The sequence below is a fragment of the Amborella trichopoda genome, chromosome 5, assembly GCF_054954075.1.
Source record: "Amborella trichopoda isolate Santa Cruz 75 chromosome 5, AtrichopodaSantaCruz75HAP2 v2.0, whole genome shotgun sequence".
Classification (NCBI taxonomy): domain Eukaryota; kingdom Viridiplantae; phylum Streptophyta; class Magnoliopsida; order Amborellales; family Amborellaceae; genus Amborella; species Amborella trichopoda.
The window spans coordinates 793,724-921,385 of NC_142340.1; the positions used below are offsets into that span (position 1 = coordinate 793,724).

The 127,662-nt window shown below is 34.9% G+C and overlaps 7 protein-coding genes, 2 long non-coding RNA genes and 1 pseudogene across 14 annotated transcripts; 4 read left to right on the forward strand and 6 right to left on the reverse strand.

The window, feature by feature from the left end:
- The first annotated feature begins 11,565 nt into the window (after positions 1 to 11,565).
- Positions 11,566 to 13,992, forward strand: LOC18426610 (uncharacterized). The gene is made up of 2 exons (XM_006833253.4): positions 11,566 to 12,310; positions 13,676 to 13,992. Exons 1-2 carry the CDS (start codon positions 12,173 to 12,175, stop codon positions 13,817 to 13,819), a joined length of 282 nt encoding a protein of 93 aa, XP_006833316.1. The 5' UTR covers positions 11,566 to 12,172; the 3' UTR covers positions 13,820 to 13,992.
- Positions 13,993 to 18,567: 4,575 nt separating this feature from the next.
- On the reverse strand, positions 18,568 to 34,631 carry LOC18426611 (hydroxyphenylpyruvate reductase). Its single transcript, XM_006833254.4, has 2 exons — positions 32,024 to 34,631; positions 18,568 to 19,220 (listed from the first exon to the last, which is right to left on the reverse strand). The coding sequence occupies exons 1-2, from the start codon at positions 32,447 to 32,449 to the stop codon at positions 18,699 to 18,701; spliced, it is 948 nt and encodes a 315-aa protein (XP_006833317.1). The 5' UTR covers positions 32,450 to 34,631; the 3' UTR covers positions 18,568 to 18,698.
- On the reverse strand, positions 29,851 to 31,828 carry LOC148781889 (hydroxyphenylpyruvate reductase pseudogene; annotated as a pseudogene).
- A 1,385-nt stretch (positions 34,632 to 36,016) lies between the features above and the next one.
- LOC18426613 (uncharacterized) lies at positions 36,017 to 40,370 on the reverse strand. Of its 3 annotated transcripts, XM_020662598.2 has the most exons (6): positions 40,270 to 40,370; positions 40,126 to 40,183; positions 39,722 to 39,786; positions 37,155 to 39,242; positions 36,846 to 36,990; positions 36,017 to 36,691 (listed from the first exon to the last, which is right to left on the reverse strand). In XM_020662598.2, exons 1-6 carry the CDS (start codon positions 40,273 to 40,275, stop codon positions 36,060 to 36,062), a joined length of 2,994 nt encoding a protein of 997 aa, XP_020518257.1. In that variant the 5' UTR covers positions 40,276 to 40,370; the 3' UTR covers positions 36,017 to 36,059. The 3 variants fall into 3 exon arrangements, with proteins under 3 accessions (XP_020518257.1, XP_020518258.1, XP_006833319.3); XM_020662599.2 differs by lacking the exon at positions 40,126 to 40,183 and having other exon boundaries at positions 40,270 to 40,346; XM_006833256.4 differs by having other exon boundaries at positions 40,126 to 40,301.
- A 9,958-nt stretch (positions 40,371 to 50,328) lies between these two features.
- Positions 50,329 to 68,018, forward strand: LOC18426614 (transcription factor MYB3R-1). Of its 3 annotated transcripts, none has more exons than XM_006833257.4 (12): positions 50,329 to 50,615; positions 52,668 to 52,880; positions 53,974 to 54,028; positions 54,848 to 54,905; positions 57,812 to 57,906; positions 58,065 to 58,168; positions 59,803 to 59,931; positions 61,300 to 62,902; positions 63,054 to 63,361; positions 64,623 to 64,695; positions 66,155 to 66,400; positions 67,596 to 68,018. In XM_006833257.4, exons 2-12 carry the CDS (start codon positions 52,759 to 52,761, stop codon positions 67,749 to 67,751), a joined length of 2,949 nt encoding a protein of 982 aa, XP_006833320.1. In that variant the 5' UTR covers positions 50,329 to 50,615; positions 52,668 to 52,758; the 3' UTR covers positions 67,752 to 68,018. The 3 variants fall into 3 exon arrangements, with proteins under 3 accessions (XP_006833320.1, XP_020518260.1, XP_020518259.1); XM_020662600.2 differs by having other exon boundaries at positions 50,337 to 50,615; positions 52,680 to 52,880; XM_020662601.2 differs by lacking the exon at positions 66,155 to 66,400 and having other exon boundaries at positions 50,331 to 50,615.
- A 4,052-nt stretch (positions 68,019 to 72,070) lies between these two features.
- Positions 72,071 to 74,879, reverse strand: LOC110006601 (uncharacterized). Of its 2 annotated transcripts, XM_020662603.2 has the most exons (5): positions 74,771 to 74,879; positions 74,207 to 74,650; positions 73,206 to 73,288; positions 72,896 to 72,992; positions 72,071 to 72,575 (listed from the first exon to the last, which is right to left on the reverse strand). In XM_020662603.2, the coding sequence occupies exons 2-5, from the start codon at positions 74,634 to 74,636 to the stop codon at positions 72,451 to 72,453; spliced, it is 735 nt and encodes a 244-aa protein (XP_020518262.1). In that variant the 5' UTR covers positions 74,637 to 74,650; positions 74,771 to 74,879; the 3' UTR covers positions 72,071 to 72,450. The 2 variants fall into 2 exon arrangements, with proteins under 2 accessions (XP_020518262.1, XP_088722737.1); XM_088866611.1 differs by lacking the exon at positions 74,771 to 74,879 and having other exon boundaries at positions 74,207 to 74,725.
- A 3,486-nt stretch (positions 74,880 to 78,365) lies between these two features.
- Positions 78,366 to 82,485, forward strand: LOC18426616 (uncharacterized). Its single transcript, XM_006833259.3, is given in 5 exon segments — positions 78,366 to 78,451; positions 79,283 to 79,413; positions 79,508 to 81,274; positions 81,276 to 81,747; positions 82,292 to 82,485. Coding segments are annotated over 2 exon segments (1,617 nt in total). The 5' UTR covers positions 78,366 to 78,451; positions 79,283 to 79,413; positions 79,508 to 80,080; the 3' UTR covers positions 81,699 to 81,747; positions 82,292 to 82,485.
- A 2,605-nt stretch (positions 82,486 to 85,090) lies between these two features.
- LOC18426617 (rop guanine nucleotide exchange factor 9) lies at positions 85,091 to 95,488 on the forward strand. The gene is made up of 7 exons (XM_088866613.1): positions 85,091 to 86,213; positions 88,015 to 88,131; positions 91,259 to 91,413; positions 92,439 to 92,513; positions 93,258 to 93,524; positions 94,202 to 94,522; positions 94,741 to 95,488. The coding sequence occupies exons 1-7, from the start codon at positions 85,949 to 85,951 to the stop codon at positions 95,188 to 95,190; spliced, it is 1,650 nt and encodes a 549-aa protein (XP_088722739.1). The 5' UTR covers positions 85,091 to 85,948; the 3' UTR covers positions 95,191 to 95,488.
- A 4,287-nt stretch (positions 95,489 to 99,775) lies between these two features.
- LOC105420071 (uncharacterized) lies at positions 99,776 to 103,864 on the reverse strand. Its single transcript, XR_966427.3, has 3 exons — positions 103,724 to 103,864; positions 102,998 to 103,140; positions 99,776 to 102,154 (listed from the first exon to the last, which is right to left on the reverse strand). It is a non-coding gene; the product is annotated as an uncharacterized LOC105420071 (long non-coding RNA).
- Positions 103,865 to 106,177: 2,313 nt separating this feature from the next.
- Positions 106,178 to 111,916, reverse strand: LOC105420075 (uncharacterized). The gene is made up of 6 exons (XR_016055513.1): positions 111,493 to 111,916; positions 110,183 to 110,925; positions 109,853 to 109,953; positions 109,439 to 109,531; positions 109,200 to 109,325; positions 106,178 to 106,704 (listed from the first exon to the last, which is right to left on the reverse strand). It is a non-coding gene; the product is annotated as an uncharacterized LOC105420075 (long non-coding RNA).
- Positions 111,917 to 127,662: the final 15,746 nt, after the last annotated feature.

Sequence of the window (127,662 nt, forward strand, 5' to 3'; positions counted from 1 at the left end):
ATTAGTCTCGGACTTCCTCTTTAAGGTTGCCGTGGAGGAAAGCATTCTTTACATCTTGCTGGACTCCTTGGATAATTTGAAGTAGTTTCTAGTAGTTTTATTTGGTGTTTCAAAACCCGGATCGGTGGGTTGGATTATTCACCATAAGACTGTTGGATCCTTGGATAGCGATATGGATCTGTCTGAAGCAGTGATCCGGAGCAAAAGGAAAATTGTTTCATGCGGGTTGGGACTGCATTTCTACACATGCAGTTTAGAAAGTGTAAAGCATCCATCTTTAAGATGGATGCAAGTAGGTGTTCCATCTAAAAACAATGGAAACTAACGGCGCAGATGTTTACTTACTAGAATTATTATTTGTCCTTAAAAATTAAGTCTTAAAATCCATCTCAAAAATAGATTTACTATGAGGCCCATATTCGGGCTTGGCAGCATAGAAATTGGGTCCAAAAAAAAATTCAAAGAAATAAAATAAAAAATAAAATAAATTTGCGGTTTATGGCTTGAGGATATAGATGGACCTAGGAAAAAGATTAGATAAGTTTATATATATATATGTATATATATATGAAAAATAGTTGGGCAGCTATAGGGAGCTTTAATGAATACTAATATAGGTGGAGTTCCAGCTGTCAGATATTCATCATATAGTTCAGAATGCATATCACCATATGAATTTTAATTTTTTTTTTTTATAAAGCTGATTAAGATTAAATTTTGGGTGTATATACCTAACACTATTGTGCACCATATAAAAATATAAAAAAGTTATTTTCAATAATTTAAAATGATCAAACTACCCTCATCATTTTTCAGGGGTATTTTAGTCATTTTATATTTTGGAAAATATTTTTTATATATTTTTTAATTGTGCGTGTTATTTTTTAGTACATACGTTTAAAATTTCATTATGATCCAATTTCTAGAAAAATATTAAAATTTATATAGTGATATATTGGGTTTATGTGGCCATTAAAGGCCTTACGAGTGATTGTAATAAAAACATTTGATAGAGTGGAACATAAACTCAGTGGGACTGTAGTCCTTCGTGGACCATACTATGTAAACAGTGTTTGCAGATATCGATCTGTGCTTGACGGTCTAGGCTAGTCGGTTGGGATAAACCCAAGTTACTTGGGTATAGAGTGTAAACCAATAAGGGTTCTAATGGATCATCTCTTGATGAGGTTGGAGGATGCCTAGATGAGTAAGTCGAGGGATTGTGTAACTGTGTGTGATGGTGGCCTGCAGCGTCAGGGGCCAAAGCCTCATCCTTGTACCATCACATGGCATACATATTGATAGACCGTTTCGGGAAAGCAAGCCACTTTTCATGATGAACTATATGCATGTGCGAGAAATACTGTTATGCCTCATAGGAGCTGTGGTTGCATCAGGTTTAGGTGACTTTGACTTGTCTCTAGGGGAGGACCTGTAATCGACAGAATGGGATTGCGACCCATTGGCTCATCGGCCAGACTTTGGTGACCCGCTAATGAGCCCCTGCTTGGCCTGTGGGTTATGGGAAATACTGAGTCGATCTAATAAAGCAAGTGTGGTCTGTAGTCTGCAGTTGAAGTTGGAGTTCCTTATAATTGTTGATTCAATTCTTAAACCATATGGATCATTTTTCTATCAAATTAATTTAATTTTGTTTGTTTTATGATAGAAATTGTTTTAGAATTATTATTTAAATTTTTAGGAACTCCTAGATATTTTATTTATAATTTTTGGATTTATAAAATTGAAGGTAATGATTTTATAATGTTTTAAATTTTCAAATAATATTCTAAAATTAGTTTTAATTTTTTTAATATATAAATATTTCATGAGTGCCCATTGTCCACATGGGCCTACCATGTTGTTGGAGGTGGGGTTCATGAAGCCCCCTCTAGGGTGGCATGCCCCACCCCTTTATTCTTTTTTCTTATTTTTTGGGATATGACATGTAGTCATATGCTTGGAATATATTGACTTGATATATTTTGAAAGATTTTGTGGAAAGTATGAGAAGGTTTGTGCTATTTTATGGTATGCACAATATTTTGATTGAATTTAATTTATTTAATTTCTATTGATGGGAAAATAGTTTAAGAAAGGGGATAAGGGTTCATGCGTCTTCTATAATGTTGATGGCCCATCTATGAAATGGATGATTCAGATTTCTCACCCCACAAATCACCTTTGATCGATGGTTCATGTTCAATCTTACTTAAGAGGCAAACTATTAGAAACCCTAAATCTAAAATTGTTTTAGAAATAAAGGATCTACCGTTCTCTATTCTCTACATATCTCTTCCTTCTCTCTTTTATCTCTCACTTCCCTCTCTAAAGGGCACACCCCACTCTCTCTCTAGCTTCTTCTCTCTCGTAGTCCATAAAGGGGCCACGTGCCAACCTTAGGATTTCTCCCACTCTCTCTCATCTCATTAAGCCTAAAAGTTGGGTAGTAGAGGATATGCTAAATTAGGTCTTGAGGGTTGGGACCTAGGTTTTAAGCTAGATAATCAAAAGAGAGTTCTAAAGGTTCCATAGAATAGTTTGGCGTAAACTTGCTTTCCCGGTTGAGATTGAAACGAGATTGTCGATCCCCCGCCATTAGATGGTGGTGACTCGGTGTGGGTTGTAATAAGCCCGATTGAGGTAATCTCCGACACTCTTCACTTATATTTCTTGCCATCTTATCTTTATATTCTCAAGGATAGTGTATAGTTATTTGAATGACATCAAGTTTCAAGATCTTAGTTTTATTGTTTTGTTGATTTTAGTTTGAAGTATATCTTATTGTAATAAAACCATTTGTAAGTGATCTTTTGCCAAAACAAAAATCCTCGGCCAAAATAAATAAATTATATTACTCCACAGACAGGGGAATAATATATTTTATCTGGGAATAAATTTTTTTTTTTTCACCTCTGTTCTTTTGGCAAAAGATCACTTACAAGTTGTCTTATTACAATAACGTATACTTCAAACTAAAATCAACAAAACAATAAAACCAATATCCTGAAACCGGATGCTATTTAAATAAGTATGTACTATGCTAGAGAATATAAAGATAAAATTGCAAGAAATAAAAGTACAGAGTGCCGGAGAGTACCTCAACTGAGCTTATTACACCCCACACCGAATCACCACCATCCGATGGCACGGGATCGACGATCTCGTTTCAATCTCAATCGGGAAAGCAAGTTTAGGCTAAACTATTCTATGAAACCTTTAGAACTCTCTTTTAATCATCCAGCTTAGAACCTAGGTCCCAACCCTCAAGACCTAGTTTAGCATATCCTCTATTATCCAACTTTTAGGCTTAATGAGATGAGAGAGAGTGGGAGAAATCCTGCGGTTGGGGCGTGCTCCATCTATGTGTTAGGATAGAGAAGAAGCTAGAGAGAGGAGAGAGAGTGGGGCATGCCCTTTAAAGAGGAAAGAGAAAATAAGAGAGATGTGTAGAGAATAGAGGAGGGTAGGTCCTCTATTTAGAGAACAATTTTAGATTTAGGGTTTCTCATAGTTTGCCTCTTAAGTGAGATTGAACATGGACCATCGATCAAGGGTGACTTGTGGAGTGAGAGATTTGAGCTATCCATTTCATAGATGGGTCATCAACATTATAGAAGGTTCATGAACCCTTATCCCCCTTTCTTAAACCATTTTCCCATTAATAGAAATTAGCTAAATTAAATTCAATTAAAATATTGTGCATACCATAAAATAGCACAAGCTTTCTCATACTTTTTACAAAATCATTCAAAATATATTCCGAGCATATGACCACGTGACATATCCCACAAAATAAGGAAAAAGAATAAAAGGGTGGGGCGTGCCACCATAGAGGGGGCTTCATGGGCCCCACCTCCAACAACATGGTAGGCCCATGTACACAATGGGCCCCTATGAAATATTAATATATTAAAAAAAAACTAAAAATAATTTTAGAATATTAGTTGAATATTTAAAATATTATAAAATCAATATTTTTAATTTTATAAATCTAAAAATTATAAATAAAATATTCATGGGTTCATAAAAATTCAAATAATAATTCTAAAATAATTTCTATCATAAAACAAATACAATTAAATTAATTTGATGGGAAAATGATTCATATGGTTTAGGAATGGAATCAACAATCATGGGGCGCTCCACCTTCAACTGTAGACTACAGACCGCACTTGCTTTATTAGACCAACCCAGTGTTTCCCATGACCCACAATTCAAGCAAGAGTTCATTAGCGGGTCACCAAAGTCTGGCCGATGAGTCAAGGGGTCGCAATCCCAGTATGCGGATTACAGGTCCTCCCCTAGAGACCAGTCAAGGTCACCTAAACCTGATGCGACCACAACTCCTATGATGCATAGCGATATTTCTCACACATGCATGCTTTTCATCTTGAAAGGTGGCTTGCTTTCCCGAAACGGCCTATCAATATGCATGCCGTGTGATGGTACAATGATGAGGTTTTGGCCCCCTTCTCTTTTGGCCGCCATCACACACAAAGGTTACACAATCCCTCGGCTCACTCATCCGGACATACTCCGACCTCATTAAGGGATGATATATTAGAACCTTTATCAGTTTATACTCTATACTATACCCAGGTAACATGGGTTTTTTTCCAACCAACTGGCCTAGACTGTCAAGCATAGATCGATATCTGCAAACACTGTTTGCATAGTATGGTCCACGAGGGACCACACTCCCATTGAGTTTATGTTCCACTATATCAAATGTTTTTATTACAATCTTCGTAAAGACTTTTAATGGCCACATAAGCCCAACATTGCATTATGAACCACATGATGAAAATCTAACGGCTCGCATTCCATCTATATTACTATTCATTATAGTTGCCAAATTATTGTAAGGTTTACTCATATACCGTTAGATTTTCATCATGTGATTCATAATGTATATCACTATATGAATTTTAATATTTTTTTCGAGAAATTGGATCATAGTGACATTTTAAACGTGTGTATTAAAAAATAGGGCTCACAATTAAAAAATATATATAACATATTTCTCAAAATATAAAATGATCGAAATGCCTATGAAAATATGAGGGGGTAATTTGTTTATTTGAAATTATAGAAAATATTTTTTTTATATGGTGCGCAATAGTGCCCGGTATATATACCCAAAATTTCATTTATAGAAAAAAATAAAATTAAAATAGTGATATGTATTTTGAACAACTCGATGAAAATCTGACGGTTGAGATTCCACTTATATTATTATTCATTATAGCTGTCCAGCTATTATTAGCTTTTATACTATCTTGGAACTGGTTCAGTCTTTTGACCAATTCCCATCTGGATTAGGCGATCTAGATCGGAAATTGCCGGTTACAAAACACTGTATTATACAATCAATTTTAAACATATTCTAGAATTTTGTTTCTTAGATGAAAAATTTGGGTTAATTGCTTATTTTGTAATGATGTGGGTTCAAGCATTCCACCTTTAAGAGTTGGGGTGCTAATGGGCTCAGCCGTGGTTTTTGGGGTGGGGGCCTAGTTCTTGTCACACAATAGGGCCTGTGGATGGCTTGGATACATCCTGAGTATGTTTCCAAATCTGGTTTGGAGCTGGCTTGAAATCTCTTACACCCCTTTTACATACTTTTATATGTTCTTGTGGACCTGTTCCCAGCCGGAACTGTCCCTGCCCGATTATTTTTAAGCTAGATCAAAGCTTAGGCAATGATACTGTGGTTTTGGGGCCTGCCCTAAATTGGATTTTTGAGCTGATATTGGCATGCTTCTTACGCAGGCCCGGCTGGCTCGGGCTCTAACTGGGGCTGGCCAAAGCCCAAACCCACCCTAAGCAAGGCCTGTTGGCCGCTCTACTTGCGAGAGAGAGTAGCCTCTGCAGCCTTGAGCGAGAGGCCCATTTCTGAGAGAAAAGTAGCATGTGGTGCTCCCTGTAGAGGGAGGGAGGGAGAGGCTCCTATGGGCTAATGCCACCATGCCATAGAGAGGCCACCACGTACCGGTGGCAATGGACTGGGACGCGAGGGGTAGACCCGATCTAGGTCCGGGTCCAAATATTAGACCCAAACACTATTTGGGTCCAGGTCTAGATTTTTTTTTTAAGATCCCAATATATGAAATATATTTAACATAGGTATTGTAATTTTTGGGTTGGGCCGGTCCTGACCAGACCAGTTGCCACCCCTGCAACCATGCCATGTCTCACTCCTCTTCTCTAGAAAAAGAACCCCCCCCTCTCCCGCCCCCGCCCCCTCCCCTTCCCCTGCCCCTGCCTCCGCCCCCGCCCCTGCCCCCGCCCCCGCCCCCGCCCCCGCCCCGTCCGCGTTTCCCTTTCCCGTCCCCGTTTCCCTTTTCCCTTTTATTTTCGTTAAATTCAAACCGTGGGGCCAAATGCAAAAGGAACATTTGAAAAGTGCCAAAGAGCCTGAACTTTTTCCCCCACTCTCTTTCACAAGGGGAGCACTTTGACGCGCTTTTTGGTCTTTTGATGGATGGCCTGGATGCTCCCTATCAACTGATGGATGGTCCAGATTGGATAGATGGTTGGATAATAAAATAAAATGTATATTTCGTTAAATCGAATGTAAATTTTTAAGAAAAGGTTCGTGCTTCACATGTGCTCACCTTTACTGCATTTTAAAAATGTCCATTTTTTCCTTTTTTTTTTTGTTAATTTCTGTTCCATATCCTTTTATAAAAGCTCTTTTCACTAATGGATTCGAATCTTGTTGAGATTCTGATCCCTTTGCTTGATTTTCTTTTTCTTCAATATTGTGGTCATGTTGTTTGATTTTTCTTTTTATTTGTAGCTTCATATATCTGTTTTATTTTTTACGAGAAGTTTTTGGTGAGTCTGTCAATTCATGCATCGCAAATTTATCTCAAAAAAGAATGTCGAGAACCAGAATGAACGGAGATGATGCATGTAGAATTGGAATTAAAGGTCTAAAAAAAGAATGCAAGATGGACCATTGTGAGCTATTTTTTCCCTTTAGATTCATGATTGCAGTGATTTAGATGATAGACTTGTCATTTGTTTAGGGCAACAGCCTAAGTTTCAGATTTTAATATAGATTTTGGCAGGTGGGCATCCTTGTTCACAAAACCGGCTGGGCCAATCCGGACCCGCTGGGTTACTTGGAACCACCCACTGGACAATCCAGTTTTGGTGGTAAAGTCGAGGATTTTTTTAAAAAAATAAAAAAGTTTACTATAAACCAGAAAATGAGATTGTATTTTTTTTATTTTTTATGCTTTCTAACATTTTGGTAAAGATTGGAAAGTGTTTTGGCTATGACTACTTGTTTTTACATCTTTTTTTTTTTTGGATTATTTCTAAAATACTTCTAGTCACAAATTGATTTTTCAAAATTGATTTTTTCACTACTTTTTTTTACCTCATTTAGTTTAAGCATAATTTTAATATTTTTTGGGATGTTTTTGTTTTTATTTTATTTGTTTAACAATTTTTTGGTCTTGCCGGGACATGCCTGACCCGGTCTAAGTCACCCGGACCTGTCTAGGGCCGGGTTCTATTCCCGGGTTGTGTTTTCCTACACTGGTGGCACACTTGAATATGGGAGTTATGGGCTTACGCTAAAACCCAAGCCTTTCTCTTACCATGTATCAGTTACGAGTATCGTATATTCGTTACAGTCATAACAAAAAACCGAGTTGGACTTAGTCAATATCATAATATTTTTGACAAAATTTTTCTATAGGACTTATTCAATAGCATTATATTTTAGACAAAATTATTCTCTAGGACTTATTCTATAGCATAATCTTTTTGACAAAATTATTCTATAGGACTTATTCTATAGCATAATCTTTTTGACAAAATTATTCTAAAGGATAGGCTTATTGGATACTTTGTTAAAACGTCTAGTTGTACACATGCTCATTTCTTATTTGTGATTAAAAAGAAAAAATTAATTAATTTTTTTTTTAAAGAAAGGTCATTGAATAAGTTTACTTTTTGGTGGATTTAGGTTGACTATTTGGTGGTGCGGTGGATCTAACTCAAATTTTATTTACTTTACAAATATTATGGGACCGTTAGACTTTCAAAATCTTCGTGGTTCTGATAAATGAATGCTTCAAATTTACAAAAAAAGGATTATCATCATCATTTGAACTTTATTTCGATTATGGTCATTCTCAAATTGGGCATACTGATCCCAAGTCTAGAGAAAAGATAAGAGTGTCTAGAGAAAAGATAAGAGTTGTGTTAGATGCCGCATCTATTCCATGAATCCACATCCAATTTTATGAAGTTTAAAATTAAATAAATAAAAAATAAAAAATAAAAAATAAAAAGCTCAATCCCCTCCTTCCCACTCTCTCTAAAAAGTCCTATCCATTGAAGGCTAAGGATAAAGATGTGTGTGGAAATGTAGATACTTCCAAAGAAAGGTAAATGTGTTTCATTTGTTTTTTGCTTTTTGCTTTTTGTATGCAAGCGATGACAAGCATGAGTAATTGCTGAGGTGGAACAATAATGTTGTCTTTTTTAAATTGGAGAGGCCACGTGGTCCATTATAGAAAAATATTATTGTGTTTATTACGTGGCAATTTTAATTTTCTGAAAAAAGGAAATTAAGAAATAAGATGGAGACCCATTCACGCAATCCAAAGAAAATGTATGTAATGAAACTATTTACTTTTTAATACAAAGATATCATAATAACTAACCGAGATTGAATAGTTGAAAATGTATCATTTGTTTAGACACGAATCCCAAAATAAAATTATTCGAATTTTATGCATATTTTTATGTGTTTGAATTTTCACTCAATGATTAAAAGTGATTGTGATTTTTTTATATTAAAAATTAATGGTCTTATAGTATATTGTCCTAAGTCTTATAGGGTTATTTTTTTTGGTCATTTGATTCTCAAAGATATGTAGAGAGAAAAAAATACTGGAAAGCCAATGAGAGAGATGCAAGTAGTTTCTTATTCATGCATTAGAGAGAGAACAATGAACTGAAGAGAGAGGCAAGCATAGTTTCTTATCATGCATTAGAGAGATGTAGACATTGTTATCCGCCATTAGACTTGGCAAAACTGAGTGGGAGATGGCTTTATTTAAAACATAGTAAAATATTGTCAAATTCTCGAAAATGAGAGAGAGAGAGGAAGGAGACAATAAATAATTTAAGACATAATTAAAAGAGTTAAATTCTAGAAAAAAAGAATCCCATATAGAGGGGAAGAAAGGGAGGATCCGTGGCACAATGGCAGCACGTCTAACTCCATATCATAAGGTTGTGCGTTCAATTAATTGTATGGTTCAATACCCAAATTCTTTTCTCAAATTCTCTATGAGGAAGTTGAGATGGATGAGTGGTAAAATAAGAATGGATAAAATTCAAAATGAATACATTAAGGAGAACTTAAATGTAACTCCAATAGGAGATAAATTGAGAGAAAGTAGACTTAGGCGGACTGACTGTGTACAATGATGGTCAGGAGATAAATTGAAAAAAGATAGATTTAGGTGTATTGATTATGTACAGTGTAAACCCAACATAACACCAGTTAGGAGGTGCAAGTTGGTTTAAATAGAAGGCTAAAAAAAAAAAGGTGCCCACGCAAATATATTTGTAAGTAATGAGAAAAAATAGATTTATAGCTTCACTATGTTTGTAAGTAGTGAGAAAAGATAGATTTATGGTTTCATTGGAGGTAATTTTTTATAGAGTAGAATAGCAAAACAAGAATTATATAAATCGATTTCAAATACTTGGGAATGGCGGAACAAGAATTATAACTATTTCTTAGTGATGAGGGAACTAGAGAGTGGGAGTAGAAAGGAAGGAGAATCTTCTTCAGCTATTATTAGTGAGAGAGAGAGAAAGGAGCTTATCTCACAGTTTCTTAGTGTAAATGTGAACCTTTTGTGGGCCAGAGGAACACTATTTTAGTATGTAAGTCATTATTTTTTGGAATTCCCACTACTTTAATACTATCCTTCTATTATTTTTCGCAATTCCCACTTCCCATCAAATAGGAAGGGAATGAACTACTACCGAAAGTTCAAGAGCACTAAATTTTTATTTTCTATGTAAGTAGGATACTGTAGCCATGTTCCCAGTTCTCTCTCTATTGGTTTTTTTTGTTTTTTTTAATAATATTGTGAATATATATTTTTTTGAATATTCTCTCTCAACATATTTGCTTTCTAAAATTTTTATCTTTATATTTTTCTTTTATAAATTCATCAATTTTTGTGATATATATTGTTGCTTATGAGATTCTTAATTTATACTTGTAAATTCAAATAAATATGTTTTGTATAGCAAAGGTACTTGAAGATTCTAGAGCATTGAAAGATCATATAAAGTGATCATGTAAGCTAACAAACCAAAGATTAACGTTCTTTCCCGAGAAGAGAGAAAAAAATCAAAGATCACATTCCCAACAAGAAGTGAGTTCCAGGAATTACTATAATTGGAAATGGATATTTCCCATTTAAAATGCCAACAAGTTCAACTCAATTTGATAGTTTTAAATGGCAAAGAATGCTATCTTTTTTGCAATAGAATTGTATAAAAAAAAAACTTTTTATACAAAGAGGTCACAATTAATCCCGTGAAAATTTGATAGTTTGAATGTGTCACCAAATTCAAATTTTTTTTTTTTTAAGTTTGAGCTAGCTCAGCGGAATAAATATAACCATCCGTTTCACATTCAATGCTCAACATTAATTGTAATCACCTTGTACTGTAGATAAATGATCTCATTATTTACTTTTCTTATTATCATTTAAAAGAAATACTTGCGGGAAAAAAAAATTGTTTTAGTGTTGAAAAATAAAAAAAATATTTTATTCTATATTTCCCTTTATTTAACAATCCATTTTGAATGGATGGTTGAGATGACCTCAATTACAATGTCACGTCTCTACACTATTCTTTTTATACAAATTATTTTGACACCAAATTTTGGATGTCCACTTCACTCGTAAACTCGCACCCGTAAAAAATAAAAAGAAAATATTTTTGATGAAACAAAATAATTAAAATATCCTTTAAAATTTCAAACGTATTTTGATAATTGTATGTTATCAAAGATATTTGTTTAATAAAAAGTATGCCCTTATATATATTTCTAATGATTTTTGTTCTACCTGAGGGAGTGACTTTTGATATACAATTCCAAACCATATAAGAAAACCATACAAGAGAGTTCTGATTATAAACAAGGCCACAAAAGAAATTACTAGAAACATAAGGCTGATTTGTTGGTGTATTCATTTTTTTTTTTTTTATTTACACTTTTTACAATTATTTCGTTTTATTTACACTTTTTTTGGCTTTGTCATTTTCAATTTTATCAGATAATATAAGATGAACATTCATTTTTCATAGTACGTGTAAAATAAATTTTTTTTTTAATTTTAAATTTTTTAATTCCCCTAAACCGAGCTTTATTTCCTGCCTCACCGCCTTTATCCCCTCGTTATGCTTCTTCCTTGAAAGCCTCAACTATTTTATAGAGAGAGAGAGAGAGAGGAGCCTGGCGGTAGAGAGAGAAAAAGAGGAGGAGAGTTTGGTTCTGAAAATCTGAAGCAAGTCATGTGACTCTTGTCTCAGAGAGGTGGAGTTTCTCTGTAATCTAGAGAGAGAGATATCTTGGTTTTAAATATCTGAAGAGAGAGAGGGAGAGCTCGGCTCTCAGCAGCTGATATGAGTTTCCCTTAAACACAGAGAGAGTTCATTCTGAAACCTAGAGAGAGAGAGAGTGAGAGGAGCTTGATTGTGAAGATCTAGAGAGAGAGAGAGAGAGAGAGAGAGAGAGAGAGAGAGAAGGAGAGCTTGTCTCTGAACAGCTGATATGAGTTTTTCTTAGAGAGAGAGGCTTCATTCTGAAACCTAGAGAGAGAGAGAGGAGAGCTTGGTTCTGAACATCTAGAGAGAGAGAGAGAGAGGAGCTTGATTCTGAACATCTAGAGAGGCAAAGATACATTGCATTCGCAGAGGTGAGCTTTGGAGCTCGTGCCACGTCTAGAACTTCCAGGGCGCCATTAAACACCCTCCAGGTAAAAAGTCAGAAACTGGGGAGCCCACTAAACCCGGTTTTATAACTATTTTCTCTCTCTAAAAGGTAAAGTTAGTCTGAAAACTTCACATTTTATCCAACCCCAAGTTAAAAAGAAAGAAGAGAGAGAAAATGTTGGAAGGCAAGGCCCTAGTCCAAGACACGGACATGCCTGTGAAGATGCAGATACACGCCATGAACACTGCTTCTCGAGCTCTGGATCTTTACGATGTCTCAGACTGCAAAAGCATGGCAGCCTATATTAAAAAGGTAAAAAAAAATTTCTCTTTACAGCAGAAGATATTTTTTTTTTAACCATAATTTTTTTTCTTCTTAGGTTAAGTACTGACTTGTTTTGCAGAAGCTGTAACTTTTTTAAGATAAAAACATCAAATTTCTTCTTCTTCTTCTTCTTCTTTTTTTTCTTTTTTATACTTTTTTGCAGGAGAATCCTTTGTTTGAACAATAAAAATTTCATTTTCTCAAAAAAAAAGAAAAGAGTATTATACTATAAATAAAACGTTAACCATTTCCTCAAATAAAATTTCTTTTTTTTTGTGATAAAAATTTCCTTTTTTCTCATGCTAAATATTGCTTTTTTCCTTTACTTTTTGCATTTGTGGAATTTTTTTAAGAGTAAAATTTCCTTTTTTACAAGCTAAATAATACTGTATATATGGTTTTCCGGGGTATTTTAGGGAGAAATTATTATTTTTAAAAACAATTTATTGGGGATTTAAGGGTTTTGGCTTTATGAATTTTTTTTTATTTGTTATTAGTTTTGATTTTTGAGTTTATTTGGGGATCTAAAGGGCTTTGGGGTATTTGATTATCTATTGAGAGATGCTTTATGAGTTTTGGGGTATTTTTCCCATCTTGATTGATTATAATTTTGGGGTTTTATTATGGATTTAATACTAATTTTTTGACACTTTAGGCCATGGTTTTATTGACATCTAACTTTTAATTCATGAATTGGCTTTTTCAGGTGAAAATTTATAAAAATGTGCATATTAGATGAATTATTTAACATTTTATCAAATTTTTTGACTTAGAAATTTATCAAAATACCCATATGAGTGGAACTGCCACCCCAGCTATGATGATGACCCATATGAGTGGAACTATTCAATATTTTACCTACTTGCAGCTATTCTAACTCTAGTGCTTGATCATCTGTTTTTTATGAAAGTTCTAGCTCTAGTGATTGATCATCTGTTTTTTATGAAAATTCTAACTCTAGTGCTTGATCATCTGTTTTTTTTGAAAACTCTAACTGTAGTGCTTGATCATCCGTTTTTTATGAATATTCTAACTCTAGTGCTTGATCATCTGTTTAATATGAAAATTCTAACTCTAGTGCTCGATCGTCTGTTTTTTATGAAAATTCTAACTCTAGTGCTTGATCATCTGTTTTTATGAAAATTCTAACGGCCTCATTGTATACATTTCCTTGATTCCCTTTCATGACTTCTTTTCCCATTGAAAAAGAGAGACCTATGTACCATAAAACTTTATTTTTAGGGTCATAAGAAGGAAATAACCCAATGAGGGGTCATAACTCTAGTGTTTTTTTTTTTTTTTTTTTTTGCATTTACTACTATTTTTACTAATTTTCTTGTGTTTTATTTTCAGGAATTTGACAAGGTTTATGGCTCAGGATGGCAATGTGTTGTGGGATCAAATTTCGGTTGCTTTTTCACACATTCTCAGGGCACTTTTATTTATTTTGCTCTAGAGACTCTTAATTTCTTGATATTTAAAGCAGCCTCTGCATAGATTTAGTTTTTTCTTCTTTATTTGCCCCTTTTTTTTTTTTACAACTTTCTTCTATAGATCTTTTTTGACATTTTTTTTTATCGAACCCTGTGTAAATCTGGTCAAGTATAGAAAAGGTGTCCTTTTATGTATGAATTCTCATATGAGTAAACAATTCTTATGTATCTTAAGTAGAGCATCTCTCTCTCAGGCAGAACCTGTGTTTGAAAACCCAGGATTTGCACCCAACTTGGATAGCCGACTTGCGGAGAGCCGGTTCGAAGTGAGAGAAAAATGAAAGTGTAAAAGGCACATAGATTGAATATATGTTCTTTTGAAATTCTTATTATTTAAATATCTTGACCCGGACCTAGGCTCAGACCCGGACACAGTCCCAAATCAGGACTCCGAAAAAAAGATATGGGACCTAGGACTCAGAAAAAATGATATGGGACCTGGACCCGGATCTGACCAGTCCTAAATTCATCTGACCGAGACCCAAAAATATAATATGGGACCAACCCAAATGTGACTGGTGCCGAATTCATCGGATTGGGACCCAAACCTAAAACTATAGTGTGGGATCCAAACCTAGACCTAAAAGTATGGTGTGGGACCTGGACCCCGACTTGATGGGACCCAATCAAAAAATTAAAATATCTATGCATTTATTTATATTTAAATATATTTCATAAATTACGACCTAAAAAATATTACGGGACCTGAATAGTGTTTAATTCCAAGATTTGGACCTGGATCCAAATAGTATTCGGGTCTAAGATTTGGACTTGGATCTGACTTGCCTGGTTTAAATTTTGGACCCATATTCGGACCCGGATCAGGTCTACCCCTCAGGTACCGGGTCGGGTCCAGGTCCATTTACATTTTTTTTTTTGGAGTTTGAGGAAATTGTGGCTTAGAAACTGGATCACCATAAATGGGAGGACAATAATCGAAGGTGATTCAGCGAATGTAATAAGATGTCCTTCAATAAATGGAACTGGGTGAGTTCTTCAATAAAACGTTATTTTATGATCGAAAATTTTAACTTATGAGATACGTAGGAACGACGCATGGATCATGTAGATCTATGAGAAAACTTTATAATCAAGATTTTGAGAGAAAAATTGCCAAAAATATGAAATGGAAGAATATTATTTACAAAGAATTAGTCTTGTAGATCGATGAAAAAAAGACAGCAAGCAAGATTTTTTTGGGAGAAAAATGACCAAAACTATAAAATGCAAAAATGTTGTGCAATTTTGTATGTTGACTCTGACAATTTCCATGTAAAAGAAACATATCAACCCTCACTAATAATCGAGCAATTCTGATTTGACTAGGTAGTAGTTGTTTTTTGTGTGCGTGTAAATGGTCAGCTTGATGATCTTTTAAACATTAAAACGAATTATCAAGATTTATCTACAACTATCTCTCAACAGGGTGATTATCTTCAATATGCCATTTCAAAGTTACTCTCTCTTCTCTCCTTCCTCTTGCCTACACACTTCCTTGATTAGTGCTAAGAATCATTCTATTGAGCATAGATAAATGAGGAATTACAGTAAATTTCTTCTCAATGACCTAACTTTCTCAAAAATGAAATGGAATCCCACATTCCAAAACTAAGATATAAAGATAATTTATCCAATATAAATTGGAGCAAGATGCCCAATAATAAAAATAAATAAGTTTCCTATAAGTCTAGAACCTATTTCTGCCCCTAGTTTTAAACTCTGAAGCTCTAAAAATGATGCAAGTTTTTTGGAACCGTAAACGCTTTGAAAATAGACAATCCATATAATATGTTACAAGATATAAAGTTTAAAGTCTTTTTAATTTTTGGATCTATAATAGTTGAGCTCATGATCATCCATTTGAGAGCTTTTCAATGGAAATTCTGCCTGAGAGTTAACATTGTTCTTTCCTTTGATGGTAATCCATATGCAATTCATGTGATTGAATCAAAAAGTCATGCAGCTCATGTAAGTACTTGCCAAGAGGTCCATGCTTTCTATACTAATGTAAATTATTAATTTACCAAAGCAATCCACCTTTGCCAGACCATCTAAAAAAAATCAAATGGTCAAATCAACCAATTTATCGGGAAATTGTTGCTCTTAAGAAAGATTATGCGACTTTGCTTAGTTATTTTATTAGAAAGAATCATAAAATTTTGAGAAGTGAGAATATTTTCATAATTCTTTGAAAGTAAGTTTCCTTCAATCAATGTTTAAAAAATCGATAATTTGGATTTGGATTAGCGGGGACCAACTCGGTTCCTTTCGGAACTAGGAATCAAGTTGATTTAGAGGGATTCATCTAATTCTATTTGAGAAGCTCGCAAGTCTGTGAGCTTAGCTAGTGCTCCACATACGCCTACTTCTCACCCAATTTATTTTTTAATATGTTTAGTTATTTTAAAATATAGAAATAATATTTTGATATTCTCGATAGAGCACGTATACTATGCTCATGTGGGAGTATATTGTGCATCAACTCTCTTACTCAAAAGGAAGATTGTTTTAATATAAAATTCTGAAAACCACATAAGAATTACCATATGATTATTTTCAAAAGAAGAATTTTGAATTTTGTGACACTTAGATGTAGCCTTTAAAAAATCAGACAGTTTCCATTCAATCTAGAGGCATGTTGTTTTTCTAATGTATAGAGAGTTTCTCTCAAAAAAAATTATCCTGCAATTAATCTATAGGTTATAGAGATTACACTTCCAAAATTTGAGATCCAAACATTATGGACAATATACTCCCGCGGGAGTAGAAAATCTTTTACATATCTTTTACATTTTCTCTACATCTGGGAGAATCACCAATATGGACTGAGAATCACCGATTCAATGGGCTTTGTAACCAACCTGTCCACCCAGCCGACCCAAGTTTAACATCATCTCCAACTAAGCGGCCCAAACTAAGAAGTTTGGCTAGGATACAAAATCAGGTACAACATATACTTTAAAATTCACACAAAAAAAAAGAAAAAAAAAAAGAAAAAAGGTTGCATAAGAAAGTCTAATAAAATAGCTTTTATTTAGTAACCAGTGACTTAAAACCCAATGACTTGGGTCAAAAAATGCCAATCTAGATTGGAAATCAGTTTAGCACTCACTTTCTGATCAAAACCAAGAATTGGTCCGCTTCTCGTGGATGCCTCTAAACTCTGTCTGGGAATTAGGCGAGTCTATTAAAGAATTGGACGATCTGAATTGCTAGATCACCCGACTCCACACATTATACTTTTTTACTTTTATAGATCAATCCTCACACCAAGAATCATTCCAATTCGTCGATTTGGTTTGGCTATTCGCAACCCTTGCCGATTTTTCTAGATGGCCGATTTGTCCTGCCATCCAATATTTTGGACACATAATCATAGTAATTTTTGGAGGAAGTTTGATTATTCTATTTATTCTCTAAATTAAAAATATGTGAGTTACTGATGAAAATAATATAAATCTTGTGGTAAGTTTTAAACCGACCACATGGCATCATAACTTTGATTCACTTTTATTTTCAAACATACACGTGACTATATGCTGATAATAGGGGAAATGTGCCATGGTCTAGAGGATCATAAAGCAACTACGGTCCAAGTGTCATCACTGTCCAAATTAACAATGGAGGGAACTAAGGACCATCACTTGGGTCACTTCATCTTCTCACTACTAATGAGTCCATTCTCTATCCATGTCAATACTTTGGATTTGGACCATTGTTTCAAAACCCGGGCAGATCTTCACGCACAAATCCATGCCGTATTATTAGATCGGCAATTTAGATTGAGCCTGAATCAGTGATACAGAAAATATTAAAAAATAAATAAAACAAAATAAAAATCAAAACAAAAGTTTATAGGGTGGGGATTTCGGGAGAACGTAAAAGAATATTAAATAAACTTAAAAAGAAAGAAAAAAACATATAAGGGGGAATTCTAGAGGGGAAGTGGGCCAGGACCATACCATCCCAAAACCCACAAACTGGGTTTTAAAACATCCCTTTGTACACTGATGAAACTAATGACCCTATGTATGGTCATGCAGATCATGATCCGCATGAGAATAATACAGGACTATCATCGTCTCGACCATTTGATCATGAATTTGAATTGAAAAAAACAACAGAGGAGCAAGGTCTTAGAATAGTCCAGCTTCTATTTGTTTTTAAGGAACTTTCTGCAAACTATTCATTTCAACTTTTCAAAAAAACACTATCCTCGAAATCTAGAGCTCTAAATTCATGGATTTGGGCAAAATTTTATTTGCATTTCAGATGTGTTTCAGGTCATGAACCCTTGCAACCTATGGCGGCCAACCATTGAAAGTCCGAAAATTTCAAATTTCAGGCATATCTTCAATCCATGCCTTGGCCATGTCATTAGGTGCCTGCTTGGGGCTAAGGCCCTTTAGCGCTCAGTGGGCTGTCTTATAAGGGGAAAAGTTTTTGGTGAATCCACTAGCTAATGAGTCTGCTGTCGTTTTTAAGGGTTTTGAGACTTGAAACACATCCTAAATTACTGCAAATTCATTTCTACTTCAGATTCATGAATTTGGAACTCCAAAGAAAGTTTAGATCAGATGGTCTTTGAAGAATTGAAACGAATGGTCCAAAAAATAGGGACAAGATGATCACTCTTAGGCCCAACATTCATACTTTTTCGTATTCATGATAGTGGCGGTCGAGATGGTAGACCACAAATCATGCTCCAATTCATTCACAATTAACTGACAATTCAAATCACAAAAATACTGATTGACAAGAATAATCACCAAGCCATGATTAATTTGACCATTAAATGACAGTTTCAATCATTCAGAAGTGCTCAATTACACAACCAACAATCAATCAGAACACAAGTAATGCAGAACTGCACAGATACAACTTCAAACAACAGCTGTGAGCAGTGGCTTCTTCAATACATGGGCCTCAAGGTTTCCGAGCACTAAGTCTGCCATCTCCTTGCGAGTCTCCCAAGTAGCACTACCAACATGAGGCACAAGCACCACATTGTCGAGCCCAAAGAGCTCCATTGGGACCTCAGGCTCATGCTCAAACACATCAATCCCAGCCCCACCTAGTCGACCATCAAGCAGTGCAGTTACCATCTCAGGCTCATCCACAAGTGCTCCTCGACCAATATTTACAAGGACACCCTGCGGTCCTAAGGCTTCTATTACTTGCAGGCTTATTATGTGGTGTGTCTCTTCAGTCAAAGGGCATGCGACCACAAGTATGTCACTATTGGTGGCAAGTTCGGTCACGTTTGAGTAATACTTGTAGTTTCTGAAGTCGGGTTTTTCCGATCTTGAGTAGTAGGTGATAGGGCAACCGAATGCTTCAGCCCTTCTGGCGATGGCTAGCCCAATCCGGCCTAACCCTATTATTCCGACAGTTTTGCCGCTAAACTGTAAGGGATATCAAACAGAATACATGAGATTCTTTCTCTTTTTTGGAAATGTGATGAGATATATTTCTTTTTTGATGGGTAAATGATAAGACAATGGTTGGGCAGGTCACAGTTTATTTGGTTGTTTTATTTATGGACTGCTAAGTATCAATATAACATGATTTTGTATTCATGGACTGTTGCTATGTTTGTGTTTGGTCGTTAGGGGACATATATCAAAGATATAGTCAGAAAAACCCAAGCCTGGTAATGAAAAAAGGATTGAAAAAAAGTGGAACGTTTGAAGTAGTCTTCATAGTGGCTACATGAGATCAAAAGAAATGAAAATCGTCATTGTAGCACATGAAATCAGAAGGCCAAAGGAAACTTAAGTAAAATGGCCATCTTAAAAAATGTCAGGAACCAATTTGAACTCCACCTTTTATTTTATGTTTGTGGTAAGTCACATTTCTAAGAATTCCACCTCGATGATTTCACAACAATCAAGTTCGTATGGGATCATGGTCTGTTGAATCCCAGAATGTGGGAGGGAGCTAGAGATAAGAATCACAAGATGAAAAGAGAGCAAGAGAATTCCTCTAATGTGCTGAACGGAAGCACATAAATCCATCTAAAAGAGATCAAGAGAATTCCTCTAATGTTATGAACAGGGTATTTTGGCCATCGCAGTTAGAAAAGTATAGATACTTTATAGAGAAAAATAGAGAAGCAGCAGTAATGGAGCTTTGCATCTCTCAACACTTTCACACAAAATTAGAGCAGTATATCGAGGTCTAATTGCTCCTAGTAAAAGGTCTATGGCAAACAGAACTAGTTAGTGACTAGTAAAGCAATTCATGAATTCAAATAAAAAATAAATAAAAGAGAGAGAACGAAAAATAAAGAAGATATATATATATATATATATATATATATATATATATATTATTTACTTTTGATACAAGGAGGTCACAATGGGTGGTGGAGGATATGCCATTATTGAGTGATGATCCTACGAGTCCCTCATGCTATAGCAGAGCACCCTCTCTCTCTCTCTCTCTCTCTCTCTCTCTCTCTCAAAAGCTAAGTCTCCATACAACAATGCTCTCTCTCCTTCCAAAGCAAAGTCTCTGCAAAGAAAGCTCTCTCTCTCTCTCTCTCTCTCTCTCTCTCAAGCTAAGTCTCCATACAACAATGCTCTCTCCCTCCAAAGTAAAGTCTCTGCCAAACAAAGCTCTCTCTCTCTCTCTCTCCAAAGCAGAGACTTTTCGAAACAAATCTCTCTCAAACCTAAATTAAGATCTTTTCTATTTCTGAATATCTCCGCATAATAGCTCTCTTTCCCTGCCCCGCTTTCCTTTCAACCTCTCTGCATCTCTACTTGAGCCTGAAACCCCTTCCCTTCTGTTCCTCAGCTCAAATCCCTCCCTCTCTATCAATGCCGAAAGGATCAGTTTCTTTATGGGAACCACCACCCCCTCCACCTCCACAACCTCCCCACTCAAGTAGCACCACCCTTGGCTCTATACAGACGCTGGACGTGATGCTGGCTGTTATTAGTCATCCTGGCTGGGATATTCGCTGGGGTCTGCGAGGGGCACCATTTTGCAGGAAACTATGTTTCTGCTAAAAGTCCCTACCACTCGCTCCAACGAAAACCCCATTTCTCCCTACAAAGAAGTAATTTTCTTGGTCTGATTAGAAATGCCACCCCTCTCTAGCAAGAAGCCCATATATTTCTTTGAAGCAAATCCCCCTCCCTCCAAGCCTAGTAAGGTAACCATTCTTTCTCCTCTGTCTCAAGTCTCAACCAAACTGTTCTCTCTCTAGAAATCATAACAAAACTAACCGAAAATCACCAGCACAAAGAGGAAAGCCAACCTTCTTCCTCCAGGAGCCCGTCTTTCTCCCTCTAAGGAGGAGACTTTTTTATCTTCTAACTGCCAGATGTCCATCAATGTCCAAACCGTTGGGGGGGGGGAAACGCTAACCGGTTAAACAGGTAACTCTACCTGTATCTCGAGGAACCACAAGATCTGACAGTAAGTAGGTGGGTCTTATAGAGCCATCGGTGTGTTAGAGATGCACAAGATCATTTCCCATCATTATCTGGACATAAGTCTAAAATAAATTTTCTCGAACGTTGTGACACACTTTTCACATATTGGATTTCACATCCAATAGCCCAAGTGATTGTGACTTCCTTGTACCAAAAATAAATGATGTTGTACTATACAATCCCATATCCATGTATATATATATATATATATATATATATATATATATATATATATATATATATATATATATATATATATATATATATATATATATATATAAGGATCCTGTGAGCCCACGGGCTGACAGTCAACGGCCCAAATTGAATCTAAGCCGATCTGATGGTGACAGCTTCATTTCACATTTGAATTTTCATTTTTTTTCTACCAATCAAAATAACTTGAAATTTTAAGCGTTCATTCTTCCCATCAAGGCGAACCTAATAAAAATATGAAAAAAATAATTTGAAAAATATAAATTGACCAAATTACCTCCGAAAAGTTTCAAGGGTATTTTGGTAAATTTATATGTCACGATTTTTTTTATATATTTTTATTAGATTCTCCTATTTTTGAAAAATAGACGCTCAAAAAAATGAAAATTCGAATACGAAATGAGGTCGTGACCATTTCAGTGGGCTCAGATTGAATCAGGGCCGTTGGCTGACTGATTCCAAAATGCAGCTATTTTCTGATATTCCACCCATATTTTTGGGACTATCAAAGTTTTTCATAGTTCTTTCGCTTAATATCTATTGTTAAAATTTGATTTCTGGTTTCTTTCTGTTATAAATGTTCCAAGTTTCATCAATATATATATATATATATATATATATATATATATATATAGAGAGAGAGAGAGAGAGAGAGAGAGAGAGAGAGCATAGAGCTGCATTTTGGAATCTAGAGCATATATGCTTCCAACCACAAGGATTAAAGAAGGGCAATGCCCTTCTTTGGGGGAAAGGACAACCACTTCTCTCTTGCATGAAGCATTGGAGCTATTCTAGTCACTTTAACTGGAGGTAGAATCAATAAATGAGCAAGACTGCCATGTGGCAAGAATTGTGAAAGGAAGGTTCATAGCAAATGGAAAACGGATAATCTAATATCAGACAGTGTTTAAATAAGGGGATACTCGAGGAACGCACACCAGGGTCCTCTAATTAGGATGCAAGATAAGGTGCCGTTCTATAAAAATCCATCATCGAAAGGGCAGTAATAAAGGTAATAGAGCCCAGAGGATAATTGGCTAAAATGTTATACTAGCTAAAACTAATGTCAAAAGGAAAAAAATCCGATTTGATGTAGAAAGAAAATTCAAAGAGACAGGAAATTTCATGTACTATATTTTTGTTCTTACATAAATTCCTCAAGCATGGATACCGATGTCTAATGTAAGCATAATATGGTGTTTCTTCTCCTAAATGGACATTTCTGTCCGTAATGCACCTGCTTTGTCATTGATGAATTTTTTGGAACTAGATTCATGGACCCTCGCTTTGTCTGAAATGTAGGACTACATATACCACTTTCCTTGCATAACTGTGCAACTTGTACCAATAGCTAATTCCTTTGAATAGCCTATCCTATGCATACATAGTTGTGCCTTGGGAAAGCCAACATAAATCCAAAAAAAAAAAAAAAAGATATTGTGGATAGGGAAATTCCTAATCATCTGACACTACACATTATTAAGTAATGCTCATGTTTTTACAAGTACAATATATATACATTATTCCCAAGCGAAAGCAACTAACACCGAGAAACTTTACCTCCTGAAATGGGCTCCAACAAATAAAAAAAATACCAAATTATAAATCGCGACTTATAACATCATTCCCATACTTGAAAGTAGGAAAAATACACAGCGTTCTCTATGGCCAGCAGCATGCATAGAGGATGACATCTCTCCATAAAGAGCTCAATGCATGAGAAATTTTTCGTAGATATCAAACAGGTTTGAGGTCCAAAATATATCAGAGATAATTCAGTGTCCTGCAATTTAAATGTTTGTTGCTGAGAGAGTTACTATGGAACCAGGGAGTAAAGTACATGCCCTCCTAACCTCTCTCAAACATGGAGGAGCGGACTCTAGGCTAGACCGAATTAGGTGCCACTGAGAATCTTAACTGGTGCAGGAAAGCGAAAAGCTTATCTGCCACATGCCAATGAACACTAAATTTTTGCCATAACTTCCTCTTTGGGGATGGTTTAGAATATGCATAGGTGCTAGATCATGCACAAAAATAGTCATGACAAAAACATTTTGAAGGTGAGCGTCTAATTTCATGCCAAAAAGAGGAAGGCACCTACAGAACACCAATTTAGGTGTGTTTTATCAAGCTTCCAAGCAAGGTATGGACAAACAACGGCCTGGGAGTAGCATCCATGTACTTGAATGACCATTATTTTGTTAAGGGAAAAGTTTAAATATGGTTGCAACCTTAAAATGTAGAATCACATATGCACCTCAAAAATCTATCGGAAATGTTGTTTTAATGTTGAAAAAACCCTCTAATCGATAATGTCGACATCGAGATGTATGAATGTGAAAAAAAAAAAGTACCACATTATCTAGACCGTCTATTTTCTAGATTTTCATATTTTTATAGATCTACTTGATTTTAACCATTTTTGGAATTTAAAATTTTCTAATTAGGTATGAAAATAGATTTTAAGATAATACTAAGAATTTTTTACAACAAAATTACATGTTATGATAAAATTTTAAGGTGCCCCTTAATTGGATTGTTTAAGGTTGCAACCTTATAGAAACCGCACCCTTTTTTTAATTATGCCACAACCAGTTATACCATACTCAAATCTGCTGACTTGGCATTGAAATGCAGTCAAATGTGGTTCAGCAAATCATGCAGATTTGGCAAATCTGTGTTTTGAAGGTTGTTTTGCTTCAGCCAGGTGGCCGAAGCCAAAAGAAGTAAAGTGAAGTAAAAAACATTGTCAAAATGACTGTAAGACACTTTTCAAGCAGCCACTGCCCTATGCACATAAGGAGGTGGCAAAATGATGCAGTATTTGCACACAGAAAAATTAAAGACTAAGAGAATAAACTTCAAATTGAAGAGCCTCCCAACTTTATTCGATATCACTAAAGGTTCAATGGCTTGGAGCAAAAGCTTCATAAGTTCACATAAACAAAAGAAAGAGATAAAGCCCACTTTCCGTCTCCTAATGAATTTCCCAAAAAGAACAGCCTGCATCATTTAAAAAAGCTAAAGAAAGGTAATATACAAGGTGCATTATTTCAACAAAAAGGAGATGACAGTCCTTTGTCACACCTTACATGGATTCTTCTATTTTGGCACCATACTTGTGTCAGACACATCGACATGCACACCAAAAAAAAATATTTTTAGATTCTTCTTCTTTCCTGACCAGCGATTGCATTCATTGATTTAGACTTTGATCTTCTTTTTTGTTTTGAGTAGATATATTTTATCATCATCATCAGGGCCTTTTCTCATCTAATCGGGATCGGCTACACTAATCATGGTCTGCCATTCTACTCTATCAAGGGCCATACCTTCAAAAAAGCTACAAGTCTCCATATTTTTTTCACTACTTCCAACCATGTCCTTTTGGGCCTACCTTTTACCCTTTTGAGCATTCCACTTAAGCTAACTCGCACCTCTTAATATATGTTGTATTGGGTCTGTGCTGCACATGGCCAACCCACCTAAATCTACTTCTTCTCGTCCTGTCGTATATTGGAGCAACACCTAAGTTCTCCCGAATGTATACATCTTGAATTCTATCCCTTCTTGTCTTGCCACTCATCCATCTCAACATCTCCATCTCAGCTACACATATTTTATGGTAAGTTGTTTTTTGACCGCCCAACATTCCACCCCATAAAGCAAAGATGATCTCAAAGTTATCCTATAGAACTTGCCCTTCAGCTTCATTGGTAGCACGATCACATAAAACTCCAATTGCACACCTCCACTTCAACGACCTAGCTCTAATTCTATGTACAACATCTTCCTCAATCTCTCTATTTTCTTGGATTATCGACCCTATATATAAAAAATGTGCTCTTTTTTGTATTTCTTGCCCGTCACTCTTAAGTACTTCCTCGTCTCTATTCCTATTATTACTAAATATACATTCCATTTGGTATAACATGTCGCTTATGGATAATGCCTTAGCACAAGCACATAACATAGATTCAGTATTCATATTCAAGTTTTGCCAATATTTTAAGTCGGTTGCCTTCCTAACACAATCTATCTCTTTACCTGGGCTTGGGACAGGTTAAGCGAAAGTTAAAGATCCTCCTTTACCCGGGCTTGGGACGGGTTAAGCGGACACATTTGAACTTTGAAAAATATACGAATTCAATATGGGAATAAGTGAGTTTCTCAGCTAGGGGTGGCAACGGGTCAGGTCCGACTAGACCCAGACACAGACTCGAATAGTATTTGGGTCCAAAATTTGGACCCGTTGGGTCCCGGGTCTGGTCGGATCCATTGCCACCTTACGACTATGAGCTTCTTTTTGTTTGCCCTTTTTTTGCCATCATATGTCCTATGACTATGAACCTTTTTGCCAATAATAGTGTAAAATTTGCCAATATTGTGACAAATATGAACACCTAGCAGCTAATGCGCGTATAAAGACACATGACTACGGATACAGGTCGGGTCCGGCTGGACCCGGACCCAGACCTAAATAGTATTCGGGTCCAAAATTTGGACCCATACCCGAACCCGAGATCGGGTATACCCATTGAGTCCGCGTCTAGTCGGGTACATTGTCACTATTCTCAGCTACTCATCATGAAATAAAATAAGTGCTATATAACTCGGCTCAGCTAAGGAGATCGTACCCTAACCGGACTGAGTTACTCGGGCAAGTTTGAATGAACTTGCCTGAGTCAACATCAAGTCATCCGATGAGCCAAAAAAGCATAGAAGAATAAGTAAAAATTGTAAAAAAAATAAAACAACAGAAAAGTCCAAGAAAATCATATAAAATAAAAAAGATGGCATCGTTGGCCTAAAAGAGAATAAGAAAAAGGGGTATGTGTAGGCCTGATCAGTACTTAAAAACCCGGCGAATTCCGACCTAGGTCGCCAATCCAAATGTGGAATCGGTTGGGACCGAACTGGTTACAAAATGGTACAGGTCCCAACCTCATTCCCCCCTAAAACCCCTCTTCATTTGTTTTTTCTTTTTCTTTAAGCTTATGTCATGCTCTTTATGGTCCCCCCCACCCCATAAACTCTATTTTAATTTTTATTTCATTTCATTTCGCTTTTTAAATTTTTGGATCATTGACATAGACGTTTCGAGAATGATATGGATCAGTGATCCAGCCGATCCGGTTCAGAATTGGGGGTGAACGATCCATCCCACTGATCCCTTTTTCTGAACATTGGGCTCACTTTTTCAATAGGTTGGGGAGTGACGTGGCTGAGTTGCAGCCATAGTGAAGAGGTCAAAAGGTGGCAGGTGGCTAGAAGGGCACATTCATGGTGGAAAGGCCAAACAGGGCCCAGGTGACAATTAAAGAGATACCTGGGGGCATATAATTGAAGATCCTGGGCTTCAGTAGGGTCTAAAGCAGGGCTTGTGTGTCATAAGGGCCATGTGATGGGGATTGGGGAATGTGCCACATTTATGCCTGTGGATGAGTATATAAATTGTACACTCTTTTATAACCCACCTGAGATAGGCAGGGTTTCCGTCTCAGCAAGCTGCTCGGCCCAACTAACTCGGGCAAGTCCGTGCACACTCACCCAACATGGCAAACATGAATAGAACGTTAGAAGATAATGTTAGACTTTATTATTCTTTACAATATAACCTTGTGCACCAAATCATGTTCTTTATGAAATGGGGAATCCGTCCACGTCTGACACAGAAGTATTTGTGCCCATGCAACACAGGAAGGTCCTATTGGCACCCTTATATTTATTTTTATGTTTTCCTCCTAGGCATCGCCACCCATTAAATCTTACAAAATCAACCCCATAATCTCTCTCCAAAAATGAAACAAATCGTGGTTTGTACCTCTCCCCATGAGTGACACATCATTATTTAGGTGCGATCATCACCCCTTGCTTTATTTTTTTTGCTCTATTATTATTATTCCCCCCCTCTCTCTGACCTATCACATAAATTCCTAAAGTGCAAGTAGTCTATGACCAGTTTATCACATTTCATTCTTTCGCTAGATGCATAACAAATTCAACCATTAGAATGAAAATCATGTTTCGTTTGAAATCATAAAGTGCTACTATACATCCATTATACATACAATGCGAATACCCTGCAAAAAATAATGTGTGCACATAAAATCACTATAATCATCACTATCATCATCCGAGCCTTATCCCAACTATCTGGGATTAGCTACACAAATCATGTTCCGTCATCCATTCTATCAAGAGTCATACCCTCAGTCAAACCATAAGTTACCATATCTCTTTTCACTACTGCCATCTATGTCCTTTTGGACCTTCCTCTAGCCTTTTTAGATCCTTCCACTTGAATTAAATCACCCCTCCTAACCAGTGTTGTTCTAGGTTAACATTGCACATGACCACTCACCTAAGTCTACTTACCCTCATCTTCTCGCCAATTGGAGTAACCCCGAAGTTCCCTCAGATGTCTTCATTATGAATTCTATCTTTTTTAGTCTTGGCACTCATCCATCTCAACATCCTCATCTTAGCCACACTCATTCCATGGATATGTTATTTCTTGACCACCAACATTATGTCTCATAAGGCATGACTGGTCTTATGGCCATCCAATAAAATTTCCCCATAAGCTTCATTGGTATGTGACGATCTCAAAAGATACCAGAAGCACATCTCCACTTCGTCTACTTAGTTCTAATTATGTGTGTGTGTGTGTGTGTGTGTGTGTGTGTACGTATTCTATATTTATTAAGCCACAAATAAAACTAGGGACACATGGCATTCAACAAGAGTTAGACCCTTTGGAGAGAGAGATATTTGGGTATGAAACCTATCAAGAGAGGGCCTACAAAGTGGGAGTTTAGAGTAACCTAGTTCCTTGTCTAATTCAAAGTAACCTAATTCCTTATCCAATTCAACCCTTATCTATTCCAATAAGAAATACCTTCATCAGTAAATTTAAGAGAAAATGATAACTAATTGGAAAAAAAGGAAATTTTATCAAAATACACCTCACTTTTCAAGTATTTAACATTTTATCCTTTTTCTGCTTCCAATGAGAAACTAACATTTTATCCTTTTTCTACTATTCCAACTAGAAATCATGTGCATTTTGATGGGCGTTATGATATTAAATCAAAACATATCAATAAAATGCTAAATAGCAAATATCTAAGAGTATTTTGAATATTTCCCCCAGAAAACAAAAAACTTTCCCTTTGATAGATACTTTTTCTTTATCCAAAATTAAGAGTAAATACTTTGGATGTATCATACACATAAAGAGATACTCCCTCCTGTTTTAGGATTATTTACATCATGAAACCTAATCACACTACATCCCCAAATTTTTAGGCTTTTATCTTTTTGGGAAAAAAAGTATACATTTTATCACCCTGAGTTGTCACAATAATAGATCATGCATCATATGTGCCTCTCGCTACTATATCTATAATGAAGATGAAAAAAATTCTATCAAATACTGCACTAAAACTTGGTCCTTGCCTTTCCTTGATTAAAAAAAACTTTGAAAATTAGTCATGTGTCATTCATGGCTTGATTGGATGGCACATAAATCCAAAACAAGAGGTCAAGGGCAACACAAGTCAACTTAGACTATGACTTTGTGGGATTCCCATGCCAAGTCCGGTCTTTATTCTTTTTTACAGAGTGGGGGTATTTCCGGACAATAGGAGCATTTTAGCCGACCCCAAATAGGTGGGAAAAGGCTTTTGATGTTGAGGAGGAGCATTTTACATGCTCAATCCATACATGGTGCATTCTATTGAAACCCCTATGTCCCCAAGCACTCATACACACACAGACACTTATTGCACATGAAATCCAAAATCGGGGTTCATTGTCTTGGCTTATTAGTTGGAACATAAAGACCACAACAATAGTGTCCAAGGTTTGAGAACCAAATTTCCCATGCAAAAAAAAAAACAAATTTCCCATGCAAAAAAAAAAAACTAACTCACTGATTTATTAAAAGTAAATTAAGAGACATTGAGGCAGATCATACAGCTTATTTTATTTAGTGCTCCATCTGAACCACAAGATCCCAATTGTGTAGATCTAAGCAATTGCACAATAACCTTCACAATTGAAGGATCAATATATCTTCTTAATCTGCCAAGCTCAGTCATGATAAATATAAATTAAAATCATTATTAACCAATCAACAAGTATGCCAGCAAGTAATGCAGGATTTAGTGATGATCAGTCAACAATCCCAATCTTTTAAACCAATTATACACATAACCAACTATCAACGAAGACCATTTACTAAGAAATAAGTCCATCTATTCCACTATAAGTCCATCTATTCCACTGTCCATCTACGTGCAGAAGGAAACATTATGGTCCACTCTGCCTTTCATGGATGTGGGCCTTCCTATTCCCTGCTTACTAAGAAAATGCTGCAAAAATGCTCATAACTCTGAAAAGATCCTGCTTTCACTTGCTTCAAGATAACTCCATTCTTTAATAGAGTTGTTTGGCAGTCCAAACAGGGCTCAAGAACCCTCCAGAGTAACTCTATGCATGCATTCAGACAACAGGGGTGAGCAAGGGCTTCTTCAGTAGTTGGGCCTCCAGGTTGGCAACCACTAAGTCCGCCATGGCCTTGCAAGTCTCCCAAGTATCACTACCCACGTGAGGCACAAGCACCACATTGTCAAGCCCAAACAGCTAGGTTGGGACCTCTGGCTCACACTCAAACACATTAAGCCCAGCCCCACCAAGCCAGCCATCAAGCAGTGCACTCACCAACGGCAGGCTCATCCATGAGTGGGCCCCGCCCAATGTTCACAAGCACACCCTTTTGTCCTAAGGCTCCTATAACTTCTCGGTTTATTATATGGAGTGTTTCTTTGGTTAGAGGGCACGAGACCACAAGTATGTCACTATTTGTGGCAAGCTCAGTCATATTGGAGTAATATTTGTAGGTTACATCAGGTTTTTCCGATCTCGAGTGATAAATGATAGGGCGCCCAACTGCTTCAGCTCTTTTGCCGATGGCTAGCCCAATGCGACCTAGCCCTCTATACCAACAGTTTTGCCACTAAACTGTGAGGGATATCAAGGAAGCACATCAGAACTAGTTCTTTTTTGATAAGTTAGAAAACAAACAATAAGAAAGGGGTTCAGCACCTAAAGGTTAACTGGTTTGTTTTGTTTGTTGATCGATTGATAAATATCATGATGGAATGACTGTTTCTTATCAGAAATTGTTGCTATGCGTGTTCTTCGCGACTAGGAAGACAAGAGCAAAGTGGAAAGTGCACCAACCCAAAATCGACTCCATCTTAAATGCAACGCCTCTCTGTTTGAGACCCATATCTCTCTTGGAGATCCTCTTTCAAATGGCTCCAAGGGGGCAACCCATAAAAATATAGTTCATCCCTTTTATGCCCTTATATAGACTATAGAGGTCATTCTGGTTTATTTCTTACTCCCCGAGAAGCCCCTTTGTCTTTTGTGCAGAATACCCCCAAAATTTGTAGCTATAACCAAACCTACTATATCTAGAAGAGAAGTTGATGGACATAGGATAAATTTCTGAGAAAACTAGTTTCGTAACAAAACATAGAGGAGAGGAAAACTACTTCTACACTTTAAAAAAGGGTTACGCTCATGAAATTAAAAAATAAAGTTTATCTAACGAGTGCGGTTAGTATAGAGCCTAGGCTCTCAACAATCAAATTAAAGCCCACCTTCAAGTAGGGTCGATAAATATTATTTCAATACTGGAAATCTTTGTGATAGCCTTAAAATATATTTTCATCTTTAATTATAAAATTTAGAGCTTTATGAAAATCTCGAAAATTGACAGTTCAAAAATATGTCACAAGATGCACTATTTCCAAAACTTGAAATCCATTTTTTTCTCATGTCCAAGCATCGTGATATTGAGATGATCAATTTGAGTATATTTGGACATCAAAACAACCTCTTCTAGTAAAAATTTTGAGGTGGGCTCTAATTTGATTGTTTAGAGCTTGGGCTCTAAATAAAGTTTTTCCTTATCTAAAAGGCAAGTTGATGGAAATAAGAGCATATTTTCAGTAAAATTAGTTTCTTGGAAACAATTGCAGAAGAGAATATAAATAAGTAAATTCTTCTATACAATATTCTATGACTTGATTCATGAATCCCATGACTGCATTACTTCAATCTAGTCCAAATCTCCTAATTAAACTGTTAAAGTATTATTATTGTTGTTGTCGTCGTCGTTGTTGTTGGTGTTGTTGTTATTATTACTATTACTGTTAGTCTGCTACTTTTACTTTTATTGTTATTATTGTTACTATTACTATTACTATTACTATTACTATTACTATCACTATTACTATTACTATTACTATTACTATTACTATTACCATTACTATCACCATTACTATCACTATTACTATAATCATAATCATAATCAGGATCAGCATCAGCATCAATAAAATAAGCTAGAAAGAAAATAAAACAAAAACTATCCAAAACCAGTCATGCGCATCCATTCCAATTCTCAAACAAATAAATCAGTAAAAATAACAGAGGAAAAATATGGAAATCAAAGAGGTCGAAGTAGAGATACTAACCCTGGTGGTCAATTTATAATTCCCAAAAGTAATCCATTTCCCCTCTCTCACATGTCGATCAGCCATATGAAGCTGCCTTATTGTACAAATAATCAACCCGATCGTTAAATCAGCAACACAATCAGTCAAAACATCCGGTGTATTTGTAACCCTGATCCCCTTCTCCTTGCACATCTCCAAATCAATGGCATCAAGGCCCACTGAACAAGTAGCAACAATCTCCAAATTTGGCAAAGCATCGATAAATTCTGCTTTGGCGCCAACTGCAGAGTCCCCTACAATTGCTTGTATTGAAGCAGCGTTTTCAGAGAGGAATTTGGCCTGGTTTGGAGCTTCCCAGAGCTTGAAAATCTTGAATCGACGAGATATCTCTTCTTGAAGGTAGGGCATCATGGGCTGGGTCATCAACACACCGAAGCTTTCCATTTTTTGCAGGTTTTCTAGGTCCTCAAAGTCTTCGCACTTGAAAGCGAGCCAGATCTTACAATTTTAGAAAAAAAATTCTAGGTTTTCTCATTAAATAGAGAGTTTTGATATAGAATTAGAGAGTGTATGTTGGAGAGAGAGAGAGAGAGAGAGAGAGGATTTTTATGTTCTTTCCTTTTAGAGAGAGAGAGAGAGCGGTCTGTGGCCGGTGTTTTTTGCAAACGTTCGCATGGAAAAGTCAGGTATAGAGTTAAGAAAATATTAAATTAAACTGTAAAAATCATTAAATTAAACGTTTCAGTTTTGCCCAGAGATTTCATGCTCCAATGGGTGCATATTGTCCATTTATTCCCTCTTGCAAAAGCCGTAACTATAGGACCCCAAATCTTGTTATCTACGTACTTAAAAATAATAAAAAAAAAAAAAGTAATGTTTCAAGATTGAATAGAGACCATCTAAACTTTGAGGCTGAGATCTCAATGTTAAAAATTTTAAAATACATATTTTTCCTTGGGAAAATAGTTGTTATTAGGCCGAGTCCTGTTTTGGCGAAAAAAATGGATGGGTAGCTGTAGGTTCCATTTAGACTCGGACAATTCGGGGTCGAACTACTGATTTTCAAACATTGGGTGCACTTCTTTAGATTTTTCACGACTTTTGCATCTTTGATGTATAGGATCTTATGAGAAATTTGCAATTCTTTGGTGAGGTGTTTGAATTTGATATTGTTAATTGATGTGTTTGATTTATTGCACTTATTGTTGGAATTTTGGTCTATTATGATTACTTTCTCTATCTGCTCTTATTTCCACTTTTTCTAGCATTTTGGAATGGTGATGGTTCTCTCTCTTGTCTTATATCTATGTGTTTTGAGCTTTCAGAATGCTTTAGTACTGACTTGTGATTGTGAGTTGATCATGGAGTCCCTTTTGGATTGAATTTTTTGTGAAAATTATACTGGCTTCTGAGAAGTCAAAAAGATTTATATTTTAAGTATAATGCACATTTACTCCCTATATCACTAGGAATATTTTAGGACCCCTAAATTTTGGGATGCAACCCATGTAACTGCCTCAACCCAACCAAAAATAAGGGAGGGTACCATTTACATTTGGTACATAGAGGTCACAATTACTTATAGGAGAACTTTTATATAAAGTTTCAACCTTATACTGTTGAAGTAAAGTGCACATCAAAAATCCTATAGTGGAGAGCGCTCCGGCATAGGAGAACCCTCCAACTTATCATCTCGACCTTGAGATAAATGGACATGAAGAAAAAAAAAAGAATTTCATGTCCAAAACATAGTGCATCTTATATCTAGATCGTCTATTTTCAAGATTTTCAAGTATTTATTAATCTGCTCGATATGTACTGTTTTTCAAATTTTAAATTTTATAACTGAGAATAAAAAGATATTTTGAAGTCATCAAAGGTTTTTAACATCGCAAAGATATCTCTAAGTAAATTTTATAGGTGTGCCTTACCTATGCAACATGAGGCAACCTTATAAAAACCTCACCCTTACTTATAACCATATCATGTGAAATGTGATAGCTTGGGTGTGTTACAATGTTCGACAAATATTCTTTTGAAATTTGAGCTTAGTTAATTAAATAAATGCAACAACCCAATTTCACGTCCAATAGTCAAGATTAATTGTGATTACTTTGTACCAAAGATAAATGATCTTCTTGTCTACTTTTTCCAAAAATAAATATTTTATTGTTGAACAAAGGCCATTCATACATTAGATGGTAATATCTAAACATTGAATAATTAAATTTCTTTAAAAAATCATATAATAATGAAAGAGGATCCTAAAATATGAGATAAAAAAATCCTCCTAAGTAGTTCATTTGCATGAGGGGGTTATTGTGCAAAATCTTGCCACCTTTCATAGTTTTCAGATGGGCGCAGACCCAGAGCGGCCTGGCCCGATCTTGGCCTATTAACAACCCGTAGACTAAATTAAAAATATAAAATCCATGACATAACTGCACCTAACAAAATTACAGTATGGTCCCATGTAAGCAAGAAATAAAGAATCTGACACAGTAAGTTGACTTTTATTTAATTTTATTGTGTGGGTTAGGTTGGATCCAATCCGAATAACCAAAATGTTGAAACCCAACTTTATTTGCTTGTTTTGTCAAGGATTCCCCACAAAAGAGAATAAAAACAAATACCAATATTCATTTAGAAAATGTATGTTTGGCATAATGTCGTGGTCACCAAAGCCCTTGTTATTTAAGCTCTTCTCTCTCTCTCTCTCTCTAAGCTCAAATTATTTATTATTTACGTTTGGAAAATTGATTCACCCAAAATAAATTTAGAAAATTGATAGAAAAATCCTATTTATATTTTGAAATTAAAAAATAGTCTCGTACATTTTTATATTATACCCTCATATCCCAATTTTCGAGAGCATAAAACATGTTTTAATTTTAGGTGTATTTTATATAACGGTTGCAACTTTATTTGTAGAAGTAAAATTGCAATATTTTACTTCGTCAACATTAGTTGGATAGTGTAGATTTAATACTAGACAATATAAAAAAATAACACATTTTTTTTTACGACAATATCCAATATGCACCATCCATATTTGTTGCAATCTTGCAAATCTAAGTGTGGTTCTAAACAGTGCTTTAAAACTTTGCGATTTTTATATTGTCAATCTAGTCGATCTGGACCAAGATTAGGGGGTGGAGGATCCACCCCAAAGATTCGTTTTTTTTTTTAAACACTAGTTGCATTGCAATCTTATATGAACTCTTTTGTTTAATTTCATCCCTTTTCCGTACATTATATGAAGCTCAATCTTGGTATTCGCCTATACTTGTCACCATCACACACTTACAAAAGGTATTAGAAATATAATTCAAATATAATAAATGACCAAAATAAACCTTGTAATATTTAGAGGTATTTTGTTAATTTTATTTCTTAAATTATATTCGAAATATTTTTTGTAGATAGATAGTGAGAACTATCAACAAAACTCAGTCCAATAGACAATATATATATATACTATATCTTCTTAAAAATGGGACTTAAGTATTGACCATCTTGACATATCCAAATATTCTAAAATAAGACTTAAAAATGAAGCTCTAAACAAACAAATTTGAGCCTCCCTAAAAAATTTCACTAGAAGAGATTATTTTGATGTCCAAATATCCTCGAATTGATCATCTTGACATCAATATGCATGGACACGAGAAAAAAATGGATTTCAAGTTTTGGAAATAATGCATTTTGTAAGGTATTTTTTGACAGTCAATTTTCAAGTTTTCATAGATCTGTCGATCTACACTATTTTTGAAGCTTTAAACTTTATAAATAAAAATAAAAATATATTTTAAAGCTTTCACAAAGATTTTCAATATTAAAACCATATTTATCGACTTTATTTGAAGGTAGGGTCTAATTTTATTGTTTAGAGCCTAGGATCTATACAAACGGCACCCATATAATATATCAAACTATTTTTAACTTCTAAAAATAAATATGACCTTTCTGTGAATTTCCCCTTGAATCTCTCTCTCACATACACAACCAAGCTTCGGGAATTACCGGTTGGGCTCTAGTTTATTTTAATGGTCTACTATACAAATTCTCTTACAGTTTCTTCAATCAACCCATTAAATACATGCTTCTCCACCTCTCTGATAACCTCTTCTCCCCCAAAAAAACCACACTCCCAACCCAAATCCCACACACCATTAACATCAATCCTTCTGCAACTGATATCTCTCTCCAACATAACATCAATACTCTCTCTACTGAAAAACCGATAACTGGTTTCGACATACGTCATCAAATTTTCCATGTCTTCTCCCAATTCTCCAACTAAATCGACAAAACTCTTAGTTTTTGGGCTCCTGAAGCTCTGTTTCAGCAATGGGTAGGCAGTGAGGGCTTCTCTCTGGCTTTTTCGGGTGGCCAATTCATGGACACAGTCCATAATTGGCTTAATTCTCTCATCATCTTCGAGACTGGTTTTAGAGAGAGAAAGAGGTGGCAGTGTGGTGCTGAGATTGAAGAGCTCTTGTGCCAATGTATGGAACGATGGGCTGTTCAAAAGAAGTTTTTGCAAGTCTTTGTGACTCTTCTCGGGCCTCCATATTTCATGTTCCGGATCGTTAGAGCTCTTTGGTGAAATTGGAGAGCTTTTCTGATGTTGGGTTCGATCGATTGGAGCTTCAAAGCATGCAAATTGATCTTCTTCAAGGTGCTCTGTAACCATCTTTGTATTGTTAGACCCCATAAAGAATACGGTGAAAATAAATTTATAAAATTAAAAAACAGGGCTAACTCCGAGAGAGGAGAGAGAGAGAGATAGAGAGAGAGAGAGAGAGAGAGAGAGAGGCTTAGGACTAGAAAGTTTAACCTCTGAGATGAATTACAGGCTCTTCTTCAATGGTTTGTATTTGGGATTGGAGAACTGAGTCTGGGCTTGTAGAAATGGCAATACAGTGTTTCTCGAGCATGAAGCTCGAACCCTTCTCATCATTCTCATAATTCAAATCCTCAGCCTGAAAATTTGAAAGAAATTCATGGACTATCAATGACAGAATGTACACAATCTATACTCACATTGATAGCTAGCCAGCAAGGTAGAGAGAGAAAGAGGGTGTGGCATAGGCTACCTAGATCACCAACTTTAGAGATAGAATCAAGTGGTGAAAGTTGAACTTACTGTTTTGTGAGTGACATTGGGATCTTGTGCTGGTTTTGTTGGCTTCTTCTTGTAGCCCTTAATCTTCCTACCAGAAACAACTGTTCTAACTTGTTTCTCTCTCATCAAGTTATCATTATCCTTCTTCACCTGATTCAAGGTCTTTGATGGTTTTCTTGTCATTGATTCCCCCTGAAATCTTGAGACCCCAACTGATTTTAGAGAGATAATGTCACTTTTAACTTTCATTTCCTTCTGAGGCTTAGCACCCTTCTCTGCAATTTTAGCGCTCTCTCTCTTCTCATGCTTCTGATCTTTTGAATCTGATTTCTTTGCAGTACTTGCTGGTTTTTTTTTATTTCTCTTGACGTCCAATTCCCCTGGCTTATTTTGCTTATTTTCAGGGACTGAAACTCCAAATTCTTTTGATAATTTTGGTTTTGAGCCATCCTCTTCCTCTGATGAAGAAAAATGTAGAGGTTTCATGATCACAATAGGTGGGGTATCGAAATTCTCAAAATCGGCTTTCGGTTCTTTGTGAAAACCATGATCAATGGCTTCTAACTGGAGTTCATCTTGGGTACTCTTTAAAATCCCTTTAGAGTGCATAGAATCAATAATTTCCTTTAGTTTCGACCTATCCGGTCCATTAGACCACCAGTTTCTCTCTCTGTCTGGCTTCGTCGAAACCGCGGCTGCCAGATATTTCTCTCTCTGGTCACTCAGAGTCGAGTAGCTTCTCCCTCTATCATGGCTCGTTTCTACTATTGTCTCTCTATGTCTCTCTCCCCGGTCATCAAGAAAAGGGTAGTTTCTCTCACTATCCGGCTTCATTTGAACTGCATTAACTGAATTTTTTCCTCTCTGATCACTTGAAGCCATGAACTCTCTCTCGGTATCCTGCTTCATCGTAACAGTAACCCCAGAATGTTTCTTTCTCTGATCACTTTGAGAAGCCATGAACTCTCTCTCGGTATCCTGCTTCATCGTAACAGTAACCCCAGAATGTTTCTTTCTCTGATCACTTTGAGAAGCCATGAACTCTCTCTCGGCATCCTGCTTCATCGTAACAGTAACCCCAGAATGTTTCTTTCTCTGATCACTTTGAGAAATTAAGCTTCTCTCACTAGCTGGTTTCATTCGAACTGCGGATACCGGATGATTCTCTTTCCTATCACATTGAGCTAAGATTTCAGAAATTCTCTCACTAACAAATTCTTGGGATTTTCTCCTTGCACTGATATTTGGGGATGCTTTTTCAACTGGCAATTCTTCAAGACCCATGAGCTTTGCAATAACATTTGGAGCTTTGTGCCTTTTGGGCTTCGAATTTGCAAGAACAGAAAGGGGAGCTTTAGTACCATAATCAAGAATCGTTTTCTCACTCTTCCCCTTCACAGAACTCGCAAAATTTCGACTGGGATTTCCTGAGGAAAACTCTGAAACAGGGTTGAGCTTTTGCTGGTTCAGAAATGGAGATTTCCCTTTTGATTGCGTCTGAGGAAGCAAGTTTTGCCTGTAAAGACTCTCCCTGATCATCTCTTTAAGATCCTCGGCGCCATTCCTCAAAGACCCATCAACCGAAAGCCTCGGTTTATCAAATTCTCTTTCATGGATGCTTCTCTGGTCTCTCCCCAAAAGGCCTTCTTCTATCTCCTCCTCACCTTCTCTCTCTAACCCCTCTCTCTTCTTTTCCTTCTTTTGCGAATGAACCTTGTATCTCGAAGCTTTTTGCAGTTTCCCTAACATGATCAGCGAATCCTCGAGGTCTAAAGTGCCTCGTGACAATTCCCTAGCTATCTCTCTTGATCTTGAATCGATATTGGGGCGATTAGACCATGAGTGAATCATCTGGTTCAATTTTTGTGCTCCTTTCGAGATTTGCAGAAGCTGGAAGGAAGTTGGGCTCCGAGCTTCGTAGTTTCCAGTCATGTTCGAGGAAGACCTTACCGCAATTTTTTTTGGGTGGTCTTGCTTGACCCTTTTTTCTTCCATGGAGATCAAAGAAGGACCTTTTTTTTCTTGCCAGCTTCTAGAGAGAGAATTGGAGCTTCTCTGTGTCGCATGTGGAGCACCTGTTGTGGAAGGTTCATCCAGGACAAGAGGTCTCTGTTTCATTATCAGAATGGAATGGTCAGCCATATAAACAATTGGGTTTGTTCCTTGTGTGTGTGTGAGAGAGAGAGAGAGGGAGTGATACGGTCACAGCTTACAAAAGTTGAAAATTTGTGTGTGTTTGTGTGTGTGTGTGTGTGTGAGAGAGAGAGAAGTAGGGTCACAGCTTACAAAAGTTAAAAAATTGTGTGTGAGAGAGAGAGTGGTAGGTTCATAGCTTACAATAGTTTAAAATTTGTGTGTGTGAGAGAGAGCATGGTAAGGTCATGATTCATAGCTTAAAAAATTGAGAGAGAGACAGATAGAGTCCATGACAGGGTCATAGCTTACAAAGAGAGAGAGAGAGAGAGGCCACTGACATGGTCAAAACATAAAAAAATCCAGCTCCATAAAAACCAAATAAACTTCTCAGTTTAAAAATCTAAACTTGAATAAAGAAAATATACATCTCAGTTTCATGGAAATTTACTCACAGTTTTGTAGAAGGCATCTTGCTCAAACGATCTTCTCCCTGATCTCAAAACATATTCATATGGGTCTGATCACAAAGCAATAAAATAAAACAAAAATCAACAAATAGCTCCTTCTCCATTGTATAACACAAAGGCTGACAAAAACAGGAATTGCAATCGTTTCTCTGACTTAGTATAAAAGAGAAGAGAAGAGAGAGAGAGATTCGTATTGCAAAGCAATAAAATAAAACAAAAAAAATAAATAGTTCCTTCTACATTATATAACAGAAGGCTGAAAAAAAAAAAGTGCAATCTTTTCTTGGACTGTAGTATAAAATAAGAGAGAGAGAGAAAGAAAGAGAGAGAGAGAGAGAGAGAGAGAGAAGTGATCTCAGTTTTCTGAATTTGCAGGAAATTGAACGAGCCTGAGTTCTTGGCCATCGAGAGAAGTTGGTTCCTCAGATGAAAATCATGGAGTGTCTTCTGTTTAAGATGAGTTTCAGCCATGACCAACCAGTCTTAGATTCTCTGCAAAATTCCATTAAAAATTTAAAACAGAAAAGACGCACCTGCATATGTGTTAGATGTCATGCATGCGCTTGGGCTCAGTTACCCACCAAGAGAGAGAAAGAGAGAGAGAGATGCAATTATGCAAATATATTTGCAAATCAGAAATGGGTCTCGTAATATTGGGAAAAAAACCAGAGAGAGAGACAGAGAGATGCAGATATATTTAAATATCAGAAATGGGTCCAATAAAATTGGAAGAGAAAGAGAGATGCAAATATACTTGAAAATCTGAGGTGGGTCCAATTAAGTTGGAAAAAAAAGAAGAAAAAATACAGATGAGAGAAAGAGACGAGAGAGATACTTGTGAGCATATGTCAAAATCCATTAAAATGCAAACAGAAAGCAGTTAGCTGGAGAAGGCACCAACAGTTTTTAATGTTCTGAATTTCTGTCATTAAACAGTTGCAGAGAGAGAGGTTTTCATGGCTGATTATGGTACACTCCAAGCTCATGTGCTAAAAAACTCTGACCTCACTTTTAGAAAGAAACCGTTGTCCACAGTTATGTCTGCAAAATTAGGTGCCATACTTTTTTCTCGAAATCTACTTCTCTCTATCTTCATTTAATTCAAATTTCCTAAAACTATAAACTCTTTACCATTAATTGAAAGTAATTAAAATCGAGTGTTTCCAAACTCTATCTAAAACATATTTATTTTTATCTACCTTCATTTAATTGAAAATTGCTACCAGTATAAACTCTTTATTATCATTAAAAGTTAACTCAATTTGCGTTTCTTTTTTTCTTTTTTATTGTTAATAATATTTATTTCTTTTTTTCTTTTTATTGTTAATAATATTTATTGTTAACATTCTAAAAAAAATATTTTTATTTCTCTCCACCTTCATCTGTTAATTTAGATTTACTAGAACAATAAACTCTTTAGTATTCATAGAGTCATTCGGTGTGAGTTATTTGTTAATAATATGTATACCTCTTTATATTCACTCTATTTAAATTTCCTAAAACATGAAACTCTTTACTATGCATTCAAAGTTATTAAAATTGGCTTTATGATTTTTTATTGTTAATAATTTCTAATCTTTTATGGTTAGAAGCTGGTTAATTATATGAGTGAAACGTTTGAAATTAGCCTTGTCTTTCTAATCAAAGAGGGTTTTCCCATTACCAAAAACATTGTTAATTTAAAAGTAAAATCATCATTGAATAAGTATATATGAGTGATTTTTCAAATTTTGTCCTATCAATATTTTCAATGTTTTGTGATTTTCAGCATAAATGGAGACATTTATGAAGCCTACTGAGAAAAATACATTCCATCTCAAAAACATTCGAGGGCATTTTCTTTTTATGGTAGAGTTTCATTGTCTGGATATGTGTATGTGGCCTATCAAAATAAATAAAGGTTGTGGTTTGTATAAGGCAGAGGCCCGAAACAATCAAAGCAGGGGCGCTTCTTCAAATGGTGCCGAAATATGTTGTTTTAGTATTAGAAATCTTATGATCACCTGAAATTTTATTTTCATCTCTAATTATAAAATTAAACTTAAAAAATAGTGTAGATCGAACAGATCTATAAATACTTGAAAATTTTGAAAATTGACTGTCTAGATAATACATTACAAGATGTACCATTTTCATGACTTAAAATCTATTTTATCTCACGTCCATACATCTTGAAGTCGAGATGGTCGAATTGAGTGTTTTTCATCATCGAAATAACCATTTCTAATGAATTTTTGAGGTGTGCCGTAATTTGATTGTTTAGGGCCTCACCCTTATACAAAAATATACATAACACTAGTGATCAACTATTCAACGTTGTTATTATTTAAATATACATAAGTGATCAACTATTCAATATTATTTTTATTTAAATTCAAAATTCATTAAAATATGTGTAACACTATAACTTTGAGTTAGAATAATTGAAAAAGGGTAATTTGTTAAATTGTTGAGAAGTTAGGTGTATTTTGATAAATTTATCATAAATAAATAAATGAATAAGTTCAATAGTAAAAGAAAGAGGCAAAGTTCACAACTAACAATAGAAAATCCCTGAAAATCTATAGGTAGTCGAATAAAATAATGTAAATAAAGAATAAAAAAAAATGAAATCAACACTATGTAAAAAAATAAAAGGAGAAGTCTCTCATATGAGATAGAAATAGAGACTAATTTATAGAGATATAATCATCATTAGAAACATAAGTTTGTGAATTTTATGGTTGCAATAAAGTTTAATAGACCGACAGGCCAATTCAGCCAAGGTCTGGGTCTGGACTTTCCTGGGTTGGGTGACTCGACCCAGTATATTTATAAATCTTATTATTATTACCAATACCATAAAGTATATGTAATGTACATCTATAATATTATACAATGTATATCATTTATGATTTTATATTTTGAATTAGACCCAAACCAACCTGATTTGTTCAATCCGTGTCTGATTGACTTGGACCCAACCAGGTTTAGGTGCACCCAGGACTCTGTCGATTGAAGTTCATGTCAGGATCAACCTGGACCAGACCCAACCAATTTACGAGCCTAGTTTTGTGACATTTTGGAGAAATCAACTAGCACGCCTCCAGGAATTGTGCTTGGGCTTAAGTGGTTAACAGTTGGCATCAAACAACACTACATCTCAAGTTCGATTCGTGCCACTAAACCACCAAAAAAAACTAAGCATGCCGTAGACTATGATTTTATGGAAAATAATGTATTTTCCTAACTTATAATAATGCAACCATTAAAAGAAAAGTTATATGACAAAATTAAAAGAGGCACCATGTGATTTGTGTAAATTAGGTCACGAGGCTCCCCTGTAAAGCAGGCAAAAGAAATCCCTTGTGACTTTCACATGCTTCGACCCATAAACATAATAAAGGAAATGATAAAATGAGCCAGGTTCATTGACATTTGAATGAGCCATCTCATCTGGACCGTCCATTTATTTGAGAGACGGTAAAAAGAACCTCTACATTGTAAATATGGACCCCACATAAAACATTTGGCTCCAAATTTGTGGTGGTCCCATCATTGTGGTCCATCTTAGCAACACGCATATTAGCACAAACTCCATACTAATTTAGTCTATTTAAACAACCAGAGTACGTTTGCAAGTATTCCAACTCATGATCATGCACCTTTTATTGGATATTTTCAAATTAAAATAAAAAATAGCAAGAAGAATGGTTCATGTTTCTATCGATATTTTATATAAGGTTGCATCCTTAAAATGTGAATTAAGATGCACCAAAAAAATACATCATAAAAGGTTGTTTTGATGTTCGAAAACCCTCTAATTGATTATCTCGGCATCAATATGTTTGAATATAAAAAGAAAAAAAGATTTCGAGTGCTAAGAATACTTTATCTCACAACATATTATATTTCCGAGATTTTCAATCGTTTATAGATATACTTGATTAGAACCATTTTTTGAGTTTTAGATTTTATAATTAGATATGGAAATATATTCTCAAGCCAACCTATGAATTTTTTACACCAAAATTATATTTATGATAAATTTTGGAGTTATGTGTTAATTTGTTTATCTAAGGTTGCAACCTTATACATACATCATCTTTCCCTTTTGAAAAAAGGGTTTTTTGACACTAGTGTTTTAATAATTTTCCCTTTTGAAAAAATGAGATTTTAGATACCTTTGCTGGCTATAATTGTGATTAAAAATCCCAATTAAATAAAAAAGATAGAATAAATAATCAATGGTAAATTTTTATTTTTTTACTTGTTTATTTTATTTTTTTCTCTCATGTTTTATTTTTTTTGAGGTAATTTAGTGAGGATCACGAGCCCCTACTACTTTTTCAAATCGTTAGTGATTTTTGTAATGAGTTACGTGAGAATAGAAACCTAGATCTTACTTTTCTAGCTTATAATAATATATATTTTGATAGAATTTTTAAAAATAAAATATAAATACACTGTTAAATAATACATTTTTTAAGTAGATTCGGATAAATTTCTCTTAATTTTTTCTACCAAGCACCGATGGAAGGCAGCTTTACATGATACCTCGCTTTATTGTTTATAACATCCTTAATAAAGCCAATAAAATATATAATAATTTGGGAAAAGGTACAATAAATGTCATGAGGAATGAAGGGAGGTATCGGCCACACGTACGCTTGGCACGTGAGCGGCAAATAGAGCTTTGCAAAGAAGATTTCATGTGTGGTGGATTGGGTCATGATGATGGTGGTGGAAGATATTGATGTATGGGAAAATATTTAGTGCACCCAGGTGGCGGATTGTTGCAGTGGTCCACCATTCCCCTTTCTTGGGACTTTAGGAGCGTTTGTTTTTGGCCCAAAACTGGCACAATGTTTCGGACTAATCCTGACCGATCTGGAACGCCGATCTAATGATCCGATATAGATCTGTAGGTAAATGATCTGCCCCATTGATTTGGTTTTGAAACACTTATATGAACTCGATGAGCACTAATATCAATTCTATGGGCTATTTTTGTGGATTTTTTTTTATCATTTTCTCCCACGATCTTCTTCACCAGATCCAAAGACAATGTGTGGGTCAAAACAAAAAATGGGAGAGGGTGGAGACAATATTGATGGACCCTTGGGTGACGCATATGTTTTCCAGTATGGAAACTTAAAATGCGTAGTCCACGAGAGCACACTATACACTTACTCTTTCCATGGCAAATGACCAGCTGTGGAGGATTTTTTAATATGAAATTTCAAATCCCACTTTGTAAATAACCATGGGAGTATTCATTCATGAAAACGAAAAATTTCAGATTGTTAGATTCGACGGTGAAAAATTTAGAAAATCTCTATCGATGTTTCAAAACCCGGATCAATGGCATGGAATGTTCACCTTACATAGATGTTTCAAAGCCCGAATCAATGGCATGGAATGTTCACCTTACATATTTGTATCGGACCGGCTGTCTGAATCTGTCCAAAATGGCATTTTGGAACAATACTATAAATTAAAAATAAAAATATGGGAGAACGAGGGCGGGGATTGAGCCGGTAGTGATTCGGTCCCAATTGATTTATGATCTAGATCGATAATTCTCAATCCGGATAGATGGGTTTTAAAACACCGATAGTCTTTACAATTCTATTTTTTTTTCTATATAAATAGCATATATCGATTATGAAAAAAAACCAATATTTTGATTTTTATTGATTGAGACGATAGGTTTAGAGCTTAATAATTGGGCATGTACTTGTCCATGTCTGGTTTGCAATTCTTTAAGGATTAAAATTTCTAATATTATGGGGAAAGGGTTGGTTCATGGTCGTGGTTGTAGCACCACTACATCTTAGTAACTACTTTGTTGTTTTCATTCTTACTTACTCTGCCACATTAACATCTTCAAAAAAAAAAAAAAACCTAACTCCCTAACTATTTGAAAAAAGGGGTAAAGGTCTGTTTTCCCTACTGAATTACCTAAAAAAATTAATATTACTTTTGAGCTCTATTTAATAATCCCCCAAAACATTGTATACTCCAGCAAAAACATTACACCCATTTACTCCCTCCCGACAAAGCGTATGTTAAGGAACACAAAATTTGGTGATCAACCTAAAAAAACAAATCTGGTACATGCTTAATATCATTCTAAAAAATAACTCCTTAGGATTTAACAAATACTGTCTAAATTTTAGATGCTCAGATTTATGTGCTGAAGAATTCAAAGTTGTAATTTCTTCGAAGACATTGTCATCATTATTATTATCATCATCAGAGTTTTTTTTTTAATTAATTGAGTTTAAGAGACATATTAGAAGGATATATAAGATTATTACGGCCTCGGCATATGGATCACACACAAAAGTCAATAAATGGTTCAAAATTTTAATGTTTAGGAAAAAAAAGTCAATGTTGTTTTTTTCTTCTTCTTTTTTTTCATATAAATTTTGATTCAATGATTTTAAGTGGATCCCAAAATTCCATATCTAACAACCTGAATTGGTCTTCCCTAGAGTTTAATGTATAGGCATCTTTTCTTTGCCGCATTGAAAAATTATGGTGGTCCATGACATTCTTTAGGGTATTTCAAGTTACATCATTTCATAGTCATTGATTTGTAACAGGTCAATTTTTGCCTTAATGTAGAGAGAAAGCTTGTGTTTTTAGTATGGCATTGACATGCTGGAATGACAGAATGAAACATACATGAGGTCTTCGCTACCCTACCCGTATGTTCATGGAACAAATGAACATATGAGTTGCCTTTAGCTTATGCACGTAAAATTAGGGGTGGCAATGGACCTGGATCTGACTTAGGTTTAGGTATGGGTTCGAAAATTAGACTCAGCGGGTTGGGTATGAGTCCGAATCTTGGACCCGAATAGTCAAAATCTTTGACCCAAACACTGTTCGGGTCCCGGTCTAGCTATGGGTCCGGTAATATTTTTCGAGTGCCAATATATAAAATATAGTTAAATACATAGATACTTTAATTTTTGAGTCGGGTATGGGTCTAGCTAGACCCAACCCGACCCATTGTCACCCCTAGTAAAAATGTTGCTCAATAATGGAAAACATTAGATAACGCAAGTAAAAAAGTTTGTTGGCTTCCTTATTTAAGAATAACATTGCTTATTTGCCTTTTATTTTACAGGTGCAGTTGGCATACAGATGCATCCGTAGCTGTAGAGGTAAGGTGCACCTTCAAATTTTATCATGGTATGTAATTTCGATGTAAAATGTTATTAGGATTATCTCAAAATATATTTTTATATCTAATTATAAAATTTTAAATTTAAAAAATCGTTAAAATCGAGTAGATCTATAAACATATGAAAATCTTGAAAAATGACGGTGTAGATAATATGTTGTAAAATACATTATTTTTTAGACTTAAAATCTTTTTATTTTTCGTGATCTTACATCTCGATATCGATATGATCTTATATATGTGCGAGGCTCCAAACAATCATATTAGAGTGCACCTCAGAAATTTCATTAAAAGAGATTGTTTTGATGCCTAAATATCTTCAAATTGATTATCTCGTCCTAAAGATGCATGGATATGAGAAAAACATTGATTTCAAGTTTTGGAAATAGTACATCTTGTAATGCAATTTTTTACCGTCAATTTTCAAATTTTCATATAGTATTTTTGAAGCTATAATTAAATATAAAAAATATATTTTAAGGCTATGGCAAACATTTCCAATATTTTAACCATTTTTCTCGATACTTTTTGAAGGTGAGCTTTACTTTGATTGTTTAGAGCCTCTCTATACAAACCAACTGCACCCTATATATATTCCTACATTTAAATGGTGGTCCCTCAAAAAAAAAAAAAAAAAAAAATCAACGTATTAAATGTTTTTTTCAAAATAATGTTATTTTTAGTTTTTAAGAATTTTACATCTTTTTACACCAGGATGATCTCCATGCCATGAATTACATATTCCTTAAAAATTGGGGTCAAAATATTTTTTTAAAAATAGATTATTAAGGGGTGCTGCATTTTTACAAATAAGTCCTAGGACTTGTAGAAACCATAACCTTCATGATTAACTTACTTATTTCCATGTTAGTTTATTGTAGCCAACATAAGCGATTACATGTTACAACTCAAGGGATTACAAGGTTACAATCACTTTCAGCATGTGAGAAGTGAATTTAGGCAATTAAGGGTGTCTTATTTTTCAGCATGAAATTTGAGAAATATATTTCTTGACTTGGAGTACCATTAATGGTGCAAACCTAATTACCAAATTTCAAAACTTGATTGCTATGGATGATTGTAACTCATAGAACCAAAAGTAAAACAATTTTATTGTACACTTATTAGATAATTAATTGAGCATGTCCTTCCTCACCCACTATCATTTTTGTAATTGATTGTAGAGAGAAACAAGTTTATCAAAAAGCACAGACACACACACACAAAAATATCAATATGGGACACACGATGCACGAAATGTGCATGCCTCTAGTTATTTCTCGCACAGACACACACACAAAAAAAAAAAATCAATATGGGACACACGATGCAAGAAATATGTATGCCTCTAGTTATTTCTCATTACAAATCATGAATACATTATTCATGATTAGTGGCGATGAACAACTAGAGACATTTTTTATATTTGATACATGCATTTGGGTGCCAAATGATAAAAAAAACTCCTAGTTCCTCCATGTAATTGGTTTTGAATAGTGTGATATTTGTTTGTAATAAGGAATAAGTAAATGTATTTTCATCATTCGGTTCAGACCTCTTGAATGTCAAATTATTGAAATACCTCTAGTTCTTCATTCTTCCCAATTCTTAATAAGAAAAATTTGTAATTTTTTTACTTTTTTTGAGGAGATACCTAAGTGAAATAAAAAATAAAAAATATACCTACAATATTAATAGGATCATTTAACCCCTTTGATTCTCTCTTAAAATTCCATGTTTTCCTTGATCATGTCCACAAAAAATTTATCCAAAATTGATGCCTCCTATAACCAGTTCCTCACATGGTCATATTGATCTACTAAGCCAATAAGCTATTTTGCTCTTAATAGTTTGTCATAACATTCAAAAAATGCCTTTTTCTTTTAGTTGTTACAAAATTATAAGTGGTTCAAATTTATAGGAAATTTATAATTGATATACAACCTAACAAAAAATCAATGAGGTGGTCCAATCAACAATTTTTAATAATAAAGTGGTTATTTTATTTTAATGTTTTGACATAGATACCTCCTCAAGATTTTTGTTAAAACTGTCCAATTTATTATTATTTTGGGTTTGTACCCCGAACATTTAGTGTATTTTGGTAATTGGTCACTAAGTCACTCCAATCAAATAACCAAAATACTTTAGGTTTGTTCTAATTCTTTCGGAATAAGTTTTTTTAAAAAAAACATGTTTGGGACTTGGAATATGTAAGAAACATAGAGTATTTACCTCATTTTGTTAAAGTAAATTAAGTGAGTGAAATTCCTATAATATTTTCACTTGTTCAGGGTTCCAACCCTATAACATGGCAGTTAGGTTATTCTTTAGAAAACTAATTGAGGAGTTATTGAAATGAAACTATTTTTCTAGAAAACTTTATTGGTATCTCAGTTGATTTTAGAAAAATTGATGGCAATATATTTTTGAATAATCGTCATGTAAGAAATCATTTTAAAAAAGTATATTTATTTTTTTATTTGTTTTTATCTGTTTTCTTATTTTTTCAAATTATCCCTACTACGGACTTTGAAGTTCTGAACTTGAACCTTATAGTCCAACTTCGGATTAGAGAGGCTTTTCACTCAAAACATATTTTAGGCATTGAAGATCCAAAGTTCCAAATCTCAAAGCTCATAAGTTATTCCACTCTGGTATTGCTGTTAACAACATTGTTTCGGTCCGCCAATGTCTAAAACAACTTCGTACCTTCAAGTTCTGATATATGCTTAGGTAAAAAGTTTCAATTCGAGTTTAGACTATTAGGTTAAACTTTGGATCTTCAAGGTCCAAATCTGGAGACAATTTCATAGCAATAGAAAATTCGATGAAGGGGTATGAATGTAGCAACATACTTCTGAGAAGATTTCGTTATTTTGGACCGACATTGACATAAAATTATATTGAATTAATCATCATTATTAGAGTTTTTTTTCTCAACTATTTAATCATCATCTAATTTATTAATTTCACATTATTATTATTTTTTGAGATGATTTGAAATTTTTATTGCTAATTTTGTTCCAAAATTAGAGGTTATTTGATTTTCTTTTTTTATTTTTTGTGGAAAAATTTGAGGCTATATGTGCCATTTCAACTGAACAAATTCAAACACAAGAAGGGCAAAATATTTAAGCAAACCAAAAGTCCCAAACGTCTACTAAAAATGGGGCCACACTTTATGACTAAAACCCCATATGCCAAAATAGATCCAACCGGTTCGTCCGGTTAGGTCAAGAGCATGACCGGCACCGCTCGGTCCGTGACCGTTTCGGATTCAAAATTGCAAGGGGCTCGCGGCCAGACATGGGGCCCACTCCACAGGCACCTACCGGTGACCCAACAGCGAAGCTCAGCCGTCCGATCTCGGCAAAGTTGCACGATATTTAAGCGTTATGGCTTAGCCGCCCATTTGCATTCGAATACAATAAAAGGAGCATCGCTCCTAAGCCTTTCTCTCTCTGAAATCTCACTCACTCTCACTCCCTCTCTCTCTCTCTCTCTCTCTCTCTAAAATTTAGGGCAAAATCCGCTGCAGATCGAGAGCATTTGCAGCGGATTAGGGTTTATGATCAGGAGTTTTCCAATGCAAATTGCCTCGATTTACTGCATTTCCCTGTGTTTTTTCTGGTTGCGCCTTCTTGAGTGGAGATTTTCGGAAGGTTTTTTGCAGAATTCATCTGTTTCGCTGGCGATAAGGTGAGTTGCTGGTCTTGGCTCGTTTTCTGATTGAATTTCATTATTTTTTGAGGTTTTTATTTGGGTTAGTAGTATCCGAGAAGAAACTGGAAGGGATTTTTTAGGGTGGGCTCTGATTTCATTTGTGGTTCATTTACTAGCTCGTAGTGGCATCTGTGCGAGGGATTTAGACTAGGGTGTCTGATTATTGGGAAGAGATTGATAACGGTTAGGGTATAATTGGTTGAATTGGAAATTGGCACATTCGTGGACAATGAAGCTAGATTCTGGGTCTATTACTTGGGAAGAACTTGGGAAAAAGTTGCTTCTGGTTGACTGTGAATTGGGTTAGTTTATTGTTTCAAATTTGATTATCAGTTGAATGTTTAATGGTAATAAGTTAGCAATGGATTTGGACTTGGTAATGGGGGGATTTGGAGGATATATCAGAGAAGAAACTTGTTAACCGTTAGGTTTTATTTGATGTTTCCTCCTTTTCTTTTCTTCTTCTTCGTTTTTTTGATCACTGATATCTTGGGGCTTGGTCAATTTCCAACTGTTTTTGTTTTCTGCTTTCATTTTTTGAATTTCAATTTGATTTGTTTAACTACCCTTTTGTTTTGGTTTTAGGTCCTTGTTTCAGATTTCACACTGAAATGTTAGAATCATTAAAGTTTATCTGACCTGATTTGCTTTCAGATGGATAGTGTTAGTTTGTGATATTTCCAGGCACATGGCTTTAGTTTCAGGTGTAGTGTTTAGAAAAGGTTAGTGTTGATTTGAGTTTCATGTCAGTTTGGAACTATGAGGTGATTCATTGTTGAACTTCTTTCTTTTAACAATATATCTTTGCTAGGTTCTCAGACCTTGTAATTCAGCCTTTCTTTGTTGAACTTTTCAGAATAGAATCCCTAAAGAACATGATGTAGTTGACTGATGGAATTTCAGTCTTTTAAGCCACAAAAGTTCATCCTGTTATAGTTATTGGTCTTAGTGCCTTGGCTGCTCTGTTATTTATATTTTCCTGGTTGCCAATTTCTTGAAGTTTAGGTTGGGGTTTGTGGTACATTAGTAGGAAATTGCAGGGGGTTAGCAAGTTTCATATTTGAGCAGATCATTGATGATCAGTAGTTTAAAACAAAGACTCAAGCTGGTGCTTGCTAAGGTGCGAAACACGAGTTAGGTCTGACAGGACTTGGTCTATTCGTCAAATAATAATAAGATATTGAACTAGCCAGACAAGGATGGTTCCCATGGGTTTGGTTCTGTACTTGGCAGCCTGTCGAGTCAGAGTAACTGGGGTGAATCCAAGTGGGACTCCCCGATTTTTGATTCACTGTTGATGATGATTAGGTAATAATTGACTGATGTGATTTTTGGCTCCATTTGTAGATGAAGGGCAGTTCATGGTTTGAAATTCATCAAAGAGGTTCTCATTAGTTAAGGTAGCATATCACAATGTCAATATGCAAACAACAGCAAGATGTGAAGGAGATGTTGAAATGGCATCTTATTTTTCCAAGTCCCTTATGCAAATAAAAAACTTTCATCAGTCTGTAAAATCTTCTTCATTAGGTTAAGATTTCTGGTAACTTGGAACAAACAAATGATAGCAGATTGTAATATGCTGGTTTGCAAATGATACGCTTGATTTCCGGTATCAATTTCAATTTCATGCAATAGTATCTCTTAATCTTTTTTCTCAGAAAATAGGTCTGTAATGCAAATGCAGTCCATATCAGTATAATATTTAGCAAGAGATTTGTTATAATAGTTGCAAATAGTTGGTTTGAGTCTTGTCATATTTGCTTTATGATAGCATTTTTATATGGTTTCAATTTGAGATTCGTATGACTGTAGCTAGTGCTTGCATTGGGATTTCCAGCATCTGAGAAGAAACTTGTAAAGCTCAGTTTGTACATGTTTGAAATGAGTTTCGGCCTATATCAGTTATTCTTGGCTTATGAGTTTCCTTGTAGTTAACTTTCTCTATTTTCCAATGATATTTGATCAAAATTTTCATTTTGTGGCTTACCCATTTCGTGAAGTCATAATTATTCATAATTATTGCAGTTATTCTTGTAGTTGATCATGTTTTGGGAGGCATATTTTGGAGTGAGAGTGCGTTTTGGGACATGTGGATGCACTTTGCACTTGAGAAGTGATGGCCGGTGATAGGACAAAGAGGAATGCTACTATCGAGAGTAGTAGAAATCAAGTCACTGCTCCGGCCCTTTCTGATGGGAGCAGTGAGACTGCAAATAATTTGCGGTTAAATTCACATGGGTAAGTTCGGAATATTTTACTGCTATGATAGGGCATATTACACACTCTATTCTTTTTTACTGATTTTCTAAAATTAAAATTGGACTTAATTGGGCTGAAACATTGTCCCGTTTTTTTATATATATTACTAATGAGAGGCATGCGATGCATGTTTCAAGTTTCGTGGTTATGATCACAAAAGGGTTGAACTGCATTTTATATCCAAAAAGCAAAATATTTGAAACTTGGGGGATTAGATTAGGTTTCCAATAAAATTAATAATAAAAAAACGAGAGAATCTCTTTTTGCTAGACATAGTTTGGACAAAATATTATCAAAAGATGAAGTATCCATTAAAGGAGAGTTTCCTTTTCCATGTAGATTTCTAACTACCCAAATAAGTTATCACTGAGGGTATTTATTATAGGGGGAGATACTCAATAAGTACTCTACATTGCTTAAATTATGTAGAATAGATATATGATAGCCTTGCAATGTGTTTCTTTCGTCCCTCAACTTGGAGTCTTGTAATTTATCTCATGCCACTAATGTAATAGTAATTCGTCCCATGCCACTAATGTGAAGTATTGGAAATATTTGGTATAATTGCAAATAATTCTAAAGAAACAACACAGTTCATGGGAATGATAAATATCATGCATTTTAGTTGAAATTCACCGAGTTGACTTGGCCCAAGAGTGCTGAGCTCAGTGTTTGAAAACTAGGTGAGTCCATCCTGGACTCGCCCAAGTTACTTGGACTTGGGAGGCTGCCATGTCAGGAGGTAAAACCTTGTGAACTGTCCTAGTGTTGCCAATTCCCTAGGTTTTACTCTTAATTTTTTAATACATAGGTGAGTTGAGGTGCCTGACTCAAACTTGGGATCCTGGTGAGTCCTAACTCAAGTCCTTGCTTCTACCTTTGGAACTAATAGACCACATGCAGAGTGCAGTCACCATAAATAGTGTGGGTCATTCTACTGTTTTGGTTGTTACACCTTGATTATATAGTAAAACATATCTTTTTGTGATATTTTTTTCTTTTATAAGTATGCACCTTGTAGCCAACTCAAGCAATGCAGCTTACATGACATTTGGATATGATGTCACTGCAGGAGGACCAGTGGTCCTACAAGACGTTCGACTAAGGGTGGTTGGACGCCAGAAGAGGTATTAGCAGTGGCTATTGCATAAATTTCTCTCCTTTTAGTTTGTTCATTTGACATTGCATTACTAAAGATTGGTTGGTATATTTTTGAAATGCATACAGATCTTGATCTATCATTTTGCTCTATTTGCGTACTTGACAGATACTTGCGATCTAATATAAGTTTTATAAAGTCATGTTCCTTACATTTGTTCTTGTTTTTATGGAATCCTCACACTCAGTATTGTTGATCTTAATGCCTATGGCTCAATTGGAATATACTTAATTTCCAAACTTGTGGTTGTATATTATAGCCTCGCTTATCTTCAAGAAAGAGAAAAAGCTCACAGGTTCTTTATCTGGCAAAATAGTGCCTCTTCCTTTCTTGCTAGTTAAATAACACATGTATCCATTAAATATAATGGGCCTCAATGTTAAACATTTTTTGACTGAATTGGAGAACATTGATAGTAAAATTGAGTTAAATTGATGCCTTTAAATATTTCATTTTTGTTTTTAGCTTTTTAAGAAACCCTCTTCTAATGCGTGTTCAAGGCTAGGTCAAATTATATATTTCATAAGGTTTGCTTTCCTTTTTAGGAGTTTTAATCATGCAATTATTTGGATTTTGGCATGCTTAAGATAATTTTAAAATATATCCATTGCTTCTTGTTGCGTCTGCTTCTATTTGTAGTGGCTGTGGTGTTTAAGAGTTTTTCTACTAGTTTTTGTCTTGGTCCTAGGCTATGCTATGGCTTTTGGTTGATTGTATTGCTGCCTATCTTGCGTGCTAATATTGACACGATGGAATCTTGCTTGATTAATCTGAAATATGATTGCAGGATGAAATATTGAGGAAAGCTGTTCACTACTATAATGGAAAGAATTGGAAAAAAATAGGTAATTTGGTGAATGTATTCTATTTTTATGATATATATCTGATTTTTTTGCTAGAAAGTATTGCTTATAACTATTTGATGTTATAATTTTGAAAGCTATACCTTGATTGTTTTGCTTTGTTCACATTTCCTGATATTTTCTTAGCCACACTCAATTTGCCTGCATCATTGTTTAAAAAAAAATGGATTGGTGGGGTGGATCGCCCACACACTTATCCCAATCCTGATTGGCTGGATCGGCTATAAGACAAAATAAAATAAGAACAAAGAAAGCCAAAAAAAAGAAGTTGGAGGTTTATGCTATTTGAGCACTAGGAGGGGGTTCGAACCTCCAACCTAGTAACCGGCACGATACCTACTGATTCCTGATCCGTATCTGCGATTTTTTGGTCACTGCCTTGCGTTGACCATACATGCTTTACTATCTATTTCTTTCAAGGCAAGACTCTTTTTTTTCACAATGGAATCATTGTGAAAATTACTTTTGGTTTTGGAATTAGGGTTGATAATGTAAAGTAGAATTATTACTGATGGTGGCCAATAAAGCTGACATAATTGTTTGTGGTAAGGATCTAACTTCAAGATGACACCATTATTTTTTTCCTGAGAAATGTAGCACACAATTTGAGTGTAATGCTGTAAATGTCTGTTTTAAATAGGCAATGAATCTTCTTTTCTGCTCGATTCATTAACTAATAAAAGATAGTTCTTTCTCTCGAATCATCATTTTTTTGTTAGTTGAAATTGACATTTTGTTTGTTTTTTTTCCTCTCAAAAGATGCATTTTAGTACATACTTTGAGGTCTTTTTGGCTTTCTTTTTTGGCATTATTTAAAGAAATGTTATGTCCTTACAAGGGCATGACTTGAACTAATCAAAGAGGGCATATGCCAGATTACATCAAAAGATTGCATTTTTGCACGTTGTGGGGTGTCACCACTATAACATTTGAGATGCTGAAATGGGCTAGTGGATCTCATAGTTGCTGGGAATAACCTGAGGGGGACTTTTATTGTATTCCAGGATGTTTTTTGCATCAGTTAATGGCCACTATTGCAATTCAGCTGGTCAACATCCTTCTTCATGCTTCAATGTGTTAATCTTCTATGATGTTGACTGGTTTTGATTTTTTTTCTTGTGTTTCAGTTTTTACTCGTTGGGTTTTATAAACATTAAGAGTATGTTTGACAAAACAGAATTTGAATATTCAAATTTTTAGAAATTTGAATAAAGATCTTGTCTACTTTCTATATAATCTAGATTTAAGTTATCTAGATATGTGTTTTTCTGTGCACATTTGACTGTCTACCGGTATTTCAGAATTTTCTTATACTTGAAATTTATGACCATTTGGCTGATAAAATTAATTTTTGTTAGGGTGATGAATGATATGGAAAGAAATGCAAGAAACACACGAACAAAGCAACACAAAAATCCAAATCATAAAACAAAAATAAAATAAAATAGTGCAATTTATGAAGTTTGAACAAAAAGTAAATAAATTTGTTAAAAAAAAGGACCAACTCATCGATTTCAAGAGAAAGAGTACATCTGTTTGAATATCGAAGTAAAGAGTCTAGAGATAAACATAAAAGCAAGAATCCCATCATAAAAAACCCATATCTTGAATCCCAAAAGAAAGTAATGTCGCCATTGTTTTCTCTCTCTTTGCCTTTGGCTCCATTTCTCTACAGTTCATAAAGGGCTTATGCATAGGATTTTAGGGATTCGTGCAGGTCAAGGGATTTCTTTCTTCTCTCTCTAGATGAAAAGGTTAGGTTTTATGGAGACATGGGGGATGCTACGAAGGTGTTCAGTGCGATGGTTCATGGAGATATGGTCTCTTGGAATCCACTGATATGGGGTTGTGCCCATCATGGCCGTGCACTTAAGGCCATCCTGCTATTCGAAGAGATGAAATAATCAAAGGTTTTACCACCGCATATAACCTTTATCTCTGTTCTCTCAGCCTATAACCATTGGGACTAAGTGGATGAAGCCTGTGAATTCTTTGTTTCTATGATCAAAGAGCATGGAAAGTTTTAGGAAGCCATGCCCATTATCCAGACCATGCCGGTTGAGCCGGATAGAGCGGTTTGGGGAGCTTTGATCAGTGCTTGTAGAATTCATGGTGATATCAAATTAGCTGAATTGGCTGCACAGGAACTGTTAAAACTCAAACCCGAGAGTTCAGCCCGTTATGTTTTGCTCTCTAATTTGTACGCTGCTCCAGGGAGGTGGTGTGAGGCAATTAAAGTAAGCCACAATATGGAGAGAGCTAGAGTGAAAAAGCAACCTAGTTAGAGCTGGTTGAGTTGCATAGCCAAGTTGTGGTCTTCGTGGCCGGGGACCAAGGCCATTCTCAAGCAGAAGACATCTATGGTGCTATTTGAATATTTTTTTTTTCTCTACGTTGTTTTCTTCTTTTCTTAATAAATAGAAGGATCAAAGGAGTAGGGTTCTGCAACTTTTTATTTTGGGGATAGCGTGAAAGAGAAGATATCTGCTGAGAGACCAAGGAGATAGACGAGTGGATGAGCTAAAGAGAGAGAAGCACAACAATTTTGATGGAGAAACTGAATTCTGCAAATTCAACTCCAAGTTGAATAATTGGGGATTTAGATATTTAGGGGTTATTTGAATATAAAATTATTTTATGATTTGGCCCTATCAAACATGGCATATGAACTCAATAAATTAAAATCATTATAGATTCTATATTATCATAGAATATTATGATATTAGGGTGCTATCAGGCATACCCTAAGAGTTGCCTTTTGAACTTTCTCGTGACCTTGTATGCCGTGATAACATGTTTAATCATATGTTTGAACTCTCATTCATGGTGTTAGCCTTTTATCTGGGTGTATAATTTGGATGTCTTGTTTTGCATTTTTACTTCACCAGCTGCCTTTTTTACCGATCGCACCGATGTCCAATGCTTGCATAGGTGGCAAAAGGTTTTAAATCCTGATCTTGTGAAAGGGCCATGGTCAAAAGAAGTAAGCTGCCTCTTCTTGATGCACACTATGTGGTTCTTTTGGACCTTTCTGCTCTGTATTCTTTATTGCCTGATTTTAAAATTTTTGAATTGGGAAACTTGTAGGTTTTGAGATGCGACATCTTCATCATATTTGATTGGTTATGACATGTTTTGTAGGAGGATGACATGATTATTGAGCTTGTACGGCAACATGGGGCCAAAAAATGGTCAACCATTGCACAAGCATTACCTGGACGGATTGGAAAGCAGTGTCGTGAAAGGTAAGATTTAACTGTTGTTTCTTTGGTCGTTCTTCCTGATATTCATTGAAATAATGCAAGCATGATTCCTGCCCCAATCTCAAAGGTATATGCTACTAATTGTGCACTCAAAAGAAACTCACATTTGTTAGAATTCGTAGAAGTCTAAGAAGATTGATTGCTTTTTGGAATACATGTAGGCTTACTCACACAAATTCGAGACTTTAACTGCATATTTGGTTGAATATGTTTTGTTGGTCATGGTTTTGATTGGAGGAAGTGTGTGTTCTCTTTGTAAGTGGCGAGCGTAATTTCAAATGGGAAGTTTTGATACACCTCCGCCTCTCCCCTGCCCCCAACCCCCCCTCCCAAACAAAAAAAAAAGAAAAAGGTCACAATTATACAGGTGATTTTCCACTTCAAATAGTACAATAGAATAAGAACTTACATGATATTTACTTTTCTATTGTAAAACATGAGCTTGGAGTGGTATTTTCATTGCCCACCCATTTCTAAAAGTAGCTGCTAGGTAGTGGTCTGTTTACCATGGATCTTTACTGCAATAAGACTCCTCCCCTGATGCTGCCTAAAACATTTCATGACATGTAACTGGCATAAGCTGAGTTTGGCTCATGGATTGGATTGTAAGACTCTAACTTTTGTTTCTCTACGTCATATACTTTGAAGCTAGTTGTCGATTTTCTGTTGTCAAGGCAGCAGACTATTTGATTGCTGCATGTGCTACAATTTTATTAGATGATGAAAGTGGTATGAAGAGTTGTATGGGGAAACATATATCTTGTTTACATTGTTTTGTAATTGTTAACAGTTTAGGATGGGAAATAGGACGTGACCACTTTTTTGGTAGTTTTCTGTTGTCAACGCAGCAGACTATTTGATTGCTGCATATGCTAAAACTTTATTAGATGATGAAAGTGGTAGGAAGAGTTGTATGGGGAAACATATCATCTTGTTTACATTATTTTGTAATTGTTCATAGTTTAGGATGGGAAATAGGACTTGACCACCTTTTTGGTAGTTTTCTGTTGTCAATGCAGCAGACAATTTGATTGCTGCATATGCTACAACTTTATTAGATGATGAAAGTGGTATGGGGAAACATATCATCTTGTTTACATTATTTTGTAATTGTTCATAGTTTAGGATGGGAAATAGGACTTGACCACCTTTTTGGTAGTTTTCTGTTGTCAATGCAGCAGACTATTTGATTGCTGCATATGCTACAACTTTATTAGATGATGAAAGTGGTATGAAGATTTGTATGGGGAAACATATCATCTTGTTTACATTATTTTGTAATTGTTCACAGTTTAGGATGGGAAATAGGACTTGACCACCACCTTTTTGGTAGAAAGGAAAAAACTGCATTCATTTTGATAATGGTTTATTCTGGTCTTGAGGGGTTATATGCTTCTGAATCTTGGTCTTACGTTATATATGGTTTCATATTTCTATATTTTGTGTTTTCTGTCTGCTAATCTATGATTTCTTTCATATTCACTGAAGTCACTCTTGAGGGTTTGCACATTAGTAGCATTTCACGATGCCTTGATTGTGTTTGTGACTGAATCCTTGGTCATGCATATATTTGTAAGATGTTTTATTCAATCTTGTGAGTTGTATCAATTTCATAGGTGGCACAATCATTTGAATCCTGCAATAAGCAAAGAGGCATGGACTCAACAGGAGGAGTTGGCACTCATCCGTGCTCATCAACAGTATGGAAACAAGTGGGCAGAGTTGGCAAAATTCTTACCTGGAAGGTAGGCTTTTAATTTTTGACATGTAGCATTACAAGGCAATGATTCACTCTTTTGTTTGACTTCACTGCAGTTGGAAAAACTTAGTCATTTATTTAGCTGTTATCACTTAATTGTTTTTTGTTTAATCATTCCTGTGAATCTTTTACGTTCTCTTGATCTATTGCATGTGTCAAATGTGAACTTGTCAGAGCAGCTGGCACTTAAAGAAATGTCTTGTTTGCATCTCTTTTCAGTCTAAGATTTGTATTTTTGTTTATGTTTCTTGTGTGAAGTGGATAATTGATGTTGGCTACTGGCATCACCTAGCTAACATTTTCGGGAGAAGACGGAGAGGGAATGGGACAAGAACCTTTTTACATCAGTAATTGCATAGGAAGATTAAAGTTTTAAGTGGGAGCAACTACCTATATCCTAGGTTCCTGTACAACTAAGTAATTTGGTTGGCAAAAGGATTAGTAAATCATCTAGTGGCCATGTTAGGGCCCTTATGAAGATAGATAATTTAGCACGCTAACATACTTCTATATGTGTCTGCACGAATGCTTGTATGTTTGTGTTTTGTACAATGTGTATAGTATAACATTTGCATGTGTTTGTGATGTGATGTGTATGGGCGTGTTTATGCATCTATATATGCCTTTGAAATATCCATGTATTCCTTGTGTGTTTTTGTGTGCATGTGCGTGTAAGATTTGCATTTGCATGGGTGTCTCAAGTGGGGGGGTATCACAAGACAAATAAATCAGGCATGTTACATGGATTCTTCCTTTTGGGTGTTGTCCCCATGTCTGACATGTATCAACACATACTAAAGAGATTCTTCTGGATTCCTCTTGTTTACTAACCATTGATAACATCATTTAGGACTTGATCTTCTATTTTGTTTTCAGCAGACACGTGAAAAAGAAAAGAAAAATCCATGGAACTTTGAACATTTCTAAGGGTTGAGCCAGCTGCTATTTATAACTGATTTTTTCTTGATATAACCATGTCATTGTTGCATGCAGTTTTGCGTCCTTAATATAACCATGTCATTGAATCCTCTTCTTCATGGCATGAGGAATCCAACACCCCATATCCATGTCTGACACACATATACCCATGTCTGTGCAACATAATCTGTATGCTTCCAATCACATATATATTTGTGATGCATAAATATGTCCTCTGTGTAGTTATCATATGTGTGTAGATGTCTTTTTGTCATTCAATATTGTATCTAGGAATAAATGTTGTTGTCTTTTTCCTTGTCTCCATATTGTGTTGTTTCCTTTTTTTGGACAATGCTAGCTTTGCACTTCTTTTCATTCCTTAAAAATTTTACGTCCATCTGATTTTCTTACTACATATATGCTATTTGGTACTCAGGACAGACAATGCAATCAAGAATCATTGGAACAGCTCCTTAAAAAAAAAGCTAGCTTCATATGTGGCCTCTGGTTTACTTGGTCAGTTTCCTGGCTTCTCTCACGTGGACCCAACTACCCTATGTGTCCCATCCTCCTCTTCTACATGGAATCAACCAACCACAGGGGATGAAAGTCTCAAGGATGCAGTTGGAGTGGATGATATGTCAGAATGTAGTCAAGGATCAGTTTCAGTTGGGTTCTTCCAATCTGAACCTTGTGGTTTGGCTGATACATCTGTTCAAGCCATTCACCATGCATCGGAGTTGTTGAATATATCAGATGAAGCTAACAAGAAGGATGCAACTGAGTATCTTGCATCGCCATGTTCAGAGGATTATTACATACCTGCCTTGCCCGAAGCTGAATCCGAAGTTCCTGAGGAAGTTGACGGGCATGAGGATGGGTATTCAGTTGGTGATGCTTGTGGGATGAACTCCATTGAGGTGTCAAAGACAACTTTATTGGAAAGAGATGAGGAATTGTCTGGACCATTGAAAACATCAAATATAAAGGATTCTGTTCTCTCACAATGTACTGATTACTTCCGTTCACCTACTACACCACAAAGAAATATATCGAGTCCTGATAAACATGAAAATGAAGTCTTCATGGTACCTAATAATGGTATTGGAAGCAAGTTTTCTGAGACCAGAGGAGAGCATGGAGGGTACAGAATTTCTGATATTATTGATTTGCATGGTTGCATGATTTCATATTGCGGTAGTGCTAATATTGGATCAAGTCAGATGCAAAATCCACGGCTCGATAAGGGTGATGTTTGTTGTCCCATTGCTCCTAATGACGAGTTTTTGAAGCCACATAATGAAACTGAAGCTCCTGCACAGATTGACACAAACATGTCAAATTTGGTATCAGAGGATAACTGTAGAACACATTCTCGTGGCATTGATGAAAATCATAGACCACATTCTGAAAAATTGGATTCTGAAGCTTTGTTTTATGAGCCACCTCGAATTCCAAGTTGGGACCTACCCTTTGTCAATTGTGATCTGGTAGCATGTGGAGGTGATCTCCAACAAGCATATAGCCCTCTTGGTATTCGGCAGCAAATGATGTTCTCTTCCATTGAGTGTTCTACGCCTTATCGCCTATGGGATTCTCCTTGTGATACAAGTCCAGATGCTGTTTTGAAGAGTGCGGCTAAAAGCTTTGGTTCTACCCCTTCCATTTTAAAGAAACGGCCACGCGATCCTTCAACACCTGTACTGGAAATGAAGCGTGACAATGAACCAGGGAGGGAATTGAATCGTGGATTGTTTTCTACACCCTATCATGATAAATGCGAGAGTTCATGTTTGGATGAGAATGGTGCTTGTAGGTCTTCATTCGGTGGTGAGGGATCTCACATGCCTTCTCCACAATATCGTTTGAAAAAGAAACCCATGGCTTCTAGTAAACTTAATGATACTCATTTTGTTCGAGATCTAAGAGATGAAGGTAGCTCTCTGGATGCACAATTGGATTTCTGTAATTCCAAGAATGAGGTAAAGCAAGTCACTGATAAGATGGCTAACTTGGAAACTTCTGATGAGAACCGAACAGTGAGTCAATCTTTCTTGATTCTTATGCTTTTGTCTGTACATGTAATGCTTTAATTAGTGATGGGATTGCTTATACGATGTTGTGATTCTTGTTGGATTACGACATCGTTTTTTTGTCTCATTTATTTATTAAGTTACTTACTTATTTCAGATGCAACCTTCTGGAGTTCTTAGTGCACATAATGTCAATGATATACAGCTGTTTTCCCCAACTGGAGATGAATGTCCAATAAATAGACCCCTAAAAGGTTGCACTAGGACTCCAAGGTCACATTTACGCAAACACAAGGAGATAACACTCAGTCAAGTGGACAGAAAGGGTCGTTACGATCATGCATTTGAGAGTTCTTGTTTATCTTGTTTCGTGTCTCCTAGTTTATGTGATAGAAAACACGATCCTCGAATCTCTGGGCAGAAGGGGATACCAAGTAACAAGGAAGATGTCGAAAACATTAGCATGTGAGTCTTGTTTTTCCTTTCATTATTGCCATGTGATAAGTCCTGGTAGTATGTCCACTGCATGCCAAGTATTACATTGCCAGGGTCTATGCTTCCACCAGGTAATTGAATGAAATTGCGCTACTCTGTTTTGCCATTATGTTTGGTTCCTTTTATTTGATTAGGGAGTTATCTTATACTATTTTCTTAGGTGCATTAAGGCCATACTATTGCTCTGAATTCTGTCACATCGAGTATTTTATGGATTAGTTTTTTCTTGCATTTTGCCATATTCAGGACTGATACTAAATCGAGTTTTTTAACTGAACGATACCATGCTTTGTGTTCGTTTGCATTGTTGGAACTGCGAATCATGACTTATTATGCTCTATGGTCGTTATGCTTGAAGACTTTTAGATTTGTGAATGGGCATTATTATTCTGTATGTGGTTTTTACCTCCTTTGTAGTTTAGAGTGGAGGCAGCTTGCTATAATTGAAAGTATCAAAGTTTTGGTGTTCATTTTGTGTGCTTGAAGATTCCCTTGTTCTGCAAGGTTTTTCATGATCACATTATTAGCAAGTGGCCTCACGGAAAGGGGCTTGAGTCGTGGTGGGAGCACCCCATACTCTAGTTACCACGTTGTGGTTTCCATTCCCACCACTAACACCACCCCACTAATACCTTCAAAAAAGCTAACTCCTAATTTACTTGAAAAAACAGGTAGGGGCTTGTCTTCCCCACTGAATTACCCAAAAAAAAAAGCAAGTGGCCTCATATTGGAATGTAGTGTAAAGTGACTATACTGCTAAATCACTAAGTTTCTACATATCATTTTTTGTACACTGCAGTGTGTGATACTTATTAACTATGCTCTCAATAATGATTATCTTAGAGGACATTTTTTCTTCTATGTCCTTTCTTATAATCTGTTTCTATTATATTCTTTTTTGAACGGTCTGTCCAAAATTGCTATGCTTCAGTACATTTGATTGCTTATGAGGTTATATTCAATTATTTTATGATTATTGCCACATTTGATACTTTTTTTCTTTATGAGGACATTTATGCTCTGACACTGTTCTTTCATGCTGCTTATCAATTCATTATTTGAAATGATAGGACAATATATTTTATTTATTAATTGGCGTTGCATTAAGGATATGATTTCCATATAGAGCAAAGCTTACGGCACAATTCTTCCTTTTCTACTTCACTTTGTCTCTTTATGACATACTTAACTTGGTTTTTTAGTTTCTGAAGGCAATTGTTTTCATTGACAGATTTTGCAATACTCCTGGTATTAAGAGAGGCATTGATTCCCCTTCAGCTTGGAAGTCCCCATGGTATATAGAGGTACTGCCAGTTTCTCTTGCGTCATTTTTCAATGACACTCTCTGGGGAAAAAAGTAAAATGAAAATTCATTTCTCTTTGACCTTTTTCGTTGCTACTTCTTTTGGCACCTTGCTCTCTCATTTGTCCTTTCCTTTCTGGTGCAGCTATGATTGACTACTATTCATCGCTATTATCTGTTTGCTGTTTGATCCATGCCTTTACCATCTGGGTACCAATGCCTAAAAAATAGCCTCTATGTTACATGTCCTTTTTCTTTACTCAAAAGCAGGACTATATTGAAATTATACCAGACTTATAACTTTCTAAAGAGCAGTGTTTTGAAAATCGCAGATCCGGATTGGAATTCGCCCCATCCGAATTGGGAATCACCCATTACTGATCAGGTTTTTGGGCTGGATCGCTTTGGTATAAAAAATATAGTTTATGTTTTTGCTGCAATTGAATGTTCCTAAGAGCATGGCTTGTACACATTGTATTTTAACGTGCGATCTCAAGTTCGAATCCCTTCGAAGCATGTATATTTTTAAAATACGAATCTCTTAAAAGAGCAATGAATGGGATCCCAACCCATGGCCTTGCGACAAGTGGCCACAAGGCCTACCACTAATGTGTTCGAGTACATTTGGTTTAAAAATGCAATATAAACAATATATAAAGCTTTTATTTGTTATTTTTTTAATATTTTGACCAATGCAATCATTCTGGGTCTGTGATCTGGCAATCCAACATGGGATCGGTGGGTGGATGATCTGCCCCAACTATCCAGGTTTTCAAATACTGCTAAAGAGTAATGACCCATAAACAACTGCATGCTATACTTTTTTCTTGGCTGCTAGAGGGAAGCTACTTGTGAACCATTAATTGATAATGACTAGATACCTGGAAACAATTCTAAACCCTTGGCCATTGTAATGAAGCTTCATCATCGTCCAATGTCAGATGACGAGTCTTTTTGTGGTTTAGGGCATTGTACTGCCATATCAGTATGTGGCTTCAGGATGTATAGATTGGGACACATAAATGGTGGTATTGTGGGGGTCATATATGGGAAAACACTGAAAATTTTGTCACCTGGAATTTTCCAAATCATCATTAAGTGATAATTTCAACAAAAAGAAAAGATGATTATGACCCTCTAAGTCCACTATGATCATCCTTTTTGATGGATGGTGATGGTCCATAGTCAGTCTTGGGAGGGAATTGATTTGGAGAATTGTTGAAAGCCTCAAAAGAATATTTCTTTTTTCCTTTTTAAAATATTGATCTTGAAGACAATACGAGAGTTTCAGAGTCAATGAAGTCCTCCCTGACATGGTATGTTTTGCCCGTGTTGCCAACAAATCTTTTCCCTATAGATTGTTTTGAATCTTTACACCACCTTTTATTTTCAGTGTGGCATTGTTTTAGAGTTTAAACTTTTATGGACTTGAATTTCACTATTTTCATTTATTTATTCAGGACCTAGATTTCTTCATGAGTCCAGGGGAGAAGAGTTATGATGCTATTGGATTAATGAGGGAACTGAGTGGGCACACTGCCGCTGCACTGGCTGAAGCTGGGGAAATTTTAGCTAATGGGAATAGAGACATGTGCTCATCTCCGGCCAAAGAAAACGGGCCTATCAATCAGAGCCATATCAAAGAAACTACACAATACCCCGACAATGAATTGTTGAATCTTATTCCATTGCCAGATAGTGCCCTGGTGTGACTCTCTCTCTCTCTCTTCTCCATCTAATATAATCCCAAAGTAGCTCTCTATTGATTCATCTAGATATAATCCCAAACTGGCTATAGGTTTCTCAAGCTGTCATAATCTAATCCTAGATTTTGTAATTTTAGTCTTGGTTTTCAAATGTAAACTTGTTTGGTATGACTGTGTGTGTGGGGTCTGCGTGTGTGAGTACATGCATTGGTAGTGAATTGTTAAAATCTTGTTCCTTTGCCTGAGAGTCTCCTTGGCACGATTCTCTCTATTCCTCTCTCTCTCTCTCTAGTTGAGATTCGCTTTTTCTGGCCTGTGCCTCCCTCCCATTGCCAACCTACTTTACTGAAGTAGAATTGCATTTCTATTATGAAACAGATATGTTTCTGAATTGATTTCCTCTTGGGTTTTCAACAGTTCTAGTAAAGCTTTTTTTTTCTCATGGGTTACATGCTCCCCTCTCTCTCTCTCTCTCTCTCTCTCTCTCTCTATATATATATATATATATATATATATATATATATATATATATATGAAAAAGTTTATATAGAGCCAAGGCTCTAAACAATCAAATTAGAGACTTACCTCAAAAATTTCACTAGAAGATGTTGTTTTGATGCCCAAATATCCTCAAATTGATCATCTCGACATCAAGATGCATGGACATGAGAAAAAAATGGATTTCAAGTTTTGAAAATAGTGCATGTTGTAACGCATTTTTGTTTGGACTGTCAATTTTCAAGATTTTTAAGTTTTCATAGATCTTCTCGATTTACACTATTTTTGAAGCTTTAAATTTTATAATTAAAGATGAAAATATATTTTAAGGCTATCATAAAAGATTTCCAGTATTGGAACTACATTTCTCGATACTATTTGAAGGTGCGCTTTGCTTTAATTGTTTAGAGCCTCGGCTCTATACAAACCGCACCCATATATATATATATATATTCTTACAAAAAGCTTCCCTCATGTTCATCTTTTTCTCCCTCTCTTCCACTCTCTCTCTCACACTCACTCTCACTTTATCTCTCTCACATGCATGCACGCTTGCACACAGACAAATACTAACTATAACCTGATCTTTTCTGGCTGCTCCTTTTTATGAATTTTGCTTTACATTCATGGTTTATATGGTTTAATGGATATGTAATGTAACTCAGAACTGCTTTTCTCCTTTGTTCCTAATTTACAGTTTTGTTCGGAGGCACGGGTTTTGGATTTTAGCGGGTGTGATACTCCTGGTAAAGCATCAAACACCAAAGAAAATGGGGTTGGGGGAAATAATCAATGGTCAAGTTCAATCAACTTGTCAAGCCCATCTTCATATCTAATGAAAGCATGTCGTTAATTTGTCAGATACTTATAGACATGCATCTCTGGTCAGGTTTGATGGTATTAAAGCAGGTAAAATTTTATTGATATATTTTTTATCCGCATTTTTTGCTGGGCTTGTTGCTGATTATTTAGAGACAGAGGGAACTGCTCTTGTTTTATTGGATTTTCTTGGTAAAGCCCTGGGGATGTTGTATCTAGCGAGAATGAGCCCCATATCGAACAGATTTCAGAGTGTGTATTATTATAATTCTTCTATGTAAGGTGCATTCTTTTTTGCTTCTCTTGGTCACTACTTCTCAGAGCAATTCGGAGCTGAATGTGAGGAGCCAGCCCCCTCTCTCTCTCTGAAGAGTTGAACTGGGAGGGGCTCCTCTCTCTTTACCGTACAACCCTCTGTAATGGTTTGAATAAAGTGAAGCTTCTCTTCTAAATGTCAACAACTGCGTTTTGTCTCTCTTATAGATGTATCTTTGGTGAGCACAACAGTTTAGGTATTCATCTGTAGTAATTGAACAATTTGTTAATTCACTGCCTTCCCTCCTAAGAAACAAGGTTTCATCATCTCCTAAGAGACAAGGCTCCAGGATCATATGCATATCCCCTCTACATTTTGGGATACCAGTAAGAATCAGATGGATATCCCCTCGCTTTCTTCCATATATTTTGGGATACCAGTAAGAATCAGATGGATATCCCCTCGCTTTTTTCCATACATTTTGGGATACCAGTAAGAAGGAAAATTGTTTCTTGTGGGCTGGACCGCATATCTTCAATATGCGGTTCAAAGGTATAAAACATCTATCTTAAAGATGGATGCAATAGGTGGTCTATCGGTCCAAATGTTTTCTTAGTATAATTATTATTTCTAGTTTTAATTTCTTTATTTTTTCTTTTTTATTTTCATGATCTCTATGTTAAAGATTATATATTCTTTAAAAATTAGGATCATATTATATTTAAAAATTATATTTATTGCCAAGCCTGTATTTCTACACCATGCGAGTTGGCCACATAGAAACCGTGTCCTAAAGTCAAGTAAAAAAAGGAATGGAACTTCGTGATTTGTCTTAAACTACCCAATTTGACATCTAATAAGTATAAATGATGGTGGCTTTCATATACAAAAGATAAATGATCTTTTGTAGACATGCTTCCTTGCGAGTTTCTTTGAAATCACAACAAAAATGCTTGCTAATATCTCTCTCTAACATTATAAGAAAAAAAAAAAACTCTCTTCCCTTGAGCCTACCTGTTTATCTGACCTGTTGCTCCCCAACTCCATCCCGCTTAGAACTTACCTCTCTCACAACTCGATTGCAGCATTTAATAGTTGTTTATTTATGACAACATAGCCTCGCTTTACAACTCATTAAAAATTGTAATTCAAGCGTTAGAAAACCTTTACCGATCATCTCGACTTGAACATTGTGGTTTGAAAAAAATTAGGATTTTAAGTTCTAAAAATAGCCGTATATTACCTTGACCATCTATTTTACCCTAAAAATAAGTATACAAAGATCTGCAAGATTTGTACCATTTTTAAAATTTCAAATTTTATTGTCCATGTAGGAAACTGATTTTAGAGCCTTTATGAAAATTTCTGTGCTAAAAATACTTTCTAGACCACGGATAAAGCTTTATTTTGTTTTCATAAAGCGTCGGCTTTATAAAAACTTCATCCTATTTGGTATGACTATGATATTTATATCATCTAATTCTGCTATCTTTAAGGGCCTACACTCTCTCTCGTAGCATCTCTCGTGTCTCGTAGGTGGCATTTAATACCTATTTTCTATGGGCGCGGTTTGTGCATAGCCTAAGTTCTAAACAACCAAATTAGAGCTTACCTTCAAATAGTGTCGAAAAATGTGGTTTCAATACTGAAAATCTCTGTGATAATTTTAAAATATATTTTTTATATTTATTTATAAAGTTTAAAAAATAGTGTAGAATGACAGATCTATGAAAACTTAAAAATCGTGAAAATTGATGGTCTAAAAATGTGTACATAGTAAACTATTTCCAAAACTTGAAATCCATTTTTTTCTCACGTCCGTCCATGTATCTTGATGTCGAGATGATCAATTTAAAGATATTTGGACATCAAAACAACCTCTTCTAGTGAAATTTTTGATGTCGGCTCAAATATGATTGTTTAGAGCCTCGGCTCTATATAAACTTTTCCCATTTTCTATTCTAATGGTATTTGATTGCACTGTCATATGAGTTTTGTTAGTTGTTTTTGGTGAGGCCAAAATTTGAAATCACTCTTCGATACGAGATATAACAAAAAAAAAAAATTTCATTCGACCGATAAATAAAGTTGAATAGTACGTGAGAAAAAAGTACGAAGGACATTATGAGGAGAACATCAAATTTCAGGGGTTTTAAAATTTTTCCCGAGATTTTATAAAGTGCATGTGCTAAGATGTATGCTACATGATCTACAGAGATCACTGATTATTGTGTCACGATATGTCGCAGAAGGTAATTTACATTTTATTGTGGTTTTTTAATATAATTAGTAATTGAAGTTGATTATGTTTTTGCTTCTTCCCTGGTGTGACGATCAAACAATTCCAAACCAAGCTCATAAAGTACAATCCATGTTGAAGATTTAGAACCGATTTTCTTTGAGCACCTGTCATTCTTTTAGGGTGTGGTTTGTATAAAGCTCAGCCCCAAACAATCAAAGTAAGATGTACCCTCAAATAGTATCGAAAGATTTTTTTTATTACTAAAAAAATTTATGATGACTTGAAAATTTATTTTCATCTCTAATTATAAAAATTAAAGCTTCAAAAATAGTGTAGATCAAACATACTATAAACACTTGAAAAACTTGAAAATTGACGGTCTAGATAATGCATTACAAAATGCACTGTTTCAAAGACTTGAATGTTTTGATGTCCTTATATCTCAAGGTTGAGATGATCGGGTTTGAAGGTTTTTTAGCATCAAAACAACTTCTAGCGAATTTTTGAGGTGAGCCTTAATTTGATTGTTTAGAGCCTCAACCTTATATAAGGTTTTGGACACGGTTGGCATGTAGGCCCAGCCTGCACATGTAGAAATGTGAGCCCCTTAATAAAATCTATTTTTGAGATAGAGTTTTTGACTTAATTTTAAAAGATAATGTAATATTTAACATGGAGATATGAAAATGAAAAACTAATAAATTCTAAAAATTAGAAATAATAATTCTATTAAAAAACATTTGGACCATTAGTTTTTATTGTTTTTAAATAGACCACATATTTGCATCCATAAAGATGGATGCTTTATATTTCGAGACCGCATATGTAGAAATACGGTCCAGCCCACATGAAACAATTTTCCTAAACTTTTCCCATTCTTTTATGAGATAGATTGTATCTTTTAATCCTTGATGTTTTTAGCCATCACCCAACCAATCTCCCTTAAGTATCTCTAATATATCAGTGATAATACCATCATCCAGATACAACCATGGGTATGAGTGTTCTAAGTGTAAGTAACAACCAAACACCCACCTTGCTTCACTAAACACCTACCTACAAACTTATATTGTACCTTTGAACCAGTCTTAGGCTTCACTTTATGCCCTGAAGGGAATGCCAATAGCTTTTTGAGGGAAAACATTAGCTAAACTCCAAGTATGTTCTACTCAGGTGCAGGGTACTTGCTCATTGAAAAGACCATATTTTTTCAATTGAGGCCACTGTTCAAAAAATCTCCGAGTAACTCGTAAACTAGCCGGTTCAATTAGCCTAATAGTGAAAGTCCCGACCGGTAAAAAAAAAAAAAAAAGGACAAAAAAAAATCCAAAAAAAATGAAATTTATTTAAAGCATTGATTAAACCTACCACATCCAAATAAAGTTGAAAATTAGTGAAAAAATGGGATTTTAAAAAGGCGATATATGCTCAGCGGTATTTTTAAAATTTTTCAAAAAGGAGAAGTATTCATGACCAAAACACTTTCCAATCTTTGCCAAATGATAAAAAACATTAAAAAATGCATCACAAACAAATCCCTTATTTTTTGAGATTTTTTTTTTAACTTTAAATTTTCTTTCAAATATCTGGCCAGATCACCAAAACCAGCTGAAACCGGAACCAACCAATGCACAGTTCAGATCTAACCCTCCCGTTCCAAGTTGAACCAACCGATACTGCAAATACTGATTGAGGTAAAATGCTCCCCCACCACATCGTACATTTAAATAAAAAATAGTCATAATGAGACAACCTTTTGTAGCCATCAAGATGCCTATATTGAATAGTTTATGAATAGCAAGCAGTGTAGCACATGAGGAGGATCTGGAATCACTGTCTAAGGACAAACCACAGATTTTGCTCAATATCAATGACTGTCATGTATCTGAAATGGGTTGGCAAACATTATTTCATTAAATACTGTTGATAATTTTTTTTAAAAAAAGAAGAAGTATTTCATGATTAAAACGACAGAATAGGCTACAAAGGCATGTATCTTAGTTTGATGGGGGATACAGAGTTTGCTTGCCTAATCAAAGCAAACCTCTCCAATGTCCCCATCTTCCAAATGTCTTTATTCCAACCACCTCAAATAGCTGATGAGGAATTTCCAATGGTCGGGCGAAGGGGAAAGCCGCAAGAACCATCTTATCTCCTGGGAGTTCGCTTGCCTAACCCATGTCCTCAAAAGAAACAATATAACCCCCTAGGAAAATGGTGGTGGCTCCAGGCCACTCAAGAAAACCACCTTTGGCAGGATGTCTTCCACCACAAAAATCGGCTCAATTCCTCTACTTGGCTACCATCTTGTTCGGTTGGCAACCAATACCTCAGGGGCATGGAAATCCGTACTCCGTAGCCTAAGTCCATTCAAAGAATGAATCTCTCTTGAAAGCTTAAATTTTTGTCAGTTATCAAAGTATAATAGCAGAGAGAGCAGTGATGAAAGAGGTTGCACAAATCTATCCATGATCTCATAATGGAGTATGTGAAATGTGCAACCTCTTGGGACAGTCAGCAAACATCTTAAAGACGTCAGAAGTAGACCCTACTGTAAAAATAAAAGTTAAAAGACCTAAAGAGTTAAGGGAGCAAATAAGAACAGGGGAGTAGAAAACGTCTTGCAAATAATGCAGAAAAAACCTACCACAAAGGAATAGGAGGAATGAGAGGCGCTTACATGAGATTGGAGGAATAAGTAATGAGCAGTTCCACCCTCCAACAATAAAACTCGGTGTAGAAACTTGACAAGACTGATCCCCACTAAAATTGAGGAACTAAATCCCATATGCAAAAAACAAAACAGAATTATCCTCATAGGTCATGAAAAATATCAATGAAAAAATAATTACTCGAGTAGCCTTGAATTGCACATGCAGATAATGTACAATGGTGATATTTTTTTTTACTTGTCATTACAATGGTGAGAACTATATACAAGAAAGATGAACCGTTTCACAAACTGGAGCAACCATGGAAATAAGTTTCACCTTGTTCAACAAGTATTCATGTAGACCTTTGCTTAGTGACTTGGCAAACAAACTTACCATCTGCTCTATGAAAATACAAGATCCTTCAAAAAAGAATAGAATGAAGATCAATCCCCTATCAAATAGGAAACATGATATTGTTTCTACACGGTGCACATAAGCAAGACACTGGGAATGTCCCAATTTCCAATAAATATTGCACAAGGCATGGGCTCGACCTCAACACAACCAAGATGCTCAGATATCCTCAATTTTCTAGTGAGGCAAGAATTCCAGCCCCTCAACCGGACAGGGGCGTGAAATTAAACAGATGCTTCTTTGGTGTGACAATTTGAGACCTGAGATCCATTTGGATTTTTTTAACCATGAATTTCATAAATAAATAAAACACACTGGAATAGATTTTCACTTTGCCAATGAGCAACCTACAATTCCAATTACCATGCTTTCCCCCATCATCAAATCACTTTTCAAAATATTTACATTTATTGAGTAAATTAACAAGTCTTTCTTATCATTAATTTATGTAAACAAATTCTCCTGTGATGATATTTAGTAAAGTCAAAGGTGTCAACAACATTAAGTCATATTTTCAATATGCTGTCATAAACATAGAAGATATATATAAAAAAAATTGTGAGATTTTTTTTTTGATGCTGCTATAGAATTATATGAGATGTTCATTACCTTTTCAATCATTTCTATATCTTAAAGGATACAATCTGTAAAATACAATCTGTACAATGCTTTATATGATCAACGAAATTAAAATCACGCAAATTTTACACTAGTGTTAAATGATTTTGACTAAAGAAGGGTCAAATTATTTTCTTAATCAGCCATGTGATTCCATAATGCAACAAATAATAACTATCACCCATATCACCAACAAATCATTTTGTTGTAGAAGCCTGCTCTTTTTCTTCCTTCATCCACTAAACCTTTTCTGCAAAGGCCATTCAGAAGAGCATTATATATAATAACATCGGGTTCCATCGAACCTTGATACATCAGCTCAAATAATTTGATTGCTTCCTCTATTTTCCCATCCTTACACAAACCATTTAGAAGAGAATTATATGTAATAATATTGGGTTCCACGCCATCTTGGTACATCGCCTGTAATAAATTAATCGCTTCCTCTATTTTCCTCACAGTTGAAGCTTGTGAATTGATGTTGTTCACTAATGCGTCGATGACCTCATCTTTCCAGCGGTTGAAACCTGGAAACTTGAAAACCCTAGAATTCCTTCCAGCCGTTAGCCAAGAGAACTCATCGATCTCCAGTAAATGCTTGGACTTTGGGAAGCCCAAACATACCACCCATCCATTGAAACCATACCACGCATCCATTGAAGGGCACGAGACAAAGTTACACTTGCAGAGGAATGAAGACTCTGAGACACGAAACTCTTGTTCTATTGATGGCATTAGCTCCTCTTTGCCTGAATAAAGTACGCCATTTTTTAGCTCAGAAAACGATTAGGATTTCAATTTCAATCTCTAAAACTAATATATATTATAATAAATTACTTCAAAAATAAGTGTTCACAAGATCTCTGTACCATTTCTTTAGTATAAAATTTTGTTGTCGCATTTAGAAATTGATTTTAAAGCGCTCATAGAGATTCATGTTGCTCAAAGTGCTTTTTTGGATGAGGAATTGAAATGAAGCTTTATTTTGTTTTCATAAAACCTTAGTCCTATAGAAACTTATTTTGTGGGGTTGTTTGTATATGGTCGAGGCCCTGAACAATCAAAGTAAGATGCACAGATACACTTTTAAATAATGTCAACTCTTTGTGATAGCTTGGAAATTCATTTTCATCTTTAATTATAAAATTTAAAATTTTAAATTGGTCTAGATCGAGCAGATCTATGAACACTTAAAAATCTTGAAAATTGACGATCCAAAAACGCACTAAGATCAAGATGATCTATTTGAAGATTTTTGGGCATCAAAACAACCTCTTGTAGTGAAAATTTTCAAGTCCGCTTTTAATTTGATTGTTTAGAGCTTCGTACTTATATGAACTTTTTCCAATTTTGAGAGAGAGTTATTAAGAGAGAAAAAATGTTGTGTCATTGGATATATGGTTTGTACAAGGTTGATGCCCTAAACAATCAAAAAAAAGTTGCACCTTTAAATAGTATTGAAAAATGTTGTTTTGACAATTGTTGTGATATCCTAAAATATTATTTTTATCTCTAATTGTAAAATTTAAAGCTCAAAAACAATAATGTAGAACAAGCAAATTTATGAACAGTTAAAAATCTTGAAAATTGACAGTCTAGCAAGTGCATCACAAGATGCATTATTTATGAGACTTGAAATCTATTTTTATTCATATTATACATCTTGACGTTGAGATGATTAATTTGATCATTTTTTGGCATCAAAATAACTTTTTCTAGTGAATTTTTTAGGTAGGCCTTAATTTGATTGTTTAGGGCCTCACCTTTAGATAAACATTTTTCTTAGATAGATAATAGAGAGCCAAGTAGGTTTTCAATGGCAATAGGTCTACATTAGGGATCAATATTGAGCTCATACCTCTTTGTCCTAGTTATGAATGACTTAACTAGGTATCTACAATAAGAGGTATCATAATGTAAGTTGTTCACCGACAATATAGTTTTTATTAGTGACACCCGAAGCGGTGTTAACACAAAATTAGAACTTTAGAGGGATGCTCTAGAATCTAAATTTTTAAAATTAGTTGGACTAAGATAAAGTATGTGAACTACAATTTTAGTAATATTAATAGTAGATATCAGGAAGTAGTTAAGATTGACAATCAAGAAATACTTTTGATTTTTTAAGTTGATAACCCAGGAAAATAAAGAGATTGAAAAGGATGTCATGCATAGAATTAGAGCTGGGTGGTAAAGTGGAAATGTTGCAACAGAAGTATTATATTCCAATGAAGCCGAAGGGGAAGTTCTATAGAACATATATGAGACTAACTTTGCCTTTTTATGGGGCAGAATGTTGGACGGTAAAAAAGTGAATGTATTCGGGAGAATTTAGGTGCAACTCCAATAGGTCATAAGATGAGAGAAAATAGATTTAAGTGGAGTGACCATGTGTAGCACAAATCCAGTACGACTTGTATTAAGAAGTGCGAGTTGGTTCAAGTAGAATGATAAAAAAAGAGAGACCCAAAAGAACATGGGAGGAAGTAGTGAGAAAATATATGAGAAATTATAACGGCATTGGTAGAGTAGAATGACGGACTAAGATTCATATAGCAGATTCTAAATAGTTGGAAAAAAAAACTATAATGATGATGATGATGGTGTGAGATAAATAATTGTTGGGTGGTTACTTTTGGTATAAGGAGTTCACATTCAAATGTAGTTGACTGATAAATTTGAAATCAATGATGGGAGATGTAGAATAAATTTTCTCAAATATTACGATACACTTAAATCATCTCGATTTCACATCTAAATAACCATGTTACCAATATAAATAAGGTGCCGTTTGTATAAAGCCTCGGCTCTAAACAATCAAAGTAAACCGTACTTTCAAATAGTATCGAGAAATGTAGTTTCAATACTAGAAATCTTTGTGATAGCTTTAAAATATATTATTATTTTTAATTATAAATTTAAAACTTCAAAGGTCATGTAGATTGAGCATATCCATGAAAATTTGAAAATCTTGAAAATTGATGGTCCAAAAATACTTACAAGATGCACAATTTCCAAAACTTGGAATCTATTTTTTTCTCATACCCATGCATCTTGATATCGAAATGATTAATTTGAGGATATCTGGGCATCAAAACAACCTATTCTAGTGAAATTTTTGAGGTGAGCTTTAATTTGATTGTTTGGAGCCTTGGCTCGATATAAACTCTTTCCTATAAATAAATATGTTACAAATATTTTTTTTATTTTTTGAAATTTTTATATGTATTTTTAATTATTTTTTTTAAGATTCCCAAGTTGGACCTCCAACTCAAGCTCGACTTAGGCATGAGCCTGAGTAACTTCGCTCGTGGAAAAGACCTCCGAATTTTTAAAAGAAAAAGTTTATATAGAGTCGAGGCTCTAAACAACCAAATTGGAGCTCACTTCAAAAATTTTATTAGAAGAGGCTGTTTTGATGTTCAATTATCTTCAAATTGATCATCTCGACATCATGATGCATGGACATGAGAAAAAAATGGGTTTCAAGTTTGAAAAATAATGCATCTTGTAACATATTTTTGGACCATCAATTTTCAAGATCGTCAAATTTTCACCGATCTACTAGATTTTTGAAACTTTAAATTTTGTAATTAACTATAAAAGTATAATTTAAAGCTATCACAAAGATCCGCTAACCAAATTTTGTCGCACTTTATTTTGATTGTTTGGAGCCTCGGCCCTATACAAACCGCACCCTTTTTAAATACAGCGTATAAGATTAATTCAAAATTTCAGAGTGGGATTTTACCGGGAGTAAATGGACAATCAACTCCCGCGAGTGTAAACTATCTTCTGGCTTTCGGGAAAAACTTTCTACCCTCAAGTTTCTCTCTCTACAAACACTCTCTCCACGGGACTTTCTTTCTCTAGAAAGTACAAACACTCTCCATTTGCGTCTCTCTGTAACAAATCGTGACCATCCCAATCTGTAATCCTCTCTCTCTAAGTTGGCTGACTGCAATTGCTGAATCTCAAATCCTCTTGCTTTTGAACCTAGTTTTGAGCTCCCAAATGGCGCTCTTTATTCATCAAAGAAGGATCCATGGCCTTTCATACAACCATGGATTTGGGTCCTGAATTCCCTTTCCTCTGTAATAGCAGGCGTGCATAAATTTCGTTTAATGGATTAGTGGTCTGGTCCATGGCCCAAAGTCTTTGCATTCAGTGGAGATTTGCCCGAAATCTCTTGAGTTTATTTCGAGGGATGTTAGGGTTTTGAAGCTTTAATCATTTTCCTGAAAACACGAACTCATAGAGAATGTTTGAGCAATATCCAATTCACAAGCTTCAATGGTGGATTGAGCACAGTGAGAGAGACTAGGTTCTCACGTTCTCAGCCATGGCCAAACCCTTCTAATTATGCCGAAATCCTAGTTGTCATGCCCCATCAAATTGGAGGTTATTTTGCCCTATTTTTGCTCTGCTGTTATGGGAAGAAGGAATTCAGATCTTGTTGATGCAGGGGAAGAGTTAAGAGTGACGAATTCTGTGTTGCTGTCAAAATAAGGGAGATGGTGCATTGGAAGAGGCAGTCTCTCTCTTCAAAGGTATGCTCCTCCATTCCTCTCTCAAACCCTCTCTATCTATCTGCAATTTCTTGTTGGACTCCATCTCTAAAGCTGGCCAGCAACCATCAACATCGTCTCTGTATAAGGCTTTGGGTGGAGAGGGAATTTGACCAATATTAGTATGTTGCAGGCACTGGTAAAGTGTTTTTGCCACACGAAAGAACTGATTTTGCACTTGGGTTTGTTAGCTCATTCACAAAATTGGTTACCATCTCTCTGTTAACCCTACTGAGCATTGTGATGAAGGGAATGTGAAGGGAGGGGCGGGTTGTGAGGCCTATGGAGCTCTTCCATGCAATGGAAAGCCACAAGCTCTCTCTTCACCGATTCCTGCTCTCTCTCTCTCTCTCTCTCTCTCTCTCTCTCTCTCTCTCTCTCTCTATAGATATATATATATATATATATCTGTCTCTCTTAACTGGCTTTAAGAGAGACAGATAGTTTGCTCCATGTATGTCTCTGTTAAATTGCCGCCCCTCTTTCTATTCTCTCTCTTCTTTCAATTTTCTCTTTCTTCCCTTCTTCTAAACTCACTCCAATGTATTGTAATGGCTGACTCCAGTTTCTGGAACTCCAAGCATTTGTGCTCTTGAACCTTGTTTTGAGCTTGGAATGGTGTATTTTATTTAGTAAACAATCAGCCATGGCATTTATCGAACATTTAGAACTATGGTTTTGCATCTCTGAATCAGCTTTCTTCTGCAATTGCAACTTTGCACAACGCCCATCTATGGATGGGTGGCCTGCTTTCATGGCTCAAAGGCCAAGCATTTAGTGGAGATTTACTCAATTGATGATGAATTATCCCAGCTCTGTTTCGGTAATGATTGGAGAGAGATTCTAAGGTTTCGAAGCTTGAATCACTTAGGCGAAAACATGAACTCATCATCGATTTCAGCGAAGATCATCCATTAACAAGCTTCCATGGTGGATTGAGCACAGTGAGAGAAACCAACTTCTTGTATTTTCAGCCATGGCCAAACGCTTCTGCTTATTCTGGAATCCTAGTTTTCATTCCTGATCAAACTATCGCAGGTTGGTTTGCCCAAACTTTTGCTCTGCTGTTGAGGGAAGAAGGAATTCAGAACCTGCTGAAGCAAGAGAAGGGTTAGAGATATGAATTCGGCATTGCTGTCAAAATAAGAGAGATGGTGCATTGGAAGAGGCGGTCTCTCTCTTCAAAGGTATGCTTCTCCATTCCTCTCTCAAACCTACTCTCTCTACCTGCAATTTCTTGTTTGTCTCCCTCTCTAAAGCTGGCCACCAAGCATCAGCATTATTTCTATATAAAACCATGGCCAACGATGGAATTTTACCTGATCTTTGTATCTTGCACACATTGGTCAAGTGTTTTTGCCACATGAAAAGAACAGAGTTTGCACTTGAGGTTGTTAGTCTCATTCACAAAATGGGTTACCATCTCTCTGTCATCCTATTGAACATTGTAATGAAGGGAATGTGCAACGAGGGGCGTGTTGTGAGGGCTAGGGAGCTCTTCCATGCTATGGAAAGCCTTAAGGTTTCACCTGATGTCTTTTCATTTAACACTCTCATAAATGGGCTATGCAAAGCCAATAAAATGGAGGAAGCCATGGTTTATACAAAGAAATGGGCAAGCATATGTGTCACCCTGACATAGTTACGTATAACACGGTCATAGATGGTCTTAGCAAGGGTGGGAGAACGGAGGAGGCAATGGATTTGTTAGTGGAAATGGATCACAAGGGCCTGAAGCCAGATGTTTTTACATTTAGCGCTCTCATAAATGGGCTTTGCAAAGAAAATGACATTGAAGGGGCCTTAGAATTGTGCAAAGAAATGTGGAAAAGAGGTTGTATCCCCGACATTATCACCTATAACAAGGTCATGGAGGGTCTTTGCAAGGGTGGGAGAACTGAGGAGGCAATGTCTTTGTTAGTGGAGATGTATCACAATGGCCTTGACCCGGATTTTGTTTTGTATAGCACTCTCATAAATGGGCTTTGCAAAGCAAAAAAATTAGCAGAAGCCTTGGCCTTGGTCAAAGAAATGGTGAAGAGAGGGTGTCAACCCAACATTCTCACATATAACACATTCATAGATGGCTTTTGCAAGGGGGGCAAAACTGAGGAGGCAATGGTTTTGTTAAAGGATATGCACCACAACGGCCTGAAAGCTGATGTTGTCACATATAACACTCTCATAAATGGGCTTTGCAAAGCAAACAACATTAAAGGAGCCCAGGAATTGTGCAAAGAAATGGGGAAAAGAAGGTGTTCCTCTGACATTGTCACATATAGCATGCTCGTAGACGGTCTTTGCAAGGATGGAAGAACAAAAGAGGTGATGTATTTGTTAGAGGAAATGTGTCTTACTGGCCTGAACCATGATGTTATCACATGTAGCATAATCATAAACATCCTGTGCAAAGAGAATAACTTGGATGAAGCCGTGGTGTTGTTCAAAGAAATGGAGAAAAGAGGATGTTATCCTAACATTTTCACTTATAACATCCTCATTGATTGTACTTGCAAGAATGGGGGAATAGAAGAGGCACTCAGTTTGTTGGAGGAGATGGATCACAATGGCATTAGCCCGGATAATGTCACATATACCATCCTCATAAACATGCTCTGCAAAACAAATAACTTGGAGGGAGCCTTAGAGTTATTCGAAGGCATGGGGAAGAGAGGGTGCCTCCCCGATATTTTCACATATAATGTACTCTTAGATGGTCTCTGTAAGGATGGGAAAATACAGGAAGCAGTTTACTTATTTGAGGAGATGTACAATAATGGCTTGAAACCATGTACTGTTACATATAAGCAATGTCATAAGCATGCTTTGCAAAACAAATAATTTGGAGGAAGCCCTGGAATTATTTGATAGAATGGGGAAGAGAGGGTGCCTCCCGAACATTTTCACATATAGTGCACTCATAGATGGTCTTTGTAAGGATGGGAAAATAGAGGAAGCTGTAGAATTGTTTCAGTGCATGTTTGAAAAGAAAGTTTCTCCTAATGTAGTTACTTGCACTTCTTTGATTCATGCTCTTTGTCAAAATGGTCGTTGGAAGGAGGCAACGGAAATGTACAAAAGTATGTTAGAAATTGGGGTTCATCCTAATGATATTACATATAACATGATGGTAGATGTCTTATGGAAACACAGGAGTTCTGAACAATCCATGACACTGATAGAATCCATCATAAAGGAAGACAGAGAACAGACTTCTACAACAAAATGATTTGTTGGTGAGAATCCAAAAGGACCAAAACTTGCATCCTCTATAGCAGGTGAAAGTATTAAATATGGGTGATAGTCATTATTTGTTGCATTATTGAATCACGTGACTGATTATATAAACAATTTGGCCTTTCTTTTGTCAAAATCATTTAACATTACTGTAATATTTGTGCGATTTTAATTTAGTTGAACTAATAATTCATTGTGAAGTTTGCATCATCCTTTGAAATACATAAATGATTGGGAAGTTTCTTATAAATTTGTTTATATTTCCTTCTATTCTTACAGACAACATATTTAAAATATGAGTGAATGTTATTGATACCTTTGACTTTGCTAAATATCGTCACAGGAGAATTTGTTTTCCTTAATTGGTGATGAGCAAAACTTGTTATTTTACTTAATTAGTGTAAATTTTTTGACAAGTGATTTGTGTATAGGGGGAAGCATGGTGATTGGGATTGTGGGTTGTTCATTGCAAAGTGAATGTTTTATTTATTCTATGAAATTCAGTGGAATTCGTGGTTCAAAGGTATCCAAATGGGTGGGTCTCTGTATAAGATTATCACACCAAAGAGGTATCTTTTTTTTCAGGCCCCTGTTCGGTTGAGGAGCTTGAGATCTTGTGTCATTAGAAATTGAGAACACTCCTGGTGTCTTTGTTGTGTTGAGCTCAAGCCCATTCCTTGTATGATTCTTATCAGAAATTGGGACATTGCCAGTCTCTTGCTTATGCGCACTGATTCAGAGCAGTATCGACGTTTTGCACCTTTTGGTGATTGGTCTTATGTTCTTTTTTCTTTTGAAGTGGATCTTATATTTTGACAGAGCAGACTTCCAAGTTTGTTTGCTAAGTCATTTGAGTAAAGATCTACATGAATACATGATCAGCAAGGTGAAACTCATTTCCATAGTTGCTCAAGTTTGTGAAACTGTTCATTTTTTTATAGGATGGCGTTTCTATAATGCCTATGCATTATGCAAACAAATTAAAGCTTCACCTTGAAACCTCATCCGGAAAGCACTTTCAGAGTCGGGAATCTACATGATGACTCTAAAATCAATTTCCAACACCGGCCATAAAATTTGAAGTTAAAAGATGGTACAGATCTTGTGGATCTGTGAACACCTATTTTTAGCACGAAATGGACGGTTTAGATGGTTTGTTGCAATATACACTATTTTTGGATTTTAAAATCCTGATTTTTTTTACAACCTTAATGTTCAAGCCGAGATGATCGATTCAAAAGTTTCTGACATTTGAATTGCATTTTTCGATGAGTTATGAGCTGGGGCTTTACTTATTTTGAAGGGCTGCAGCTCTATCAAACTATTTTCCTTAGCACATATGATCCTCACTATTGTACATTCTTGTGTGATTCGAGATTGCCTCAGGAATATTTTTTCGTTGATGTTGTTCATGACCTATGGGAGCAATTTCATTTTTTCATTTTTTTTTTTCTGCATATGGGATTTAGTCCCTCAGTTTTAAGGTCCAACGGGGATCAATTTCATCTAGTTTATACGCCAATTTCTTTTTTGACCCCCCCTCCCCCCCCCCCCAAAAAAAAAAAACAACCCCCTCCCTCCCCCCCAAAAAAAAAAACAACCCCCTCCCTCCCCCCTTTCCCTTTATTTTAGAAAATTCCCCGCTGTTCTATATTTTTCTTCAAATGATATATGGAGCTGGTTTCCTCAAATGATATTGAATATATATCTTTTGACGGGTTGCCAAAGGTTGGAAACTTGATTTTTATGATTGGAAGCTTTTGGGAGATCTGGTTGGAAAGGAATAAAAGGGTGTTTGAGGGGCCGATAATGAAAAGGGATTTGTTGTAAAAAAGAATTCAGCATACAATTTGGAGTTGGGTCTCTATTACGAAAGAATGTTTTGGGATCTCGAAGGTTGACATGGAAGTGAACGTGAGGAATTTAATAATGCAAAACGTGATGAAGGTGAGGCACAATGGAAGGTGGATTGCTTCTAGATTAGGAAGTATGAAACTAAATTGTGAGGGGAGCTCTATAGGGAATTCGAGGATAACAAGCTTTGGAGGTGTGGTAAGGAATATCTTGGACAATGTATTTTTTGCTTTGCAGGTCCGTGAGGTATAAAAACAGCCAATGAAGTGGAACCAATTGCGGTGCTAAGGGCCTCAAAACTTTAAAAGATAGAGAAGGGGAACTACTTGCAGTGTTAAAGGGGTTCAAAACTTTAAAAGATAGAGGCTTACATGAAGGATGTGTGATAGAATGTGATTCTTTAAATGTGGTTAATTGGTGTAATTGTGTCTATAGGCTTTTTTAGAAATTGAAATCGGAAATGGATAGAAGTAATAGAGTTGAGTCGAGATATGACTGTGACGTTCCAATATATTAATAAAGATAAAAAAAAAATCGTAGATACTTTAGCCAAGAGAGGAGGTGCAATGTAAGATTTGGTTGTTTCAGATGTTTTGATTACTTGATTATATTGTAATATATTTTGATTAATAAAATGATAAAATATTGTTAAGAAAGAAAAAAAAAAAAAAAAAAAACTAGAAGTGGTTGATAATGGAATTACCAGCACCTAGAGAGAGAAGTGGAGAGAGAAAAAGAAAGAATTCTATTTTTAACCTTTAACTGATTTCTTGTTTTTTTCCAAAAATGGTTGGGGATTGACCAAATTAGTGGCCTTAAATGTTTCTAATATCATTGGCACCCACACTCGGCATAATTGGCATCAAAAGTGAACGTAGCAAGAGATACGCTCTCTCTTTTTCAGTTAGAGAGAGAGATGGGGAAAGCTGAAAGAGCTTCTCTTTTAAAAAGAGAAAATCTACCATAATTAACCCTTCAATAACTAACCATGATTTAAAATCGAGTAAGTGTTTAAAAATGGTTGAATAAAATGTACGTTTGGAAGGAAACATTATAATGTTAATTGGAATTGTTTGGACCCCTAATGATTTTGTAAAGGCTTTTGACCCTTTAAGTAATAGGAAATTTATTAGAAACGTCTCTTTAATTTTTCAATATTACAAATTTACTTGTAATTCCTAACCGATCTGGCCTCGCATGAGTATGCGGTGGCAGTGCTTGAGTCTGTGATAGTACCACTATAGACCAATGTTGTTATTTCGGAGTCTTATTCGGTTTGGTGAGAAAAATGAAGCGCATGTAATTTCAATTTTTTTTAAAAAAAATAACATAAAATAAAAAAATTGGATATTTATATATATAAATAATAAAAATATTAAAAATACAAATTTTTTTTAAAAAAAATAGACAGAAAAATAAAAAATAAAAAAATATATTTATATCGATATTTCTTTGTTTCAGCCGAATTGGCTTGAAGCATACTCAAAATTAACTGAAGCGACAGCATCAGGCTTCGTTTCACTTCAATTTAAGGCTTAAGTCGCTTCAGCCTACCTAAAATTTGAAGGCTTGGTCTCTTCGGCCAAAGCAAAGTGAATCTAACAACACTGATATAGACCTAACGGGTCTATATTCATATGGCAGGCCGGCCCAGGCCCTTTGAAAGCCCTCTATCTAGATACCTTCGGTTTTAAATCACACACTCTCTCTCTCTCTATCTCTATCTCTATCTAAGACAGTATGTTTTGCTACTCTCTTTTAATAATGATATTTTAGAAATATTTAAGGCCACTAATTTAGTCAATCCCCGAGGAGAAAAACAAGAAATCAGTTAAGAGGGGAAAAACGGATTTCTCTCTCTCTCTCTCTCTCTCTTTCCACCCCCTCTCTCTCTAGCTTTCTCTCTCTAGAGGGGGTGGTGATTCCATTATCAACCGCTTCCAGTCTCCGGTCATTGTTTTTCCAATTTCAAACCAGAAAACAAAGGAAACAAGAAGAAATAGAGAGAAGAAACAAAGCCTAACATTTAGAGAGAGAAGAAACAAAGCCTAAAATCTAGAGAGAGGGAAAAAGCCCATCTCTTAAAAGTTTCGGGCCCGCTCACAATATTCAATCCTCTCCCCATGTCCCTTCCTCCCTCCCTCCCTCCACATTCTAAAGACCATGCACCCCACGTCCCATTAACAAAATCCCCAACACCCCAACAAATGCAAAGCCGCATTTTCTCTCTCTAGAACCACCCACCCCCCTCTCCCCCTCGCCGGAAAGATCAGGCCCTCACCGGTTTCCGGGAACCGGGAAAATGGGCTCTCTCTAAAGAACAGGTCTTGTTCCTTAGTAGCTCGATTTTTCCGGCGACACCGCCACCACCACCACGGCCATATCAAAATGGTTCGATCCTTTGAGCAAGAGAGAGAGAGGCCCGGCCTCTTGGTGAAGGGCACGGCCGATATTAACAGGCAAGCACATAGCCTAATTTTGGATCCTGTGGGAGGAGGGGAGGAGAGGACCCTATGGAGGAGCCAAGGGTCAAGAGCTCCATCTGAAAAACTAAGTGAAAACCAGATTGGTTGGTCCCTGAAAAAAGAGGAAAAGACTCCCAAGTCCAGACTCAGCAAAGACATTGCCAATCTAAGGGATAGGCCGCCCTCAGGTGGGTTGGGTTCTTTTGTTTTCATTGATTACAGTGGTTGGTCTCATTGTTGTGTTTCATTTTTTTTTAATTTCTTAATTTTTTTTAGTGATTGAATTTCATTGATTTGTTTTAATCATCATCATCATTATGGTTTTTTTTCAAATTGTTTTCTTTTTATTTGGAGTGATAGAATTTCATTGATTTGTTTTAATGACGTTTTCTTTCGATTTGGTGTGATAGAATTGTATTGATTTGTTGTCATTATTTTTATTTCTATTATGAGTGATTCATTGTATTTTTAATATCTTTTTTCCTTTTTCTTTTATAGTGATTAGATTATATTTGTTTGTTTTTATGTTGTTTTCTTTTGATTTAGAATGATTGAATTTCATTGATTTACTTTTATTTGTTTTCTTTTGATTTTAGAATGATTGAAAATTCATCGATTTGAGTCGATGTTGTTTCCTTTTCGATTCATAGTGTTTGGATTTCAGTGATTCGTTTTTATGTTGTTGTTCTTTTGATTTTGAATGATTGAAAATTCTTTGAGTTGTCTCAATGTTGTTTCCTTTTGATTCATAGTGTTTGGATTTCATTGATTTGTTTTTACGTCGTTTTTATTTTGATTTAGAATGATTGAATTTCATTTGTTTGTTCTGATTTTTTTTTTTTCCTTTGATTCACAGTGATTGAATATCATTATTTTATACTTACGTTGTTTTCTTTTGATTTGGAGTAGTTGAAATTCATTGATTTTTTGATGTTTTATTCTATTGATATTGATTTGGAGTGAATAAATTTCATTATTTTGTTGATGTTGTTTTTTTTTTGTTTAGTGATTTAATGTCGTTGTTTTGTTTTGAGGCTTTTATCTTTTTTGGAAAATTATTTCATGCGGGTTGGACCGCATGACTATATATATGCAATCCGAAAAGCTTAAAGCATCCATCTTAAAGATAGATGTAAGTAGTGTCCAAACGTTTTCTTATTAGAATTATTATTTTTAATTTTTAAAATATATTTATTTTTTTATATTCATGATCTCCATATTAGAGGTTACATATCTTTGAAAATTAAGTCTAAAAATCCATCTCAAAAATAGATTTATTAATAGGCCCACATTTCTACATATGAGGGTTTGACTGCATAGAAATCGGGTCCTCTTTTTTTTTTAATGCTTTTGTAATGGGAAACTATGATGCACCGGTGAGAACCATCGAAAAGATGTAATTACCTGGATTTGGCAGTGGGTCCCATTTTTTCACCCCATCACCGTACATACATACATTGATTGGATGGTGATGCCATGCTATCTATTGTCGTCTCATAATATTTTGGATTTTGGTATATTATTACTGTTTTTTAAATGCCTATTTTTCCTTGTTTAGATTCTTTTTCTTTTTAGTTCCTTTTGTTATTATCCACATATATTTGTCCCTTCCAATATTTCAATAATTTTTGATTAAATAATAGGTGTTATTTCTTTGGGAAAAAAAAGAGAGGAGAAAACTGTATCTCTTTTTGTATGCAATTTAGCTTTTCTAGATAAGTCTTTTAGAAATGAGTTGGATAATTTTCATTCAATATAAAGTTAATTTTTGTACATATCATCGTCATCATCTGAGGTTTATCTTAACAATTTAAAGTCGATACGAATCATGTTATACCATTCCACACTATCAAGGAGAAAAAATATTCATTTTCTCTTGTTGCTTTTTCTCTATAAATTTTAAATTTTTTTATTAATTTTTGGTTTTTTTTTTTTTCAATTCAATGCAATTTCATTTCTTAAAATGCTAACCACATTTTTATTTTGCAGATACGGAGTTGATAAAGGAAAGGTTTGCAAAGTTGTTATTAGGAGAGGACATGTCAGGAGGGGGAAAAGGAGTTTCTTCAGCCCTTGCATTGTCTAATGCGATCACTAATTTAGCTGGTATGTGTAATTCAATTTAAATGTATGTTGATAAAATTGGTTTTAGATGAAAAATAAAAGAAAATGGGTGAAAAAAGAAAAGAAAACATAAAGACCGAAACAATGATGCGTAGAGAGAGTGTGTCCATGGGGCAATTTTTTTTTTTTTTTTTTTTTTGTATTCAAGAAAAATTAGTATCAATTTGTAATAAATTTATGTTTAAGAAAAGGGATTGTCTACAAGGAGACGATTTATATTTGGGTGCGTTTTGTATAAAGCCGAGGCTTTAAACAATTAAATTAAAGCCTACTTTCAAATAGTGTCGAGAAATATGGTTTCAATATTGGAAAGTTGTGTATAGCCTTAAATTATATTTCCATCTTTAGTTATAAAATGTAAAGCTTCAAAACTAGTATATATCGAGCAAATCTATGAAAACTTAAAAATATTAAAAATTGACGGTCCAAAAAGACATTACAAGAGTATTTCCAAAACTCAAAATCCATTTTTTTTTTATGTCTATGCATCTTGATGTCGAAGTGATCAATTTGATGATTTTTGAGCATCAAAACAGCATCTTCTAGTGAAAGTTTTGAGGTAGGCTCTAATTCGATTGTTTAGAGTCTAGGCTCTATATAAAATTTTTCTTTTATGTTTTGTACATGGAGGTCATAATCATTAACACTCACAAATATGTCAGATTAGAGAGCTTGGGATGAGTCATAAAGTCATGAGAAATTTTTTATTTTTTGAAAACTGTATCTATTCAATGACATTCTTTCAACCACCCATTATTTTGACCTCCATTTACAAATTTACAAATGATAAATAGTCTTTTTGTACATGGAGGTTCCAATTCTTCACGAAAATGTTTACATACAGTGAGGTTGTTACCTTTTGAATACTTACCTTTGAAACTAAAGAGTTGTATAGAATTATCTTTGAGAAAAAAAGAGAGATTCTCCCATACCAAAGTCACTAACATTTAGTAACCAGATATAAAATGGTATTTTTGTGGTTTGTCTTTTTCTGTACAAATTTCAAGAAAATTTTTCTCATGCTTAAAATATAGGCATATTAAAGCCCATTTCTGCTCGATTTCACTTCTAATAGTTAAAAGTAAATGTAACATTTTTTTAACAAAATTAAATAGTCTTATTTTAATATTATGTTATGAGATTTTATACCATACAACTGTTCCTTTTTGATATGAGGAAACCAGAATCAGTCTTTGCAATTGGATGTAAAATCTATCATATTGAACTATGTCGATATTTGAGAAATTTTATTTTGGACTTTATAATTAGTGACACATCCTCAGCCGCCCGATTTCACATCTGACATTTAATAATGATTGCGGCCTCCTAATACTAAAATTAAATTGTCTCATTGTATTACATTTCCTTATTATATGTATTCCTTTTATGGGGCTCCTTTGACATAAATTCTTTTTCTAAATGGTCAAGAATCTCTTTCAAGAAAGTGCTCGCAACTCACAATAATCTAAACCCCATCGTGCAAGCAAGTGTGGTGTGTATTCTTTTTATTTATCAAAGTCAAGTAGTATAAAAACATGAACTTATACATGACTCTTAAGGGCACATTCAGGTGACATTCGGTTTTTCAAGAGTAGAGCATCTTGTCTGAAATTAATACAAATAATCAACACATTGTATATATTATATTTTATTGGGAGTCTTTTGTTTGATATTATGGAAAGCACATTTTATTGGGCAAGCTTTCTAATTTTCTCCTAATGTATAAAATTTATGTACTTCTCCCTATCAAATTGTCCATTTTGAATGGATGATTGCGATGGCCCCAATCACAATTTCATGTTTTGTACTATTCTGTTTTAATTTTTTTTTTCTGCAAAACATTTGGACACCAAATTTTGGATGTCCACTCCTCTCTTAAAATCACACCAATAAAAAATATAAAATTAATATTCTCAATAAATAGCAATCAAAATGCCCCAAAAAGTTTTCCAGGTATTTGGTTATTTTATTTTACAAAAAATATGTTTTAATATGTTTTTAGGTGCCCACCATTGAGATGATGGATGCCAAATTTCATAGTCATAAAATTTTAGGTGTGCCTTATTGAGATGATAGGTACAAAATTTTGTATTCATAAAATTTGTAGAAAAAATCTAAAAATAAAATACTCTGAAGCGTCAAATTTAGATCAAACGGTCAATGACTCACTTGATCAAAATTGAATGGCTAGATGGGAGAGAATATATATCTTCCATGCTTGGGAACTTTTTGGCATCTGACATGAAACGGATTGCATGTAGATTACTTTTTGCAAAAAAAAAAAAATGGAAATTTGAGCCTCACTTCCCCAGCTACTTGATTCCACATTCAGCCACCAATGTTGATTTTGACCTCCTCGTGCTAGAGATAAATGTTATTATTGTATTTTTTTGGGAAATTATCAAAATGCACCACACATATCAACTATTTAATATTTTACCCTTTTACTACTATTCCAATTCATTTGTATTTTGATGGGTACTTTGAAATTAATTTAAAACAATACGAGTAAAATATTAATAGTAATGATCTTATGTGACCGTCCCACACCCATGTGTGTAAGACTTTAAAAGATCCCTATTGAATTTGGTACAGATCTCTAAAAAAGTTATCAATCTCATAAGTGTATTTTGATATCTACGTACCTTTCTTTTGTTTCTTGTCCTATTAGCACTTCTCTTGTAGAAATAATGATGATTGGTAATTATAGTGTGATTAGATGGTATAATGTGATAATACTGTAATTGAATCATAGTTATCAAGAGTTAAGACTAGGCCAGACCAATCCTGCCCATCTGACCTGTTTAAATCACCAACTAGCTGATTCATAGTAGAATCGAGTTTCATAAAAAAATTAATCCAACAAATATTTGACCGATTTTGACGTGGCATATCCGTCAGTTCAAACCAATTAAAACAGCTCCATAGTGCCGGGCCATGTCTTAGTTTTGAATTTTTTCATTTTCTTTTTTCTTTATAAACTTATTATATTCTAGTCTATAAGATCGATTTTAACTGGATCAAACCCCTCATTAGTCTTATAGTAGGTCTGATATGATAACCATGAATTAAATTGAACGGTGTTGATGTGATTGAATGGTGATAACAGCATCTGTGTTTGGGGAGCAATGGAAGTTGGAGCCAATGTCAGCAGAGAGGAAGGCTCGGTGGAGGAAGGAGATCGATTGGCTTCTCTCAGTCACCGATCACATCGTCGAATTCGTCCCTTCTCAACAAATATCAAAGGATGGAACCAACGTCGAGGTGCATATCCTCTCTCTCTAGCACAGTGTTCTCTCTCTAAAAATTTCTCTCTTTTTTTGTCAAACAGTCACGCAAACCTCTCTCAATGTTCGAAAAATCAAACTGGCCTTGTAAACCTACCAAGGGCCGGTTCTGAATAACTTGTAAACCAAGGGCCGGTTCTGAATAACTTGTAAACCAACCTCAATGTTCGAAAGATCGAACTGGCCTTGTAAACCTACCAAGGGCCGGTTCTGAATAACTTGTAAACCAACCTAAATTGCTCACTCTCTCTATCTGACAGTCAGGCAAACCTCTCTCAATGTTCGAAAAATCGGATTGGCCTTGTAAACCTACCAAAGGCCGGTTTTGAGTAACCTGTAAACCAACCTAATGAGGCGGGCGGATCCCAACAGCATTTAAAAATTAAAAAATATAAAAAATATTCATCCAAATGAAGTTGAAAAAATAGATTTAAAAAGTTAATTTGTACCAAGGGTATTTTTGATATTTTTAAAAAGATAAAAAATATAAAAAAAAATGTTCTTGTCCAAATTACTTTCTAATTTTTGTCAAATTGATTAAAAACATTAAAAAAAAAACGCACATTACATATAAATTCTCTATTTTTTGGAATCTTATATAGTTTTTTCAAATTTTTTTAATACCCAACCGGACCGCCAAAATCAGATCGGAGTGTGCCCGGTTTCGGTTTCACTGGCCGAGTCTGCAAACACTGCTATCTCTGCATACACTCTCCTCTCTCTCTCTCTCTCACACTCAAACAAAACGCACATAGAGGTCTCTCTCGCCGCACACACTAAGTCTCTCTGTCCTGCACACACTATGGAACTCTCTCTCTCTCTCCTGCACACACCATGAAAGTCTCTGTCTCTTCCCCAGATACATACAAATTACAAACACATGAGGGAGGTTTATCACTTTATCTCTCTGTCTCATCCCACAAGACTGGGTCTCTCTCTCTCCTCGCAATTGCAGCAGCTGAACTGAGTACTGTACGTGTGATAATGGTTTGTGATGAACAGATAATGGTGACCAGGCAGCGAACAGATCTTCACATGAACATCCCTGCCCTCCGCAAGCTTGACGCCATGCTCATAGTAATCCCCTCTCTCTCTCCTCCCCCACCAAGTTAGATCTACGGGTGGGAATGGGTCGGGTCCAAGTCAATTGGACTTAAATGGTCTGGTTCGGATCTATAAATAAAAAATATTATATATATTCCATATGTTGTATCTTTATATGATTACAATGCATTCCTATTTCCTACTAATATATAACAGGTCAGGTCAGCCCCTCGTGATCAAGATCTAAGTTAGACACCGACCTGAACCTGACCTGGTCGAGTCAAAAATCCAAATGGACCCAGACCGTACCAGTGGGTTTCAAAATCTGGATTTAGACCTTGACGTTGTTGGATCGACCCATCAGTCCAATTCAAATGGACCTAGACCAGACCTATGGGGTCCAAAATCTGGATCTAGATCTGGATGTTGTTGGGTCAAGCCATCCGGTTAGTTAAATTGAAATGGAACTAGATCAGTGGAGTCCAAAGTTTGGATCTAGACCTAGACGCCATTGGGTAGATAACCTGACCCAATTCCCACCCCTAGTTAGGTGTAGGTCCAAAAGACTTAGACCCGAGTGGGTCTCGTCCAACCCATACCTATCTTTGCCAGGTCAATTGGGTCATTGTCTGATCGAGTTGGATGGGCTGGTTCTGTATCTGGCGATCATAACCCGGACCGATCCATTTCCAGCCCTAATATACTGATATAAGCATTTTCATTGTCATCCTTACTATTTACTCTCTCTCTAACTCCATTGTTTTCTATCAAAAAAAGGACTATTTGGATAGGTTCAAGGACCAGAATGAATTTTGGTATGTCTCCAAAGATGAAGAGGAGGGAGAGAAAGGAAGCAGGCAGGGTGATAAATGGTGGCTCCCAACTGCTAAGGTCCCACCTCAAGGCCTCTCTGATGTCTCAAGAAAATGGCTCCAATTTCAGAAAGATTCAGTGAACCAGGTTCTCAAGGCAGCCATGGCCATTAATGCACAGGTCCTATCAGAGATGGAGATACCTGAAAATTACATTGAATCCCTACCAAAGGTAAATATCAATTAAAAAATAATTGTACTTGTTTTAAGTCTCTCATGTCAATAGTGGGTCTCTCTCTCTCTGGAAGCCGAATGCCATCAAAAGACAGAAAATTAAGTGTCACAAATTAGGCTAAGAACCAATGTTTTGGAAATCGCCTCAGTGCGCTCGGCCCCTGGTTGAGGAAAGCAATGGATTCGGCCAATCTACATACTACCTATAAAAAAGTGAAAAAAGAAAGACAGAAAGAAAAAGGTTTAAAATATGAAGAAAAAAAAAGAAGTAATAGAAATCATTAGCAGACTAAAAAGATAGAAACAGTTCTACAAAAGACGTTTTATTGAAAAGTATGATAAAGAACTTGAACAGTTTAGAAGAGTAAAAAAATATAAAAATTCCCAAATCATCTTAAAAACTATAAAAATCATATAAAAACTTAATTCTAAATAATATAGTAGTATCTTCCAAAATTCTGGCATTTTTTATTTTATTTTTTAGCCATTTGTTTTTCTAATTTTTACCTCATTTATAAAAGTGGGCGAGTTGCTCGGAACTCGCCCCAAGTCCGAGGCGAAAATACTACACTGAGTCTGAGTGTACTCGGCCAAGTCCCGTAATACAGCTAAGATCTATTTCTATGGAAACCAAATAATCTCTCTGATTTTTCTTCAATTTACTTTTTATTGAAGAATGGGCGAGCAAGCCTTGGCGATTCAATATATCGAAGCATCACAGTCGATTTTTTCGATCCCGAACAATTCCTCTCGACTCTCGATCTCTCGACCGAACACAAGATACTAGACTTAAAGAATAGGATTGAAGCCTCAATTGTGATATGGAGGAGGAAAATGATTCATAAGGATGGGAAATCCTCATGGGGCTCAGCAGTAAGCTTGGAAAAGAGGGAATTGTTTGAAGAGAGAGCAGAGACCATCTTAGTCCTCCTCAAACAGAGGTTCCCTGGAATTCCTCAGTCTGTTCTTGACATAAGCAAAATCCAGTTCAACAGAGTATCTCTCTCTCTCTCTCTCTCTCTCTCTCTCTCTCTCTCTCTCTCCCCGTTTGTATGTAAAGATTGAAGCATTTTAAGACATATCTCTCTCCATTTTTGGAACTAATCTTCGAAACTTTAGTACCATTTCCTTCCCAACTACTCCATAATCCTATAATTATCATTAATTTCTCTCAATTTCTTAATGCTTCTCTCTTTGTGTCTCTCTTAAACCAGGATGTGGGTCAATCTGTACTTGAGAGCTACTCAAGAATACTAGAGAGCCTTGCCTTCACCATCCTCTCTCGGATCGAAGACGTCTTCTATGCCGACTCCCTCACCCAGAACCCCACCGAGGCCGAGGTGGAGCGGAGGCCATATTGTGCCAACCCAACCTCCACATCCCCGCTATCAAAGTTCCCTAGCCCTGGTGAAGAAATGGAGAAGCTTGATGCCATGGAGAATGAACATGCCTTGACCTTATCAGACTTCATGGGATGGAACATTGAGCAGGAAGCAGACATGAAGAAAACAGATGATCCAGGGAGTTTGGAGGACATTTTAGGGAATGGTGATGGAAAATTCATGGTCAAAGCCCCACCAAATGTAGTGACTAATAAGAGGGTTTCTTACATTGAGAAGCTAGAGAATTTGGGGGGCCTCAGGAGCCCCACAGCTCGCCACTAGGACCCCTCTCTCTCTCTCCTTTTGTTGAAAAGATATAAATGTGTAGATTTCAAGGGTTCATTTTATAAGTTATATTGATTTATTTGTAACTTAGATGGCTAGATCTTGTGTATATTTGTGATATGGGATCTGGTGCAGGTGCCTGAGTGTAGACACTTCTCTGAAGTCGGCGCAAATCCGAACGTAAACACTGAGTTTGTTGTTGAGGCTTCAAATTGTTGTTGATGGTCTTGTATTGGTGTATTAGTGGACTTGCAACTGATTTATCATAATGAACCAGTACATGTTAACAAGAAAATTCAATCTAGAAAGAGAGGATTAATTTGTTTTTGTTGGGGGTGGGGGAAGGGGTGTTGAATTGTATGCACCAATAAGTTTATGGTGTTGCCACTACTACTACTACAAGTTTATGATGTTGCCTTGTATTTATCTCATCTTCACCTACATAGCTCTCTTGCTCCCTAGCCAGCCATAATTTGCCCTAATTATTGGGACTGATTTCTGTGGTTTACCATGATATTATGCTGCCCTTTGGGTCTCTACTCCCTAGCCATAGGGGTGGCAACGGGCCGGGCCTAGCCTCGCCTATCCCTACAGTGCCAGCTTTGACAGGGTTGAAGAGGCCTTGGCCCTGGCTGGGCCGGGCCGGGCCACCCAACAGAAGTAAACAAAAGCAATAAGAAAAAAAGGTTGCGGCATAGCCCTACCCTTGCCTCGGCCACCTAGCTCTAGGCCATGAAACATGCCCTTGTTTCATAGGGCCAACCCTACCTAGACAACCCCTAACCCTAAATGGGCTAATTATCAGAGTTGACTTTTATTGTGGACCCTAATGTATATCTTATGTTAGGAAATGTGCTTGGGTAAGGACGCTAGAGGCTAGGTTTTTATAGCCCAAAGTCTCGAGCTCCTTTCTTATGTAACCTTGTCAAAAAAAAAATGAAAAGATAAATAAAACGTATATCTTATGTTGAAACCTGCATGCATATGGATGTGTTTCTTTTGAATGTTAGTTAGGATATGGGACATTTCTAGCTTAGATGGGGAAATTTATCATGTGCGAGCTATCTTGTACTTTTTGGAGCTGTAAAAGTGATTATTGGGGTGGATCTCCCACCCAGCAATTTTGGCCACATTAGGAATTGATTAGGCAATTCGGAGGAACTGAAGAAAGGTTAAAGGGTTATTTTTATCGAGATTTTTTTAAACTCACTAAAACAATTATTATTCATTTTTTCCCTTAGGGGTGGGGAGGTATATATAAGAACAAATCGTCAATTTCAACCAATAATAGGGAGGTATATATAAGAACAAATCGTCAATTTCAACCAATAATAGGCACAGAAATAGATATTACAGAACTAGATTAGCGTAATTCATAACAATATTTTTTCTCCTAGTGACTGAGTCTCGTCCCCGGGGATGTTAAATAATTGACATTTAGAATGTGTTTTAGAAAAGACCTATAAGTCCATGTAGAAATAAGTCTACTCTTAAAAATATATTTTTGAGATGGATTTTTGGACCCAATTTTTAAGGACATATAATCTATAATATGGAGATCATGAATATGAAAAACTAAATAAATTTTAAAAAAAAAAAACAATAATTTTATGAAAAAAACATTTGGACAGGTAGTTTCAATTATTTGTAAATGAACCACCCATTTGCATCAATCTTTAAAGATGGGTGCTTTATAAAACAGAGGAGCAAATGTAGAAATTCAGGACACGATGCATGAAACAATTTTCCTTTAGAAAATACCGAAAACTTCAACAAAGCATAAAAAAAAAAAAATTTGTTCTCTAAACTTCCCCAACGAATTAAAACTACATCTGCTCTTCATTAAGAAATTCAACTTTTCTTACTCTTTCTAGTTTTTCTATGATATATGGTCCATTAAGAAATAAGAGGATTCCAGTGGATTCGAACCACTATCTTCCCAGGAACTAACCCGAGTGCTCTGTCCAACTTGAGCTAAGAATCCATTTCAAGACAAGGTAATCCATTTGAATTCAATACACCAAGTGCCCATAGGTCCAAAATAAACACTAATATCTATTGTGAAAACAAGTTAGTACAAACACTAATCCTTATTTAATAAGTGAATAAAGAGGCACAGACACATAATTCATAAGTTGCATTTATAAACCAATTTAACTGTTCTATGGCATACACTTTTTATAAGATATGTGACATGACCAAAATCATCACTATTTAAAAAAGCTACTAAAAATGGAAATTTTATTTTAGGAAAAAAATGAATTAATATCTCCTTTTTCTTCTACTTAATTTCAAAATTCCTAACAAAGGACACGAAATCATAGAATAGAATAGTTCAAATTTTAGAAGAATTTTGACAAACATGTGAAATGTTAAGATCTTGATATTTTAAGTACAATTAGACATTTTTACACCTCGTCTCAATTGTTTGGGATCAATTATATGAATCTTATCCCGCCAATATCAAGGGTCATAGCCTCAATCAAATAACAAATCACCATTTTTTTTTTCTAATACTTCCATCCATGTCCTTTAGAACCTTCCCCTAAGCTTTAAGAGCAATGGAACAAAACCATCTCTCCTAAATACCTTTTTAAGTCTACACCACATATTACCAAAACACCTACATCTACGTTATCCTATTTTATCACCTATTGAAACGCCATCAAATGTATTCACTCTAAATTCTATCATTTTAATTCTAATTTTATAAATTAAAAAAAAGAAAAAAAAAAAGAAGAAGTAGAAGCCAAGTTACATTTATGTCAGATCACCATGAAATCAAAATCAACGCACAACATATCAACAACATATGAAATTTACCTTGCATCCGAAACCTTTATTTTTGCCTAATTGATACTGCACATGTTCGCTAAAAAAGTCTTTATTTCAGTTTAAGGACCTACGGAGTCCGTCTTCTATTTTAAGAAAACAAGTGCACCTTTCTTAACGCAGCGACCTTAAGTTTCAACACACTTTTAGACCTATTTTACTTTTAAACCTTTATCAAGTTACCTATGATAGCTCAACAATTCAAGACTTTAACCCCCATCTTTTGATTTAAAATCAAGAGCTGAACAATTCAAGACTTTGACCCCCATCCTCTAATTTAAATTCAAGAGCTCAACAATTCAAGACTTTAACCACCCTCTTTTAATTTAATTTCAAAATACCTATAAAACCATTCATAGTCTTGAGTTGAAATAGTCCCAAAAGGGAATATCCCATCTTGGCGGAAAAAGTTTATAGAAAGTTGCAGCATGTTAAAGTAAGGTGCACCTAAAATATGAGAGTGCTTTGGTACAAAAGAAACCTCCAATTGATCATCTTGACCATAAAATTGCCAGAATAGATACAAAAAAATAAAGAGACCTCCAAGTCCAAAAAATAGTACATCTTATAACAACTTAGGACCATCTATTTTCTGTTTCTTGAACCATTTTGACGTACACCGTATTTAAAATTATAAATTTTATAAATGAGGATAAAAAAGAGATTGTGAAGCCATCGGTTTGTCATAAAAACATCTCTAAATAAATTTTATAGGTGCACCTTGTAAGGTAAAGGAGGCAACCTTATACAAACCTCACCCATTGTTGAATAGTTTATCTCTTGGACGCAGTTGAGAGTGCGGCCAAGCCTTCAAAAGTAGAAAAGCAAACTTGGAAATAAATATATTTTTTAAATATAATTTGATCCTGATATTTAGAGAATATCTAATCTTTTAACATAGAGATCATGAATATGAAAAAATAAATAAATTTCAAAACTAAAAATAATAATTATATTAAAAACACATTTAGACCGTTCGTTGCAATTGTTTTTGATGGACCACCTATTCATCCATCTTTAAGATAGATGATTTATACCTCCAAAACACAATGTACGAATGCAGTCCATCCCGCATGAAACAATTGTTCTTCTCTTATAGGTATTTTGATAAATATCGTTTCTAATTTGACAATGTCAAATTTTGGCAAATGCATCCAAGAAGAATGTGGCGGTGCACACTGCATCAATCTTATTTCTCAAAGAAAACACACGCAAAGCACTTATATTTTCTTGAGGAATGTCATCCTTCAGTCATTAAGTTATGAGTGAAAGATGTCATAACTTACAGAAAACAAATGTAATCTTTGATTGCAAACATGAGCTCTGTATTCATCGACCAAATCTAATTAATTAGGAAACTAAGAAACATTAGAGATTGTTAATTCAAAGAACTTTTTTTTGTTTTAAGATTATTTTTGTGATAAAACCAGCAGAATTGGAAAAACCCCACTTTCAACTTATGTTACAAAAAAATGCCAATACGGATTGGAAATCAGCAGAAAAACGGTCTGTATCCTAGTCGGAACCATGAATCGCCCAGTTCCACACAAAACCGGGATGTTCTTCAACAAAACCAGCCAATTACCACATTTTTGCCGTTTATTGGTTTTCAATTGTTTTATTTTTTCTTTTTTGTTTTATTGGAAGATTCTCTCAGCTGGATCACTGTGATCCAAACTGATTTCCCAGATGGCCAGTTCCCTGAAACAATCCGGGATTTTAGACCTAGCAGATTATATCAACAATAAAATTCTAAAAAAGTGACAGCCAGCAAGACTTAATTAAGATTTAATTTGTATATTAAGCATCAAGAAACAATGCAAAACAAATCTCAACAATAAATTTCTTCACAACACGATTGTATGCACGCAAAGTAGCAGAAACCTCGGGTTGAATCCACAACAGACTTCTTCAAGAATTTGCAGCCTTGGAGCTCACAAAACTTAATTTGCAAAATCATGAATGAAAAAAACAAATATGTAACAACTCACAACTGTAATGAGAGCCAAACACAATCAAGATACAGCAATTGAAACAATATTACCATGAAATTTCTGAGGCCGACATATTGCAACCTAATTTCGTAGAAACCGAGAGGCGAACCAGGAGCTAGGATAAAATCATCAAAACCAGGATGAAGACATAAGCTTCCTCCATAAATAAACAAAAGTTGAGGTGTAGAACTCCACCTAAATAAAACCTACATAACAAAACTATGGAAGCTGTAAGCATTTGTAAGGTGACAAGCAATAACACATAAGAACCTTTCCTTTAAACATAAATTGGCATAAAGCCTACCACCGTTTACTGTCATCTCTCATAACCAGCTTCAGCACTGAGAAAGAAGCAAATTACCTCTTAAACTCCAAATGGTTTCCACTGATAATTGAGCGTATCAATTGATCTGGGTTCATGATTTTGTGGACAAGCATTTATCTTGACCACAGTTAAAATGCACATAGAAGCACACATTCTACAGCTCTGAATATAAAAGAATCAACCACAACTAGTTATTCGCTTTTCCCATTTCATAACCTATGTACATGAAAATTTATTTGGTAGTTTGTATCCACTGCTTTGGGAAAAGGCTTATGATGAGTTGTAACCACTGCTTTAAGAATTCACCGCTGCAATCAGCTGATTTCTCCAGCTTTTAAAATTTTTGGTTTATTTGCTGAAGGATACCCACACTTGTCCCAAAACTCAAAATTTCTTACATTTCCTTTTGTTCTATTTTTACTGCAGACTATAGTCCAACCGGCTTCCCGAATCACACCAGGAAAATCAGAACTGGGACCCTAGTGATTCGGAGCATCATCCCAAATTTTGAATCACTTGTATCCATGTAAACAAACAATAATAACCAGGCATGATAGGTAAGAGAATCAAACATTTTCTCTTGGTTTACAAGAGTTTGTGTATCAAATGAATTGAAACAATGTTTGTGAGGACCCAAACTATTTATAAATCGGTAATCAACATTGAAATAAAGGGATATATGTGTACCTGTGTAAGTCATCAACAAAGGCTCATGTCGGTTTGGAGTTATAACTGAAAATACATGGTTTGAGCTAACGATTCCAACACATCGTGCGTAAACAATATGAGGGGCAACTACCACGACAGGTAGAAGACATGTAAAGAAAAACAATAAAGAAAATACAGCGGCAAAGATTAAATTTCGAGATATTCATACCTGTGAAGCCATGGGTAACATCCATTTGTCATTGGACCAATATCCACGAATACAGAGTAGTCGTCTATTGCCAATGCATTGATCGACACAGGTGCAGATGTTCCAATTTGCGCTAAGAGAAAAGTAAACTAAATTTCAAAACATTCATACCTGTGTAAGCCATTGATGGAAGGTAACTTCCATTTGTCATGTGGGAACGATATAATTTGTGGTTTCAAAACATTCACATCTGTGTAAGCCATTGGCAAGAGGTAACCTACATTTGTCATGTGGACGATATAATTTGCGGGTTCAGAGTGGTGGTCAGTTGCCAATGCACTGATCAATACATGCGTGGCTGAGGCAATTTGAAGTAAAAGAAAAAGAAAAAAGCAAAACAAAAAAAGAGCAAGACACACATACACACAAATTGGGGAGAACAGGGACAAAAATGCCCTAAAAGCCCCCCCTCGAAACCCAGAAAAGAAATTTTTTTATTGAGGTCGTCTGGCTGGCTTGCAAGCGCACCCACAATGCAACAGCCACAAGGACAAGAGTCGAATACCATTAACCATTGATGTGCTTTACATCAGCACATTTCACTACCAGTTCCCAATAACCCTAATCTCATTACAGCTTTCAACCACTGATAAAAAGGACAGAATAGTTGTAAACCATGCAATCTGCATCCTAACAAAGGATACACAATACAAATCTCAATGACATGCATAAGTAAGGTTACTTTGGGGTCGAAGGAACACTGTGCGCTCTTTGTGATGAGCAAAGAAGATTACTTGCAGCATTGGTTATTCGGAGTCGCATACATATACAAGCAGATTCACGACCTTCACCTTGCACTCATGGACATAATCCGGCTCTTGAAAGAAACATGGATCTCTTAAATCATATGCTTGAGCAGTATCTATTTAGTGTATCAAGAATTGAGGGAAAAACCTAAAAAAAAGAATAGAAAGAAATAGATGAGACATAAAGCCTGACCTTTCATGAGAAGACGTAAATGATACAAACATTCATTAAAAAGAAATACCACCAAATGCACCCAACAATAGAGCTCTGTAGAAATTGAACTAGAAGGATCCCTTCCAATAAATGGATAAATAACTTAAAGCAAACCCAAGTCGAAAACTGGAAATTCACCATATGGAATAAAAAAGATCAAAGAATTCCCAGTTAAAATATCTGCCAAAATAATGTGTCTATAGACAAATACAAATCGGGCATGGGTCAATACGGTAGAGGCATGGTTTTCATAGCGGTTTCATAGCCCAACATCTCAAGTTCCATTCCTATGCAACCTTGACAAAAAAAAAAACCTCTACAGACAACTCTCAATGCAAGAGCCCAAAAACTAACAGTTACAAAATGGACATACAGACAATCAACAAATTCTAAATCAACCAAAGAAATAAGAACACTTCCCATACATAACTCCCAATACAATAACTCAAAAAAACATATCATGAGAGTTCATTATTATAACATATGAGATCAATTCACCCAAAAAACATATCCTGTCATCAAAACACACAATTAATCACATGATTTGAATAATACTTTATTGACATAACAGATCAGTTCTCCATTACTAAAATTAGAAAGACAAATAACTTTCCATTGGAATCATTGCACTCGATTGCCAGAGTTACCCAGTATAACCTAATGCATCAAATTCAACAGAAATTACTTATTTTCAAGAGACGCAAAATAAACACCAGGGATAAATACAAGAAGAATTGCAACAATAGAGTAAAAGTAACCTCCATACATGAAACTTACCTCTGAAACTCCCAATAGCTTCCACTAGTAATTGGGACACTAGTTCCCATTATCAATTGATCTGTGAATGAAGAATTGGTTCCCACTTTTGTCCAACCTTTGGAAGAACGCTAGCAGCTTCATCATGTAGAGGGCCATTCAATCTTCATTACCGATAAAATTTATATAAGCACACATTCTACAGCATTGTGCATAATGGTTAAAATGCATAGAAGCACACAATGTAAGACTTTGAGCACAGAACGAACAACCACGACTAGCTATTCTCTTTTCACGTCATAAACTACATACAAGAAATTTATTTGGAAGTTGTAGCCAGTGTTTACAAAAATCAACTATGCAATCACCAGTTTCTCCAGCTTTTCATTTTGTCAACTGAAGAAAATCAGACTCAGGTCATACTGAGCAAATCGGAATTGGGCTCCTAGCGATCTAGCGCCCTATTCCAAGTTGTAAAAATATGAACTGAATGTAACAGTTAACTGAAACACACAATGCAGCTGATAATAAGTAACAGAATTTCGTTTAAAAAAAAAATAGATACAACACTAAATACCAGCTAGTACCATAGAGATTATATTAATGAATATCCATTTTATCTTGGCGTATCAGAGATTTACGTCATATAAAATGAAATCAGGTTTGCAAGATAACATAACTCTGATGGACATATACAAATTTGTAGTATAGCAGCATACAGATTAAAAAAAAATGGAGTACTAGTACCTGTGTAAGCCACCAATAAAGGCTCACGTGAGTTTGGCGTTGGGACTGATAATCCACGATTCGAGTGGTTGATGATTGCCAATGCATTGATCATATATGTGCAGTATATGTGACATGGAGGGGCAACTATCACAGCAGGCAGTAGGAGACACGCAAAAAAGAAAAAAAGAATATATATATATATATATATATATATATATATATATATATATATATATATATATATCACAGCAGGCAGTAGGAGACACAAAAAAGAAAAAAAGAATATATATATATATATATATATATATATATATATATATATATATATATATATATGTGTGTGTGTGTGTGTGTATGGGGAATGATTTCATGCAACGGTTGTATAGTAGTACAATGCAACCATCTTCAAAAACTATGTTAGAGACATTTGTTTGACACGAATTTTTAAATATACACTCTTTTCATTTTGAAGAACAAACACAAAATAGAAAATATTGAAAAAATGCTCTTGAAAGTTTTCATTCTAGCCCAATTAATATAAGCCGTCCATTTTATTGAGATGGTTGGGTATGGGCCTTAGAAGCATTGCTTTATTCCCAAAGTTTTTTTATAACGTTATCATCATTAGATTAATAATGCTTAAAAGGAAAAAAAGTGATTTTGAATTTGTTAAGGCCTAGATCTTGAAATTCACCAAATAGATGGACGAGATTCATTGTTAGATGAGTACTAATTTTGACCATATCTACAGTGCAAATTGAAATATTTTTTTCCGTAGGATGGATTATGAGGATGAAAAGAATGTGTGTGCAAAACTTGGGGTCATACAAATGCCTAAAATATGGTTTTCTAGATGTGTGGTTGCATTATACTACCATTCAACCCTTGCATTGGATCATTTCCCTATATATATATATATATATATATATATATATATATATATATATATATATATATATATATATATGGGCAGTGATTTCATGCAACGGTTGTATCATAGTATAATGCAACAATCTTCAAAAACCATGTTAAGTCCATTTGTTTGATCTAAATTTTAAAATATTCACACTTTTTATTCTAATGAACAATCACAAAAAAGAAAATTTTGAAAACACAACCTAAAAAATATTTTTTTAGCCCAATTAGCATAGGCCGTCCATTTTGATAAGATGCTTAGATCTAGGCCTCACTAACATTCGATGGCTTTACTAACATTAGATGAACAGTGTTAAAGAAGAAAAAAATGATTTTGAGTTTGTAAAGGCTAATATCTTGAAATTCACCAAATGAATGGTCTAGATTTGTTGTTGGAGGGGGATTCATTTTGACCATATCTAGAGTTCAAATTGAATAATTTTTTTTTTTGGGATTCATTATTGAGATGAAGAGAGTGTGTGTGCAAAATTTTGGATCTTACAAATACCACAAACATGGTTTTTAAGAAGTGTGGTTGCATTATGCTATGATACAACCGTTGCATGAAATCGTTGCCCTATATATATATATATATAGGAGACATGAAAAGAAGAAAAAAAAAGAATATATATAATTGACTTAGAATTAGTCAGTTCTATTTCTCGATAAGTTCAAGGAAGGGATATAACTCAGCGGTAAAGTGTCACCTTGATGTGGTGGAAGTCATCAGTTCGAGCATGATTATCCCTAAACCCAAGGCAGATATATAAGGAAAATGTTTATACAGAGCCGAGGCTCTAAACAATCAGAGTCCACCTCAAAAATTTCACTAGAAGAGGTTTGTTTTGATCCCCAAATATCCTCATATTGATCATCTCGACATCAAGATGTATGGACATGAGAAAAAAATCGATTTCAAATTTTGGAAATAGTACATCTTGGAACGCATTTTTGGACAGTCAATTTTCAAGATTTTCAAGCTTTCATAGATCTGCTCGATCTACACTTTTTTTTAAACTTGAAATTTTATAATTAGAGATGAAAATATATTTTAAGGCTATCACAAAGATTCCCAGTATTGAAACCACATTTCTCGACACTATTTGAAGTTGCACTTTACTTTGATTGTTTAGAGCCTCAGCTCTATACAAACCACACCCTATATATAAACGCAAATATTAAAATTTCAGAGATATTCATACCTGTGTAGCTAAGGGTACCATCCATTTGTCATTTGAATAGATATTCGTGATATCAGAGTGATCGTCGACTACCAATGCATTGATAGGTATATGTGCAGCTGATGCAATTCAAAATAAGAGAAAAGGAGAAACTAAATTTCAAAAAAGAATTCATACCTGTGTAAGCCATTGATGACAGGTGACAATGACAGGTGACAACCATTTGTCATGTGCACCAATATAATTCATGGTTGCAAAGTGATGGTCGATTGCCAATGCACAGACCGATTTATGCAGGGCAAATGCAATTTGCACTAAAAGAAAAGGAAGAAAAAAAAACCAAAACAACAAAGAGAGCAAGACACTAACAACAAACGGACGAACACACAAAGAGGGGAGGCCCGGGACAAATTGCCCTAAAAAGCCTCCCCTCAAAACCCAAAAAAAGAAAGATTTATTAAGGTAATGTGGCTGGCTTGCAAGCGCACCCGCAAGGCAACAGACACAAGGACAAGAGTCAATTACCATTGATGCCCTCTACATCAGCCATTTTACCCCCCAACCAGAACAACCCTAATCTCACATCAGCTATCAACCACTGATAAAAAAACATAATAGTTATAAACTATGCATTCTGTATCCTAGCAAAGGATACATAACACAAATCTTAATGACTTGAATAAGTAAGGCTACTTGAGTCATAAAACATCCCACTGTGTACTTTGTGAAGAGCAACGAAGATTGATTGTACCCTTGGTTATTCTGATCAATACACAACGACAAGCAGACACGATCCTAATCTCCATTCCGTGGACAAAATCCGGCTCTTGAAACTAACATGGATCTCTTTAAGTGTATACTGTCACAGCATCCATTGAGCATATCTAGAGTTGAGCAATGAACCTAATAAAAATGAAGGAAAGGGAATGATGAGCAATCGTAATCTACAAACATGTAGCAAAAAGCTAACCAACATGATCGAATTAGTATTAAAAAACCAATGAACAGAACAATGAAATAAAGTCGAGGCACAAAAATAAATCCTAGGGAAATTTACAGATAAAACAGGTTTTATTTTTATATTTAAAAATAGTCCCATACATTTCATATTTTACAATTAAATCCACTTTCTTTAGAGCATAGACTGTATTTCAATTTTGTATCTTTTTATATGCATTGGATTAAGCTCAAATTTGGTATATCCATGCTTCTCGCCATCACACACCTATAAGAAATAATATTACCAATAATTTAAAATAAAAAAAATATCTCCGCACACGCTCTTTTTAGGTTTCATTCTTAATATACCCAAGGACTCAAAACATATCTACGGCATAGAGATCCTATGCATTATATCTTCTAACCCCCTGGACCAACTTTACCCCCTTAACCCCATCTTTTTAGCCCAAACAAAAGTTCAAAAGACATCATTTTTTTCTATTCTTTTCTAAACCCCCTTCCCTCTCTTTCTCTCTTCCCGTGTTTCTCCCCAAACCTCTCTTCTTTTTTAATATTAAAACAATATCTTTTCCTCCAGGGGGTAATATAATACATGAGATCTCTATGCCGCCAGATATGTTCTGAAATCGTGAGTTTGTTGAGAAATAAAACCTAAAAAGAGGGTGTACAAAGATATTTTCCCTTTAAAATAAAGAAAATTACCAAGCTACCCCTATGGTATTCAAGAGTATTTTGGCTTTTATTTTAAGTAATTTTTTAAATTTAAACTTAATCTGATAGATAGAAAAAGAGATCAAACAAAACTACGTTTTATGTTCTCAAAAAAGTAGGACTTGATTGTAAAATATGAAATATAGGGGACCATTTTTAAATATAAGAAACAAAATAGGATTTATAAATTTCCCTACATGCTACGTTAATATCATAAAAAACAAAGGGGAAGATTGAGGATCAAATCTGTGTCATCAGAACATTACCAAACCAGCCAGTTTAACCAGCTGCCCCAACTGGACCCCAAACACTGGGGCTCAATCGAAACCAGGTATTAGATTTTTTAACATGGTTCAAAACAACATGACATATTTCATAGCTTTGATTTGTTTTCATTGGTTCCACAGATTTGATGACCACTGAACCACTAATGAAACTCACCACCTTCCAGTTCGGTGACTGGTATAGTTATGGTGACACAGGATCAAAGGCATAATTAACATGAAGGTTCAATTCACAATAATACATAGTCCAATCAAAGAATCAAACCGTATTGTGGAATTTCAACTGAAGGTAGTATTGATGAGTCAACAAACCAGATATCAAAAACAACTACAAAAGTAAACTAGAAAAAACAAGACTCATATGACAACATGCCTAATACAGTAAGCCATGAACAAAATAGAAAATAAATACATAAACTTGACCTTTCAAGAGAATACAGAAATGATACAAAACTTCATTAAAGAAAAATACCACCTGGTATTATGCATGAAAACAAAAAAAAATCTGAAGTAAGCCATGAACCTTCACCAATAAAGACAAGAAATACATGAACCTTGACCTTTCAAGAGAATTCAGAAATGATATAAAAATTCATTAAAGAAAAAACCACCAATTGTACCCACAAAACTAGAGCTCGCTCTATAGAAGTTCAACTAAAAGGATCCCTTCAAACGAAAAGATCAATAATTCTAAGACAAAGAATTCCCAGTAAAACTATGTGCCAAAATAATGAGTCTTAATAGACAAATCCCAATGCAAGAGCCCAAAACATTAACAGTTACAAAATGAAAAATTGCCCAGTTATTAAGAGACTTCAACAAAGTCCAAATCATTCAAAGAATATCAAAATAAGAACACTTACTGTACATTATTCCTAATACAATAGCCCAAAAGAATAAATCATGAGAATTCATTATGATAACATATCAGATCATCAAAATGCTAGCCCAATACCTTCAAAATAACACAGCTAACCACAATCCTTTACCTAACTTTCTCCATTTCAGATTAACAAAATCATAATGCATCAAAAGACATAAACCCTAGCACATAAAACTTCAGAAAACTACAGCAAATCCAAAATACTTTATTTTTTCTCTATAATCAGCATTAGAAAATATAACCAAAAACAAAAAGAGAACCAGTTCAACAATTGCAGAAAAAAGAAATAAAGAAACAGCATCAATCAAGAAAAACAACACCTATGAAATCCTTGTCCCCAGAAAGAAAAATAACCACCACAGCAAGAAATAAAGACCATCAAAAAACAAACACCTACATATCCATGTCCAAGAGAAGGAAAATAACAACCACAGTAAAACACAAAGACCATAAAAACACAAGATCCACCAAAATAGAACATCACATTGGGAAATCAAAACAAAATCATCAGGGAAACTAAAAGAAAGAGGGAACAGATGAGAAAGAAGAAGGTTTTTTACCAGAACGAGAACAAACAAGGCGGCCTGATCAACCCTTACAAATGCAACATCCCAGTTCTTAATCTCCTCAGCCTGACTATTATCCTCTGCAACTTGTTGGGCGTCAACATGGTACTTGCATTCAATCTTCATCACGGTTAAAAAGCATAGAAGAACATATTCTACAGCTTGCTCATAAGGTTATCAACTAAACAAGGTATTTGCTTCTCCCACGTCATAACCTATACACAAGAAATTACCTGGTTCCTCCAGCTTTCTTAATTTCTTCCTTTCATTGCGAACTGCAGACCTGTCCTGGCAAATCAGAATTGGGCCCCTGCTGATTTGAAGCCCTTTTCCAAATTTTGAACAAAACAATATAAAACATAATAGGCAACTGAAACACACATTGCAGTTGATAATAGGTAACTGAATTTCTTTTTCTTTTGTTAATAAACAAGCTCCATAAAATCCTAAATGCTAACTACTACCACAGAGATCAATGATGAAAACCTATTTTCTCTTGGCGTATACGAGCTCATGTATCAAATGCAAATGAAATCATGTCCGCAAGGACCCATAACTCGGATTGACATAAAAAATTAGACTATAACAGCAAAGAATGAAATAATGGAATGCTAGTATCCCTGTAAGCCATCAATGACAGATCTTACCTGTTTGTTGTTTGGACTGATAATTTGTGGTTTCAGAGAGGCCAACAATAGCCAATGCATTGATTGTGCAAGTGTACAGCCTATGCGAGATGGAGGGGAAACTACAAGGACAGGCAGTACGAAATGTGAAAAAATTAAATATGGCGGAAAAGATGAATTTTTTAGATATTCAGACCTGTGTACGCCATAGGTAACATCCATTGTCATTCAGACCGATAATTCATGATTTCCGAGTGATCGTCGATTGCCAATGAATTGATTGATGTATGTGAAGCCAATGCAATTTGAAGTACGAGAAAAGAAAAACTAAATTTCAAAATATTTTCATACCTGGGTAAGCTGTTGATTGCAGGGAAAATCCATTAGTCATTTGGACCAATAATTTGGCGTTCCAGAGTGCTTGCCGATGCCAATGCATTGATCGATATATAGGATGTACTTAGAAGTAAAAGAAAAGGAAAAAAGCAAAAGAAATAGAAGAGAAAGACACTCAGAAAAGGCAAAAAAGCAAAAGAAATAGAAGAGCAAGACACAAAACAGGCACACACACACAGAGGGGAGGCCCGGGACAAAATGCCCTAACAAGCCTCCTCCAAAAACCCCAAAAAAGAAAATTTTATTGAGGTCCTCTGGCTGGCTTGCAAGCGCACCCACAAGGCAACAGCTACAGGAACAGAGTAAAGTAACATCGATACCCTTTACATCAGCCCATTTCACTATTCGACCCCACAAACTCTCATCTCGTAACAGCTATCAAGTGATACAAAAAACAGCATATAAGAGATTGGATAGATATAAATTACATACTCAGCATCCCAACAAGGGACACGGACCATTCACCTTAATGACTTACATAAGTAAAGCTACTTGGAGTCATAAAGAACCCCACTGTGTTCTTCGTGATGAGCAAAGACGGTTGAATTGCAAATATGGTCCTTCTGATTAAGACACAAATACAAGCATATTCACAATCCTCAGCCTCCATTCCATGAACAAAATCCAGCTCGTGAAATAATCATGGATCCCTTTAAGCATATAATCACACGGTATTTTATCGAGCGTATCCAAAAACCCTAAAACAAAAAAAACAAAAAAAAGAATGAAACTGTATTGTGGAATTTCAATTGAAGGTAGTATTCATGGGTCAACAATTGTATGTCAAAAACAGTTGTAAAAGTAATCTAAGAAAAGACAAGACTAACATGACAACATGCACAATACAAAGGAAATGCAGCTGACACAGTTATTGCAGTCTTATGCATGAGATAGAGAAAGAGATGGACAGAGAAAAAAAAACTGTAGTAAGCCATGAATTTTCACAAAATATAATGGCAAACCCAAAATACTGTACTTTCTTTCTCCAAATTCAGCATTAGAAAATCATAGCCAACACCAAATAGAGAAACAGATCAACAATTGCAGAAAAAAGAAAGATAAAGAAGCAGCATCAATCACGAGAAAGAAAAACCTGCGAAATCCATTTCAAAGGAAAGGAAGAATAACAACCACAGCAAACAAACAAATACCATCAGATCACAAAAATAGCAATTAAAAAAAACATCAGACCGAGAAATCAAAGATACATCATCAGGGAAACTACAAGAAAGAGAGAATAGATTAGGGAGAAGAATATTTTTTACCAGATCGAGCTGAAACAAGCTTGTCTGATCAAACCTAACAAAAGCAGCATCCCAATTCTCGATCCTCTGAAACTCTATAACCTTAGCAAAAATCTTATGACAAATTGGGAAGAGGGATGCCATGGCCCGCACATCCATCTTCCATCATATGATTAATGGCCTGTGATTCCACTGCAACGCTCTCATCGACCTCAAAAGCCTCTCCATCTGAGCTTTTCAAGATCACCTTCTTCGACATCTTCACCTTCTTCTCATCTCTTGAGATTTTCGCGTCTCTGCAACTAAAGCGAGAGAACCCCAATTCTCCCTAACTCTGCCCTAATCTCTCTCTCTCTCCCTATGGAGACGGAAACCCTCAGTCGATATGGCCCTGAAATTGGAAAATAATAAGCCGTCCATCTCCTCAGACGCCAATTCAAAGCTTGGATCACCGTCTCCTTGGAGTGCTATTTATACTAAACCGGAGTCGGCTATTTCTTCAAGGGTGTGAACGGGCCTGGCATGGATCGAGCCTTGTTAGGGTCAAGGCTCGATCCGGGCCTAAAAAATAAAAAATAAAATAAGAAGGCCCTGTCGGGCCAACTGAACTAGGCAGACACTCACCCTAGGCCAACCTGCGAGCACAATTTGTGGCCCAAGGCTGGGCTGCCCGCTCGGCCCATTGCCAGCTATCTAGATGGGAATCAATTGGAAGTAAACCGATATCATATGGCCTATCTTAACCCAACTACCCCTAAAATTACTTCTCTTTTTGTTTTTTTTTTTTTTTCAAAGTTAGTCTAATTTTTTTTTTTTAGATCCTTTTTAATCCCCACATCGAAGGAAAAAATTTATATAAGGATGCACCCTTACAATGTAGAACTACATATGCACTTAAAATATCCATAGGAAAATGTAGTTGTAATGTTGAAAAACCCTTTAATTGATCACCTCTAGATGTATGACAATGAAAAATAAAAATATTTTTAAGTATCATAAATAGTGCATTTTACAACATATTATCCACACCGCCCATTTTCAAGATTTTCATAGGTCTATAGATCTATTTGATTTTAACCATTTTTGAAATTTAAAATTTTATAATTATATATAAAAATAGATTATGAGATAATCCTAAGAACATTTTTTATCAAAATTATATACCATGATAAAATTTGAAGGTGCACCTTACCTCTATGGATGCATCCGTATGCCAACTGCACCCCACAACAAAACCCTATTGTTAATTTTATTTTATTTTATTTATTTTTAGTATTTTAAATTACCAATTTAGACTTATTTAGACCCAATCCAAATCATCGATCCAACAATCCGATACATATTTATAGAGGTGGGTCAAAAATCTATGCCACCAATCCGAGTTTTAAAAAGTGTACTATGCTTTGTTCGAGAGAAAGAATATGCAATTCTAGAGGCTGAGATAATGATAAAGATTTGATAAGAAGCATGAAAAGCCAAGAGATACGATCCTGCCATGGGAGCACTATCTATTTTAGAGAGAGAAAGTGAGTACACAAATTTAGAGAGATAAATAACAATAGGGATCATATAAAATGAGACCACTTATTTTGATACAAGGTGGTCACAATTTCTTATACCATTTGATGTGAAATTTGATAGCTTGAATATGTCATAAAGTTAAAAAAAAATTCTTTTAAAGTTTGAATGGGTTAATAGAATAATTGCAGCCACCTAATTTCACATCCAAGAGTAAATATTATTGTGATCGCTTTATATGAAAGGTAAATGGTCTCATTCTATACTTTCACATAACGATAAGCTTCTAGGCATGAATACATTCAAGTCATGAGATACGCCCAAATTTTGCACATGTGAACTCTTGAATATAGCAATTAACTTAAAAAATGAAAAATTTCAAATTGCATGTGTTTGTGAAAATAGATGATACTTTCAACCATTTTATTATGTAAAAATTACGTGAAGACCACCCCACCTGCAGCTTTTTTTATTCTTTAAAAACTCCCCACTTTCTGATGTTTCCAACCCCGGGTAGGAGAAAATAGATAGTTTTTTATTTTTTTCTTACTCAGGGCTTGTCTGATATTCAACAATCAAATAGATGTATTAATCAAAATTTAATTAATCATAAATCACTGTTTAGATAACAATATTTTTTTAACTACAATAACATGGAGAAGTTGGAATAATTAAAAAGAAAAATTAACAAAAATTTATTATTTGCTAAATTTTTTTTGAAAATTGGTGATAAAACTTTTAGAAGGTTTTGTATTTAATAAATACTTTAATCTTTATATTATAAAAACTATTATGTGCATAACATTTAGAAGCATAAGAATACAATAAAAAATAATAAAAATTTAAATCCATTTTATAACCTGATATTATAATAGAAAAGGAAGCATGCATATATCTGTATGTATGCACAAATTTGTTGAAGAAACTTGCAAAAACAAAAACGGGGCTCCTTCTTATAAGGCATCACCAACTCTCAAAAAGAATGAGTTTTATAGATTTTCTCTTTGACATTTAGAAATTGGCCATAAACTATTTTTAAAAAATATAAAATTGAATTAAAAAAACAATTTTTATAATTAAAAAATTCTCAATAAAAGGAAAATGAGCAAATAAAATTTAAAGCATTACAAATTTTAAATGTAAATATATAAGAGATTTAATATTATAAATTTTAATTTATTAGAGTTATATTATAAAATTTAACTCTAATTTTAAATTTTGAAAGATAAAAAAATCGCCACTAAGGACTTTTATAACATTTGAAATATTAAACTTTCTTCTTAAAATTATAAAATATTGAAATTTGTACAAATTAGAAATATGAAGAAAAAAAAAGCCAAAATTTAAAGGTGACAAAATAGTTTAAAACTGATATTATTTTTTGGTAATTATATAAGTGAGTAAACATAAAAAGTAAAAGAACTTAGATAAAATGGAAGGCATGCCTATCCTTGGATCTTAATTTAAAATTATTCTTTGTTTATGAAACGCTTGCCACTGAAGGATTCTATATAAAAATCTATAATAGTAAATCTAAACCCAATTTCAAGCTTCTCTACCATGAAGATGCCATCAAAACCAAGTCAAATCAAAAGGCCATTGGAATTTTGCGACAACGTTGATTTATGATATTAGTTTAAATGTCATGTTTGATAGGGTCCAATCACATCTTCTAATATTCAAATAACACCACTGGATGGAACAAGGCTTGTCTACTTCTCATGATCCTTAGAGGATAAATTTATACATAGCAAGGGCCTATGAGTCAAAGAATCCACCATTAAAAAAACTACTCAAACCTTGAAAGTCATCCCCTATTAGACTGATGTTGCTGCTCCCACATGAGAGGACATCATGTACCCGCTTTCTTCTTTTTTTTTCGGTAATTAAAAAAGTGGTATGTTAATGGGGATTTGGCCCCCGATCATTTGGTGATAATGGAGTCGGAGAACTCATGCACCCGCTTTAAAACTACTCAATGAAAAAACAACATGTATGATCTTTTACCAAGGAATACATTTTTTTCTTTTTTTCTTTTTTTTTTTCCGTTCTTTTTGGCAAAAGATCACTGACAAGTGGTCTTTATTATAATAAGATAAATTTCAAAATAAAATCAACGTAACAATAAAATCAAGATCTTATCCATCTTGATGATATTGAAACAACTATGCAATATGCTTGAGAACAAAATATAAGATTGCAAGAAACAAAATGAAGAGTGCCGGAGATTATCTCAACCGGGCTTATTACAACCCACACCGAGTCACCACCATCCGATGGCGCGAGGTCAACAGTCTAGCTTTAATCTCGAACCGAGCAAGTAAATTTCGGCCAAACCACACCAATGGAACATGAACCCCTTTGATCACAAACTCAAACCCTAGGTGAATTCTCTTAGCAACTTCATTTGAGAAAGATGAATTCTCTTTTTGCTAAACCCTAAAACCCCTAGCCATAAATCCATATTTGAGAGATAAGAGAGAAAAACTACATAACCTAGACCCTTAGGTTCTTTCACAATGTGGGAGAAAGACGAAACATGAGAGAGATAAAATTTCTTAAGAGAGATAGAAATATAAGGTGTACAGATTTTGGGTAGAGACAATCTTTTTTTTATAGGCTTGAACAAGATTGGTTTCTTAGGGTTTTCCTTGGCTTGCCTCTTTTTGTGAGATTGAACATAGACCATCGATTAAGGTGACTTGTGAGGTGAGAGATCTGAGCCATCCATTTCATAGATGGACTATCAACATTATGGAATGTGCTTGGACCATCATCTTATTTTCCTTAAACTATTTTCCCATCAATATATTAAATAAAAAAAATATCGTATATTCTATAAAATTGCACGATCCATGTCACATATTCCATAAGGATACGTCAAATAATATCAAGTAGATAAATACTAACAATATAAATAAGGTAATATCCATATCAATTCGAATTTGACCATATATATTTAAAACAAACTTGCTACAAAATAGATAAAGCCATGATCAATATATCCCTTTCAAGATTTGATCACATGCCACAAATCAAAATAACATTATCTTAAAAACAAACAAGAGAATCCAAAGAGGGTGGAGCGTGCCACCCATTTGTGGCACATGTAGGCCCCCGCCCACATGCCACATGGTGGGCCCATGTGCACTAGGGGATCCCATGGAATATTTTAAAAAAAAATATTGTTTTAAAAATTGAATAAAACAATTTAAAATATATATTTGAATTTTTTTAACTTTGTAAGAATAATAACTGTATTTTTATAAGTTTAAAAATCACAAATAAAATATTGAGATATTCATAAAATTTCAAATAATAAAACTATAATCATTTCAATAATAATCAAATGAACACAATTAAATTAATATGATGGAAAAATGATCCATATCGTTTTAGAAATCCAATCTGTAATAACGGGGTACTTCACCTTCAACTGTGGATTGCAGACCACACTAGCTTTATCGAACCTACCCAGTGTTTCCCATGACCCACAGTCCAAGCAGGGGCTCATTAGCGGGTCACCAAAGTCAGGTCGATGAATCAAGGGGTCACAGCCCTAGTTTGTGGATTACAGGTCCTCCCTTAGAGACGAGTCAAGGTCACCACGACCTAATGCGACCACATCTCTATGGCCCATAGGGGTATCTCTCGCACATGCATACGCTTCATCCAAATGTGGATATCTGGCTTTCCCGAACGATATATCAATATGCATGCCGTGTGATGGAACATGGATGAGGTTTTAGCCCCTGTCTTAGTAGGTCACCATCACATACAAGTGTCACACAGTCCTTCGGCTCACTCATCCGGGCATGTTCTCTGACCTCATCGAGGGCTAACCCATAAACTCTCAACGGTTTGTTCTTCATGCCCAGGTAACATGGGTTTTTTCCAACCAACTGGCCTATATCGTTAAACACAGATCGGTATCAGCAAACTATCGTTTGCTTAGTATGGTCCATGAGGGACCACACTCCCACTGGGTTCATGTTCCACTATATCATTTCATTTTACAAGCACTCATAAGACCTTTAAAAGCTACATAAACCCAACACTCAAAGCATAAATTCTCTTTTATAATGTCATTTATGGGTTGTTCTCTCATGCCTCGTGTGCCCTTTTCGACATAATTGATTTCATCTTCAACTGCCATTGATTCGAACGGATTAAAATCTAGGGTTTGTAACGTTTGTTATAGTATGAGCAAACAACACCTGATTGCACTCAAACATGAATTTGGAGAATTGGGTTATAATAAACTGCTCGAGTTTTTATTACAATTGAAAGTAGACGAGGAATTGGTGCTTAGGTTTTTCAAATGGACCGAAAAGGAAAATGAGTACCCCCATAACCTTGAATTTTGTTGCAGGCCTCTTCTTGTTGAGTAACACAACATATAACAAAATTAGGTGTTTTCTCCATTCCTTGGTTAAGAGAGAGAAAGATTCTTCTTGTTATGTGATTTTCCATGCTGTAATACTTTTGAGCGATGTTAAAATTTCAATTTGCAGATATGTTGTTTTTCTGATGAGGCCATGAAAGTCTTGAAAAAAAAAGGGTCTTGTAATGCTATAACTTACAATTCATTGGTCAATGGGCTTTGTAATGGTCAATGGGCTTTGTAAAGATGGGATCAATGGGCTTTGCAAAGGCGGCAAAATTGAATTACTTTCCAAATGCAAGGTTGTAATGTCCAACCTGCAATTGTTATATATAATGTGCTTCTTCATGGGTTTTGTAAAGTGGGTAAGATGATAGAACACACGAACTTAATGGATGAATGTAGAGAAGGTAGGTTTGATTCATATATCATATAATTTTTTTTTAAGAGGTGTATACTCGCCGATTTTGATGATCACATAAAATATGGGTAGACAGTCAAACGTGTAAAAAAAAAACACATATAAAGATTATAAAAAATCCAAATATATAGGTAGACAGTCAAACATACCCTAGGCGTAAGAGCCATGATAGAGAAAATATAGGAAGCAATAAAAACTTTTTTTTTTTTTTTTTCTTGACAAGAGTACTTTTACTTCATTAATATATCATAAAACAACATTACAAATATACAAAAAAAATTTTAAAAAAACATTGAAGTGTCATAAATAACCAACTCTCTCAAATGTGCTCTTCATTTTGCCAAACCATCTCCCACCTCATTTTTTTGACATGCATCTATCCCATATACTCTCTCTTGTATGTCGTGGACTTTATTTTTTTAAAGAATAATTTTCGAGCTTCATATTTTTTTTTAAACATATTTAACTTCTATAGCTGTTAAGAGCCAATTTATGAGAATGGGTGGGACCTTGTGGTAGAACCAACAAACCCTATGATGAAGCCTCGGACTCCATTTTTACCAAAAAGTAGGGCCCAAATCCCCACAATCTTGCCCTTTTTTTTCTAATAGCCAATCTCATAAAAATTCTCTATCACTTGCTATCTCCATCTTTATATTTATTTTATGCATTATATTAGTATATAATATCTATCTTCTCTCTTGTAATATCCTCGATTTTTTTTTGTAGAATAACTTTTGTAGCTTCTCATATCATGCGCTTTAGATATATGGAAACAATCTTAGATATGACATGGATATCTTTCTTTCTTGAATATTATTTTTTCTATATGTATATAATATTATAATAATTGTGGTTTATTTTTATTTCTCTTTTACTAGATATAAGATAGGTTAAATATTATTTCTCCTATCTATATTACTATAATAAAATAGGTCATTTTTTAGTGCTCAAATTTTAGATTGTGGGTACTCTCACACAACATTTAAGAAAGGGTAGGATAAAAAAAGAGTCTCCTATATATGTACTTACTATAATAAGATAGGTTCTTCTGCTTTCTGTTTATCATTTCTATAAAATAATCCTACTAATATCTAGGTTTATGAAAATCATGTTTTAGGACATTGTCTTTCTCTACTCTTCAAAGCTTTCCAAGATTTACCCCCAAAAAAAAAACTTCCAAAACAATCTCTCATTTTTCTAAACTCTCTCACCTTTCCTAAAATCTCTCACAATGTTGAGATATCTCATCCTCATATTCTCTCTCTTTCTAATTAAGATATAGAAACAATGTGTATATATGGAAACAATATTGAGATCTCTATTTGTGTACTCATATTATATCTCTCTCTTCCTAATTTCCACCCTACAAAAACATGCCACTCTCCTTCTCTCTACCGTATAAAAACATGTGTGTTCCTTCTCTCTACAGGCGTACTCCCTCTCTCTCTTGCATGTACTCTCTCTCCTCAAAATCTCTCTCTCTTATACATACTCTCTCAAATAAATCCTACTAAAATGTTGATTTCCTAAATATTGTACTAGGAGATTATATCTTATACTCTTCCTAAAGTAGATACTCTTCACTCATAAAATATTAGGAAATGGTAGAGATCATTTTTTTCTCTATTCTTCACGCACACATTTTAGGCAAGGGTTGGATAAGAGAAAAAGAAGGGCATGCATGCATCGAGCCATTATCGTGCTCTTGGAGGGGAATCCTCTTGGATATTGAAACAATCGTAATGCATATGTTTCTCTCTCTTGAATTTGAGTTGAGTATAAGTACCTATTTTAGGATGTTGAAAAAATAATAAAAAGTTATCCCCTATTTCTAAAAGTAAGATAGGGAAACCATCTCTCTCTAAAATATATACTTTGTCTGTCTCTCTTCAAAAAATCTCTACTCTTATTGCAAACAATCTTAGATATGTATGCATGTCTTTCTCTCTCTTGAATTTAAGTTGGTTTGATACCCATTTTATAAATTTGAACAAAATAAATAAATAAAAAATTCTTATTTCTCAAATTAAGATGTAAAAACAATCTCTCTTCTTAATATCTCTACTTTCTCTTTTCCTAATATATATATATATATATATATATATATATATATATATCTCATATATTCATATGCAAGTAAATATTTGAATCGTATCCATACATATACGGTTGAGATAAATAGGGGCTCAAAAAAGACAGCAAAGAAAAATCACATAGTTTAAGAAGTTATTTGAAAAGAGGTCAATATTGGAATCTTATAGATAAGGGCTTATAAATAGGGGTTTAAAAAAGACATGAAAGAAAAATCACATAGTTTAAGAAGTTCTATGAAAAGAGGTACATATTGAAATCTTATAGATAAGTGCTTAAAAAAGACATGAAAGAAAAATCACATAGTTTACGAAGTTCTATAAAAAGAGGTAAATATTAGAATCTTATAGATAAATAGGGGTTTAAGAAAGAGAATCTTCAAATTAAGAAACAAATTATAGAGTTGTTAAGAAATAAATCCCTGTACGGTTGAGATAAATAGGGGTTTAAAAAAGGCATGAAATCTTCAAGTTAAGAAACAAATTCTAGAGTTTAAGAAGACAAATCAGCATGAGCCATATCTCATGATTTTTTAAATTTAATGAGAAAAATTTGGCCCGAGATTTTTTCCACCCTTCTATCTTACATAGACCCTAAACGCGTTTCCCTCTTAACATCAAACGTCGCCAACATTTTCTTAGGGTTTGATAGGAGTATCCTACTCTAAGGCTCAAGGGATTCAAGATTTCAATGGTCCTCGTATGACATCGAAGATTTCAATGGTCCTCACACTTTTTCTTCTGTCACTTGTCCTTTTAATGGATGCCCTTGGTTAGCTCCCCTCTCTCTCACACACATACATAAGTGCACAGACAAATACAAATACACTTGTCTTCTTGTCTAGCGTACTCTCTCTCTCTTTATTTATCTCTCAAACACACACATACATATGTGCGTATACAAATATAAGCACACTTGTTTTCTTGTCTAGTACACTCTCTCTCTCGATTTATCAAGCCTCGTCTAGTGCACTCTCTCTCTCTCTCTCTTTATTTATCAAGCCATAATTAATGAATGTCATTGATTGATGGCCCACTTCCCACTATCCGATCAAATCAGAGAGATGAATTATATGCATATTTAGGGACACATGGAAAACCATGTCCATTGAATTTACTAACCAAGATAAGCTCTTAGGATGTTTATGTATCTCTCTCTTGAATTTGAGTGGGGGATAAGTACTCATTTTAAGATGTTTGGAAATAATAATAATAAAAAGATATCTCCTATTTCTCAAAGTATGACATGGAAACAATCTCTCTCTTTAAAATATGTACTTTCTCTCTCTTGGGGGGATGGGTACCCATTTCATAAATTTGAACAAAAAAACAAGAAAAAATCTCTTATTTTTTAAATTAAAATATAGAAATAATCTCTCTCTTCTTAATATCTTTACTTTCTCTCTTTTTCTAAAATATATATCAATAGGTAAATATTGGAATCATATCCATCCATGTACGGTTGATTTGACTTGCCCATGGGTACTCATTTTATAAATACAAACAAACATATATATCTTATTTCTCAAATCAAAATATAGAAACAATCTCTCTCTTCCTAATACATCTAATTTTTCTCTCTTCCTAAAATATAGATCTTTGTAGGTAAATATTGGAATCGTATGTACGGTTGAGATAAATAGGGGCTCAAGAAAGGCATGAAAATATATATCTCTGTAGGTAAATATTGGAATCGTATTGTCACACCCCAAGAATTTACAATACTGTTATTCCAAAGATGTGACAGACAAAACATACATACATCTATTGATAGGACAAATTTACAGTGGCGAGGTCTTACAAAGTAAATAAAAAAAGCTAGTACAACAACAGTATTTTCCAATGTTGATCTTGACTAGCACTCAAAATGAATCCGCAGTTATCCTGAAAAAATGTTTACCATAGTTTGATGAGTTTGGCTGCTTAGTAAGTGATCATCATAATCCTAAAAATAATCATGATTGAAAGATATCAATATTTTACAAAATGAGATCTATTAACAGAAATGCATTAACAGTTTCACTTTCAATAAATGTATAATTAAGTATAATCCGAGTAATTGAAATGCTTAAAACACTTTTAACGGCAGTACACAATTCAAAGTATTTCACAAAGTACCCTACTGGCGTCCCAAGTAGGTCACCTATATACCCCATCAGCGTCCTGATGGGTCCACTTAATCCCTATCGGCGTCCCAGATAGGTCCACTAAATCCCTGCAGGTCCACTTATACCTCACCGGCGTACCGGATGAGTCCACTTAATCCCTACAGGCGTCCCAGATAGATCCACTTATACCTCACCGGCGAACCGGATGAGTCCACTTGCATACTTAAATTATTTCTAAATCTCTTTAAATATTCGAAAGCAGCAATATCATATACTCAACATATCACTAAAATCATTAATATAAATTTTACTTAAAACATTAATAACAATCACTCTCTATAATATTTCCAAAAATAACCAATCCAACATTTTGGGCTCAAATTTAGAAAGGTAGCAGTTTGTAAAGGCATTCTAGCATAATTGCCAATTTAATATGTATAGAAAAACTCTTATAAAAATTCAAGAATACGGAATTATCACAATTTATGGGATATCAATCCACAAATAAACATTTCACAACAATACTATAATCAATTACAAAAATGTCAATTTTTAAATAATAAAGCAGTCATTTGCACATGAATTTTTCAATGTCTAAATATTCAAAACAGTAGAAAGAAATATCACAATTTTACTAAAAGCAGAAATATCACATTTATTTCTAACAATAGACAAGAAAAATAAATAATTTTATTTTTTTAATTTACAGCATTCAAAATTTCTAACATAGATAAAATATCACAATTTTTATTAAAAAGATTATTTTTCAAGATAATGAGGTCACGTGCGCATAAAATTTATCGTGCCTAAAATTCATGATAATAGGCAGAAATAATTATTTCATTTCATTCTTAAAAAGAATGGATTATTTTTCAAGACAATGGGGTCACTTACACACAAAACTTATAAAATAAAGATTCTGGACGGAAATATCAGTATTTATTAAAAACAGACTATTTGTCAGGAAGAGGATGTCACTTACTCACAAATATTTGAGAGGGAGCTTCCGATAAAAATTCGGTTCGAGAGAGGAGTTCATTGTGTTTCGATCAGAGGGAGAGAGAGATCTCAAAATTTTCTAAGGTGGGAGTGCTCACCTCCCCTATTTAAATTCTTATAACGTATTATTCTATTATTTTATTACGCTCTACCTCATACCTGAGATGTCGCGTTAAGCGTCTGATTTTAACATACGAAAACCTCGTCCGCTAAAGGACGTGGCGAGCAACAGGCAGCAAGAAGCAAAAGCAACAGGCAAAGGCAAAAACAAAAGTTTAAACCAAAGTAAAAATTTTGAAAATAGTGATGGTCCCCAAGGACCATCATACTCAATCAGACCATCATCTATTTAAAAGCATCTTTTCTCCTTTTTTTTTTTTTTCAAAAGTTTAGGATTGTTACATTCTTCCCCCCTTAAAGAAATTTAGTCCTCTAAATTTGTGTACCTGATTATTAAAAAATATTTTTAAATTTCCTAAAAATCTTAAAACTATTGCTCTGATACCATAATTGTCACACCCCAAGAATTTACAATACTGTTATTCCTGAGATGTGACAGACAAAACATATATACATCTATTGATAGGACAAATTTACAGTGGCGAGGTCTTACAAAGTAAATAAAAAAAGCTAGTACAACAACAGTATTTTCCAAGGTTGATCTTGACTAGCACTCAAAATGAATCCGCAGTTATCCTGAAAAAATGTTTACCATAGTTTGATGAGTTTGGCTACTCAGTAAGTGATCATCATAATCCTAAAAATAATCATGATTGAAAGATATCAATATTTTCCAAAATGAGATCTATTAACAGAAATGCATTAACAGTTTCACTTTCAATAAATGCATAATTAAGTATAATCCGAGTAATTGAAATGCTTAAAACACTTTTAACGGCAGTACATAATTCAAAGGATTTCACAAAATACCCTACTGGCGTCCCAAGTAGGTCACCTATATACCTCATCAGCGTCCTGATGGGTCCACTTAATCCCATTCGGCGTCCCAGATAGGTCCACTTAATCCCTGCAGGTCCACTTATACCTCACCGGCGTATCGGATGAGTCCACTTAATCCCTACCGGCGTCCCAGATAGGTCCACTTATACCTCACCGGCGAACCGGATGAGTCCACTTGCATACTTAAATTATTTCTAAATCTCTTTAAACATTCGAAAGCAGCAATATCATGTACTCAACATATCACTGAAATCATTAATATGAATTTTACTTAAAACATTAATAACAGTCACTCTCTATAATATTTCCAAAAATAACCAATCCAACATTTTGGGCTCAAATTTAGAAAGGTAGCAGTTTGTAAAGGCATTCTAGCATAATTGCCAATTTAATATGTATAGAAAAACTCTTATAAAAATTCAAGAATACGGAATTATCACAATTTATGGGATATCAATCCACAAATAAACATTTCACAACAATACTATAATCAATTACAAAAATGTCAATTTTTAAATAATAAGGCAATCATTTGCACATGAATTTTTCAATGTCTAAATATTCAAGACAGTAGAAAGAAATATCACAATTTTACTAAAAGCAGAAATATCACATTTATTTCTAACAATAGACAAGAAAAATAAATAATTTTATTTTTCTAATTTACAACATTCAAAATTTCTAACATAGATAAAATATCACAATTTTTATTAAAAAGATTATTTTTCAAGATAATGAGGTCACGTGCTCATAAAATTTATCGTGCCTAAAATTCATGATAATAAGAAGAAATAATTATTTAATTTTATTTTTAAAAAAAATGGATTATTTTTCGAGACAATGGGGTCACTTACACACAAAACTTATAAAATAAAGATTCTGGACGGAAATATCACTATTTATTAAAAACAGACTATTTTTCAGGAAGAGGATGTCACTTACTCACAAATATTTGAGAGGGAGCTTCCGATAAAAATTCGGTTCGAGAGAGGAGTTCACTGTGTTTCGATCAGAGGGAGAGAGAGATCTCAAAATTTTCTAGGGTGGGAGTGCTCACCTCCCCTATTTAAATTCTTATAACGTATTATTATATTATTTTATTATGCTCTACCTCATACCTGAGGTGTTGCGTTAAGTGTCTGCTTTTAACATACGAAAACCACGTCCGCTAAAGGACGTGGCGAGCAGCAAAAGCAAAAGTTTAAACCAAAGTAAAAATTTTGAAAATAGTGATGGTCCCCAAGGACCATCATACTCAATCAAACCATCACCTATTTAAAAGCATCTTTTCTCCTTTTTTTTTTTTTTTCAAAAGTTTGGGATTGTTACACGTATCCATCCATATACGGTTGAGATAAATAGGGGAAATGCATGAAACAAATAGGCCTTTAAGAAAGGCATGAAATTGGCAAATTCCAGAGTTTAAGTTGAGATAATTAGGGGAAAGGCATTAAATAAATAGGGGTTTAAGAAAGGCATGAAATCTTCAAGTTAAGAAGACAAATCCCAAAGTTTAAATTTTTTTATGAAAAGCGGTAAATATTGGAATCCTAGGGGCTTAAAAAAGGCATGAAATCTTCAAATTAAGAAGACAAATCCCAGAGTTTAAGAAGTTTTATGAAAAGAAAGCATGAGCCATATCTCATTTGATTTTCTAAATTTCATGAAAAAAATTTGGCCTGAGATTTTGTTCACCCTTTTATTATATATATATATATATAAGTAGAGGACCCCTAGACCCAAAAAAACAACTGCATTTCCCTCTTAACATCAAAGCAGTTTTTCTTCTGTCACTTGTCCTCTCAATAGATGCTCTTGGTTTGTTCTTCTCTCTCTGAGACACATACATATGTGTGGAGATACATACAAGCACACTTGTTTTCTTGTCTAGCGCGCGCACACACACACACTCTCTCTCTCTCTTTCTCTCTCTCTATTATCAGGGGCAAGTTTTCTATGCTTCCCCTGTAGCATAAAACTTATATACTTCCCCTTATCCAACCCTCCATTCTAAATGGAGGGCTAAGATTGCCCCAATCACAAATCACATTGCTACACTATTTTATTTTTAAATTTTTTTTTCTCTAAACTATTTTGATACCAAATTTTGGATGTTCAATCCTCTATTAAACTTGTACTAGAGAAAATTATAAAAATAATATTTTATTTAAAATAAAATGACCAAAATACCCTTTAACATTTTAAGGGGTATTTTGGTCATTATATTTTATCGAAAAATTGTTTTTAATATTTTTTTTTATAGGTGCACCCCAATGAAAATATGACATGTACCAAATTTCATATTCATACAGTTTGTATAAAAAAAACTAAAAATAAAATACTTTGAGACGTGGGATCTAAGATCAAATGGTGAGTGACTCTCTTGATCAAAATTGGACGGTTGGATGGTAAGGGAAGCATAGATCTTCTATGTTGTAAGGGAAGTATGGAAACATTTTCTATTTATCAAGCCTACGTTGTAGGGGAAGTATGTAAATATCTTCCATTTATCAGGCCTTGTTTAGTGCACTCTCTCTCTTTATTTACCATACCACAATTAATGCATGTCATTGGTTGATGGCTCACTTCCTGCCATGGAATCAAAATCAGAGAGATAAATTATATGCTTTTTTAGGGACACATGGAAAGCCAAGTCCATTGAATTTACTAACCAACCTATATATATGTTATGTGTGTAGGGGGAGAGGCACAAAGTGGGAGTCGAAGGACACTTGTGGATTGCATGTACTTAGGGTCATGCGATACTAAGCAAAGTTGTGGTGAACAATGCAGGATTCAAGGTTACTTTGAGACTGCTGCAATTTGCATTCCTAACCCAAATCCAAAATACCCCATCCCAAAAGGCTCCACCCGTATTTGTTGTTGTCTCATTGAATAAATGTAGTTCGTTTGTTTCCCAAGTAATGAATAAATATGCAATTCTTTTGTTTCCCAAGTAACAAATAAATGAGCTGCCTTTTCTTTTCTCTCTCGACTATTTCTCTATCTCAATATCAGTCATCATTGTTCCTTATTATTCAGTAACCGATGCCACTAAATACACTAAAATGCTTGATTATTGCACATCCTAATTAGATTAGGTGTGCATGTAGAATGAAATTAAGATATATAAATAATTTTGTTTGTCTACAAAATAGAAAATTAAGAAAGCATATAAATAATTTTGTTTGTATGCAAAATAGAATATAATAACCAATCCTTAATTAATCACATAAATATTATACATTTCCTATTATTACATAATATCATTACTAATTTTAGACATATGGTAATAATTAATTAGGTAATGCATGACAACAAATACCATATACTAAATACATAAATAATGATTGCATTTCGTATTATTACATAATATCATTACTAATTTTATACATATGGTGATAATTAATCAGGTAATGCATGACAACAAATACCATATAATAATGATTGTATGAGCACATATAAAAAAATTTATAATGCCAATCTCTATGAATATTAACATGAAATCCATAATATTATACACCAAAACAACCTCATTGCTGTCTTTTGGTCCTGAGCCATTACACCCGGTTGTATTCTTTATTACTCTTACTTCAAAGAGAACATCCACAAAATAAGATCATTAACTAATTAATTCAAAGGAGGTGCTTATGAAGTTTAAATAAAATAATTATATATGTTAGGAAAGGGTAGGTTTCTCTAGTGTGA

Coding starts and splice junctions, on each gene's coding strand:
- LOC18426610 (XM_006833253.4), top strand. CDS start 12,173: ATGTTGGAAGGCAAGGCCCTAGTCCAAGACACGGACATGCCTGTGAAG. Junction 12,311..13,675: donor TGGCAGCCTATATTAAAAAG/GTAAAAAAAAAT, acceptor TTTTATTTTCAG/GAATTTGACAAGGTTTATGG.
- LOC18426611 (XM_006833254.4), bottom strand. CDS start 32,449: ATGGAAAGCTTCGGTGTGTTGATGACCCAGCCCATGATGCCCTACCTT. Junction 19,221..32,023: donor ATTATAAATTGACCACCAGG/GTTAGTATCTCT, acceptor TATCCCTTACAG/TTTAGCGGCAAAACTGTCGG.
- LOC18426613 (XM_006833256.4), bottom strand. CDS start 40,207: ATGGCTGAAACTCATCTTAAACAGAAGACACTCCATGATTTTCATCTG. Junction 39,243..39,721: donor AAGATGCCTTCTACAAAACT/GTGAGTAAATTT, acceptor ATAATGAAACAG/AGACCTCTTGTCCTGGATGA. Junction 36,692..36,845: donor GCCTGTAATTCATCTCAGAG/GTTAAACTTTCT, acceptor AGATGGTTACAG/AGCACCTTGAAGAAGATCAA.
- LOC18426614 (XM_006833257.4), top strand. CDS start 52,759: ATGGCCGGTGATAGGACAAAGAGGAATGCTACTATCGAGAGTAGTAGA. Junction 54,906..57,811: donor AAAGAATTGGAAAAAAATAG/GTAATTTGGTGA, acceptor TTACTTCACCAG/CTGCCTTTTTTACCGATCGC. Junction 64,696..66,154: donor AGTCCCCATGGTATATAGAG/GTACTGCCAGTT, acceptor TTATTTATTCAG/GACCTAGATTTCTTCATGAG.
- LOC110006601 (XM_020662603.2), bottom strand. CDS start 74,636: ATGCCATCAATAGAACAAGAGTTTCGTGTCTCAGAGTCTTCATTCCTC. Junction 73,289..74,206: donor ATTTGAGCTGATGTATCAAG/GTTCGATGGAAC, acceptor TCTTTTTTGAAG/GATCTTGTATTTTCATAGAG. Junction 72,576..72,895: donor ACTTATTCCTCCAATCTCAT/GTAAGCGCCTCT, acceptor GAATGGACTTAG/GCTACGGAGTACGGATTTCC.
- LOC18426617 (XM_088866613.1), top strand. CDS start 85,949: ATGGTTCGATCCTTTGAGCAAGAGAGAGAGAGGCCCGGCCTCTTGGTG. Junction 88,132..91,258: donor TGCGATCACTAATTTAGCTG/GTATGTGTAATT, acceptor TGGTGATAACAG/CATCTGTGTTTGGGGAGCAA. Junction 92,514..93,257: donor AGCTTGACGCCATGCTCATA/GTAATCCCCTCT, acceptor TATCAAAAAAAG/GACTATTTGGATAGGTTCAA.